The 121483-nt window shown below is 43.0% G+C and overlaps 6 protein-coding genes across 11 annotated transcripts; 2 read left to right on the forward strand and 4 right to left on the reverse strand.

The window, feature by feature from the left end:
- Positions 1-19907: 19907 nt before the first annotated feature.
- On the reverse strand, positions 19908-21533 carry FUT4 (fucosyltransferase 4). Its single transcript, XM_065647722.1, has one exon. It carries the CDS (start codon positions 21516-21518, stop codon positions 20433-20435), a length of 1086 nt encoding a protein of 361 aa, XP_065503794.1. The 5' UTR covers positions 21519-21533; the 3' UTR covers positions 19908-20432.
- A 152-nt stretch (positions 21534-21685) lies between these two features.
- C1H11orf97 (chromosome 1 C11orf97 homolog) lies at positions 21686-37241 on the reverse strand. The gene is made up of 4 exons (XM_065645591.1): positions 36980-37241; positions 35909-36013; positions 32889-33034; positions 21686-21976 (listed from the first exon to the last, which is right to left on the reverse strand). The coding sequence occupies exons 1-4, from the start codon at positions 37239-37241 to the stop codon at positions 21686-21688; spliced, it is 804 nt and encodes a 267-aa protein (XP_065501663.1).
- Positions 37242-40206: 2965 nt separating this feature from the next.
- Positions 40207-42968, reverse strand: ANKRD49 (ankyrin repeat domain 49). 4 transcript variants are annotated; one of them, XM_065650745.1, is made up of 3 exons: positions 42870-42968; positions 42019-42289; positions 40207-41156 (listed from the first exon to the last, which is right to left on the reverse strand). In XM_065650745.1, exons 2-3 carry the CDS (start codon positions 42274-42276, stop codon positions 40698-40700), a joined length of 717 nt encoding a protein of 238 aa, XP_065506817.1. In that variant the 5' UTR covers positions 42277-42289; positions 42870-42968; the 3' UTR covers positions 40207-40697. The 4 variants fall into 4 exon arrangements, with proteins under 4 accessions (XP_065506817.1, XP_065506827.1, XP_065506835.1 ...); XM_065650755.1 differs by having other exon boundaries at positions 42819-42871; XM_065650763.1 differs by lacking the exon at positions 42870-42968 and adding an exon at positions 42592-42788.
- Positions 42969-43123: 155 nt separating this feature from the next.
- Positions 43124-64362, forward strand: MRE11 (MRE11 homolog, double strand break repair nuclease). 3 transcript variants are annotated; one of them, XM_065658691.1, is made up of 20 exons: positions 43124-43239; positions 43592-43706; positions 44178-44310; positions 45216-45376; positions 45994-46081; positions 46989-47130; positions 48982-49096; positions 50174-50359; positions 50852-51023; positions 51731-51811; positions 52331-52457; positions 54305-54408; positions 55184-55357; positions 56531-56593; positions 57527-57743; positions 58664-58747; positions 60743-60795; positions 61252-61319; positions 61698-61776; positions 62916-63058. In XM_065658691.1, exons 2-20 carry the CDS (start codon positions 43687-43689, stop codon positions 62964-62966), a joined length of 2118 nt encoding a protein of 705 aa, XP_065514763.1. In that variant the 5' UTR covers positions 43124-43239; positions 43592-43686; the 3' UTR covers positions 62967-63058. The 3 variants fall into 3 exon arrangements, with proteins under 3 accessions (XP_065514763.1, XP_065514762.1, XP_065514764.1); XM_065658690.1 differs by lacking the exon at positions 61698-61776 and having other exon boundaries at positions 62916-64362; XM_065658692.1 differs by lacking the exons at positions 43124-43239; positions 43592-43706; positions 61698-61776 and having other exon boundaries at positions 44239-44310; positions 45235-45376; positions 62916-64362.
- A 2073-nt stretch (positions 64363-66435) lies between these two features.
- GPR83 (G protein-coupled receptor 83) lies at positions 66436-70157 on the forward strand. The gene is made up of 4 exons (XM_065656034.1): positions 66436-66822; positions 67444-67569; positions 68602-68735; positions 69533-70157. Exons 1-4 carry the CDS (start codon positions 66436-66438, stop codon positions 70155-70157), a joined length of 1272 nt encoding a protein of 423 aa, XP_065512106.1.
- A 24292-nt stretch (positions 70158-94449) lies between these two features.
- PANX1 (pannexin 1) lies at positions 94450-118383 on the reverse strand. The gene is made up of 5 exons (XM_065652766.1): positions 118203-118383; positions 107810-107949; positions 99464-99687; positions 97596-98266; positions 94450-95208 (listed from the first exon to the last, which is right to left on the reverse strand). The coding sequence occupies exons 1-5, from the start codon at positions 118381-118383 to the stop codon at positions 95123-95125; spliced, it is 1302 nt and encodes a 433-aa protein (XP_065508838.1). The 3' UTR covers positions 94450-95122.
- Positions 118384-121483: the final 3100 nt, after the last annotated feature.

Below are 121483 nucleotides of genomic sequence, written 5' to 3' on the forward strand. Positions count from 1 at the left end.
CTGCCTTCAGACCTTCTCTAAAGATCTCTTTCTCATCCCCTCTTGCCTGTGCTGGTGTGAAAGATGGGGACAAATGGCAGCAAGCATCTGCTTTTAAGGACCAAATAGGTTGCTGAGGGACTAACGGCATCAGGGCATCTGATGAAATCAGGAAATGCTCCGTGTTTGCCAGGGTGAGGTGGGTGATGCACAGGGGACCACCTTGGTGCTGTGCATCCAAATAATCCTGGTACCTTCTTAATTCTGAGCAATGCTAGGAGGCAGCCAAGACGACATGAATCTGTGAGCTTTTTAAAAAATTTTATTTAAATTTGTATTTAAAATTTTTAATTTAAAAATACAAATAATATTTACTCCAAAAAGTAGAAAGTCTTCTCTATTATTTTTTTGAGCAGGATTTGACCCTGGTTTGACTTAGTAATCCCCTGAATAAAAAATATTGCAAACACTTGACAAAACTGTCTCATCAGGAAGTGAAGCCAAGCAGTTGAAGCATGCAAAGAAAATGGGGTTGTCAAAAACCAGACATCTCAAAATATTATTTTGTCAGAGAGAAACTCCTACACATGTTCTGAGCACCCTCTCCAGGGTAATGACTGCCTAAAACCAGAGATAAGCACTTTGCACAAGCATGCTTTTGTGTTTCCAAATGCTGATTTGAAGCTTCAGCCTTATGAGCCGCTCACAGCAAAACCAGCGAGGTCTCCTCCTTCTAGTGCTCAGCCACTGTCCAAATCCGATCTCAGAAAAGCAGAGCAATGCAATGTAAAAAGCCCTTACGCCACCTGGTTTACGATCTCTGACATCTGATATTGTCTTTCTAGTATTTATTTCTCAATCCTGAACCTTACAGTGAGACTTCTTCCCTCTCGCTGGCATTGTGAATCTGATCTCTCCTGCAATGTGGAAAAAGTGCATGGAGAAAATGGAAATACACAGAAAAGTCTAAAATTATTCATGCTGAATGGGTCCAGTGGGATCAATGAAGTTTAGATGCCGATATTATTGCATTCTTCTGTTTTTCCTTGTTTTGCAAAATGAACAGCAAATCTGAAGGTTCATTATACTTACTTGCTTTTCATTTGGCTGGAACAGTACTCAACATCAGAATGCAAAATTAATCTTATTAAACTTGTCCAATCAGCTTAATGACTAGTATGGCATTATAATATATTAATTCTTTTTTTCAAAAATGTAAAAGCCAAGTTATTCTGTAAAATATTACACAATTATTTACAAAATTTTGCAAAATAATAAACAATAATAAATTATTTTATAAAACAAAGATAAATTATTTTACAAAACAGAAAGAGTGTTTTATTTTTATACACATTGAAACTAATTTATTTACAGCATTCTGTGCCTGATGTTCCTAAATACCTATACCTTTGGTCAGAAAATAATACATTACATCAACCCTGTAACATATTTTAAAGACAGCATTATTATCTCTAGTATGACAGTGTCACAAAAAAAAGCAGAGAACATGGCAGAGAACATGACAAAGAACAAAAATGATGTTCCCTTCCCAATGAGCTTAGAATGTAACTGACCACTAGTTTGTTCAAGCAGAGCAGGGTGGCTGGTTGCACGCTGGCATTTTGGAGTTGGGTTTGATGCTCCCCTGTGGTCAGCCCTGGTGGAAGGTCCTTTCTCAGGCTGCAAAGCCATCAGTTCAGCATGTCTGCAGTTGATCTAGCAAGATGCTGTTAAAGCGTCCGCGAAACCACGAACAGCAAACAGCCATGTCTGTGCTGTACGGTGCATGCCCTTCTGCCAGCACCACCCCGGCACGTTTTGCCTCATGTTACCCCCATGTGAGCTTCTTTGGGACGCAGCTTTGCCCTCAGGACTAGCCAGTTACTTTTAGGATGAGATGAATTGCTTTGGGACTCACCTGCTTCATGCAGCCTCTGACCAGGTCCATTGTGCTGCAGAGTGATGCTGATGAAGACACCTCACCCCTGCAGTGGTCCCCAACGGCAAAGGAAGCCCAGTGGGATGGAAACAAGCCCTCCAAGCGGCTTCATCTCACTTTGGCACAGATGTCTAAAACAGATCAGAAGAAGAGAGTTTGAGAAATGCTGTTTCCTCTGCTGGGGGTGGGAAGGCTGACCGCTGGCAATAAGATGGGTAAGAAGAGCCCTGGTACCCACACACCACCCACAAGAGCTGCCAGAGAACCCACCTCAGGAAATCACAACTCTGGAGAACTTTGAGAGGTTTGCTTTATCACCTACAAATTTTTGTACTCTCCAGATCATGTTTTATTATACAAAATAAATTAATTTTGTGATTAGTTTTAGCATAACAGATCTGATGCCTTCGACTTTATGAACAGCTTTTTCTAACCAATTGCGACTGTGGAACTAAATTAAGGTAGTGAATTAAGGTAAAACTAAATTAAGTAGTACCAAAAAAAATGGTTACAAAAGACACCTGCATCTGAGATGGTCGTTTTAGGCTCCTTTTATAGTCACTGGGTAGAAACAGGCTATGATTCATCTCATCCTAAAAATAACTGGCCAGAGAGGCATGGCTAAATTATGCTAAAGGATGGTAAATATCCATTCTTCATATGCATTTTTTGTGCAGCATAGACAAAACACAGCATTTGTTGTATGTGCAATACAGTAATGTCTTTCAAGAGTTACAAGAAAGGGAGTCTCCTCCAGATTAATACAGCTATTTTCATTTTTTGCAGTTAGAGGAATGTGGATGGGACCTTTTCATAATGTCAGTGTCTAAAACAAGAGAGTGAATTAGGAGTCTCATTTTTCTATGTTAACACTATTCTAATTCATATTGGTTTTGCTTTATCTGTCTGGATCTGGCTTCTGCTGTAGCAGGAAGAAGCAGGGGAGCAGAACTGGCTCTGCTGTCACATTCTGCTAATACACGTGAGTCCCGATTTCTTTCTCCCATCTGGACTTTCACACTCTAACTATAGATACAGGACACTAAAACAATGCACAAGAAGAACATCAGAACCCAGCTTTACCTTGATCTTCACTGAAAGCTTCAATGTCCCAAAGCCAAGAGAGTGTGAAAGCAGTGACATGAAAGAGGCACCAAAACAGATGATCAGTACATGATGCTTCAGCTGAACCAGCAAGATCAAAGAAGGGAAATCAATAAAGAAAGGGGAGAGGCTAAAACCTCTTCCCCTGCCTGTCCTCAGCTACGTACAGACATTAATTACTATTTGCAAGATGCCAAGCTGTTATACCCTCCCTTCTGTATTTGCAAAAGCCTGCTGAACCTGAATCATAGAATCATAGAGCAGTTTGGGTTGGAGGAGACCTTCAAAGCTCATCTAGTCCAACCCCCTGCCACGAGCAGGGACATCTTCACCCAGATCAGGTTGCTCAGAGCCCCGTCCAGCCTGGCCTGGGATGTCTCCAGGGATGGGGCATCCACCACCTCTCTGGGCAACCTGGGCCAGTGTTTTACCACCCTCATTGTAAAAAATTTCTTCCTTATTTCTAGCCCAAATCTCCCCTCTTTTAGTTTAAAACCATTACCCCTTGTCCTGTCGTAAATCCCTTACCCAGTCCCATCCAGTCCTCATACCCACAACATCATGGGCTTCATTATGAGTAGCAATTTTAGCACCCCACTACCTGCAGCCTGGTGACTGTCCCTCCTTAGGGTCCTACAGATACAGTTGTAGGCACACAAGACACAGGCTGGACCACAGGAATGTGCAGCATCATTGTGCTGTACGAAACCCCAGGTCCCACACTCCGTACTAACAGTGGGCAGGTTAGGGGACTGAGTTTGAGCTGTTTTCCACTGAATCTGAAATGCCTGAAATCTGATATCTCTGAGTTTTCTTGGCATGGTTACAGCAGGGAACATGGTCTGGCAACAGAGTGGATTTTACAGTCAGAGGTCATAAGCTGGTTCCTCACCTCCTGAAACCAAATTGACTCAAATCTGATACCATCCACAGCCTGTTGCCATGCTCATCTCTGTTGTTGGACTTTTAAGGACAACTGAACAAGCTGAGCTCAGTAATTAAAGGCTGCTGCTAATATGACATTTTCTTTCTTATTTTAGGTTTCAGGAAGTCTGGATGGCTTCTTGTTTGACACATGCAATCATTATGTTGTTAACACAGGTGAGAGGCAGCCCTAGAGGAGTCCTTCGTTCTTTTTATAACTCTTAACACAAATAACATAAAGGGCTTCAAATTACAATATATGAGCTATGCCGTTAGAGAACTGATAAGCAAGTTAAGTGCATTTATTGATGCCCGCAAAGCAAATGAGCCATATTGTTTGGCTTTTAATAGGGACCGTTCAGTGTTCAAGAGTATGCACACTCCAGCTGTCCTCACTGGCGTGACACTGAGAGGAAAAGCAATTCTGCTGCTAGTCCGCAAGCAAAATAAAGTGTTTTTCAAACATAGGAAATCAATATTTCTGTGTATCTACCCACAAACATGCATCCTCTTTAGAGTAAAACACTCATGCAGTTAACTGCGTGTATGGTTGTCTCCATTTAAGAGCTTAGCGTTTTAATTACATTAAAAATATTGGAGGGTAGATAAAGATTTAGCCCCCAAAACCCCCAAAACAGTTGTCAGATCTTTTGATATCCATCTCTTTGGGCATGTTCTAAGCAAAACAGGTTGTCAGTGAACAGTAATCTGATTATTTGCTCCCTGTCTAACCCAAGGAAGGGCAGTGGAACAAAGAATCCACTGTTCAGGTGAGTCCTGGCCTTGGGTGAAAGCCACCTGGCAATGCCTCGGTGCAGCGAGAACTGAGATAACCTCCCTCATTTCTCAAAAGCAACCAGAAGCATAAGTGACAATTATATCCATGTACCTGACCGATGGGTCTCAGCTGCCACTTGTAATATAAGTACATTAAAAACCAGAAGTATTACAATAGCCTGACCTGCTCCTGGAGAAAAAGGAGTGTTTGGTGTACCCAGGCATTTTTCCGAACGTGGCTTTTTCTGTGTGGGCTTTGTCTCGTCTGTGCTTATCTTACATTAGGACTGGGTCACAGTAACAGGAGGTAATACATACCCAGGCCAGAAAGCAGCTCTCAAATAAGGCCAATGGTATGAAAACCGAGTCAACTGATATCTAGGGTGGTCTCCAAACTTTTCCCAAGGTGAACCCATGGGTCTGAATTTCACTTCTGTAGTTGAATTTCACCTGTATCTTTGTCCCCTCTGTTCTAGGAGATACTGATCTTTTCAAGTCATGGATAAAATCCAAGATGCTGCTTTTAACTCAAAATGTCCAGAATGGTCTTTGGAACCTGGTATGGCCTAACAAAAAGCCTGTGATTCTTCTTGATCAATGCTGTCTTATTTAAAATTCATAGTACCTTTTGAGTTAGAAGCCCACTCCTATAAAATAACGACATTGCCAGCAGTGAGTTTCATCAGCTAATACATGTATTACTCTTCAGGGCTCTTCTATCTCCAAAGATGGGCTGAGGATTGGGGGAAATTGGTTTTTATAACTTTATAGGTTAAGTTTCTTCTGTTCACTTTAACCCACTATTTTGAGGTTTTGTCTTCATGGAGGAGCAAATTAATTCCCTGTTAGACTTCCAAGAGATTAGGGAACACCATCTTCAGAGATGAAGGAGATCACTTCATTTTACCCGAAATATGTAGTATCCTGTCCAAGGGTGGGTGATGATGGCTGCCACCAGCACCAAGCCACTCACTGCATTGCTATTTGCTCCAAGAGGCAACAGTCTGCTGTTCTGATCCAACACCTCCTCTACCCCATGGCCCTGGAGATTGTACATGCTTTGCCGTGTGAGACACAAACACATTCTCCATTGCCAGAGCGTGTCCCCAGGGTGGCAAACGAACCATAGCAGACGATGGGTAGGGCATCCGGTCATTGAAAATCTTGGTGTGTCCCCTGAAAATCAGAACATGATGAGACATGACCAGCTGATACCTCTCCTTTATACAGCGTGTACCTAAATGATGAAGAACAGAAACCTGTCTTCTGTTCTGGGGCTATGGGCTTCTCTGGCACTTTGAGCTTCTTTGCTTCACTAGTTTGAATGAAAATTCCCTGAATTTTGCTAAGAATCTATGCTGAAATGTATTATTCCTGTTAAGAATCAGCTTGAGATATTGAAGAAAAGCTGCCTTTTATAGGCAGGACAAAGCTTGGTTTACAGTCTAGAATCCCACAACCTTGTATGCATTATGTTAAGCACTTTGACTACATTTTTCGTCTGATTCAAAGTTTATCTAAAATACCTTGCCACATGTCCTTTGCAGGACATTCCACCAGAAAACAGCAGAGCAAGTGGTTTTACTATTTTTTATTCTGCAGTACCTGTTTCTCGATACAGCCAAGGTTCTTGTATTGCAGACCCTCCAAAATGCAATCCATGAGGTCATGCTCGCTGCAGACAAAGGCACACAACACAGTACTATTTCCTGCAGACCTTGTTCTGTTTGTGCTGTAGCTTGTGTGATTGCAAAGATCAAAGAGATGCAAAGCACGGGAGTACATGAACATATTACTAAATTAATACAGTGTAAACAGTGCACATGGAAAGAACAGTGTGACCTTATTTCACTTTCTGCTACTTTCAGAACAAACACCACATCAGCGCCATCACTCTGGTTGGTATTGCAGCAGTCCTATTGTTGTGTCCCTCACAGTAATTTCCATGGCCACGTAGGCAAATACAGCCCTTACACGTAGGGTGATACACCAAGAAAGTCTCTGCAGGGATTTCCCTTGTGCTTTGGGGAGACTTGGGTGGACAGACACCTTTAACCGAACCAGGTCAATCTTACAGGGAAATGCTGGCACGAAGGAAACATTCTCATCTCCATTGTGCCACCAGGTTCCTCTCAAAGGCAAAATGCAGGGGATGGGGATGAGGATGGGGATGGAGATGAGGATGGGGATGGGGATGGGGATGGGGATGGGGATGGGGATGAGGATGGGGATGGGGATGGGGATGGGGATGGGGATGGAGATGGGGATGAGGATGGGGATGGGGATGGGGATGGGGATGAGGATGGGGATGGGGATGGGGATGGGGATGGGGATGAGGATGGGGATGGGGATGGGGATGGGGATGGGGATGGGGATGGGGATGGGGATGAGGATGGGGATGGGGATGGCGATGGGGATGGGGATGGGGATGGGGATGGGGATGGGGATGAGGATGGGGATGGGGATGGGGATGGGGATGAGGATGGGGATGGGGATGGGGATGGGGATGGGGATGAGGATGGGGATGGGGATGGGGATGGGGATGGGGATGGGGATGGGGATGGGGATGAGGATGGGGATGGGGATGGGGATGGGGATGAGGATGGGGATGGGGATGGGGATGAGGATGGGGATGGGGATGGGGATGGGGATGAGGATGGGGATGGGGATGGGGATGGGGATGGGGATGGGGATGGGGATGAGGATGAGCATGGTAGCATGCACTGTGCTGCCGAGGGAGGAGTGACAACTCCTGCCAGATCCTCAGCTTAGCAAGGATGCATGTGACATCCTGGCAGAGGTCGCAGATCCAGGCTGCTTTCATACAGCACTCTTTTCCTTTCTGTTTGACTACATGCAGTCCTGCAGGCCCTGGCATCAGCTCCTTCATACCATCGCAGTAGCTTTTTCTTTGTAGATCTCAAAGCAGTTTATTAATGGGGAAGGATATCTCACAATCCTCCTAGGAAAAAGGGTTAGTATTGTGTCCCTTTACAAAGCGCTTCTTTGTGGCTTCCTGTGATCAAAGTGAGGGGAAAATAAGAACAAAGAAAGGTCTGGGCAGGTCCTGTCTTACTCCACTGTGATGTTCCTGGGGGGAAGGAGCCAGCTTTCCCAGCACCTCATCACCATTAATTATTACAATTTCTGAGCCCAGGTAAGAACTGATAATGAGATACATCTATCTATTTCGAGTACAGTTCGGTGTGAAGGACAGTTGTGAACATGCACATGAATCTGTAGCGTAAGGCTCCCTCCCCACATGCTGGGTCACCGACTGAAGGAGGAGGTTAAGCGCAGGGAAGGCATCTATCCCAGAGACCAGTACTGCTCTCTCCAGGAAAGTCAGACAAGAATAACTTCCAATGAGTTAGAAATATGTAAGACTTCCGAAAAATATTACATCTACTTGTGCCTCCTGGACTATTCCTTACAAGAGACTCTCCATGCAGTTAGCTTGCCTTCAGTGCTGCTGCTTCCATGCTTTTTGTGACTTGAACAAATACGCTACCTTAACACTTTAAAGAACGTTTTAAACTAATAGGCACTTGACTTGCATTCTACCTCAGTCTGGCTTGGGATTTCTAGGTTACTAGCTAATGATGAGGCACTTTTCTCACAAATCATGGTGAAACTATATCCCAGAATACATGGACACTTGAACAAAAGCCCTAGTTCCCAGCACTTTCTCCAGCAGAGCAAAAGAACAAGAAAAGACTGCCTTATATAAATTGCAGAGACCAGTTTGAGAGCTGTTATCATAAGATAAGAGAAGAAAAAAACCCGCGTAACTGGCAACGGGAGAGGATCACACCTGGGTCCTGTGACTTCCCAAGGAGCTTGTCACACCCAGGGAGGCAGCAAACAGATCTGCCTTGTTGCACTGGGAAGGGCAGGAAACAGATGAAACTTTTTCCACTCCATTGGGCAGCTGGAATAAGTCCAAGGATCAAAGTCCTTATACCTTCATGGCTCAAAGAAAATTAATTCCTGTTATTATCAACAACGAGCACACGGCATAAGTTACCTTTTGAGAAGAAAATGAAATATATAGGGTGGGTGTCAAGAGGATGGACCAGACTCCTTTCAGTGGTGCTCAACGACAGGATGAGGGGCAATGGGCACAGACTGAAGCACAGGAGGTTCCATCTGAATATGAGAGAAACTTCTTTACTTTGAGGTGCCAGAGCCGTGGAACAGGCTGCCCAGAGAGGTTGTGGGGTCTCCTTCTCTGGAGACATTCAAACTCACCTGGACACATTCCTGGGCGATCTGCTCTGGTGAACCTGCTTTAGCAGGTGGGTTGGACTAGATGATCTCCAGAGGTCCCTTCCAACCCTAACCCATCTGTGGTTCTGGAGTCTAGAATATGGTCCTAAGAGTCAAGGTCAGGAAAGATGCCATGGCTGGTCACAGGACTTTGAAACCACTCAGATACCTCTCTCATGTTTTATATCAGACTTTGTGGAGGATGAAGCAAAAAAAATTTTCTGTGACATTTTCACTAAACTCATATATTCTTTTAGTTTAATGCTAATGCTGAGTTCTCATCATATAAAACAAGTAACCTGAGATGTAATTGAATTTATTTCCCTTTAGGAGAATGGAGAAATACTTGTAAAATCAGATGATTGACAGCCCTGGAAATTAAATAGAGTAGACTGCCTTGCTGATGTTTCTTATCCTGCTCTGGTAAAACCAGATGGGTGAGATGCCACCGAAAAAAATGCATACTTTTCCTTTGGTCCAGCAGTAGCATTCCAGAGGATCAATACAAAAGGCTTTAATGTACTGTGAACACCATGAGAAAGAAGATGAAGCCAGGAGTCATAATGTGCTCAGAGCCTGCAGTGAGAACAAAGCCAGTGTTCCTTGTGGTGAGGTCTTGGGCCCAATTCAGGCTCCAAAGAACCAACCAGATACTTTTTGTTCTGTTACGGACCTGTCAGTTACCCAGGTATATTCCTTCAGCATTTAGAAGCAGACAGGTATCTCTAGATTGCAAGTCCAAGGGAGGATTTCAGTCTTCCTGAGAACACCCTGGTGAACGCCGTAGGGATGCACAGAGACAGGACTCAAAGCGGGTCTTTCCAATCTAAATAGAGATTCCTACAGACATGCAAATCAGGTTTAATTTCAGTATAAAGTGAAATGCCCAAGTCCTTCTGGATCCAAGTCTTAACGGTATGACAGTCCGCTTTGCCTGTGGGATCTCAGAAGCTGAAGCATCTTGCAGCAAACTCACGCATTTGTAAAACATAGAAATTATATCCGTGTTGCTCTTTCATAACAAGCTTCAAACTAAAGCCTGAAGTTAGGCTGTAGGGAATCAACATGTGCAGCCATATGACACATTAAAGCTGTCAATAAATAAGCACTAGTTAGGATCTCTGGCTTCACCTGAAGAGCAGCAAAAATGAGCTTGCAAGCACAAAACTTCATAACCTCCACCTCACCAGAGACGGATCTGCCATCCAGCCTCAGAAGTGATGGGTAACCACAGAGTGGTGATGAAATTCATTGTCCACTTCTCACTTGTATCCTGTCAGGCAAGCCCTGCCTTAGCATATGGGCTTTCAACCAGTCTGTCTTTAAGCTGAAAGGGTCAGATTTAAACTTCTAAGTGGCAGTGAAAGCAGAATCACCTGAACACCAGACATAAAGTTTGCAGCCCCAAAGTTGCCTTTTATTTATGTAACTTTGGATAAACCATTTGAACCCACCCTCTTCGTGCTTAGGTTTTAACCTAAGGGTTACAAAGGAACAATTTCATCTGAACTAATGAAATCTGTTCTATTTCTTCACTCATTTGTACAAATTTTTGTGGCAGCCTTAAAGCTGCTAGACCGTGCCAGATACGCAAAAGCAGCAGAGCACGATACACCAGTGCGGTGATTGTGCCCTCCCAGTACGATCTAAAACACTGATCCCAATCTAGGGAAGAGAGATGGACATGACGTATAGAAAAGTTTATCTATTTTTAAAAGTCTTGCTCAAATCTCCAGTTCCCTAGAATATAGTGTGGTCTAGACTGATAATAATCAGACATGAGACATCAGAGCTGATGACACTCTATATACTCCAAAATCACTTGTGAAATCCATGGGATCCCTGTATGTTGACAGAACAATACAAGCGACCTATGGCTGATCAATATCCCAAGCAGTCAGATTTCTTTTTTGGCAGCCTGTACATATTCTAGCAGTTAATATCAGGAAAAAAAGCAAAATGCTTTGTCTCCAGACAATATAACACTTTGCCTTCTTAAAGTAGCCTTTGTAAAATAAATGAGGTCATTCACGAGCAAGCAAACAGGACATGGCCTGAATGACAGAGGGTGTATCTACAGATATCTGTGCTAATTTGTGGGTTTGGCTTGTGGGCATGATTAAGGATGTAGGGCCAAGACATGATCTGCCATTGTACTCACTGCTTTTCTGTGCAGAGGCAGGGTACCCACGAGTAACGCTGCCCAGGGATTTGGACAAGGGACAAGATGCAGGTGCACAGGGACGCCTGGGAGGAGCAGACATCCCACAGGGCTGAATGGTGCGGTCGGGTCTGTCTCTACATCCCCTGGGTAGATGTAAGGACGGGATCTGAGCGGCGAGTGTTCCCACACAGAGCTTGCTGTCCCCTCCAGGTCCTATGCATCTGCTAGAGGAAAGCAGGTGGCCTCGAGGGCAGGTTGGAACAGTCCAGATCCCCTGGCAATTAAGCAGGATAAAGCAGGTAAACAAGTTATGGGGAGAGGCACACGACGAGGGAGTGCTCTGAGGCAGTCAAAGATCAAACCTAAATTTGCGGAGAAGCAGGGGTTCAGAAAACAAAAATGGAGATTCCTCCATTTCCATTTCTGCTACTTTCACAGGTAACATTATAGTGCAAATACAGAGAGTTTCTTCAATTTGCCACTTATGGACACTTGCCTCCTAGAAGCTCTTCTGTTCTTTGAGTGTCATTAGCTTTGGTTAAAGCAAGGAGATACATCATTCAGTTCTCCATCATGCTTTCCTTCTCTTCCCAGACACTTGCTAACTCCCCAGCCTGGCTATCCACAATCCCAAAAGGCCACCAAAACAGAAAATCACATACATACCTGTTGTTTCATGACGCTGCTTTTCTATTGAGTATCACAACCCTCCAGACCAGACTAACCTGCTCATGCAACTGAGCTGGTGAGCAGCCATTGATAGGGAAATGAGAGCAAGATTGTCCACAGCACAAATATAACAGAGAAGTGCACAGGGAAGCACATCAATCAGTAGAGCAACAGGAACAGGGAAAACATTTAAAACTGTAAAAAGTCTGTCCAAGTACCTAAATAGCGTATCTAGCTGTCCCACAGCCAGCAGACACTGTTTAAAGAGTCCATAGCTCAGCCAGCTGGAGAGGCCAGACAGCTGTGGAGAGCTCGTGGATTTGTAAGACCCTTTGCTTTACAAAAAGGTTGGCTGAAATCACTTCAGCCCTTGAGGTGATGCTGGGAAGAGGATTTTCCCCACAAAACGTCACAAGTCAGTAATCAGTGTGAGGAAAGTGGCCTGTGCCTCTGTGCCTCAGGCATCTACAAATGGTTGAACAAGATTGATCTTTCTTCTGAAACACTGGAGATGAACCGTAACTTGTTTTTCAGTGCTCTGGTGGTCCTACTGATGGTACCCAACCTAGAGGCTAAATGGATCACCTATCCTGCTTGTATGCTCAGTGTGAAATTACTCCCAGATGTGAGATCAAAAAGAAAACCCCTCCAGTCCCTGCCCTGGTCAGGTCACCAGGGCTGCTCATCAGTCTCCCAGGCTCCTGCAAGCTTTTCATCTGACAGATTTCCTTTACCGCTTTTGTCCTTGCTTTCTCCTGCTCTCATCTAGTTGCTGCACATGGGAAAAAGCTTGCAGGGCTTTTCCAGCTTGTTTCTGCAGGTTTTAGGCATAGGAACATTCTGAGGCTGTGGAAAAGTCTGTACCTCTGACCAAAAGGGTCTCTTTGCATGTTTTATTGTGAAGTTCCTTGCATTCCTCAAATGCTTTTGGCAATGGAGTTCAAAGTACTTCAGCAACTTAAAAAAATTTTCTCTGGTGACATTTGTTTATCTTCTCCATCTCACACATGGAGTCACTCTACCTGCAGTGGTGGTGCTCTTGGGGGCTTCTCCAGAATGACCTAAGCCAGTGGTCCAGAAGGGACAGAAGATACCCCAAGCTTCAGCATCTGCCCATGTACTGTGTGGTCAGAAACATGGACCAGAATCCTCCCATCACTGTCCCACCTGTCCCTGTGCTGTCAGCCAGCAGAGAGCAGGCGCGGCGTACGGCCCCAAAGCCCCGTATGACATTTCTGAAAGGGCCGGGCCGGACTTGTCAGTAACTCGAATGGGGTAAGAAAACAGAGTTTTGGGGTGTGCGTTGGGCTCCGGACCACACCTGACAAACCAGTTGTTAACAGTATCCCACTATTGCTCCTCAGCGACCCGTGACCCACCATGAAGCAGAGCTATAAGAAGAACATGGGTCTTTCTCACTCCTTGGCTCTGAGCAGGAGGTCAGATTTCCTCTCCTCTCCATCTGTAGGCACAGAACAACGTTGTTTACTAAGCACTCACCAGCTCCTGTGGATTACTCCTCACTTTGGTAGAATCATAGAATGTCTTGAGTTGGAAGGGACCCACAAGGATCTTTGAGTCCGACTCCTGTCCCTGCATATGACAACCCCACGGTTCACACCATGAACTTTCTAACTTTTCTAACTAGTAGAAACAGAAATGACTAAACTGTAATGACAAACTACAATACAACTTCAGGGAAAGAATCTGAAGGGAAAACTAAATACTAAAACCAAAGCAACAATATATTCTATAAACCTAAAGTTATTTCTTTAACATGGTTTTCTGAAGACAGAAGTAATTGGTACCCAATATTCCAAGAGTGAAATGAAGCACCTCAGGAGGTCAAGGTGGGCGTGCTGGTTTCCATCAGTTGAGATCTTGACCTCGTATTTCTAGTTATTTGTCAAATCCGAAGCAGAAAGACACCTCCTACAAGAGAGGTTGCTCATAAAGGTACTGCTCGAACCAATGGAGGTCCAGGAGGTGTATTTTCCTCTAAGGATAATACAGGAATAAAACAAAAGAAACAAAACAGGCCCTTTTTTGTTGGTGGTTGGTTGGGTTTGGTTTGGTTTTGTTCTGGGGGTTTCGTTTTGTTGGTTGGTTTCCATTGGTTTGGTGGGGTTTTTTTCATATGAATAGGGGCTCTCCAAGTGAACATTCCAGTTGCTATCCCTGCCCCAGTTAACCTTTCCTTTTCTGGTTTTATTGATGTGAATTGACTCTTTTGCTGCTGCTATGGAACCTGCATCTCACTGTGCTGAGCATGGCCACCCTAGTCCTCTCTCTCGAGCAGGTTTTACAAGGTCTAATGGGTGTTTGACTGAATATTAAGTACCAATGTCAAGAATCAATAAAAGAGTCAAATCTTGTAGGATTGTTTTTTCATTAATATGCCTGAAAGTGCTTTATCAGAGCCTGAAAACAGCACAAATTCTTCTCTCATTAACCTGACTCATTTTTTCACAGCAGTGACATAACAAATCTTTGTGTTCATTGTCCATGTCTGTGATTCTATGATTCTGAGATGATACAGCAGTGGCAATCTTCAGGGATACCTGATAAAATAATCTTCACCAATAAATAGCTCACAGTATAAAGTCCCAGCCTTAAAATCTGACGAGATGTTTCACTCCAGGCTGGAGTCTTGGATAAAATACTACCATAAAAACATGCTTCTTTATTTTGCCTTCAGCCTCTACTGCTTACTTGCATTTAACCCAGGACTACTGCAAAATCTGACCAAAATTCTCAGCAAACATTCGTATATTAACTTGTCTCTTCTCAGCTCTGCTTTTCCAAAGTAAGAAGCTCACCTCTCCAAAGCAAGAAGCCACCAGAGCCACAGGCCCATGCACATTTGACAAGCAACGTGTGAGTGACAGTGAAGAGACACCAGCATTAAACCGAGCAAAATGTAGGTTTGAGACTGGAAGAGAAAGAAAAACGTTCAGAGCTCTGTCCTAATCTCAGGAGGCCACTCTTCTTCAGAAACAGATGTAAGCATGAGCACAAGCATGGCTCTGACCTGTTTTAATTGGGGCTAGCGTCAACATTTCCAAGAAAATTCTCTTTGTTCACAGTTAAGTATTTAAAATGTATATCCAAGCTTTCCCGAAATTGCAAGCCATTCAGTTATTTTTTATTTCTGCATCATTTTTTCCATTTTAAATCCAACTTTGCATCTAGGACATTTCTTTTCCTGCATCTCACATAGTCCTGTTGTGCTTGCTTCAAAAAAACCAATCATATTTAGCACAGTAGAAATTTATTTGGCAGCATTGCAAATGCACTAAAATGTATTCACAGTATGATAATCTACACTGCATGTTTGTAAGCATCTTTCTACGTTCTGCTCATCAATAAGATGACCGATTTCCAGTCATGGGCACTCTTGCAATGGGGATCTCGGAGCCGCAGTGTGCCGCAGCTTGGGCATCGCTGCTGTTCCGTTCCTTCCCGCACTTCGCTGCCCCGCATCCCAAAAACCTAGAGCATCTTCTACTCCTGTGGCAAATTCGAGGATGCAAATCCAGAATTGTCTTCCATAACGCACACAACCAACCTGCGGGCTGATTAACTTCAAAAGATGGCTTAATAAATAGAGAGAAATGCAAGTTTCAAATTTTGGACAATCTTTTGATAGTTATTCACAGAATATTATTAAAATATTGAGTGTTAGTGAAATGAAGTCCAATTTTAATTCAGTTTGCAAAATCCATGCAATTATATCATTCCAAGGACCTAAAACTGTGTAAGAACTTCACTGGTTTAGAGAACTATTTACTCTTTAAATTTTCGAATTAAAAGGGGCTGGTAGCTTCAGGCTGTTTGCTGAGCACAGTGAGTACCTTACCGCAGCAGGTGCCAAATCCCTGCAGCTCCCAAAGCGCTCCTGAAAACCAGGCTTTGCCTTACTCCTCTCAGACATTCTATGGAGTGAGATCCTCAAGAACAGTAGCTCAAGATCATAAAGAAAACATCTGCAGAACTTAGAGCAGACAGATACTGTGGCCTCAGGCATTGTTTTTAAACTGACCACACAGAAGAAAATACAGAATTATACAGATCATAATTGTTAAACAGTTGGTTACAAGTGGTACCTGAGTTATTCAAATAATGACTTTTTTTCTGATTAGAAATAGGCTTTTACACTTGGATCTCGATTTATCTTTAGTTAAATACCACTTCAATCCATGCTAAATCATTGTGTTCTCATCAACAGATTTTAGATTGAACCAGCTTTATGCTTCTACAAAGGACTGTTTACACTCTTAAATCAAATACCATTTATTGTTGGCTAGAAAACTGTGCAAGTGAGTTTAAAACTAATCAGGCACAAGTCACTTCTTAAGAGTCACCAAACAAGCTTGAACTAACTGTACTCAATGTTTGGCAGAAAAATATTTCCACCAGTTTCCACAACCCAGACTTCAACTGTGCCTGGAAAAAATAGCAAAAAACCATCTCCCTTCTAGGGCACGAGTAAACAAGCAGTAAGGTTAAGCTCTACTTTAAAAAGTTAAATGTGATGGTGATAACAACATCCACCACCTGGGGGGAAGGAAAATGAGGACAGTAGCACTTTCCCCATCCTGGCCAGGCTGGAAGCTTCAGAAATGGTGAAATTTCTCAGTTCTATGCACCAAGCAGTACAGAAAATGAGCAAAGAGAGAGGTAAGTAATCGTCTGTGCTGCAATCTGTGTTAACAAACGCTGAGGGAAAGAGCTTTGGGCTCCTTGTCTTTTGTTGCTCAGTTGAAGACAATGATGAACAAGCATGAAAAAAGCTGCAGCTAAAAATGTAGCCATAGCACTACCTGCTGAATATCAAAATAAACACAATCTCCCTTTCATTTTTAAATTTAAGGGAGGGAAAAATTCCAACCACATCCAAATTCTCTGTAGGTCAAGAGAAGGTTTGTTTTTTGGTTTTATTTGAAATGATGTATTTTCAGCAGACATCCAACTTCAATAAATACTCTTTTTCATAAGGAAAATAACTCAGCACAGCCTCTCCTATGAAAATATTTTTCTCTTGGCACAACCAGGTTTCATTCCTAACCTCAGACGGTCTGACTGCTTTTAGAACAATCAGCCACTTCTATTGATTAAACAAACAGGAACATAAATTAATTATCTTTAAAAAGCAGTTTTCTACAGCTTTCATAACACAGAAGATGAAATAAAAAATAGGGTCATTTTGTGCTACTTCCTTTCTTTAATTTTATTGTCAATCTAAATATTATAATTAATACAAATACAAAGTTACTTCATTCTATGAAGATTAAGAGACTTTACAGTATAAAATTCCCTGAGGTACAATCTGTAACTTAAAGAATCACATAATTCTCTATTCCATTTATACCATAATCAAAAAACAGTATTATTACTTCTCTTTATAAAAACCAGAAGATAATGATCTTCCTTTCCCTCCACTCCAATTTTTTTAAGGCATGGAATAAAACACTTTTTCAAAATGTGTTTTAAAATACTTTTCTACTTAAAACAGAAAATAAATTTGCTTAATTTTTACAGATGGATTTTATATGTCACCTGCAATCTCTTGTGGAGTCTGGTACCTGATCTACAATCTAATTGGCACAGACAAATTTTTTATTCATCATTGAACTTGCCCTCTGAAAATTGAATTACAAAAGACAGTTACAATTAGCTTATCACGGTGCACTGACTATTAGCCTGTGGAGTGGATGAGCCAAAAACCAAAGCAGATGCTGTGTTACTGACTTCAGCAGCTGTAGATTGGGCTGAATTTCCTCCCAAATCCAAAGGGAAAAGTGTGTAACATTCACATAAGAACTATGAAACTAGAAGAGGCTTCTTTTTTCTCCCAAAGCCAGCGCTCTGCAAAAATTATTATAAGACTGCTGTTATCATCATACAATTCTTGAAAATAATGCATAACCTACAAATAAAGTACAACTATATCACGAATGGGCGATTTATGTCTTAGTCAAACACAATGCTTTAGTTAATGCATAGTTCTTTCCTGAATTTTACAGAACTCTAGCTCATCAAAGATTTCAACTGCTTTTCTTAGAGAGGCTGAGGGAAAAAAGTATCGGTTGCAATCTTTGGAAATTCCCATGCGCCCATAGTCTGATCTCCTGCCTGTGCCATTACTAACGATTATCCAGAATGGTGTGCCTGGAAACTTCCACAAAATGCTAAAAAATTTAGAAGGAATGAAGAAAAAATGCACTAGTTTCAGTAGACTGATAAAAAGTAATGCAATCTTAAATACTAGTTTTTAAAGATTGCTCATTGCTTTTAAGATTAGGGGTTTACATATATTTATGTGAACTGTGATAAAAACTAAACAGCAAAAGGACAAATCAAAGGGAAACACAGTCTACTTTTCCAAAACTTAGCTATTAATACCATACTTAAATTCAATTTTTAAAATTACCAAAACCAATTTTATGGGAGCAGTAGCCACTGGCAGAGAAACAGATGAGCATGCAATGAGGAACATGCTTTTGCTTTAAACAATCACTTAAGACCTGCTCAAGTGAAAATGCAGCATTAGGGACCATCCCTACTGTACTCTGTACAGCGTTGACTCTCCTTTCGCCACAAAATTTTGACAGCAGCTCTGGCGTTAGCAACAGAAATGGTTATGAAGTACCTTTAGCTGTCTTTCATTGTGCAAAGGCAGAAGGGAATAAACATACCAGCCAGCAAGATGTGACCTGGTAAGTTTGTGAACATCGTTAATGAGCTTCACTATTACAGATTTTCTTCAGTAATCTTCAGTTCCATGCTTACTTAATCATGAGGATCATCTAACTTAAAATAAATTACTGCAGGCTGTCAGCTCATAGATCTAAAGAGCACCTGCCTGACGTCCCTTATTGCTCAAGTCAAATTTAATCCTATTCTAGCCCAAATACAGCTCCTACTGCCAGTAAACTCACCTGTTCTGATGCCCAGCTCTTATTTGCAACTGGCTTTCTTCTTTCCCCACCTGTTCTGTGCCCATGTTTTTATTCCATGTGAATTCTCTGCATATTTCTATGGATTATTCAGCCCCTTAAACAGGAGCTAGATGAATCCCTTCATCATTTGTGCAGGACTTTTGTGGGTTATTGTTTCTTGCCATCAAATCTTAGAGTTGCAAAGGGCAGGGAGGGTTCAGCTTCATGAGGACAAGTAATCGCAATTGACGTTTCTTTCTGGATTTCCGGATGCAAGATTACAAATAACCAAAAAGTAACCACATGCCGACTACTAGGAAGATCTTACTCCAGCAAAACGGCAGAGTGAAAGGGAATAACTATCATAAATGTTCCCAGTAGGCACTGTGAGAAGGAAGTTTTACCTTAGGAATCAATTTATTGATTAAAAAACCAAGCTTGAAAAAACCCTCAAAACCAAAAGGAAAAAAAAAATCTTCCCCTTTTCATATCCTTTCCTCACACAATCTGTATTTTACCAACAGTCTGGATCTTATTCTCTGCAGTAATTTTCTTTTTGAAAGGCAGTGATTTGGGACTTGAGTTTCTGTGGGTTTTTTTTTTTGGTAGTTCTATTTTACAAACAGTAAAGCACTGTTCTGAGTAGTCTGGCACCCAGCAGAATTGTTTTAGAAGTGTGCCATAAACCAAAACAATCGCTACACAACAGGACAGTCTAATGATACTAGAGAAATAAGTTAGCCTTTCTGTACACATATTCAATATAGTAATAAAAACCCTGTAGTTCTGAGCCTTTCCCTGCTTTTTCCTGTATGGCAGTAATTTTGCAGAGAAAAACACAGAGACTCCTGTAAACATTTTCTAATTCCTGAATAAAGGGAGGGTGGAAATGCTATGACTTTTTCCCCTATAATCTGTCTTTTCCTGTACTTAAAGCTTTTCTCTACTTCCGTACAGTATAAAGGTGCCTATGGTTCTGGTGGGCAGTGGAAGAAATATTCTGCATCATCTGAGCTGTTTGTTCCACTCGGATCCAGTCTCTTCCGTACACATTTCCTAAAGGGAATTACTATTCAGCTCAAAGAATAATTAGTTGGCTGCTGCAATTTCAATCATTGCTAAAAAGTGCCACTGCATCATTACATTCTTACATTCAACACTTGCAGCTCAGAATTTGTCTGCAAGTAGCTTTCACACACATCATAATCACTGTTAAAAATGTTTGCTTTAGTCTTCAGCGTACAGAAAACCAGCACAGATCATGTATCCCCTGCAAGCAGAAGGAAGTTTCACGGTCCAGGAAGCTGTCATAGCCAACAAAATTGGTTCCAGCTATTTGGCTGAAGAACTTAACACTGGATTTTATGTCGAGCTATGCACATCTGTAAAGGTTTCAGAGCTGTACAACTTCTGGAAATTTAACTTCGCTGTTGAAGAATCACCTCGCCTGATGTTTCTTTGTACTTCCATAATTCTGCACTTTAATAAAAATCTTGCTTTCGTAGGTTTTTCACAGCTTGTTTACCTGTACCTGTATGCTTCTCTCGCTGATGACAGCCTTCCGCGTTTCCCCTCACTAACGACCTCTGCGAGACCCAATCCCCCCGGTGCCTCGGCACCACCCGCAGCTGGACGGGCTGGCCAGGAAGCCTCACCCCCAGGAACATCAGCTTTCAAACCAGCTGGCCAGGTTCTGTACAGTCTTGATCTGATTCCCGGCTGTCCGCACGGCCTCGCAAACCTTGCAGAAATGCTCGTCCCAGAACGAGGTGATGTGGACCTCGTACTTCTTCCTCCAGGCGAAATACCTCCTGTAGATGGCTTTGTTTTTATCGAGGAATTTCAGGTAGATGGCCAGCAGCCGGGGGCTGGGGAAGTCATCGACATGGATGAAGGAGTCGGGGGGGATGAAGCGCTCGTAGTTGGCCCTGTCGGGGCCGAGGACGACGGGCACGGCACTGGCGGCGAAGGCGTTTCTCCAGAGTTTCTCGGTGATGTAGTCGGTGTGCTGGGAGTTCTCGAAGGCCAGGTAGAACTTGTAGGCTGAGACGGTCTCCACCACGCCGCCCTTGGGCAGCGCCAGCCCCCGCGCCCCGTACACGTCGATGGCGACGTGCTCCTTGAGCTGGCGGTAGTAGCGCACCCGGGCGTGCTCCTCGTTCCAGTTGCTGATGACCCAGGCCACCAGCCGCGTCTTGCGGGGCAGGACGAAGGGCCGGGGCGCCGGCAGGGCGTAGAGGTACCCATAGGGCACGAAGATGTCCGAGTCCCGCCGGTAGGACATGGTCCAGTTGAAGATGCTGGCGAGCGCCCACAGGTCGGGCGAGTGCGAGGGCGACTCGAAGTTCATCCACACCCAGAGCTGCCACGGGGGCCGCGGCGGGGGCGCCTGGGGCAGCTCCTGGTCGTGCAGCACCAGGTCGCGGTGGTGGAAAAGCACCGCCTGCGCCTCGCCGTACAGGCTGCGGTTGGAGCTGAGGCGGCAGCCCGTGATGTTGTAGCGCCGCCGGCAGTCGGCCGAGCCCCGCGGGCGGCCGAAGGGCTCCCACCACAGCAGCACGTTCACGTCGCCGCTTCCCGCCGCGGCCCGCGGCTCCGCCGCCGGCTCGGGCAGCCCGGCGTAGAGGGCGAGGGCGGCGGCGGCGCCCAGCAGCCCGGCCGCCAGCGCCCAGCGCCGCCGGCGCGGCCGCCGCCAGCACCGCCGCGGGCAGCCGGGCCGCCCGGCGGGGCAGCGCCGCGGCGCCGGCTCCATCCACGCCGCCCGCTGCCGCCGCTCTGCCCTTGGCGGCCGCCGCGGGGCAGCCGCGGGGCCGGGGCCGGCCAGCTCATGCTGCGGCTGGGGCTGCGGCCGCCGCCGCCTCTCAGCCGCCACGCCCTGCCCCGGCGGCGGGGAGGCGCCGGTGCCGCCGCCCCTCCCGGTCATGCCCGGCCCGTCCTCGCCGGGCGGCCGGCGGCACCGCCGCCTCCCGGCCCCGCGGCCGCCCGCGCACCGCCGCGGCCCGGCCCTGGCCGCCGCCCGCCCCGCCCGCGCTGGGCCGCGGGGACGGCGGCTCTCAGGCTCCCGGCGGGGCTGCGGGGCCTCGTCCCGTCCCCTCCGTGCGGCAGGTGCCACGATGGCAGCCCCGGGGCTCGCCGGGGTGGCCGCGGCAGGTGCAGGCGGTGGCAGCCCTTGCTGCCCGGACAGCTCGGTGGTTCATCCTCGGCTCGGGGCTGCAACGGGAATCTGTGTCTCCGCACTCGGACAGGGCTCCCCTGCCCCAGCCGCAGCCCCGGGCGCAACCAGGGAGGGGTGCGGGGGCGGCCGGCAGGGAGCTTTGGGGCACCCGCACCGTGGGACGGCAGGTAGGAGCACGGGGCAGAGGACCCGTGTGTACTCCATGAAGGCAAACGCAGTCTCCTCTCCCCTTGCCATCTTGCTCAGGAGACAGCAGGACTGCTCCACTGCTTCCCGTGCACCTTCTCACTTGTTTCTTCCACTCGGCACCTGAAATAGTCAGAGATTTTAAACTCCTGCGTTTTTCCCCACGCCAGCTGAGCTATGGTTTACACGCTGTATTGGGAGCCCTTGCAGAGATACTTTGGAAGAGGCAGGGGATTTTCTTTTGAAACAGTTGCAATTTAGAGAGTGAAGTTGCGACAAGGTTTGAATAAATCACGTATTTAGAAAAAAAAAATATAGCAGCCACAGTAGCTTTGAATTCCTGTCAAATTCAAACAGTTTCAAGCACCTCTAAAAGGATGAGCAATTAGAAAAACTAAAATAAAATAAATTAAAGAAGAGGATTCTTTTGGCCTTTTAAAACTTTCTTAGAAACATGGATGTTTATATTAAAGTTGTTAAATCTCACAGCTATTTAAAAACTACAAAACCTTATGGTTACCAGAAAACTACTTTTTCCAAAGCTGGTCTGAAAAAGTCTGTCAGGCTTGAAACTTTTTTTCTCAAGTCACTTGCTTCAGTGATCTAAGGGGTCATTGATTCACACAGTTCAGAGACTGTTTGTACACATCTGGGGAGTTTCCAGTTCTGACGCTACACATACTTATATCCAAGAGCTATAGATTCAAGGTTCTCTCTTATATGTCTACTCAAAGCAGTGGAATTACACCAGGCATGAGTTCTCACTGACCATTTGGATCGCAGCATAGCTTTTATATAACACATAGGTCAAGGCCCTGTGACTTGTCTCTAAATTAGTAAAAAAAGTGATTCAAGCCTGTTTACACCCCAAAATAAAGAACAGTTGTGTGTGAGTTTGGTGTTAGGTTAGTAAGTGGGTCAAGTGCATCCATAAACTTATTAAATGTACTTAAAGAATTAAAGAATGGACATGAGCCGGCAATGTGCACTTGCAGCCCAGAAGAACAATCGTATCTTGGGCTGCATCAGAAGGAGCGTGGGCAGCAGGTGGAGGGAGGTGATTCTGCCCCTCTGCTCCGCTCTGGTGAGACCCCACCTGGAGTCCTGTGTCCAGCTCTGGAGCCCTCAGTGCAGGAGAGACATGGACCTGTTGGAGAGGGGCCAGAGGAGCCACAGAAATGATCAGAGGCTGGAACAGCTCTGCTGGGAGGACAGGCTGAGAGAGTTGGGGCTGTTCAGCCTGGAGAAGGCTCCACAGAGACCTTATTGTGGCCTTTCCAGTACTTGAAAGGGGCCTGTAAGAAAGATGGGAACAGAATTTTTAGAAGGGCCTATTACAATAGGACAAGTGGTAATGGTTTTAAACTGAAAGAGGGGAGATTCGGGCCAGACATGAGGAAGAAATTTTTTACAATCAAGGTAGTGAAACACTGGCCCAGGTTGCCCAGAGAGGTGGTAGATGCCCCATCCCTGGACACATTCAAGGCCAGGCTGGACGGGACTCTGAGCAACCTGATCTGGGTGAAGATGTCCCTGCTCATGGCAGGGGGTTGGACTAGATGAGATTTGAAGGTCCCTTCCAACCTAAACTGTTCTATGATTCTGTGATTCTATGAAAAGTGCTTGCAGACTTCCGTTGCCCATGTTGTAAGCACTCGTAAAATATTAGAAACACCAACAGCTGTGGTGATAGTACCTTACTGTCTCTGCTCAATGTGCTGTGTTGGCTGGAAGGAATCTCTGAGGGTCACTAATCCACCCTCCCACTCAAAGGAGCACCATTGCCCGCCCTAGCCATGCTGGATGTACTTCTGACGTTGCCCAATACATGGCTTGCTTTATTTCCGAGAAGAGCTCACATTCAGCTTGATGTTCATGTAGCCCCCAGGTCCTTTCCAGCATGCTTGTTAATCAGCCAGCCAGTTCCCTGCATGTACCAGTGCATGGGAGTTTTCTGCTCCCCATGCAGAACTTGCCCTTTCTCCTTCCTGAACTTTCCAAGGTTTCTTCTCGCTCACTCCATGTTTCTCAAGGCCTCTCTGAAGTTGTACAAGCCCAGATGTCAACCCTGCTTTCTAATTCAGTATTGTCTGAAAAATAGTGTGCTAGCCAATGGTAGAAAAAAAATCTCTTAGTGCAATAAACATGGAACCTATCTTGACAAGTAACACTGATTTTAGTCACAAAATGGGAGTCTGGGAAACTTACTTTACCCCAGTAGAAAACTGCAAACAAATGTAGAAATACAAGGCTAAAGGAAAGTCAAATCCTCTGAGGGCAGGAGCTGTACCTAGAATCAATCCAGAACCCATCTACTATGATGACTACCCTAGTCCGCCTTAATTAAGGATTCAGAGTGGTCCAAAAGCTCTACTGTTAGTAATTTTACCTATTTCTACAGATAATGTGAGAAATTTGGGACCCATGACAGTCAGCAGGAGACCTCAATTGACTTCTGTGGAATTCTGATTCATTCAATAAATTTTATAGTATCAGCTGCAATGGCAGTTCTTATTTTCCTTCAGGAAAGTAAATTTCAGCATTGATATATGACTTTGGAGGAGTCTTTGTCTAGGTAAGTTTTCATTTCCATTGCTTGCAGATTTGATGCTGAGCCATTCCAGTTCCAAAGCCTAGCTAATCACATTGACGATGCCAGGCCTGATCCTACAAAAGGATAGTCAACAAAAATGTTGGCATTAATTCAGGGTTTATGAAATGTTTCAGGACAACTCAACATGGAAGCCAAGTAGTGACAGATTTAAAAAAAAAAAAAAAAAAATATATATATATATGCTTTCCTTGTGAAGATTACTCACAAGAGTTGGCTAGTTACTTTTGATTTTTCGCAGTCCCACAGTGAAACTTGAGCATGACGTTCAGCTGCACTGCAATGGCATCCACTTTGAGACTATTGTCATACAGGAACAAATCTGCTGAATTATTTAGCATGAGATCAAAATGAGGCTTTCTATATTCATCAGCTCACTTAGAGCTAAAGCTCTGCACTGCATATTGAAGAAAGCTATTGCTGAAATCCACAATAAGTTCCATATACAGCATGGAAATCCAGTATTACTTCCTATTTGTCTTATTATGGCAAATAAGAAATAGCTCAATTTAGATGAGAGGAGAGTAGCCTAAAATGTTTATGTGAGTAATACTGTCACCATAACTTCCTTTTCATGTTACATCTGCCTCTGTGGAGACTAAATACATGTTTACATGTTGTGAGGAGTCCACTAGTCCAAAAGTCTTTATAGAATTTGTATCTACAGCATGATGAAAACAATTTTCAAGGCTTTTTTTTTAATTTTTACAAAAGCTACCGCTATGTGTTCTTCAAACTCCTCACAATGTGGGAGATGATAGCACAGAAATATATTTTAGTTTGATATTCATCTTAGTCACTACTGAAAGTAATGATAGGTGTGTCTTCAACTAATAGTCCAGCAGCCTCCTAGAAATTTTGGTGTAGTAAACTTACAAGGAAGACATGCTGTGTTGCTGTAGAGTGAGGGCTACAGGGAGCGGCCTCACTGTCAGGACTAGGGTTGGAAGTTGGGTGTCCTCAGACTTGTGCGTACACGAGGGATTTCTCTCTCCTTTGTCATGTCTCATTTCTCTTCATGAGAAGAAACACCACCCTGGCAGCATGTTAGTGGCACAATCGTGATCAGCCACTTGGCGCTGGTAGGGTTTTGTCAAGCAGTTTTGTTCACTCTGACTTGGGAAAAACTCCACAGATGTCACTGGGAAGTACAACATGATGAAGGTTGAGTAGCGTTACTAGAGGAAACACACCTGGTTTTGCCTGCTTTGGAGGTAAATCATCCCAGGAGATAGCTCCACGGACTGAGGACCACAGCGAGTTCTTGGCGCTGTATACACAAACCAGGCAACTGTGGTTTAGCTGCTCTGTGGAAACCAGAGTAAGCTCTGCTGTTGCTGGTAGTCAGGAATTTAAACCAAAATGCTGGCCATTAGTAATGAAGCTGTCGCAAAACAGAAAATATTTTGCTTATTTGAAGGTTAAATGTTTGCCTTTTCTAACAGCAGTAAATATTTTCGCCTAGAGCTTCCCAGCTGGCTTCCTCTTCTACTCTGACTCACTCTGTTTTGTCACACTTGAGAAGAATTTAGGCCTAGAAAAGTCTTTGAAGTTATTTGTCTTGCAAACACAGTTTTAAAGGTGCTGCATGATGTGGCTGTATTTTCAGCTATTCTGTCAACCAGGGAAGCCCTGTAGAGTTTTTTATCCTAAGAAAATGTGATCAGCTTCAAAGAGCAGCAGGTTGCTATCTGCCACCAAGATGACACTAGAATGACTTCGAAATCTCTTCTTCATAAATAGTCCCCACGGTTTTAATGCAAGTTTCCGCTAAGTAAGAACCTAAATCCTGTATGAAAAAGAGTTATAAAAATTCTGTTCTGTATAAATTGCATATTGTATTTTAGCATGAAGTTTAAATGCCTGTAATTCGATTAGCTAGTGTTTCATATTCAGGATTAAGATCTTTCTGCTTGGAAGTTTAAAATTCTGAAATACGATGAGAAATAAAAGAATCAGTTGAAAGCTGATGCCTGCCGTGTTGGATGAACAGCTTCTCGACAGACAAGTCCACGTTATTGCACATGTGGTAAATGCAATGTTAAAATATCCTGCCTGGCGACAGTTCTGCTTGTGACTGTGAGCTGGGCTGGGTTAAAACTACGTAAAGTTGATGTTTCCAGGTCAAGGCACAGGCATGAGCAAAGGTGCTGCGACACTGTGGTTGGAGGATCCTGTCGCAGAACACTCTTCAGCCTTCCATTGCAGCACGTTTGCTGTTCACCAGTGTAGACCAGAGCCAAAATCAGAGGCAAAAATTTTGCTACCAAAACCACATGATGCCCGGATACTTTGACATGCGTGTGTGTACCAGCAAGTCTGAATTTGGCTCTTTGTGGATATTTGTTGGCAGTTATCATGGATTTCAGTCCATCTTGGTTTTTGGAGCACTGGACTGCATCTGACGCTCTCATTTTTTACTCCATGAGCATCCCCCAGGCCAGAGGGCAAGGGTTTGTGGTAGAGCTTGTCTTCAAACATCTTTGAACTCCAAGCATCGAGGTGACATTTCAGTCCAGGAGATAAGACTGGCTCTAGTTTGAAGTAAATCTCCTAAACCACATGTAATCTAGTGATGGGGCTCTCAACACCAGTTGCTTTAATAACTTGACCCCCTCCTATCGTGCTTCATTGCTTGATAATGTGGATGTAGACTTCGAAAGGCATCAGTGTTTGAACACTGTTATTAATACATGGAAGCAATGAAAACATTTCTCTTTCAAAACAGCACTATTTAGTTTGGAAATGAAATAACATTAAAAAACTAAAAGAAAACAGTAGCTGAACAGTTAGATAGTAAGAGATCGCTATGTTAAAATGTGAGAACAATTAATTTAAATAACCTGGAACCCCATTTAATAAAATATTGTAAATATATTATAAACATAGTAATATTAATACCATTACTATAATACTATGCAATGTTATCACATTTAAACAAATTGCTTAGTTTTATTCAAATGAAAGATGAGACACATAAAAAGGTCATGAACATGAATATTTCAGACTAGCTAAGAATTACCCAAGCCTCGTAACTGAAATAAAATATTCGGTAGAAAACATCAAAAAGACATCTCTGTTGTGCAAGGTTGCTCAACAAGAAAGAAGGAGCAAAGGCACAAATGAGATTCACAAATCTGCCTTTGTTGCAGCAAAACTGAGCTAGTGCAGGAATCCAGGAGAGACCCAGAAAATATTTTCATTTGGAAAATTTTAAACCAAGATCATGGAAAAAAAACCTACTATGAATGAGAAAACAGAGGAAGAGTAGAACAAAAATAAAGCAAGGAGCAGAAGTGAGATGCAACAAGCTTAATCAAAGCCTCTATCTGAAAACCCAGTGTTTTTCAAACATTATTGTGTGGTTCATGATCAAATTTGCATTTTAAAAGTGAGAATAATGTTTTCAAAAGCAGCTACTCCTCCACTGCCTCAGGTGCAGTTTTCAGTGCCAATAATTTTTTTTCTTTTAGAAGTCAAATGGAAATGCTGAAAAGTGTTGGCTTGGAGCCAACTAAGGTGTTGTGGTGGGTTTTTTTCCCTTCTCGCTTATATAAAAATAAAACCAAACTTACAGTGTCAGAGAAGAGTTCCAGATAATCAAAAACCAAACATCCCATTTCATTCACAGATAATCGTAAAAAAAGCAAAAGGAAACAAAGTCTAGCTTTGCAAAGTTGTCACTGAGACTGTTCCTTTTTTAACAATATTCAGTGTGGTTTAAATACTTCCTTAGGATCTGAGAGCCCCAGAAGTGAATCACATCTCCACCTCTTCAGATCACACCTTAGGAAAGATGCGAATTATCAGACTGAGTTAGCACTGGGAATAAGGAACTCTTCAACTCTGATTTTAAATTATCCATCAGTTCTAGATAATTTTTTCACTATACAATACAATTCCCTCCTTAAAAAAAGACAGTAACATTTGTTCATCCCACAGATTTACTGGAGGGATGTTTGGGAAGAATTCTGGCAATGAAATCTGCAGGATAAGCGCTAAGTATTATTAAGCTGGAAAAGAATGTGCTACACTTATTCTAGAAATACGGCAAAGATTGATCATTAAGTTAGATTGTTAAACACGATGACAGGAATGCCTGGTCCAGCACCTCCTCACCTAATCATGGGTTGTCATCTCCCTCCCATCACTCCTACTTACAGTTCTGCTCCCCAGGTCGGCCAGGCAAAAGATCAATACTCTGTATTTCTTGCATTACCATAGCACTTCGGAAACAATCATGGATCCTTCTAGACATGGCGCAAACACAGCTTTTGCCCCACTTTTTGAGGTGAATCTCATCTCTTCCCAGCAGTCCTTAGTCCTCAAAGAGGGGACACATCAGAGTCATAAAAGCCAGCTCCCCATTTTCAGCACCCGCTGCACACACAAGAGTTGACCTACAGGATTGTCATGGTTTAACCTGAGCTGGCAATACAATCATGATAACTGCTCACCCCCCTCCCCACCCCCCAAATGGGGGAGAGAATCAGAAGGGAAGTGAGAAACTTGGATTGAGATAAACACAGTTTAATAAAATAACAAAATACAAATACACTACTAGTAAATATATATACACATAAAAGAGAATATAAAATAAAAGATACTCAATGCAATTCCTCACGAACTCTGTCTGCACCGAGCAGCCAGTCCCAGGAAGCAGCACCTGGTCCTGAACAGCTGAGTCCAGAGAGAGAAAAAAGGAAAAAAAGGCAGAAAGGCCCAGAGTCCTCTGCAAAATGGCAAAAGGCTGAACTAAACGTGCCGTACAGAACTCTCTCTGGCTCCCACAAAAAGAGTGAAGAAAGCAAAGAAGCAAGAAAGAGAGAGAGAGACCAGAAGATCCTGACTCTCCTTAAATATGAAGCATGACACTAATGGGATGGAATACTCTCATTGATCAGTCTGGATGTCAGTCAAGCTCTGCCCCATCCATGCCCCTCTTCCTTGATGCCTCACACCTGTGGGCAGAGGACTCAGAATGTCCTCAGCTCTCAGACCAGAACAATTAAAAACATGAACTCTGTTCAGGGGTGTTATTTCTTGTTCTCAAACTAAGTCCAAATAATGATGGTGCTAACTACGAAAAAGAAAGGTTTCTAACTGCATGAAGAAAATTAATTCATTTTCAGTCAAACCAGCACAAGGCTCCATCCATTCCTCACGCCCTACTCTCTCACCAGTAGGACTGAGGAGAAACCACCTAGGAACCTATGTCTGACTCACCCTACAGCAATGTAGTTATGCTCAATATACCCCATGTCTCCCCTGGAAGTACTGTTGGTGTCCACACGGAAGAGCAGCATGGAGTAAAGGTCCAAGGCCCAGACAAGACTCAGCACGATCTCCACATTGTCCCAGCTCTCAGCTCCACAACAAACCTCCCCAGATCGCACTTTGGGGCAGCAAAGAGGCACTTTCATCTCCCTGAGCAGGGAGTCTCCAACTATCGCTCTTCGCTTCCTCCCACAAGGCTCAGGCTCTGCCAGCTCATACATTTTGCTGGAGAGAACTTCCAGCCTCTCCTTGGCTACCAGAGCACTGATCCTGTTCTGTAGTCGCAAATGTCACTCCCTTCTCCGGTACCTCCTCCAATCATTCAAGACCTTCCAAAGCTGGTTTTATACAGTACCTAGAAGGATCCACATTTGTTTGCTAAGTGGTATGGTAACACAAAACAGCCTAATGATCATTTGGTATTACCTCCCTGTAATAATGTTTAAGAGTGAGAATAAAGTGACAGGTTATTTCAGGTTCCCTGCTGTCTCTGTGGTTCTTTGATGCTATGATAACTCTTACATAGACAGAGACATCACAGGCTTATTTAGGTTAAACTTTTATTACATCAGGCTAGATACCGAATCACAAACTCTTGGCTTATGAACTGCTCAGTTTAATGAATGGACTAGGCCTAAGGTATTTTAAGGCACGTACATTACAATCTTTTGCTGAACTTAGAATGACTTTGGAACAGAGAAGCCTAAGACAATGTCAAGTTTCAGAGTAGCACATTTTCGTCAGAAGAACATTTTGTATTCTTTGGATTGTGACATCTTCAGCACTGGCTGAAATACGGATCAGACTTGGCTACTACAACATCTGACGAAAAAGCAGTACAAGGATATGAATAGAACAACAACAAAGAGGAAATAGCTCCCTATCCAAGCACAACTTTCTTCAAAACCTTAGAAATACCAATCTACATTTCCAAAGGCAGACAGTCATTTTGATGTTTGATTTGAAGCATCAAAACAGGCTCAGGACTTCACAGCACAAAAGTTCAGCAATCTGTAAAAAAACAAGACCCATGGTAAGGACGGATGAGACACCACACAGTGAGCCCCCAAAACCACCAGTCACTTTTAGGGAAAAGCAGTGAATGGGAGGAGCAAAAATAAATGCATTAACTTCAGTAAATTAAGCAACACGGCTACATATTTTTTTCTTTTTGTCTCTTCTGCTTATTTCTCCTACAAATTTTTCCTTAATTTCTTTTGGTTTGTACCCGTGTTGCTGAACTGTGTTCTCCTCTCTCCAGTTCCCTTGAGGAATTCCCAACCTTCCGTCCTACGTCTCCTCTTTCATTCCCCTTGTCTGTGCTTCTTCCTTTTCCCTTCAGTGGTGCCTTTTCTTCTGGCACTAAACACAGAAGGCTCTTCTTTTTAGTCCATTTCCACAGCCTGTATCTACTCCATCTGCCAACTATTACTCCTTCATTTCTTCCCTGGATCCTTACACAGAAGAAGGGGTGTGAATGGAAATGGTTTGGTGAGTACAGGAGCCAAAGCCAGATTGCTTCCAGTGTTTCTCCTGTCTTGTTTCTTTTCTGCCAGCCTTTCATGTCACCTGCCTATTCTGCTGCAAAAGAGGCAGTATAGCTAGTAGGGAGAGCACCACTTCTCTCTAGCAGCAGCCCTTAGGAATGAAGGTACATCTAAGTTCCCAAAGGAAAACCAACAGATCCCATAAATTTCAGCACCTAAATCAGTTTGAATAAACTGCTTTGTTTTAAGGCTGTGCTTCTCTCACAGATCTTAACATGAAATGGAGGAGATCAGGATCTTTGAAAACTCTGTGTGCTTTCACTAGAAACCTCAGGTATATGAGTTCAGCCAACATCTGCAAACTCTGAGGCATTCTTTTGTTGTATTTTCTATGGTGTGGCTAGAATTTTCTTGGTTTATTACCAGAAGTGACTTCAGTTAATATGTAGCATAGATTAGGCCTGGTTGTATAATCAAAATCAAGTACTACTTCTAGAGTAAAGGCAGCCATGGCAGAAGGCTGGACTGGTTAAAAGCTTCTTACACTAGCAATAACTTAATTCATGCTGCTGTTATAACTAAGATCCCACTATCTCCAGAGCTCACGAGATCAAGAGAGGAAGAAAGGTGGTAGTCAAGCAGCTGGTTGTATTTTTAAACCACTAGCCCCCAAGAACATAAGAAGCAGCTTCATTTAATAGCAAAATATGGTGAGTTCACATACTCTGCAAGCTCATGGCACTAACAATATTCCTCTTACAAAGCTAATGAACTCAGTGTTTCCTTAGGGTTTGAAGCTCTTACTCTCCACTACAAAGTTAATACATTTGACCGAAAACCAGAAAGTGGGCACACTGAGAAGACTACACTAAAATCTACCAGCTCATAAGGAACTGATGTGCTCCACAAAAGCCACACTACACTGACTGTAAAGAAATACATGCCCAGAGCACCAGCTGACCATTGCAGGCAAATGCTAAAATGCCTGAAATGCTACCTGGATCAAGTGTTTTTCAGGAGGTGCGTTGGACTGAGGGCTTTTCCAACCATTTGAATTGGTTAAGGTTGGATGTTAAGAAAGGCAAGTAAGGTTCACTATGCACAGAAGACCAACACTTACCAGTCATCAGTTGGCAACAAGTGATTATTCCACACTTACAAAAGGTTTCAGCATATGAAATAAGGTCACTCAATACAGCAGTCCTAAACAAGTTCCTTATGGAACTATTTCAAGTCTATTGGCTACTTAAAGGAAGAGGTGGGTTAGCTCTGCAAAAAGATGTGCAGAGGTGAGAAAGAATATACAGGTAATCTGGTGAAAAATAACACTGAAAAAAACAGATGTACAGTCCTATGAGGTATCTATGAATGATAAAATAATATTACCCTGCAATTTTGACTCTTACTTTTCATTCCTCCATGCCTTGAGTAGAATTGAGGCTGTAAAAGTAAACTGTTCTTGTTCCGTGACGCTGGTTTCAGGCTTCCAAGGGAGAAATTCTTTTTCACACTCCAAATTCCTTCCAGAGCCACTGTTAAGAATTTGTCAAAATAATACCGTTATAATCGATTACTTCAACTTGTTCTAGAATTAATGTAAGTTTTAAAAGACAGTCCTTTTGGTCTATACAGTAATTAGAAGTAGTTAAGCAGAACACTACGATCTTCCTCCATAGGTAATGAAAAGAGACTGACATTTCAGAAAGCAATTCAGATTGCTAAAGGTATATAATGGTCTCCACTGTCTGCAGAACAGCTCAGGACTGCCAGGCTGCTAACTGAAGCAGAAGGCCCCTGATCTGTTATGTATAACAAACTGCAGTAATACCATCAATGCATCCAGCGTGATGTATTGGTCATACTGGAATATCAAATGCCCTCATAAAAAGCAGAACAATGTCCTCCCCCAAAAACCCCAAACCAACACCACCAAAACAAAAAAGCTAATTTATTTTGTGGAAAGGTTACAATTTACTAACTGTCCAATTTAGGTAAAACTATAAGCTTACTAATCATCTAAACTGTGTAAATCAGTAACCATCCAACCTGACAATTGTTTATCAGGACCCAGGCCACTCAAGGAGCAACTTTAATTCTCTAGATGTATAAAGATGAAACAGGAACTAGGTACTTGCTGAATAATCTGTACACCAACACCTATTTGACCTTATTATACATAGCATTGTTATGCTATGCATATAACATATTATGCTATACATAAGATTTATACATTGAGCTTGTTATACATCCATATTACACATTCTTGTAATTAATTTTTTTTATAGTGTTTCTATATTACCTTTAGTACTTTAAGCCTTTGTAACATACATTTCATTGGAGGACTCTCCAGAAATCATGAGAACCTATATGGCAGCATCCATTCATACAAGAAATTGAAATATTCTAGACAATTCTGATCTATTGGCAAACACAGTGAAATACAGTTGGGTTCAGCTCTTAGTAACACTAGACACATGAGCAGATTGAGCAGACCAATGTTAACATCTGCAATTCCGCTACTTGTCCAGAACCCCATTACAGTCAATAGGAAAAGAACAGGCACTTTTAGAGCCACTACCTAGGACAAGTCAGTTTTCAAAATGCCTTTTTTTCTCTCCTCTTACTGTAAACAGAGCCAACATAAGTATAATAGTTAATTTGCAGGTGTGTTCTGCAATTGCCTAAGGAGCCTAATCACAGTAATGGAGTTGCAGGTTCAAATGGTCTTTACAGGATATTGACTACATCATCTAGCTTAGGTACATTTTTGGCTGTGAATCCAACTGTTTTACATTAATTTTCAATGACATTAGGCCTGGGTCTCAATGCTACATAAGAGAAAACATAAAGACTTCTTTCAAAATTTTCAAAACTTGGAAACAAAGGCAAAAATGCCCTTATTACATTTGTGGAGGATGTAATAACTAGGAGATGTAGTAGTGCACTTATTTCAACAAAATGCAGCTTCATATAAGTAAGGAACAGCTATACCCTATGGAAGAGAATGTGGGGTTACAGAAGAGGAACTGTATATTGTGGAGCAAAAGCAAAATGAATTTAGGTGTAACAAACAAAAAACAGTTCAAGGTCCTAGTGCTAATGCTAACTCTAATTCATATTCTAATATAGTTCTAAAATAAGTAAATTATTCCCTCTCCATAGGCCACTAGTGATACAAATACTGAAATATCATGATCAAATTTGTTATTCACATTTTAAAAGAGGAGGCGAAACAATGGTGAGAGTACCTAAAGAGGCAAACCCAAATATATATGTATAAACCTTCTCTGGGAGAAAATCCTGGATACTAAAAAAGGCACTGTTATATACCCAAGAAAGGCAAGGAGCTGAATCATGAAAATCCAAATTATTAATCGGGCTTTTGTTTTGTTTTTCAATACATCAACCACTAAAACAAACTAATGAGAGAAGCTGTGGAATAGCCAGCGTTACTCAGTGAACTATACAGAGAGGTACCTAATAAAATACAACAGCTTGGCTGATAAAGGTAGTAAGACCTCGTAGTCAACCAGATAAGATGACCTATCCTTAAACATTACAAACTTCTCAAAAGTAATTTTCCACAATTTGATTAATAGATCTTATGGCTGCAAGAGACCACCAGCATGATGTAAGTTTTGTCTTACATGAATCTCATGGCTTCAGGCTCCTTGCACCAAGACTAGCAAATGAGCCTGGACCAAGGCTACCAGTTTAAGTACAAAATATATAAAGTCTGTACTAAAAATGGTGTATCTAAGTGGTTTTTGTTAAACTGTCCCAGCATTAAGCTCTCTTCTTCTTAAAAACCACTAATTATCGCTGCTTGGATCTTACCTCATTTTTACCTCCAGTTCTCAGAACTTTCAATAGCTTAGCTAGACCGACCCCACCTTGTTCCCTCTTAGACATCCATTTATTAATTTGCCTACTGTAATCAAGTCTCTCCATAACCTTTACACTGCCTAAACAGACTGATTTTCTAATCGTTTTCACTGTTTTCCTGTCCTTTATTTACCCTTATCATTCTTACCTCAACTTGTTCTTGCCAACACCAACCTCAGTTTTGAACAGCAGAAGGGGATAAAGTATTCTAATAACTACAGCACTTCTTTCAAAGAAAAAGGTAACAAAACCTCCCTACTGCCTGGCATTTGTTTATATTTTATTAAACTGATAGATCATATAGAACTATCCATGTTGTCTATGGCCCTCTAATTTCAGACTAAAGACAAAAAAGTAATAGAGACTATAAGCAATTCTTCTGTTTCTAAATGTTCCCTATGGATGTCTCTAAATGTTCTGGGATGTTTTTCGTAAATAATAACTTTGCCACAGTTCTTCAGAACAATGTACATTTTATTCACCCTGACAAATGCTTGCCATTTGCTGATAAGGAGGATTACCTGCAGCTGGGTGTTTAACTTGGCATGCTTCTTTCCAAAAACAAAACTCTTCTTCCAGTATTTCTTTGACCCTCCTAGATGGCTCAACATACGCAAGTTTCTTCCCTGTTAGTAAAACATATTACAAAAGAACCAGTTATTTTAACCCCCCAAATGCTAACGTGCTTTGCCAAGTGTAATGTCATTTTAGAACAGAATCACAGAACCATTTCAGTCGGAAGAGACCCTCAAGATCATCGAGTCCAACCATAACCTAACACTAAACCATGTCCCTAGGAACCTCGTCTAAACGCCTTTTAAACACCTCCAGGGATGGTGACTCCACCACTGCCCTGGGCAGCCTGTTCCAATGCTTGACAACCCTTTCCGTGAAGAATATTTTCCTAATATCCAACCTGAACCTCCCGTGGCGCAACTTGAGGCCATTTCCTCTTGTCCTATCACTTGTTACTTGGGAGAAGAGACCAACCCCCTCCATGCTACAACCTCCTTTCAGGCAGTTGCAGACAGCGATAAGGTCTCCTTTCAACCTCCTTTTCCCCAGGCTAAACAGCCCCAGTTCCCTCAGCTGCTCCTCATAAGACTTCTATGCTGCTCTGCTTCTGTTTTTAATACTGTTGAAGGCAAATAAATCATTTACAAATACGTGGCAGGGTTCGGCCAGGCCCTGCGCGCGATTCCCAAGGACAGGAGCGAGGGGGGTCGGTCTCGGAGGGGAGTGCTGGTGGGCTGTGGTGTGGGGAGGAGGGAGCCAAGGCCACTCGGGCACAACAGCCGTGTCTCCCCACGGCAAACCACCTAAGGCAGGGCGAGATCTCCAAGGAGACATCCTCACTGAAGATCTCCAAGGAGCTGAAGAGGGATTAGGGCAGCTCACGGGGCAGGGGAGTCCCCCTCTGACGGGGCGCTGCTGTGGTGAGGGGCTGGGGGAGGTGAGGGGCCCCCGGCGCGGTGCCCGCGGGGATCAGCCCGAGGGGACAGGCCGGCGGGGCCGGGGCGGGGAGGGGTAACGGACGCCCCAGGGGGCGGCGAGGCGGCCCCGCCGCCGGGCCGGGGGTTCGCGGCGCTCACAGGGCTGCCCGCCGGCCGCCGCCTCGCCGCGCACGTCGCTGCCCGACTCCTCGCCCGCCACCGCCAGCAGCTCCTCGCTCGCCGCCCTCATGGCCGCCGCCGCGCCCGGGCAGGTAGGAGCCGGGCGGGCCGGTTGCCCCAGGAGCGGGGGCGGGCGCAGGCGGTCCGGCCCTGCCCCACGGGCAGCAGGGAGCGCAGCGGCGGGGCCCGGAGCCCCCGCGGGGCAGAGCGGGGCGGCAGCGCCCTGCCCTCCCTCCGCCATGTCGGGGCTGCGCCGCGGCGGGGCGCGAGTGCCGCGGGACGGAGCCCACCTGCTGCCGGGCGCCCCCGCGGCGGGCCGGGCGCCATTGCGCGTCACAGTTGGGGCCTTTTACCCTTTCCACAGCCCGGGGTTTAACGGAGGGAACACCCCCGAGGCGGGGTGCGGGCAGTCGCCATCCCCAGGGGACTGCGGGCCGTGGCCACCTCATGGCCAGCTGGGGCACAGGGTGGGTGACAGCCCGAGTTGCCGTTAACGGCTCCGCTCTCGGTATCAACGGCTGCTCCTTTGTGTCCCTCAGTGCTACCACACTCAGCAACGCGCAGGCATGAATGTCTCGTACCCTGTGGGGTGTTGCCGCTGGCCTGCCTTGTCGTCCTCATCTGAGGCAATGGCGACCGATGGACATAAAGACAGAGGAGTCCAGTTTGACTGGATGGATGATCTAAATCTACTAATACTTAAAAATACTGTATTGATTTTAATAATGCTTTTCGTAAAATGAGGCATCTTGAGATGCTGTTCGTAAGAAACAATTACCTTTCCAATATAATAGGCCCAGGCAGGATCTCTCAGCCAAGCATATTTTATTAACGGTTTTGCAAGACCGGGTGTTCTGCCTAATAGTAGGCACACAGAATAGGGCAAAAAGCCCCTGCTTATATCCTGGGCCTCAAATTCTGTCCTGTTCCCCATTAATGGAGTACTTAAGGGTTTACAGACTCCCCGATGCCTGCCTTAGTTTACCTATCTCATTCATCTAATTCTAACAATCTTCTTCCCTTATTTATTTTAAATATGGATTCCTGGCTCTTTGGTTTCCCTTCCCCCTAGCTTAACGTTTTAAATACAGTAACCAGTTTGCATTCCGAGATTGGTTCGAAGAGACTTTGTCTTACATTAAGGATTCATAGTCTGATGTCTCTCAGTCTTTTCTCTCCCGCTGGGGTCAGGTGCCAGGTCCCCAGTTTTGTAAAAACAACATTCCTCCTTCAGTGGCTCCTTACACTGTTTATTGGACTGAAGTGGACTTGACTCTCCTTGTTTTGCCACTGTTGAAGTTTTGAGAAAGAAACGCAGCTGGCAGTTAATTAGTCAATGGATAACACAGCTGGTGGGCACAGGGAAGCTGTCCCACTTGCCTGGCAAGGTTTGCCCTGTGGTAGCTTCCTTGAAATCAAGACTTTGCAAACAGTAGTGAAAGCTTACAAGGCACAAACCAAGTCTAGTTACACAAATACATGATGTAATCAATTTCTTTATTTTTCCTTGATGCGTTTCAAGGCATATTCATCTTCCAGAAATGTCCTGAAAACAAACTGTCAATAAGCATTAAAAATCATCTTGTACCATTCATAGTTATGTTTTCCAACAGATGTGCTGAACAGGGCTTCTACAAAGGTGGGTGACAGAGGCGCTCTCTAGAGATGCTTGGTCAGAGCACCAAATGTGGGCCAACATACCCCAGCCCTGCTGCTGTTAGAAATGTACTTCAGCTCTGTTAGTGGTGTCTGGAAGGAGTCTGGGATCACTCAGGAAGGCATCTGCGCAGGACAACAGAGTGTTTTGTTACAGCTCTCATGCTGAGTGACAGTACTTCAGGTCTTACCTTCACTTTTCAGTTCAATTTGGTTAACATAAAGAAGCAAGTTCCTCCACTCTTAAGTTACAGACGGGAAAGCTGAAGCTCAAAATCATGCAGCATGCCATTACCATGGGAAAATACTTAGCGTACTAATTCCCATGCAATACAGATCGTGTACTGGGCTGACAGCATTGCTGAAGTTCTACCAGTAGTAAACCACTTGATCAAAAAAATCTACCTGCTCGGAGTAGTTGTTTTGAGATTACTGGTACTTAAAAGCGCTCACGCATTAAATACTTGCATTTAGTATTGATTTTTGTCCGAAATTTACACTTGAACCAAGGTGGGGGAAAGAAAAAAAAAAAAAGAAGACAGGGATTGTACATAACTGGACCTCTCACAGGTAGCTAAATGATCCAGAGAGGTTGATTCTCCAGAAGAAGTTGAAAGACTGATACAGATTGATACAGCTGATGTGAACAGTAACACAGGTAAATTAAACTCTCAAACTAACTCTGAAAATCATAGAATTTTTTCCTTGCTGGCAGAAGGGCCGAACTGGCAAACTGAAGCAACAAATTAAGATATCTCTTGAGAAAATTTATAGTACTAATTATTATTTTTCTGTTAAGTAAACCAAGTAGCACTCAGTGCTACGACTTGCTAAGAATGCTTCAGATGAAGGGTCCCTGTCTTTACTGCAAACCAGCGAGGTTCTGGCTGGCAGGACTGCAGAGAGAAGCTGCACTCAGCTGCACACTGAAGGCCTCAAAAATCTAAAGAAACCAACCAACCCACTCACCCACCCTCACCAACACCATGAGTTTGGTTAAATGATGGCAGCCAAATTCATCAGAACTTTTGGAAACCCCAATCAGATGTGAATGAATGCCCAGGATCAGCAACACAAGCTATCCCAAATTAAAAAAGGTATAAAATAAGAAAATAAATGGTCTGGAAATTAAGGAATTTTGAGGAAAAATACCAGTAAAGTTTTCAAACTATGCTGATGTCCTAATATTTGAGTTGGAATGAGAAATTCGCCTCGGGGATTCAAAGGTGGAAGAGAAACACTGTTGAGTGTGTCCTGAACTAAATTAGCTGTAACTAAATCTGACACAACAGTATGTTGGCTGTTTATCCTCATACAGTTGAAGTTTACTTGTTCTAACTAATGCTGTATCCATGACATTAAAACTTGACTCCTCAGCTTAGTTTGTAAGGGAAAAGTAAACAGGATCATTACAGAAAGTCATTTCTTTGAAAAGTACCATAAAAAAATATACTGAAACTATTTTATCATCCTATGAATAACGCTTTTAATTGATGAACAGGCGATTGCACTGATAATTGAGCTTTCAATTAAAAATGACAACAAAATACTTAGGGTTGAATATTTTATTTTATAATAAGCCTTACACCAGGATCACTAAACATTTTGTGTATCACCCAAATAAGTTACATTCATTCTGAGCTTTCATGCAGTTTTGAAAAAGTTACATTTCTCAAAAAATAATTTTCAAGTCAGCTGTAATAAACTGCAAAACCAAGCCAGAATTTTCTCACATCAAGTCAATATTTGTTTTCCCTCCTGCTGTGACAGTACAGACGAATTACAAAAGCCCCTCCAAATTCACACTAATTAAACAGAAACTGGCTGAGATTACTGGGACTTTCTCAATACCATCAATAACAGTAGTAACACTTCAAAGTCTGAGCAAGACCGCTGAGTTGCAAGAAGTGATGTTTTGCCTGAGAATACTGAAATATCTTACTCGAAAACTTCATTGCAAAGAGACAGACCACCACTGATGAACGTGCAGAACACAAAGAAGAGGCAGCAAACCTCACATTCACAAGTGTAACCACAGCTTTTAGGGGGACACAGCATTTATACAGTCCTCTACTATTTCAAAAAGGTAGTGATATATATCGGTCCTCCGAGCAATGTCGAGGGCAGTTTCATCCAGGTTGTTTTTCAGGTCTGCCTTCACATAGCGGTTCATCAGCAAGAGTTCAAGGGTTTCTCTGCTGTTTTTGTTCCCCGCAGCAATATGCAATGGTGTCAGCAAACCATTCGTCTGGGCGTTGATGTCTGCGCCCTGCTGAAGCAGGAACGCGGCCACTTTGGTGTTGTTCCACTTGCAGGCGCTGTGCAGAGGCGTCCAGCCGTCCACCGTCTGCGCATGAACGTCGGCCCCTTGGGCGACCAGCTCGTGTGCCACCTCCAAGTGCCCACTGTAGGCAGCTCGGTGCAGAGGAGTGTACTGGTCTTCATCGCGAGCATTCACAGGAGCCAGCTTTTCAGAAAGGAGCCTCCTCACTGTACTCAGCTAGTTAAAGAAAACAGGTAATTTAATCTGAAACTCTGCAAACGAGACATGTGGCTTTTACTGTTCTGGAGTTTTACGGAACAACAATTACCATCTGTCTCAAAAAGGCTTAAGTGCAACAAGAAATTTTAAAATTAAAGCAGCTATTGTTACCGGAGTGTTGGTTTTTTTTTGTTTTTTTTTTTTTTTTTTTAATGAGTTTGTGTTTGATTTGGGTGGGTTGTTTTGTTTTCTTTTTAAACAGATAGAACATGAAACCTACTTGCAATGCCTTAGGAATACCTTTCCCTTACACCTTCTCCCCATTCACTGTGAAGACATAAGTACCTCCACAGAACTGTAGATGGAGCTGGTGCGTCTAAGAAAGACAACTAATTAAAATAAATGTACACAAGGGTGTAATAAGCTGCGTAACAGGAACCTTGCTTGTCTGTCCCTCACTTCCAAGAACAAAAAGGGTTGGTTTTTTTTCCATAAAAATATAGGAAAACAGTCACCCATTATCTGCATATGGAGCTTTTGAGAAAATAAAATTTCAGCTACGCCCTGTCCACCCAGTGAAAAGGTTTACTTGCCAGGAAACAAAAAAAAGCCTGGCATGCCTTCAGTAGATAGAAGTTTAAGAAGAGTGCTGTTACTTGAACTTTGAACTACAATCACAGAAAGCTAATGAATCCAGATATATTTTAGTGTGGGGGCTACAAAGGGAGATGTTTTACATACAGTTGCTTTGCAAAACTGGATCAAAATAGTTCAGAGAGAGAAAGGAAAGTGTAGTGAAGTTTTTGTTGATGAAACTGTAGATGTCTGCACAAAATAACATTCATGTCAGTGATACATACCAACAGAATAAATACCTTACCCGATTGTTTTCAGCTGCCCAGAGCAGCAGTTTCTCTGGATTTTTTTCCATTTTTTTTTCTTGCATTTCATACCATTCCTCACTTCTTTCTTGTTCATCATCGTCATCATCAGACTGTCCTGACCAGCAGCTCTGAGTTCCTACAGGAATCAAATGCCTGTGCGTCTCCAGCAGTTCCAGTTGGTTAAAATTCTCCAGGAAGTCTTCGAACTGGTCGCTGTCATCATCTTCGTCATCGATTTTTTTGTCCTTATTCATTTTCAGTTAGCACCTGTAAGTGGCAGATACAGAATTATATTTATGAGAGCTTTTACTGTTTTCTGTGCACTAATTGTCGAAAAAAACAACTGATGGATAATGCAGATATCAGCGACACCACGAACAGCGAAACTCAAGCACAAACTCCATGTTCCTCCACTAAGCCGGGCTCTGCCAGGTTCCCCAGTTAATATCCGTGCAACACAACCACTGTGCTATCGCGACATGGACACGGCATCGCCGACAGACGCGCAGTGCGAGGCCGAGCAGCTGTTCTGTTACAAACAAAGATTTGGAGAAAACACCACATTTTACAGCAGCGCTTGCTCCTCCCCGCCCCGCCCGGCGATCCTCGCTGCGCTCCTTCTGCCCTCAGGCCCCGAGCGAGGGCCGGGAGCTCCCGTCCGCGAGGGCCGCACCGCCCCGGGAGGGCCTCAGCGACCCCCCCGGCGCCCAGCGGCAGCCCGCCCCCGAGGCTGGAACCGGCGCCACTCCCGGCCCGGCCTGCAGGCTGCCGGCCCCGCTGCCCCCCCAGCACTGGCCGTGGCTCCGGTGTCCCCGGCCCGGCCCCGCTGCGCTGCCGGCGAACGCACCTGCCCCGCGCGTCGCCGGGGCCACCCGCGGGGCGGGGCCACCCACGGCCGTGCGCACGGCCCCGCCCCGCTCCGCAGAGCCGTCCTTCCGGCCCGCGCCCGCCAGCGGACGTGACGTAGGCAGGAGGCGAGCCCGGCCCGCGGCTGAGCCAACCGCGGCGGCCCCGCGGGAGAGGCGCGGGGCGAGCGCGCGCGCTTTGAGCGGGGCGGCTCTCGCGAGAGCGGCGCGCGGGCCGCCGCGCCGGGCCCCGCCCTTCTCGGCGCCATGGAAACGGCGCGTGGCGGCGGGCGGCCGCGCTGAGGGCCCGGGCCCGGCCTGTGGAGGATCGCGGCCTCGCCCACTCCCTCCGTGCTGCCCCGCACTCCCCAGGTACAGCGGGCCGGTTGCCGCCGCCGTTATTGAACCCGGTGTGGCGGTCGTGCTCGTCCCGGTGCCTCCTGCCCGATCGCGTGTTGCGGTCGTTCGTGGGAAGTCGCTCGTTCCCTGGGGTCTTCCCGGTGGCTTTGCCGGGGAGGGAGGCGCCGGGGGCAGCGGCGGGTTGCCGGGCGGCCGGTGTGCGAGGGCAGCCGTGTGTCCTGCGAGTGGTTAAACCAAGCACGGATCTCTCCTCAGCCTGAGGTTTTTTGCAAGCGAGATTTACCACAAAAAGGCTGGGTGGCGTAACTGGTCGCCCAGCTCCCTGTGCCCTTCCTTCTAATTCGTTTGTGTTTTTGTCTGCTAGACTGTACACAGCACTTGTGAAGATAGAAACTGACTTCCTGACCTGACTTCCCAGGCTGTGCCCAGAGCCTTTTTGTGAGGAGTCCCGGCAGGAAGATGAGCACCATCAGCTCGCAGTAAGCTCCTCTGGGCTGCAGCTCTGTGCAGTTCTGTCTTTTGTATCTTTGGAATAAGTTAAGAACTCAGAACAGCATTTATATTTTCCCTCAGGTCCTTATGATCATCGTACTTTCATATATATATGTAGATTGGCACTGGAAAGAGAGAAGCTGAATGTTTGTTCACCAAGTCTTTTTAAAGGCATAAAACATACAAAGGATTCTTTAGTTTTTCTTTCGATATTTCTGAGAGACGGTTGCAGCCTTTGTAGGATGATTGGGGTAATCAAATCTTCAAACTGGTTTGGTGAAGTGCTATTTGCAATGGAAGTCATGAAATATTTTGAGAATATTACAGGAATTATATTTTGATAGAGTTTAATAACTTCTTGTGTCTTTAATGACTTTGGAGTGGACAGCTTACATCAGTAAAATCTGTGTTGAAATTCTAAAGTAGCTCTCTAACACAAATTTTCCTGTCTTGTTCAGGGATGATGAAGATACCTTTAAAATACTTATTGCTACTGATATTCATCTTGGCTATTTGGAGAAGGATCCTGTTCGTGGAAATGATACATTTGTAACTCTTAATGAAATTCTGGACCATGCTCAAAAAAAGGAGGTAAGTACCACTTTTTGGAAAGTGAAGGAGTGAGACTGTGGAAAATACATTCCAACCTGCCAGAAGCTATAAAGCTTAGTCCTACTGCAATCCTTATTAATATCAAATTAAATGACTAAAATATTTATTGCAAACAGTAATGTTTCTGTTTTAGCAACAGGAAGGCCTATTCCTTTGTGAGAGCATTCTTATTAAATTATGACCCTGGTTGCATTAACCGTGTTTTCAGATTGCCTGCGCCAGTTTCAGTGGTATTTAGAGACTGTTTGTCACCGCAAGAAGAGAAAAAAATTGGGAATACTGAGGGTAATAATACAAAGTCTTCAGACAATTCACAAAGTATAAAAAAAATGTTAGAAACTTTTAAAGTGTTGCTTCTGGTCTTAAGGATTGAATGTTTCGTAGTAAACTTATTTGTAATTTTGATGAAGATGATTTTTTTTCTAATGCTTTTTCAAAAGCTAAATATATATGCAGAAACTGCAGCTAGTACCCTCTTAAAGTAAGTATGGCGATAGCTGTTGATTTCTTCTCAGTACGTGCCACAGCAATGAAAAGATCATGTACCTCTTCAGGCCTGTCAAAGAAAATGTTCAGGAGCCATCCTGGAGACCCTTATTAAAACGCTTCTTTTTTTCAGCACTATCAGTTGTTTTCTCCTATAGCTGTTGATAAATGGGTCTTTTGGGGGTTGTTTTTTTTAAGATTTATAATTTAGTTAATGTTTATTTCTTGAGGAAATTAAATACTGTGTCTGCAACTATCAACTCGTTTTACCTAGAAGTCCAGATATGAGGAGATATGTGCAAGTCCTTAGAAAAAATAGTTTAAACTATTTGCTTAAAAGACTTTCAAGGTAATACAAAATATTGTATTAAAATAATAGAGCTTTTTGTTACATACAGGTGGACTTTGTTTTATTAGGTGGGGACCTTTTTCATGAAAACAAACCTTCCAGAAAAACAATACACTCTTGTTTGGAGTCCCTAAGAAAATACTGCATGGGTGATCGTCCTATTCAGTTTGAAATTTTGAGTGATCAGGCAGTTAATTTTCATTACAGCAAGTAAGTATGTTCCTATAAGTCATGGTGTAAGGGTGAATATGTTGTGATTTTTATGATTCATATCCTCTGTGACTGGAACCTTGAAGTTTTAGGCCTGTTTGTGTGGGACAGTTTACAGGATGACTTAATGTATCATCTTTTATAATCGAAGTCTGTAAAGGAATGCACACGATTTTTTGAGAAATTTCTGAACGTGTTGTGACATGTAATACACTTACGTAATGTATAGTTTCTATCCTGCAAGTACGGTGCAAGTAAACCAATTTACATGGGTTGCTGCGGTAAAATCAGCAGAGTTCTGAGTGTGTAAACAAAGCTTGCTTGGCTCAGTCTGCTGCATTTGCATGTACCACGCAATGTGTTGTACAGTTCTTTTCACAGGCTTGCTCTGAAAAAATAGGATCTCTTTGCTACCCTGTTCCCAGTGGGAAGAGCCATTCCAGTCCATGAATAAGAGTTTCCTTACGCCGTGCAGCTTAAGCTTACTCACAGCCACTTAGTACTCGCTTGTGCTGCTGCCGTGATTTATTTGTGATTATGTCATTTTGAAGAGAATATTGGGAATTGTCCACAAATTTTCGGATATAGCTTGACCTTTTTTTCCTCTTCTCGTTCAGGTTTCCATGGGTGAATTATCAGGATCGAAATCTCAACATTTCTATTCCAATTTTTAGTATTCATGGCAATCATGATGATCCCACAGGGGTAATTATTATTGTAATCGTACTATACTGTTATATTAGAAAAATAATGTTATAGAAATAGAGACTTGTATAGAAATACGGTTCTTGGAGAATAGGCTATTTTTAGTCAGTTGTTCCACTCTTCATGTAGATATTTTGTGTATCTTTAGGAATTGTGTTAATTAGTCACAACAAGTTAAGCGTGACTTTTGAAAAGAGAATGAAAAGAAATTAAGGGATTTGTATGAACTATGTTTAAATTCTTAATTTACATAGATTTCTGTCATTGAGAACAGTCACTTTTCACACTAAGAAGTGCAGCATTTCAGAAAGTTTCTAAAATAATTGTGTCTGTAGAAACTGAAAGCTTTTTTCTTAAAGAAGGGGTATTTCAGTACTTTGACTTGTGTATATAGAATTGATATGCATCTTATATTTTCAAGGAAGGTAATCTAATAATGATGAAATGCTACTTTAAAAATCAACTAAAAGTAAGCAGGAAAAGGACATTTAGAAAGCAGTGAAGTGTGTGTATTGAATTAATAATTTTCCATTTTATATCAAATAACAGTGTGTCATGGAAATGAGCGTTTTAACAGTAGAAGTTTAACTTTGGACCTACTGTGAAGTACTTAGCTTAACCAGATAATTTTCTGTAGTAGTTTTGGATACTTGGGTCTGGTCTTGTTTTTCTGAATGATTTAATGTTTGATTTATTGTTGCTTGAAGCAAGACTTGTAAGGAAAAGGGGTTTGCTTCTGTACCTATGATTACTAAAAAAAAGCTAATATATGTGGCGGGTTTTTTCAACTGCAGAAGTTACTTAAGGAAAGATACTTTCTCTCCCTTTTGATGTTGTTTCACTCAGACTTAAAAGACTAAATGTTCTGTTCAGAGTTTTTATATTTGTTTCTTAATATTTTCTACAGGCAGATGCACTGTGTGCATTGGATATTTTAAGCTGTGCAGGATTGTTGAATCACTTTGGACGTTCAACTTCTGTGGAGAAAATAGATATCAGTCCCATTTTATTGCGCAAGGGTAGAACAAAAATTGCTCTGTATGGCTTGGGTGAGTATTAGTCTGCCAGACTGACTGGACTGTTCGTGTATTACTGAACCTCAGTAGGTCTACATTAAGTTGGAACAAGCACATAGTGCTGCAGCAAACATGAAGGTCTAAATAATGCTAAATTAATGTGCATCAATTCTGTAAGTGTCAGGTTTCTCCTCCTACTTTGTTGTCACTGGCTGACAGGGTTTTTTCTTTGTTGTTTTTTTGTTTTGGGTTTGTTGTTTCTTTTTGGTTTTTTGTGGGTTTTTTTGTTTGTTTGCTTTGTTTTTGTTTTTTGGGGTTTTTTGTGTGTTTTGGTTTGAGTTTTTGTTGGTTTTTGTCGTTTTTTGTTTTGGTGGGTTTTTTGGGGGTTATTGTGTGTTGTTTGTTTTATTTTAAAATAAATCTTTCAATAACTTTCTTTCTATACTTTTATTAAGTGAACCCTGCTTAAGTGAGCCATAGATAGTGCCTGTGTATCAAGTCAGGGCAATCACACTCTTAAATCCTCACCGTGGTGTATTAAACCTACTTCCTCCTGTTTAGGTAAAACTTAAACACTGTATGTTCACCTGCCATTTTGGGTATGTTTAAAACCTAAACTGAGCAGAAACCTAATGTCTGACTTGTCTGTCTGAAGTAGTTTGTAACTAACATCTGTCACAGGTAACCTTAATTTCTTTAAAGAACCTTATGAAGAGTTTCATATTTTAAAGGTGGTCTGTGGTGGGTTTTCAGCTCCAGTTTGTCCCTTTCTATTTTCTCTTCCACCTTCCTCTTACTTGAAATGGTTGTGTTTGACTGCTTTCTGCCTAGAGAAGTTAACTGTTAAGATCTTCATTTTTTCCCTCTGGTTTTATATCCAGTCATCAGTGCTTAAACACTTGTTTTCAAGTAACTTTTATAGCTATAATTTAAGTTCTAGTTGGCCAGGATTTCATGTGTTTAATGAGATACTTTAAAAGCTTGCTTGATATTCTAAGTGTTAGTAGTGAGGGTTCTAACACTACAATATAAAAGTCTTCAAAAAGCATTTTAATTTTTAATACTCAAAATCATTACTGGGAAATGCAGCAACTCTCTAAAGTACGGGTGTTGCTGCACGAAAATATTCGTGAGATGTTTCTTTGAGCTTCTGCCAGGATTATATACCCTCTTGACTTTCTCTGATTCAGACATCACTTGTTCTTACGCAAAATATGTAAACTTCATATGGAATTTATTGAAATGCATTGTGAACACTGGGTATGGTTGGTTTGTTTAGTGTGTATTTGTTTGTTTTCCCTTGTTAAAAACATCAAGGAAATAATCAGTGACAAACACTTCAGAGGTACTGCAGACTTTTTCCTGCCATGTGGGAAAGCACAGACTTTGCAGAATTCATGGTTTATTTCTTGTTCTGTAAACAATTTCAAAGTATGTTTAAGAACTCCATCTCTACTCAGTTGTATCTGTTTGTAGACTTCACCTTACAACAAAATATACTGCTTATTCTGTCAACAAGAAATAAAACACCTTTTCTGATATTTTAAATTCTGCACATACTCAGTTTTTTGGCACAGAAAAGTGGCAAGAGGTCTCAAACTAGTTGTAGTTAATGAAACTGCTTCTAGCAGTTGTTTAAAGGTAGATTTCACGTTAAAATGTCTTGTTTTCATATGTCTGTCTAGTAAAATAGCAGATTTATACTTTGATCTGTTCAAATTCATAATCACGCCTCAGACTTCTTAGGTCACGAAGATGAAAATCTGGTCATGTCACAAAGTTGTGTTCTTCCTCTTTTTAATAGAGTTGCTAATAAAAACGCTATAAAAAAAGAGTTGGTTTACCACACAGAAATGATTTAATGCTTTGTTTTGTCTCCTCCAGGAGCTATTCCAGATGAGAGGCTGTATCGTATGTTTGTCAATAAACAAGTAACCATGCTGAGACCAAGGGAAGATGAAGATAGTTGGTTTAACTTGTTTGTGATTCATCAAAATAGGTAACAGTATTGAATGAATTACAGTGACTTGTAAACTTATTGTGTTATTTCATTGAACTGCCTTGAAAAGGGTAGGTGAGAAAGCCAGCTATGTTAGTTGATGCTTCTTGTGAGTATCTGGTTTCTTAAGATTTTCCCAAATGAAAGCATTGTTCCACAGCTCTTCTTACAGAAGAATCATAAAGGAAGAGTTCAAATCAGTGAGTTGGAAATGTTGCGAAATCTCTTTCCAAACGCGTATAGTTAAGGACAGGGGAAGGTTTGTAGGGTAAGATGTGTGTAGTTAAGTCTTGTCTGCTTGTTAGAGCTGAAAGAGTATTAAACTTCATATTGTGTTTTCTATCCTTGTTTGAACCATGATTTGACAAGTACCATATCTTCACTTGTGCTGCTCTGCTTTATGGTTTCTCTTGAACAGAGGAGAGGTAGCGTGTGTGCCTTCTGCCTGCACACTTCTCCCAGCAGTGGTAGTAGAAACAGGCAGAGTTCTTTTCCAAATCCTTTGGTATAATTTTTCCTGAGTAAGGGCACAATCCTCATGTGCAAGTAAGGGTCAGGCAGAAGTAAACAAATATATAGTAGCTCAGATAACCCCGTGTACTATCTCTGTACTGTAAGCTGAAGGAGCTCTTCTTCCTCCATCTCCTCTGTCTTCTGGAAAGGCATGAAGGGTGGTGTGTGCCATGTCTGTTTAATTCAGTGGTTTTTACCCCACCATTTAAAAAAATAAAATAAAAGGCCATGAGGTGCTATGAAAGCATTCAAGTGGAAAAAAACCCTGAAGTCTTGCAAGCCAAGAAAGAATAAAAGGGAGATCCAAATAAAAGGAGAGGAGCAGCAAAGAATGAGCTGTGTAAGTTGCATTTTTGTTTAACCAAACACTTTAAACAATAGCATAAGGAATACATGTGATGAGTACTTGATGTGAAATTTACATCAGGTATTTTTCCTGGCAGGTATTTTTCCTGGAGTTTCTGTATCACTTCAAACCACACTGATGTTTTTCTTCTCCTTCACTCCCCCCTTGCCTACCTGTGACTGTTAACATTCTAACTATTTTTCTCTTTTCTTGAACAGGAGCAAACATGGAGCTACCAATTACATTCCAGAGCAGTTTTTAGATGACTTTATTAATCTTGTCGTGTGGGGTCATGAACATGAGTGCAAAATAGCTCCCTGCCAAAATGAACAGCAAGGTTTCTATGTTTCTCAGCCGGGAAGTTCAGTGGTGACATCTCTGTCCCCTGGAGAAGCTGTGAAGAAGTGTGTGATTTTTTTTTTTTTTTTTTTTTTTTTGTTGTTCTTTTTGTTCTTGCTTATCCCTTGCCTTATGTCTCTAATGTGTTGTGTTGAGAAAGGAAAATTCTTCTACTAAGTATGAAAAACTTGTTTTATAGTGTGGATTAGTTTCAGAGTATGACATAACAAATGGAGTAGATGAAATCAGTGCCTGTAATAACTTTTGCCTTATTTAGGGTTAAACCTAACATTTGAAGCAAATGGAACTTTTCTAGGAGGAGTTACACCTGATAAAGTGGAATATAAAGAACTGTGTACATGTGCTCATGTATGGAACAAGCACAAGCTAAATATAAGAGCTGAAGTTTGGAAGAGCCAGCCTTGAAGTACAGATCCAAGAACTTCCTATAGCTTTTAAACTCTTGTCCCTGAAAAGTAAACGTGAATTTAAAACGTATTTTTATACCATCATTTTCTTTATTTTGTCTTTTAGTAAGTTAACCTTCCTCCTTCCAGGCACATTGGTTTGCTGCATGTTAAAGGGAAAAAAATGAAAATGGAGAAGATTGCGCTAGAGACAGTGCGAACTTTCTACATGGAGGATATTGTTCTAGCTGATCATCCAGATCTTTTTAATCCTGACAATCCTAAAGTAACTCAGTCAATACAAGCATTCTGCATGGAGAAGGTAACTTGTAATGCTAACAGCGTATGGACAGGGACTGTGACTGGTTTTGAGTCTGGAAGTTGAGAAATCTTATGTTTTGCCCTGTATTAGTGAGACAGGCAATGTTTCCATAGGAGGCTTCATTCCATGACATTCACTGCAGCCTTGGCTTCCAGATTCCTTGACTGAGATGACCTGTTGAAGTAGGCTGCAACTGCTTTACGGGAGTGTCCGTATTATCTTTGTACAAAAACTCTTGCCTGAGAGTGGGGCAGCGTTGGATGTGCACTTTGGAACCAGCATAAATACATGTACCTAAACCCTGAGAGCTGGGCTGTGCAGTGGAAAGTGGCACAAGTAACTTAACAGGTTTATTAATTGCTCTCGGTTCTCATGTCTGTATAAGTCTCTTCTTGCTTTTACCTGGAACTAGAAATTGGGTGAAGGATAATGGCTATATAGTAAAACAGTGTGAATCATCAGTGATGTAGATATTGCTGGACTATGCTGTATCTGAAAGACAAGCCTTTCATTATGAATTTTTTCTCATTCATTCTTATGACTTTTGGCTGAATACTGGTACATATGTGTGTTCAGGAACGAGATCACATCCTCTATCTATTTTCATAGCTCCCTCCTGCAGATGGATGTGTTTTAAGTTCTACTTGAAGGGTTCAGGCATCTGCAAGAGAATAAAGTAGAACTGAATTTCCAATTCTACTTCATAGGTTGAATTTATGCTGGACAATGCAGAAAGAGAACGCGTAGGAAATCCACGGCAGCCAGAGAAGCCTCTCGTAAGATTACGAGTAAGAAATTTTTCAGTTTGGATTGCTTTGTTTTGGAAGGTTACTGTGAAAATTTTCAAAGCAAAGTCATGCTTTTTGTATAAAAACAATATATAAAATTTCTTACTGTGTACAGGTGAATGTAAATCGCCTTCATACAATGATTCTATTTGCCTATGGTATAACTAGTCACTGCTGGTCTGAATAAGGGGATCAAAAGTGGCTTTTTACAGAGAAGTTTTGCTTAAGCCATGTTATCCTGTGTTTGTTCCTAATCTAATTTATGGAAACTTTCCTGATGACTAGTAAATGAAACAAATTAGGAGCAAGTTGTTAATCTGGGCTGTTACTAGCTATTCTGCTATAATTATTTATTAGCGATTGTTATTAATTAACTATCCTGCATAGTTTAGCAAAGCATTAATTTTAGGTTGACTTATTTTTTACTTTAATTTTTCCTTTGAAGAATAATAAAAGCGATTTGTGTGGCTTCTCTATTTCTGCTTGTTTCATATTAAAATTTTTCCTTTCCTCCCTTAGGTTGATTATACAGGTGGCTTTGAACCATTCAGTGTCCATCGTTTTAGCCAGAAGTACATGGATAGGGTGGCTAACCCAAAAGACATCATACACTTTTTCAGGCATCGTGAACAAAAAGAGAAAAATGGTAAGGAATGCAAGGAATCATTGGCTTGCCTTGGTTTTCATTTTTCTTCCTTTTATTTTATTACCCAGAGCTTGCAAAGGCTTGGTATCTACCATCTCATGTGTTATAGGAGAAGTAAAGATGCATAGTCTCATTTAAGTGTAAATATTGCACAAGTATTTCTGGCTTCCTCTAAAATTCTAATATTCAGCACAGCATCTTCTGACAGTTATTCATAAATAATTCCTTTTTCTTTGGTGTCAAACCTTATTGAGTTGCTTATAGTAATATATAGAGCCCTGTACCAGACTGAGTTACTCCATGATTCTATGATAATTACCATGAAAGGCATTAAATGTCTCACTCCTGAGACTTCTCAGAAAGAGATGGTTGGTTTGGGGCACTTTGCAGGAAAAGAGGCAAGTGGTGTGTTTTTTTTCTTTTTTTTTTTTTTTAATCTTGTTGCTGTAGTATTTAATTTGTTTATACCTACAGTACTAATGGAGGTGATGGACTCGAGAGGTATTTGTATATTAAAAAACCAAAAAAGGTCTGAATGTACAACAGCATCTTTTTTGCCCTAATTAATCATGTGGATGGGGTGCTCTTGGCTTTTTAGTCTGTTCCAAGTATGTCTCTATTTAAGCATTTGTATAAAACAAATAATAGCTGTTACTATTGTAGCGTTTCTCCCTGTGCCTAGAATTAACAAATGGTTAATAGATGTTGCCCAAATACTGGATTTGAAATAGTCACTAATGAAGATACAGCTTGCACAAGAACATACTGTGCTAAATATCTGTTAATATTTCACAATAGTATGTACTCCAGATTTTACTCCAGTTTTTACTTACACTGTTATTTTTCTAAAGTTCAAAACATCATGTTTCACGAATAAAAACTGCTTTTAGTGAGGTTTTTTTGAATTATGCCCTATTGATTGTGGTTTATTTTGCCTTTTTTTTAATAGTTGCATAATCTCATTAACATTTTCAGAATAGAAGACAACTACCACATCTGTCACCATGTTTCATAAATACATTTTAATTTTCCTAATTAACGTGCATCTCAGCTTCAGGAAGGGAATGTGAAAAGAATACTGTGGTTCTTTGTGTTACGTTATTAGCTATCCTCTAATACAAGGGAGGTGGCTAATAAAGCAGTCAGACTTTTCAGTGTATGTGCACATAATGCTGTGTTTCAGTACAGGTAATGTTCATGAGTTCACAAGTTGTTATTGTTTCTTTTGTCATAGCTGCTTATAGAAGGCTGACAGAGCAATGTTGTGTGCTTGCATGTGGCAAATGTCTAGAAGTAGTCAGTAGTCACCATATAGTACTTTTCATTGTATATGGTAACCTCAGCTGATTATCTGTGTCATTTTGCTCTTGTTCCTATCTTGCTGCCCAAGAATGAGGGGCAGCCTTAGTGAACTGTGAACATTTTCTACTAAAAGTCAGTGTGCTTTGGAGGAAAATTTTTCTCTAGAAACAAAGTTACTTATTAGAAAAAAAGTTATTTATTAAAAAAAAAGAAAAAATTGATTTTCTTCCCTCTGTGATATTCTAGAGTTTTGTTGTAATAACCTTCAAGTTGTAGTGTTCAATTGATAATTCCAGACATTGGTAGTTAGAAGAACACTTCGTATCTGCTAGAAGTGGTGTTGTCTTGTGCGATTATTGTGGCTGTTGCATTTGCCAGTGTTTCCAGACAATAGAATCTACAGTTAGAACAAAAAACCTTCACATATAAAAGGGACCACAATTTTTAAGATGCCTATGTTAATCTTTTTTCCTATTACTCTCAGTGGGTTGATAATAAAAAGCTGCAAAAGTGGGTGACGTTGCCACTGTGCTTTTCTATTGTAGACAGTGAACTTAATTTTGGAAAACTGGTTAGCAGACCAGCTTCTGAGGGGATGACGCTGAGGGTGGAAGACCTTGTAAAGCAGTATTTTCAGACAGCGGAGAAGGTATCTTTCTACCTTTTATGTTTTTTGTTTTTTTAATGAGATATCATCCTTTTTTTTTTTTTTTTTTTTTGGTACATATTGTTTTCTTAATGGAACTAGTGTGCCCTGAAAAGACTCTGACATTCACTAAGAAGTCAGTTTATTTCCTCTATAGCTGGACTTGAATTCCTGTGAGAAGTACGTCTTTAGTTCACAGGTAACTGTTGTATGTAGGTTGTATAGGGTATGTGAACACGTGCTAGTTTGAGAACATTATGGTAACTCTTCATGTGAACTTGCAGTGTCTGCTCAGTGCTAAATGACGTGTTATGTTCTTAGAGGAGAGAGGTGTGAGGCAGCACCCTCCGAGTGTAATTTAGCATCTGTAATAATTCAGGGCCTGTTTTTAATAGCATTTTTATGTCTGCAAGTTGATCTTGACTTTAGTTTGAAAAAGGGAGGGGAACTAGGCAAGAATGGAGTTTACCTTCTCTCAGCAATACTTTTCAGAAAAATTATTTAAGATATGACTAGCGCTGTAGTTTCCTTACTGTTTATGAAACTTTTTTCTTTGAGTCTGGAAAATATTGTGTTACGTAGGTGTAACATGCTAGTAACAAAAGGGTTGTAACTGTATTGTGACAAGTAACATGTTTGCTTATTGCTGTGCTTTTCTCTGAGTGAAATCTTCAATGCATTTTACTGGGTTTGGAACCAATTTAATGCAATATCTATCTGAAACAACTTTCTTTGGTGGCAAATACTTCTTAACAAAATGTTTTCCCCAATTATAAAGAAAGTACAGCTTTCACTTCTAACCGAAAGAGGAATGGGAGAAGCAGTGCAGGAGTTTGTGGACAAAGAGGAAAAAGATGCCATAGAAGAGCTGGTGAAATTCCAACTAGAAAAAACCCAGAGGTTTCTTAAGGAACGTCGCACTGATGCAGAGGAAGAAAAAATAGATGAGGAGGTAATATTCTGTTAATGTTAATTCCTTAGGAGAGGTCAAGACAGATAGTAGAAAAAAGAGCTCTCAAACGTGATGTGTGTGTGGAGCACGTGCAACACTCTCCTAGTCATTTTCTGGAATTAGTAAATATGGTGATGTTTCAGATACATAGTTTAAAAGCGCGTATTGAAAATGGGGTTTAGGTGTGCTTATACTGATTCTCGCTTTATTTTCACATGCATGCATAGCAAAAATCTGTCACTCTAATATATGTAGAACGATATATATCTCTCTGCTGTGAGAAAGATGGTAGATATAATATCTTCTCAGCTTTTTCATATTGGCTTAGGGAAGGGTACAAGAACAGGGTAAGCACAAACGGAACTTATCCATCAGGTGCTCAACTGACTTCTAACTGCTTGCAGCTCAGGTTCTCCCAGACAAACCAGGTTTATGTCTATCTAATAATCCTTGATAGACTTCTCTGTCAATGTGTTGAGCTTCCACTTGAGTCCCTGTATTCAGTTGTAATATTCAAGCATTTTAAGACAAGTTGTACTGCAGTTTAACTGTGTAAAGAATAATTTGGTGGAGGGAGGAAGGTTGCATCTGCCTACTTTCTTGATGATTGCTTTAATTCATGAGGGGTTGAAAGAGACCATAAACAATCAGTGCCTGTAGGCTTTCTGTGCCACTTCTGAGCATTTCCTGGTTGTCTTTTGGGCTAGTGTATTCTTGCCCTCTTACCCATCATGTCTTTTTCCATACCTGACAAGTCGAGCTTGCTTAGGTGTACATGTACTGCAACGTTTGTCTCCTCAATATAATTTTTTTCTGTCTTGCTTCTTCATCTCTACCCTATATTTTTCCAGTTATTAATATTCCACTGTCCCTTATTGTCAAATTACATATGCTCTCCTTCTCCTGAACATAGTGTCTCCTACTTTTCATCATGTCCCAAGCTTTTTTTCTCCCCAATGATGTAGATCCAGTTATTCATAGAATGTGAGATTCTTAAACTGTAGGACAGCATGAAAAGGCTCTAAACAAACCACTCAGTTATTCTTGCACGCTTCTTCTCTTACGTGAGCTTGACTTCAGAATTCAGTGATCAAGACTTCTCACAGTGTTTTGATTATTGTATGAAATAAACTGTTATTTTGATGGGAACTCTCTTTTTTTTTTTTTATTCAGGTGCGAAAATTTAGGGAGAGTAGAAAAAAGAATACTGAAGAAGAAGATGAGGAAGTTCGTGAGGTAACTCCTTTGAATTTTGAACACAGGCTGAAGAATGGAATGGTGACTTGTGCATATGATTGAAGTCACTTAGCAATACTTCAGTATTGTCCTTGCCAAAAAGTCCCTGTCTGCCTAGGGAAGATTAGTAAGTCTTTTTGAAATCTTCCTTGGTATAATATGTACCTAAGCTACTGCTCAATTTGGCTTTTGAGATCTCTTTCCTTGTGAAAATTTGGGAACCCGAATGCTCAGTTGTTCTTGCTTTGAACTGAGGTTAGACCAGGCAGGTTCCCCTCAGAGGTCTGTCATCTGAAACTATTTGTGATCCCACCACCAGTGGGTGTGTGGATGGGCCGTATTGAGTGATGTTACTGAAACAAGTTGGTGTTATTGGTAAACCTTTAGGTACTGTCATCCTCATCAGCAATCTCAGATCTTAGAGTCTCAGATCTCCCAGAGATCCATATCTAGATTACATATGTCTTTCCAAAGAGGATTGCCAACCATTGATGGCATTGGTGTTCTTTTGTCTTTGCAATCTATGTGAGGCTAGAATGAAATTGTGAAGAAAAAGGACACCTGGGGTGAGGTTCAGTTCTCCTAATGTGAGGTGTCTTCCCGTGAACTAGTTTCCTTAAGCACCCACTGTCGTCAATGAAGATCAAGTCAATGGAGCCCAGAGGGTCCTTCCCTGAGCAGCTGCACACAGCTGACATAGGCTGACCTGAACTGTTCACCCAACTCCACTGACAATGTATCACATTAGCCACACATTTAATCAAACAGATTAAATACTGTCCCTGCTTTATGACAGACTTCCTTGCCATCCATAATGCTGTGGATTTGGGTCTTCTGAGCCTCAAGGGTTTAGAACTACGTATCACAACTAGGATTTAACAATGGTGTGTTTCATCATTTAAGATTCCTATTGTGCTTATTGTTCCATTTCAGGCAATGACCAGGGCTAGAGCACACAGATCTGAGGATGCAATTCTTGTCGCAGCCTCCAGTGATGAAGAACTCATGGATATGGGGATGAAAGGCACTGGTGATTCAGATGATGGCTTTCCTGCAACACTGAGACGAGGAAGGGGTCGGGCAAGAGGTAGGGCAAGAGGTGCAAGAGGACAAAATTCGACAGCAAGAGGTTCATCTCAAAGGGGAAGAGGTAAGAAAAACTTCCCATTCTTTGTATTGCAGTTTCTGACTTTTTTCTTTGAAAGGTGACTCTCTTCTGATGCTTCTGTCAGGTGGAAATTTGTTGCTTAAGGACTCCTACTGGAAAAATTCTTCACAAATATTTTTGGTATATTACATGCAGTTGACTGTCTTACAATGCTTAAGTTGTGACTTTTTCACAGGGTGTTCAAAAGAAAAATATCTTGCTTCCCAGCTATGGAAACATAATAGACTCCTAAAAGATGCATTATTGGGAAGGTCTGTGCAATGAAGTGCATGGGTAAACCTTTGTTACTGCTAAAGATAATGGATCTGGTCAAGACAGAGAGGAGGTGTGGATTGTCTCTGTCCTAATGCCATTTACAAGAGACTTCATTGTCTCTAGTGACTGAGAAAATGGGAAGTGTTTCCTAAGCAAAATGAATTAAATAGCTCCTTGGCTATGTGTGATTGTGCACTTTACAGTTATAGCTGTATTTCCATTAAGTATAAATATATATATAAGTAAAAAAAAATTAAAGATGGGGTCTTGCAATAATGTGCTCCTTTGAGTTGTCTCAGTACTATGCCCGAAGGCCTAAGAGCACGATGAGTTGAACCACAGGCAGTCATCTTAGGACTGGTTTGGTTAGTGCATTTAAACTAGTTCTCTGAGCATGTTTTCCCATGCTGCTGTGATCCTGTCAGAACAGGGGCGGGCGATGAGAGGCTGGGGTGGTGGGGCTGTGGATGCTTGGCCCAGAGCAGTTCTTCTGCATGTAAGGAGGGCTCTGATTCAAGGGAGAAAGTGAAGGAGTAAAGAGGAGTGTATGTTTTTAAGTGACTTCCCACTCAGTAATGAAAGACTAAAGGGGGAAAAAACACAAAAACCCACTGAACAGACTTGCGTGTTGTTTATTATCCCTACAGGAAGCACTATCCAGGAGTCAGCTACTAGAAGCAGAACCTACAAGCCTGTATCTGTGCCTGCCAAGAATATGTCTATCATGGATGGTAGGCTGTTAGGGAATAGACTGCCTTAGCTCTTGTTGAATTACTTGGTATACTGCTTTTTGTAGAACCTGTTTAGAAACTCCTAATATAGAATTCACTTAGCATAAATAAGTTTACTTAGCATAAATAAGTTTACTTAGCATAACTTCTGCAAGCTCTGAATCACAGAATGGTTGGGGTTGGAAGAGACCTCTGGAGATCATCTAGTCCAACCCACCTGCTAAAGCACGTTCACCAGAGCAGATCACACAGGAATGTGTCCAGGCAGGTTTTGAATGTCTCCAGAGAAAGAGACTCCACAACCTCTCTGGGCAGCTTGTTCCAGGGCTCTGGCACCCTCAAGGTAAATAAGTTTCTCCTCATACTCAGATGGAACCTCCTGTGCTTCAGTCTGTGCCCATTGCCCCTCATCCTATCATTGGGCACCACTGAAAAGAGTCTGGTCCCATCCTCTTGACATCAACATTTAAAACTTTCTGCTTTATAAAGTAAAAAAGGCCTCAGAGTCTTCAAACTATATAACATAAGGGCAACTGTGTCTCTGGAGATAAATAAAGGAACAGAGCGGTGTCTAACAGAAGAGGAGAAACTGAAGAATGTTTTGACTATTGCCAAGAATTTGTTTTCTCCAGCTGCAGGTGCAAAATAGCAACCGAAGGCCAGAGCTTTAATTGACAGCCTGCCTGACAAAAATGAAGAGATCCAATGAAGAATGGGGAGATCCCAGACTCTAATTTTGCAGTTGGCCCTGAGTGATGTACAGGGGCTGGGGACTTGAATTGTGGGGGTATAATTGTCCAAGTTTTTCTCTGCTGAGGGTCCCTCTTCAGGAGACACCAGCTCAAGCTGCTCTACACTGTACCTTGTGAATATATTCTTTATTTTAGAAGAGTTTCTGGAATTCATGCCTGAGTCTCTGCTACAGGAAACCTAGGGGAAAGGAACTTAGCTCTAACACAGGCCTTCAATCTGTCCATTATTCTAATCTGCTCTCTCAAATTGTAGTGAAGGTGTTTATTTAATGATGAAGTACCTTAATTGCCTTTATTTCTATTAGTCCAATTCAGCTGAGAGAATCTTTTGGTTCTGATAAAACAGAGTAACTGACAGTGATGAGAGAAAGAAAAATGGAGGGCAAAAAAAGGAATAATGATATCCTGCTATCATGGAGTAAAATGAAATGTTTCAGGAACTTCTGACTGGAACTGGAAACAGAATGTCTGACTATATGCAGTTCCTTAAGGAATAAGCATAGAAGGAATGTGACTTAATAGCATCTATTTTATGCAGAGTATTCCTCAGTGAATAAAAAGTTTAAACTTGACTGATGTTTAAAAGTTACTAGGCTTTAACGCAAATCCATTTAGTCTTACATTGTAGTAGGTTTTAAAGATCCCGGTTTTTGCCAGGGAAGAGAAACTTATCTGTGATTTAAGCCACATATATGAGAGTAACCCTTCCTTGCTACAGAGAACATCCTCTGAGGAAACAGTGTAGATAATTGGAGTATTAAAGAAGAAATACTGCTTACAAATCTGTACATGAATCACACACAAAATACCCAAAGGTAGAGCGAGTTTTAAATTAATCAGCAAGCTACCTACATTTTAAATTGCTCAGCAAATGACTTAAAATACTGCAGAGAAATCAACTTTAGCAGATGCATTAATGTCTAAACTAAGTGTTAGACATACAGGAATATCAATTATAGTAATATTTTTCCTCTTAACTGAAGTTTCTGAAGGTATTTCAGCCAGACCAGGGAGCACTGGCTCCTGCACAGAGGCTTAGATCCCTGGGTTGTCAGACTCTAGCAAAGGCTTAATTTATGTTTTGTTTTGGGCTTGGGAGGGGTTTCACTTGTTTGTGTTTGTTTTTCAGAGTATTTTGCAGAGGAAATGCATGCTAAGCAGCTCTTAAATAAAAGAATGATATAACATTGTTTGCGTTTTATTTTGTGAGCACTTTAAAAATATTACGTTTGTTTTATTCCAGCCTTTGCGTCTTTGAAACCAGAGGCCTCCTTGAATTCATCTAGATTATCTGAGGTAAGAAGCATCTTGCATGAGTGAAGTTGTGCTGCATTTTGCTGTCTTCTGATGTGAAAAATAAATATATGGTCAAAACATTAACTTAAACCAGCAGATGTTCCCACGCTATCAGTTTCAGCAGTAAGTTTCTGCTTGTTTATTTGTAGATCTTTTGTACCCTTTTTTGGTATGGGGTCTATCTGAGAAAAACAAAGACTGTAGTCTAAGATCAAGAGTGTATGTACGTGAGTATTTTTGGGGTTTCTGCAAAATCAAAGATCTGAAGAGCGAAACCTGTGCTGTATTTGCACATTGTACAGTTCTAGCCTGGAGCCCTGTCAAGTGTATATTATAATTAAGTATATAATTGAGGAAAAAAAAAGGTGCTGCATTATAGTACAGTAGTATTATGCACTGTATCTCTGCAAGAATAAATTCTGTCAAAAAGCTTGATATATTATATCGTTTTTTCAGGATATTATAGATGATGACTCCGATCTAGAAGACATTTCTATGGTTCCTTCTTCCAAAGTAAATCAAAGGTTGGTATGTTTACTTCATGAATGGTACCTTGACTGCCTTATTTCTGATTGGGAATCAGCTGAGCCCGAGGAGCTGATCTGCTACCTGACACAAACAGATTTTCAATAAAGTCATAATGCTATTTACAGAATTTATTTAAATTTTTACCTGTTAATGTGGATGATCTTTCTATAACAATAAATTGATCTACTGATTGAAATAAGGTAGGTCAGGGTTTTAGAATTCATGTTAGTTTGAGAATTTGAATTACTCTGCTTACTGTTATTTGTACTCAATCTGTACTGGTGGTCCAAATCTAAGTTGAAGTGGAAGTTACTGGAGTGTCTGGTAATTGAGAACACGCTGATGCCTTTTTTTTTCTCTTTGTATATTTCAAGATTGTCAACTCCATCTTCACTTAGTAAAAGGGGTTCACAAAGCCAAACATCTAGAGGAGTTGATTTTGAGTCAGATGAGGTATGGTATATAGTGGTCTTTTTTTCTTTCATTTTGTGTAAATTTCTATAGCTTACTGTTTTGCAGTTATTTGAATAAAGCATTTCAGAGTAAAATTGATTTTTTTTTTTTTTTTTCACTAGCAGGGCTAGATTATTGCAACCAGCTTTGATTAGACTACATACATAATCATCAATAATAAGGATAAAGGGGACCTCAGGAAAATATTTAGTTCTTTTTCACTTCAGTTCTTAATCAGTTAATTTTCATTCCTGAGATGTGTGGAATAGGTTCTTTTGCCTGGGAAAGAAAGTAATTGTAGCCTCTTTTAGTGCCTGGCTATGTCCTTTTATTTATTCTTGTAAAAGGGAAGAATTTTTTTTTTTTTTTTTTTTGCATTTAAAAATGGCTATTTTCCAGGCCACTTTATAGTTTTATTGTTGCAAATGACATAAATACACTTAAATAAAAACACCGCCTTCAAGTTTAAGATGTCTGTTCTAGCAGTATGTATTTGAACTGCTAGGAAGTGGCTTCTTCCATAATTAAACAAGTAGAACTTTTACTCACAGTTTTGCACTGCATAGAATACACATTATACTGCCCAGCACTGTGCCACTTGTTTTCAGACTAGCAAGTGGTCACGTATGATCAGGGTCCCAGCCTCAACATGGTCGCATGTTGGACACTTGAGAGAAAATCTTACATTCTTGCCCCTTCTTTCCGCTCTGGTATCTCCTCGTGCCTGAAATACAAACCCATGTTTGCTTGAACATGCAGAAAGGAACAGTATTTTTGATTCATGCAAATCTCAGTAAATTATGATGTGTGATAGGTACATGGACATAACATCATTGAGGTAGGTGCTGCTCGTAATTATGTTTTTGTATGTCACACCTGAAATATAAATTGTTCCTCATTTCAAAGTAGCTGTTCTGACCATATTGACGTAAACTCAGTTTCTATTCTCTGCACATTCATGATCTGGACTTTTAAGTGAATGGATAATGTCTTTCATATCAAAACCAACAAAAACAGGTCTGTCAGAAAACACGGAATAATGTAACCAGGCTTTCTATTTTAATCTAAAGGTGACTTGACTTTTTCTGACTCAGAATGCGTGCAAGTTCTGGTAATACATACCTGTGTGCAAATTGCAGGATGAATTTGATCCGTTCAAAAGCACTGCAACGTCAAGAAAATATAAGTGATTCCTGGCTCCCTGTACAAGAGAGAAACTTGAAGTTGGTGAAGAACATGAAAAGCAGTTTGCAAGGCATTCTCTGTAAAACATTTCTCTGTAAATTATGGCTTTTTTTTTTTCAGTGGCACCAAATTTGGTATAATTTGTGTGTTGGTTGCTTGATGCATTAGACTAGAGTGTCTAATATTCTGAAGTACTGCCTGAAACTGCAAGTTCTTACTAAAACTTCCAAAAGCCCGTTTTCTTTCTGAGGTGGCGATGTAAATAACAATCATATCTTTTATAGAAAATTCAGTCTCTTGGGGCTTGCATTTTGCAGTAAAATTGTAGTAGTATGGAGGTGTGGATATGGACATTGACTCAGTCAGCAGAACAAAACTTGTACTTCTTTACAATTTTTCTGTGGATACCACTGAAGAGTAAGAGTTTGACTCAAAAATTCAGTTTTTAATATTGAAGCTGGAAAATGTTCTAATACTTCCAACTCTCCTAGCAGAACTAAACCCACAATTGCACTGTTATTAAATGTCATAGTATATGGTAACAAATTCTGCTCTGTAATTCAAAAAGTGCCAAAGATGGAGTTGTCAGATTTTACCCTGTCAAGAAGATGTGAGGGCAAGAACCTTGCGGTTTCGCCAGGAATGCTGCTTGAAGAATAAAGCAGTTGAGCCAGTAATGGGCAGGATGTTGCCCTTTACCTTTTTCTTAGCTGACATTTTTCAGGTTTTTATTTCCGCAGTCCACTGCCTCAGTAACTCTCCTAAAATGTCATCACTATGTTCCGAATGTTCTCCAAATGAAGCTTTTAAAATACAGTGTTGTATTCACAGTGGGGGAACCACTCCTTCTGTTGAAGGAGCCAAGACCTAGACCTGCTTCTCTTCTCTTTCCACCTCTGTACACCCCACTCCCAAAAAGTGCTGTTCTAAAGCTGTGGCCAGTAGAGCTAATCAAGGAAAAGGCGGAAGAATTCATCAGCCACACCCCAGCAAGTCAGAGAAACACTAAATACATTGAGTACTCACAGCCTTGCCTTTGTATTTTTAATTTCTCCTTCAAAGAGATGGGATTTGGCAGTTGTGTTTCTCTGGCTCTCACTGAATGTGACTGTTGTTACTTTGCTTTCACATATACTGTAACAAGGAACCTAAATGAGCCTTGAGCTTCCTGAAGACTTCCATAAAAATGATAAAGACCTGCAAATCTCTAGCAACTTACTTACTTAGCAACTTACTTACTCTAGCAACTTACAGTGCAATTGCTTAAAGTATTGGCAAATAACTTATTAGTCTGGCTCTTTCCTTTTATTAGGGGCTGACGAAACTATAATATTACCTATGCAATTAAAAAGCCGCTGTAAATACCCTTCAAGATGAGGGTCTAGATTTTTTTTTTTTAAAATAAACGATTTCTGTTAAGTAAATGTCAGTTGCATGGACTACATTGAATCTGAGAGACTGAAGTTTTTAAAACATGTTGCTGCTTTCTGTTGCTATTCACATGTGCTGGCTCTGGCTGGGTGGAGGCTGCGACGGCCCCATGACGGCCAGTGGGCTGGAGGTGGGCAAGAGTTGGGAGGGGACACGGCCAGGCCAGCTGACCCCAACTGACCACAGAGATGCTCCACACCATATGATGTGCTCAGCAGTACAAGCTGAGGGAGAGGAGGAGGGATCCCATTTGTTGTTAAGGCACTTGTCTGGCAAAGCAACCACTACACGTGCTGCGGTGACTGGGTGTCACCTGCTGATGGGACGTAGAGGGTAAATCTTCTTTTTATGCTTTGCTTTCATGCACGACCTTTGCTGTTTTCCATTAAACTGCCTTTATATCCATCCGTGAGATTTTCATCTGATTTTCTCCTCCTGTCCTGCTACGGATGGGGAGTGAGCGGCTTGGTGGGCTCTTGGCAGCCGCAGAAGGTCAGCCCACCACACCAAATTAAACCTGTTTGGTTATAAAGCCTTAAATTATATCGTTTATTGTTTCACTAAGGTCTTAAATGGACTCTTATCTTTTAATATTGCAGGCACCTCCTAGGCAAAGATTTTAGAAAAGTATATCATAGAATCATAGCATGTCCTGAGTTGGAAGGGACCCACCACGATCATCGAGTCCAACTCCTGTCCCTGCACAGGACAACCCCACAGGTCACACCGTGTGTCTGAGGCCGTTGTCCAGTCTCTTCTTGAACACTGTCAGGCCTGGGGCCGGGACACCTCCCTGGGGAGCCTGTTCCAGTGTCCAGCACCCTCTGGGGGAAGAACCTTTTCCTCATGTCCAACCTGAACCTCCCCTGGCACATCTTCCTGCCGTTCCCTCGGGTTCTGTCACTGGTCACCAGAGAAGAGCTCAGCCCTGCCCTTCCTCCTCCCCTGGTGAGGAAGCTGCAGCCGCCATGAGGTCTCTCTCCCCTCAGTCTCCTCCAGGCTGAACAAACCCAGTGACTTCAGCTGCTCCTCATACAGCTTTCCCTCCAAACCCTTCACCAACTTCATAGCCTCTTCTGGGCACTCCCCAGTAGCTTTATATCATGTTTACCCTGTGTCACCCAGCCCTGCACACAGGCTCCAGGTGAGGCCGCCCCAGCGCAGAGCAGAGCGGGACAATCCCCTCCCTGCCCGGCTGGCCGTGCTGGGCTGGGTCCAGCATGCGACTGCCTGTTGCTGTGTATACTGGGCTCACTGGTCTGGGACATCCCTTGCTGTCCTCTGTCCCTTATAGTCACCTCTTTGCAACTACCTCTGTATTCCTACCAATGCCAGAAAGCACAGTTTCACATGAAACTTTTTATTCCCTTGGCCAAAAGGAAATCCCTGCCAAGGGAAAGCTTAAGTATTTGCGTCCCTGAGGGAGAAAAGGTATTTGGAAAAATTACCGTGAGTACATAAGATGGCTTGTTTTTCACAATGTGTTATCCCCTTGTTCTATGCTAGTTAGTAAGGGTCATGCTGTGAAATCAATAGGCTGAAACTTGCCTGACAGACCTTTAAAACTGAGCTTAAACTTGAACTGTATCCTGGAAGCCACACGCGCTGCTGGTTTATAAACAGCACAGAATTTGCATGAGCTGAGCTGCTGATGGAGAAGAAGGATGCTGACGACTGGAGAGACTGATTTTGCCTTTCTCACAGCTGTACTTATCTTGGAGTAGCACCTGGGGGAGCATGACTGCATGGAAAAGCAGCACGTCAGAGCAGAAATAATGCCATGCAGCCCAATGGCTGCAGAAGATCCCGGTTCGGAGCTCGTGTGGCGGTATAAAACCGGCTGAAGGAGCAAAAGTAGCAGCAAGACGGCCGGGAGAGCAGCCGGCTACAGGAGGCAGGAGCATCCCCGCTCCTGCTGCTTGCATGCCGTGTTTGCAGCGAGGGGAGGACGGCGCTCCCAGCACACGGCGTAAGCTCCGCTCCGCTATTTGCAATAGCAAATGAACTATTGCCAAACTGGAGGAGCAGAGCAGCATTTTGGAGATGTTGCCCTGTTTTGTCTGGCTCTCCCTCCCTGACTTGGTTAATGCCTTTGCGACCCCAGGAAAGTTGCCACTCAACGGGAGCCTGGAGGAGCCTTTTGTAATCCCGAACATCTCGGGTTTCTTCTCCTGGGATAATGACAGCCTGGCCGACTGGCAGAGCTTTGTGGGCAGGAGCCGGTACGGAGCAGAGTCGCAGAGCATCACGGTGAAAGCCCTGCTGGTCACGGCGTACTCCTTCATCATCATCTTCTCCCTCTTCGGCAACATCCTGGTCTGTCACGTTGTCATCAAGACCAAGCGCATGCACTCCGCCACCAGCTTGTTCATCGTGAACCTGGCTGTATCTGATATCATGATCACGCTCCTCAACACGCCTTTTACGCTGGTAAGACCGGGGCAGAGATGCCATAAAGGCTTCACAGTTACTTCGGTGGCCTTTTCTTTATGCTGCTATAGGCTGTGCGTGGATGTCTGAATTACAGTGGCTGGAGTTATCTTTGGAAAACTCCATGTGTCTTTTTCTTCTCTAATTCCTGTTACATAGCAGAAGATCTGAAATTATCCGTTTGTTAAAAGTGGCCCTGATAGTACTTGAACAATAATAACCTCCCAGCAATTACTTAGTACTTTGTAGTATCTGGTCTTTTTTTTTCCCTTCCCTTCTTTGAAGTATTTCCAAGGTAACACTACAAACCTCTTGAAAAAAAAGAAAGGTTAATGTTCACCATCATTTCACAAGCTGTGTTGAAAAGCTGCAGTTTTCTTTGAAGAAATATAAGATGTATAGGTCAGCCCTATCCTGTAAGGAGGGCTTAAAAAGGAAAAGCAAATGTATTGACTCAATAGTTAGACTACAGAAGGATGCACTGTGAATAAACCAAAACCTTTGGTACTGTGCTGCTGTGTTGTCCTGGAGGTTACTGCTGTGCCACTGAGGCATCTCAGGTATCTGTAAGCATGTGGATGTGCATGTGGGTGCGTAAAACTAACGGTATTCTGCTTTTAGGCTCGCTTTGTGAACAGTACCTGGATATTCGGAAAGGGGATGTGCCATGTCAGTAGGTTTGCGCAGTACTGCTCCCTCCACGTCTCTGCCTTGACCCTCACAGCCATCGCCGTGGACAGGCACCAGGTGAGAGCTCTCTGAGCAGACAGATGGAAAGCTGGGGAGGGCATAACGAAAGAGAGCAAGGACGATCCCATGTCCGTTCCTTCTCAGCTCCCAGATCAATGTAAGGTGCACGAGGAGCTGGCAGGGTAGGGGAGCAGTTCTTGCTGTCAGATGGAAATAACGGTTTCAAGCTCACAGCAAGGTGGGAGATGGGAGATGTCCATTGCCTTGTGATCACTTCCAGCTGGGGAGCAGGAGCTTTTCTGCAGTAGATAATCCAGTAGCTCTCAATAAAGGAAGAAATCTAAGGTTCTGACAGGAATTCATGTGGGCAGGTCCCCTCTGAGGTGGTTTGTCCAGCACCATGGATGCAGGGACATCCTGGTTGTCTTCTGCAGTTCTGTCTCCCTTTGCTCTGGGATGTCTCACCCCTTGTTACACTGAATACTGGGGAGCTGACTGTACCGTGCTGGTGTTTGCAGAGCTGGGGTTCGCTGTTGGTAATGGGCTCAAAACTGGGGACAGTCAGGCACTCTCAGTTTGGAGTCACCCAAAAACCACGCAAAGCAGACCAGGACAGTTGACATTTTCTGCTAGAAAGCTTCTAAGTTTCCAGAAAATGCACTGGCTGTCTGGAGCCTCCCCAGGGAGGTCTGATTAAATCACAAACCCATGGCTCTTTGGGTTACTGATACTGAAGAATCTGAGAGAATTTTTCTCTCTTATTATTATTGGGGTTTTTTTGAGATTAAGTAAGTTGAACCTGAAAATAAACACATCTGCAAGACCCACTGGAACCCAGTTCTCTCCACCTAGATGTAAATACTGAAATGAGAGGATAGGACTGGGATCTGACTTTACCCATTTCCATGGGAGAATAATTCAGACTTTCATGTAGAGCTTACAATCAATGGGAGCTGGGTGAAGCCAGTACTGTTTGCATGCTGCATTTCCACATTAAGTAGTAGATTTAAGGCTGGAAGATTATATGAAAAAATGATATAATTATTTTCTGAAATAGCATAAGTCTGAATATTGGTTTATTTTGCACAGGTTATAATGCACCCTCTGAAACCTCACATATCCACTACAAAAGGTGTTATCTACATCTCTGTAATCTGGATTATGGCAACTTGTTTTTCCCTACCACATGCTATCTACCAAAAGCTCTTTACTTTTGAGTACAGGTAAGGACGTGCTTTACTTTTCTCTGCAGCCTCCCTGGAGGCCAAACTCTCAGTGGTCATAATTCGGCATCCGCTACTGAAAGCCCTGAGCTTATGTTGAGGTCAGACAAATATGAATCTCATCTATTTTTCATCAGATTCCTTTTGCAATGGCTGATGTCCTCCTTGCTTTTACATTTCATTATCTTATCTTTGTTCTGTCACAATAATGACATGAAATAGGCTAAGAAGTTAGGGGATCTGGCCTGGACCCTCTCTCTCTATACGCTGGCATTTTACACGATGTACCAATCTGACCTGTTTGGGCAGACCAGAAATGGGGAAAAACCTAAAACCTAGCAGGATTTAATCTACTCTTTAGCCCTGGGAGAGTGAGAAAAACCTGCCTCAGCTGCTTGTTCCATAAAATGCTGTCATGAGCCTTGATATTTGGAAAGTGCTTTAATAGGGGAAATGTCCTTAATATGTGCAGAGACTGTGTTTCTGTTTGCCAAAGGACAGAGAATAAAAACCTGCTTCTGTGCAGCTGGAAATTTCGTAATTGGTGAAATTCATAAAATTATCATAAGGTCATGAATACCCATGAGAAATGATCACCACATTGCTCGCAGGCTGCTCCATGGCTCAAATCCTTTGGCATCAGAGCTCTGCTGTGATGAATGTGCATAAACCAAGGGTCTGCCCCCAGGTTTTGTGGGAGGAGCCCTCTCCCTCCTACCCCCCAGTTTCTGACATGTTTCTCACACGTTGCCCAGCTGAACTCAGTCTCACCCCCTGCCCGGTATCTCCACTTGCAGTGAGGAGGTCACCCGATGCCTGTGTCTGCCAGATTTCCCTGAACCTTCTGACCTCTTTTGGAAGTACCTCGACTTAACCACCTTCATTTTGCTCTATGTTCTGCCCCTTCTGATCATCTCTGCTGCCTACATGACAGTGGCCAAGAAACTCTGGCTGCGCAATGTCATTGGGGACGTCACCGCTGAGCAGTACTTTGCCCTTCGCAAGAAGAATAAGAAGACCATAAAGATGCTGATGCTTGTTGTCATCCTCTTCGCAGTCTGCTGGTTCCCCTTAAATTGTTACGTTGTCCTCCTCTCCAGCCAGACCATCCACACCAACAACGCCCTGTACTTTGCCTTTCACTGGTTCGCAATGAGCAGCACCTGCTACAACCCCTTCATCTACTGCTGGCTCAATGACAGCTTCCGATCAGAACTGAAGGCTTTGCTCAACATCTGCAGAAAACCTCCCGGACCCGCAGAACAGAGGCTTCCCTCCACGGTCCCATCCTACCGACTGGCTTGGCCAGAAAACAGCAACTTCAAGAGGCTGCAGGTCTCCCATGTCCTTCCCTCAGCCTCCAACATCCAGACAGGAAAGACGGACATCTCTGCAGTTGAGCCAATAGTAGCTGTGAGCTAAACGGTGGCCCTGGGAAATCTTAGGTTTGGCTAGAGCTAAAATGGTGGAAAGGTGTGGAGCTCTGTCCTACTTAAGGACTGTGCGACCACACGTGATAAAACCAAGAAGGAGGTTCTGCAGGAGGTGATATGAAAGAGCTGCATCTTTGATGCCAGCTGATGACAACGGTGTGGACCCCTGAAGGGGACAAAGCCAACTCTTCCCAGGAAGGAACTCTCTTTGTCAAATTGACTTTGGATCAGCTTGCAGGACAGGGCTGTCTGCATGTATGTCACTGTTATCTGCATGACTAAGCCTTTTTACCACTGGGGCCATGTGTGTGTTTTGCTGGTATTGAAACACTAAAGCAGCAATCTAATCACATGAGGCCTGCCTCCCCCTTTTCTGAGTCTCTTAGTAGCAGCATGAAAATGGTTGAGACGTAGACCTTTATGATGCCAGCTTAGTTCCAGTGCAACAGGGTAGGAAGGTATTCCTTCTGAGCTGGGGTCTGACAGGTCAAGGTCTGTTCAGAATAAATGAAGAGATTTATTTCACAAATTCTTTTTTTTTTTTTTTTTTTCAGAAATACCCTCAGAGAAATAGAAGGTAAGATGAACATTGATCAATAGAGCAGTCTCTCCTACATTGCAGGCACTCTTTCTAAGGTAGAGTTGAAGAAAAATTGATGCCTATTCTTTCCATATGTAGATGACAAACACCAACCTGTTAGTTCAGTATCTGTTGCCAGTCCTAAATCACACAGGATTTTTCTTTCCTAAGATAAGGCAATGAATATTCAGAAAGGTTTTCTTCAAGCAGAGAACTAAAACGCAAAAAGCTGCTTTTGAAAATGTTGGACATACCATCCACAGTCAAAGCACTGATAATCAAACGCTAAGTTTGGATTAGGACCTTTTGACCAGAGCATCTCTGTGTTATTGCAAGTGGCAGCTAAAGTATCCCGCTGACTGACTTTTTGATTTGTCTATGATGTTGCTCTCTTGTCCTGTAAAGCACCTGGGTACTTCTCAGGTCAGACGTTTGAGACATTTCATCCCAACTAAGATGTTAGCTCTCTGGAATCAGTTCATAAATGAACTGCTATGAGAGAACAGATGATATCTGCGATAGGAAGTAATAAAAGTGGAACATTTCTCTGCAAGGTATTCTTTGGTGATTGCACAATTTTGGTACATTTGAAGATGAATGAGACGTGTCCTTGTGGTAGCTAATAAAACTGATGTGACTGCAGCTCTCTGGAGTAGTTTGCAGAACTCAATGTTCTTAGAAGAAAATCTGATTTTAAATAATAGAAAAAAATAGGCATTCAAAAAAGTGTACCTTGTATTGCACAAGACAGCAATAATTCTCCCTGTGCTGTGGAAATTAGCTGGAATGTCACACCCGGGTGCCCAGTTCCATGTCCAGCTTACAGCAGCCAGCAGTGAATTGATAAAAATCTTCATTTTATAAATGACTACAAATGGAAAGAAAAAAAGAAGATAAACTGTTTTTCCCAATTTGCTGTAATAAACTTCCATTTCTGAAATTATTTTAAGCCTTGTGCAGGTCTTTCTCACCTGAGTATTTAAAGAGAATGAAATGCCTACCTCTCCTTGCAGGTACCCTGTCCTTTCGCAAGGCGTTACCAGTCTCTCACTTTGAATCCAGTGATATTTTACTACCTTTTATCAAGGCCACAGGAGTCAGAGTGCTTTGTATCACTGATAGGCAGAATAAAACCTTTCCTCCTGCCTCTTTGACCCCTTAAGCCGAATCCCATTCCCTTCCCATTCCCTCCCTTAACATTTGCAACACGGCAGCCCTGAATTGCTCAGGCAGCTGGACAAGATGGTCATTGTTGGTCCTGTTCAACTAAAATATTCTCCTATTCTATTCTATTCTATTCTATTCTATTCTATTCTATTCTATTCTATTCTACTCTATTCTATTCTACTGGAAATCCCAAACGTGCAGAGCCTGTGAACCACACTGCCCAGTCCAGTGACAGCAGATCCCAACTCTTTACCAACAAATAAACCTTTGGGAATGCTGAGTAACTAAACATATAATACTATGTATTTGAAAGAGGAAAGTGGTGATGGGGTATTTTTAGAACCGCACTAACCTTGGACATACTCTGAACATACTCTGTAAATCAAACCCATTCCCTGCTTTCAGTTGTGCAAGATCTGGTCTATCTGTTCAGTATAGGAAGATTTAAATTAACTTGCCAAAGCATGTGAGAGAAGCAGGGACTGCAGCCCATTTCTGTTCTACAAGAGAGAGAAGTCTGGTAGTGTAGGAAAACCCTGTTCGTGAGAGTTTGGGGAGTTAGCCCATCCCTTCCAAAATCTGTTCAGTGGACATTATCCTTTCATTTTTCCCTTTGCCTCTTCCTTCTTTGTAATTATGCAGCTCCAATTTAATTTCAAGGCCCCTTGTAACCCCTTGTAGTCATTCTTATCACTTTTTAACTACATAAACATTTCTCCCAGATACTAAAATATTTCCCCAGAAGAGGAAAAATATGTGTGTGCATATACGGGCAAGGGATAAAGCACCAAATTAGATGCTACATGTGGTTCCCTCAGTCCAAAGAAAAATGGTGTGAGTTGAAGTGTGGTTTCTAGCAGTGAGTGTTCACTCACTGGTAGCAAAGAGGAAGGAGAAGAGCGGTGAGGAGGAAGCTGAGAGGGGAGGGAGAGTGTGGTGGCAGCAGGAGGAACGAGAGACTCAGAGACAGGACACAAAGGAAGGGGATGGTGTGAGGAAAGGAGATACAGGGAAGCAACGCCATCTTCTTCCCACCTTAATTTTGTCACACGTTTTGTAAATGTTGAACGAAATCATTTTGAAGGCTACACATTTGTTATTTTGTGTTCATTAATGAAAATCTTTCTTTATGTGGATTTCTGAATGGCTTTAGTCAGTTTGAGCTAGTAATGAACAGGAGAACTTCCCTGTCTGGGGCAAAAGGAGGAGAGAGCAGATCAAGCGACCCTTCCCAAAACCATCCTTTCTTTGCTCAGGGAGCAAATGGTCAAGGCTACGATTGGGTTTACCTATAGAGTCACCTGCCTTCAGGAATGGAAACCATTGTCTACGTTTGTCCTTTTTTAAGAGTCCGCTTGTAGGAAATGCAATGTTTCAAATCTTCACACAGTATCCAATATTTTGCAGGATTCTTTCTCTGTTTGGTCATGAGAGAGGAAGTCTACCTAGAAATCTACTTCTGAAAGTCAGATTTTGCTCGTAGTTTGATCTCCTGCTCTGATCCTTCAAAGCATCTCCCCTCCTGTCCATGGCCACGTGCCTCCCATGGGTTCTGCCAGACCAGCTCTGCTGGGGCTCTGTCCCGTCAGCGTCACCTGGGAGAGCTGAGAGCGCAGGGCTGTGCGACTCTCCTCACAAAATGAAAGCAAGGCATTTTCAAAGTATGAGTCTGCTGTTGTCAGTCTTACCAAAGAGGAGAGGGCAAAATTTTCTTTCGTGTTTTGGATTCATCTTTTTATGCTTTAATGCTTTGGTTTTTTTCTGTCACATCTTTCCTTTTTTCTTTTTCTTTTTCTTTCCTTTTCCCAGTGAGTCTGTAGCTTAAAAAACTAAAGCACAAATACTCACTTCAACTGTGATTATTCTCTTTGTTTTCTGATGACGACTCAGTTGAGTTAGTTGTCCAAAGTTTCTTGCTTGTAAATCATTGCTTTCAGAGTGTTTTCAGAGTTTTGTCTGAGTGGCGTCTTTGATTTGTGATGCTCATCATCATCAAACACAGGCAAGAGTTTATGCTCTGTGCATCGCCCAGGCACAAGACTGATCAGACACCAAAGGACCTAAAACTTTGAGGGCAAAAAGCCTCTCAGTTTCCCTGCTGGAGAAGGACGTACTGCCATGACAGCTCTTGTATCAGCTGTCATCCCATCATTCTGGAGGCTCCTGGGAAATCACTGTGACTGGTGTACGGACCTTGGTCCTCATAGCCGTGCTGGATGCACTGGGAGCTCCACCTGAGGGAGCTTTTGGTGTGAGCGAGGCTGCAGGTTAAAGGGTGTTTGGAGCTGAAGGACAGACTGGCAGCAGAGGAGCGCCCCAGGTGATGCTCTGCCCACCCAACACTTTAATACAGCTTTGCCAAGCCAGAACCATTTGGGCTGAGCCATATTTTACACCAGAGGTCTTTTTTTTCCCTTTCAGTGAATGTGGTGCTGTTGTTTTCAAGCACATACGTGTGTTATAACGGACCATACAGGTAGATCATTGTGTTTACCTTTGTCTGGGACCAGGGACTCATGGCCTGAACTCAGTAGGATGCTTTTTCCGAAGCTGAAGGGAACATCCTAAGCTTCACATCTTTGGGTGCAGTTATCATCCTTTGAACAGCTACATGTGTAGAACCTTTCAGTTGCTCCAGTAGACAAAAACCTCAAATGCTCCAACTGGCCTCCTGCAGTTACAGCTCTGGATCCTGCAAACCTGCACTGGGTGGAAAACCCTTCTCTTCCTTTCTCTTCCCAATCCTGGATCTGGGCACACAGGGGGTGTAAGAAATGCTGAAACTGTTTGATTTAATTACAGAGAACAGGAGGGATGTACCTCGTAAAAAAGAAGAGAAGCAGCAGTTTGGACAGTGACCCTTAACAGCCTGTCCAGGAATGAACTGGTGTCCAGTGGCCACCAGAGGTACAAGGTTTAGAGAGAAAAGGACAGTTGTGCAACAGAAGGACATGGTTAAAGCACTAGAAATGGTGTCCTTGAAAACTACATAATACACTGTGCTACAATGTACTTAATGTGGTACAGGGCAACTTCTGATGAGCATTTCCTAATTAGCTATTTTTCATTCTCTTCATGACTGATTTGGGATTCTGGAGAAACATTTAGCATTTACCTGTGCTGCTGAAATCAGTGAGGGTTGTATTCTGAGCACACAAATTGCCGTATGATGCAAACTATTGCAAAAACATCACGTCCTGCGCAATTTAAATCGGGCATCCAGGCTTCATGAGTATTTTTTCATTCTACCTCAGCTGTGTGACAGACCAGAGGGTTCTTTCAAAATGTGAATACAGCCCATTTGTGCATAAACTGAATTCAAATGCCACATCAGTGAGTGTGAAGGGATAGTCTGAATGACAACAAAATGAGATACATGTACAGGGTGAAGATAATCTTCTTTCATTTTCCCTTTTGTGTGTGGCTGACTGCTGCAGCTGGACTTTTTATTACCTTTTGAATTCTGGTCTTGTGCAGTGCTTTGAAACAGAGGGTTTAGTAGCTCGCCTTAGAAAAACAGATCTGCAAGAAGAAGCCTGTGGGGGAGTTTGCTGTGAGAAGGGACTGTTTGCTCTGGAGCATTTCAGGTTAGGTTATGGTTGGACTCGATGATCCTGAGGGTCTCTTGCAACCAAAATGATTCTATGATTGTATGATTCTAAGGATCATGCTGTCGAGAGGCATTTCTCCCCACTCTGAGAATATAACGAAACAGAGAGAAACATGAGGTATTACGGAAAGGGGAGGTAATTTTATTTTATGCGACTTTCTAAGCAAGTCAACTCTTCCCACTCCCACCCTCATAACCATGTCCTGAGAAGCACCAAGACCTGTGTGTGTATCTAGGTGGCCTGGTCAGGCTGTGTCCTGTGTGACACAGAGCTCAAGGGATAGTGGCTACTGCCTCCTCATCACATCTTTTGGGTTCCTTTTTGTTGACAACAATGAACTGGGTTTTGGATGGGTGTTGTACATTATTTAAGAGTCAGCAATTATTGTTATCTTTTCCATCAAAACCTTGCCTGCTTCTGCTTCTACAAATCTTAGGCAAGGCCTGTTGGTTTTTTCCCTCCTTTTCAGTGTCTTTATAGATACAGATTGTCATCCTGTTGAGATGAAGGAAGAGCAATGGTAGAGGCGAAGACCTGTGACCTTATGGCCATCCTCCTGTCATCACACCACAGGTCTTCTGCTCTCAGCTTTACCAGAGCATAGCTCTCTGGCCCTGGGGTATCGTGTTCCCCATAGCTCACCAGTTTGACTGCTATCAGTCGTGTCCTTGGTTACCAATATATGTCACTCTTTTAAACCCGGCTCAGTTGTTACATCTGGAGCTTTCACACACGTGCCTCTGGAGCAGACTGTGAACACAGCAGAGCGTTGTCTGCTGGATAACAAAGAGTACACAAAACACTGAAAACCTGCTCATTGCAGGAGATCCACATTGCTGGAGCACAGGAGGTTTGTGGAAAAACAAATTGCATTTAGAGAAAGTGTCATATGGTATATGAATAAGGGAAGTCAATTAAAGTCACATAGGTAAAGTTAATACTGGCATCTCCAAAACCTTGAGTGGCTGGCTCTGCTGATTTTTTTTTTCTATTCAAGAGTGAAATTATTTCTATCGACAATACTGTTTTCTTATATTTCCATTTCCTTGAAGAAATCATAAGATAACAAGTAAATGAAAATTAACTTACAAGTTCTATGAATTCATGAATTTCAATTCTCTGTTTCTAACAATGTTCCTAGTGTCTTGTTCATTTTCTCCATGTAGAGTTATGCAGAGACCTTGAAAGGGAACAAAGACTCTGCCAGGTTGTGGTTGGCAGCTTGTGCTATTCTGAATAGCACTCGGAGAAAAACAAATCCTTGAAGCCTTTCTTGCACTTTTTGATGTCAGATGAGGTTTTTAGCTTCCAGTTTTCATTCCTTCCTTCTTTCTTTCCCTCCCTCGAAGCTCTTGTCCCTAGACCCATCATCCATGGCATCACTACTGGTATTGTGACACTTTCTAGCATCAGTGCTGTGAAGATAAAATGTAGCCTCAGTCCAGGGCTTTTCAGCTTTGCAGGTGAATCCTGTTCTAAGCATTTAAGCTAAATTGTCACTTTTGCAAAAGAATTTGATGACATCTTTTTCATGTCCTTTGGGAAGAAATGTCTTTCACTATTTTTTCTTTTGAGAAGACTTTTCTTGCTTCTCCCCACTTCTATAAAAATCAAAGCTCTTCTAACTTTCCCTTGCAGATGCCGTTTTCTAAGCCTCTAGGCCTTCTAAGCTTAATCGTTATAAAGAATCACTAAATTACCTGTAGTCCAGTTGCTTCTACTTTGGTTTTGACTGATGACAGTGCACAGCACAGCCAAAGCCTCTTGCTATACTAGGTAAAAGGAAGCCTAGGCTCCTTGAAGCATGCTGAGATCATCACCCAAGGAAAAGATGACAGATTTCTCCTGCATAGAAGAAATGAACCTCAGCTTTGGTTGTCATTGTCTCCAACTTCAGGGCAGCCCCCCTTTCTGCTGTCAGCACAGGACAAATGCATTCTCCTCTCAGCAGATGGACATGAGAAGAGGGCTGCTAAAAATATAGTAATTTCCTGGAAATTCAAGAATGTTAGTATCATTGTTTCACAGGTGTTTTCCAAGGGTGTCAGGCACCATCTCCAAACTTTACTTCCACTGCTCTTATGGGAAAAGTATTGGGAGGTTTCAGAGCTTTCAAAAATCATAACTTTTTGATAAGTATAAACATCCTCCTAATTTCCTTAATGAAGGTATTTAACTAGCCACTACTAGCTAACACAAACATGATTTTTGTCTTTCTGTCTGATACTATTGTCTACATTTCAGTACCACAAAAAGTGAGAAGTTACTCACCCCATCATCCAGTTAGTGAAAGTCTTAAACATATTGCATATTGAATTATTTCATATTGAATGTGAAACTTAAAGGTGTTTTTTGATGTATTTTGGGTAGACCACGATTAAAACAGTCTATGTCCTGCATGGAAGTCAGTAACAGACTGCAGTGTGATACTCTAACATCTTTCCAGCTGCAGACTTGCCTGCTCTGTGAAAGCTCTGAGATATAGTGAGCTAGGAGCTCATGTTGAGCTCAGCAACAGTTGGATGAAGCTATACAGCTCTTGGATGTAAGTAGATACAGCTACACAACACTGAGCCATGACCCAGGGCAACGAAGATGATGAAGGGAGTGGAGCATCTCCCTTATGAGGAAAGGCTGAGGGAGCTGGGGCTCTTCAGCTTGGAGGAGACTGAGGGGTGACCTCATTAATGTTTATAAATATGTAAAGGATGAGTGTCATGAGGATGGACCCAGGCTCTTCTCGGTGACAACCAACAGTAAGACAAGGGGTAATGGGTTCAAGCTGGAACACAAGAGGTTCCACTTAAATTTGAGAAGAAACTTCTTCTCGGTGGGGGTGACGGAACACTGGAACAGGCTGCCCAGGGAGGTTGTGGAGTCTCCTTCTCTGGAGACATTCAAAGCCACCTGGACACCTTCCTGTGTAACCTCATCTGGGTGTTCCTGCTCCGGCGGGGGGATTGGACTAGGTGATCTTTTGAGGTCCCTTCCAATCCCTAACATTCTGTGATTCTGTGATTCTGTGACCCATGTGTGGACTTTCCAGGCGAGTTTCAGCTCTGTTTTCCGTACTTGGGTGCTGCAAGCACAGCCATCACTGGGCCATGGGCATGTATTACCACTAAAATTAGACTTTCATGGACTTACAAAGAAGAAATGAGCTGCTACTACAAAGTGTCAGGTAGTGAAAAAGTCTTTCAAGAGGTTCAGGGATGTCTTATCCCTCTAAATAGACTGACCTGGTAACTGTGTGGACACAGAGACAAAGCTTAGTAACAGCAGTTTCCCAGGAGACGGAGAATAACTGTTATATTCACAACTGCCTTATTCATAAATCTCTTGAGTGCTGGTGAGAGAGCGCAGCCAGCCCTGATGCTGACGCGGTTTGCCAGCCTTGCGTCAAAGCCACCAAGCTGCGACAGTCTGCACCCGCATAATATGGCAGCTCTCGAGGTCTGGCTGAGAGAGCTTGTACCTTCCCCAGCCTCTGCGTCTGGTACGTCGTGCCTGGGTACCTTGCTCTCTTGTTTTCTGGTCCTTCTCACACCAAGGGAGGAGGATGAGGATGGATTCTGTCCTGCTTGCCCCATCCTGCACAGCCCGGCAGCAGGGTAGCCCCTGCTCCTTCCAGGGACAACGCGGTGGGTTGGGAAGCAGGTTTGGGCTGTCACTAGAGCGACAGAAACAGGGAAATTCTTTGGCCCGTCCTTTCTTCTCCTGGGAACTGTGTCCCCTGCAGCCTGTGCCCTGGTTTGCAGTCTTGAAGGGATTTCCATGAGCCAGTCTGAGTCACAGTGAGGTCAAACCTCCAGCTCTTGCATTATGCTCAAGCCTTTTGATGATTCTTAGAGAGGCAGGGATGGAGCCAGTCATCACCACAATGTCCTGATCAGAAGGAAAATTGCATTTATCTGCAAAACAAATGCATGGTGATTTTCTCCTCCTTCAGACCAGTCTCTCAGCCACCTCTTAGGTGTCTCTCTTCTCTGCAGGCTGTATCTGGCAGACAGGGCTTTTCAGGATGAGACAGGTGTGCCTATCCAGTTAAATAACTGAAGGTCTGCAAATGACTCCTGGTTCTAAGGTGTCACCTCACTCGTTTCCACAGTGTCTAGGGGTAACTCCATCTAAAGCAGACCAGCTATGTCACAGTACACAGTCCTTGACCCTGAGCCCCTATGATCATGGGGATATGGAGATATTAAGACATAAATACATTTTTATATGCTTTTCAGTTCAAAGTACTATAATGTGATGAGTTTGCCAGAGGCCATGAGAATAGTTTTTAACAATATGAAGCTAAGGGCATGTATCGGATGTCCTAAAAGCAGGACATCAGACTCTCTGAAGGTGCAAAACTTGATGGGACATGTTGGAGAGATGTATAGGGTGGTGGGAACTAGATTGGTGTGGTCTCATCCCTACTGCCTTTTGGGAGCTGCTCTTCAAGTCCTGTTCCCAGAGGTTTGCCTGGAATTTGTCTTGGAGAAAACCCATCAGAGCAGCCTGAGACAGGGCTCAGGAATGAGCTCACATTTGAACAGCAGTGGCCAAAACCTTCAGCTGGGTCCCTGGCGCTCTTACTTGGCAACGCAAACATCCCCAAATGTCAAACAGACCAACAGCTCAGACTCGCGGCACAGAGGCCTGTTCTGAACTGCCCAGCATCAAGTAATTCTCTCATCCCAATTTAGCGCAAGTAAGAGTGAAAAAGCAAACAAAAACCCCAATTATTTTGTTGCTGGTCAAGAGATTTCACTTCCATTGCTTTAGGCAAATGAGGTTTTTAAGTACACAAGAGTTAAAACAACTAAAAACATGGCACGAACACAGTCAGCCCAGGCTATTTTCTTCCCATGGTTGGTAACTATTCAAATGCCTTCAAAGGCACCTACCACTTTCCCTGGGACTATGCAGGGAAGTGAGGCTTTGACTTTAGAGGGCTAATTTTAGTGTTTAATGGAGTAATTATTTCAAAAATTACACTAGCATTTTTGTATATTCAGTTGAGTATCCTATTATGAGGAAAACCCAGGCAAATTGCAATCTAGTGCTTTGATAAATTCTCTCTCAGTCATCCAGGTGGTTGTGATGTGATTGCCTTACAAATGCAATGCTGTTCAGAAGATCTCTGCTTCCTTAAGCTTTATAGTATCATCTTCACCATGACACTCCTCTAAAGAGGATGCTTTTTTTCCCAAATTCTGCCTCACCCCCAAACCTGCTCATTTCTTTCCCAAAGAGCATGTCCCTCTAGAGCAAACCTGAGAGAAACAACTAACTTTTGGACAGCCTTAGCACCAGAAATTGCATTTCCAGATGTTATAGTCTTGTTACCTTATCATTGCAGTAGCTAGACCAAATAACTGTACAGGCTGCACTTTCCAAACCAGATGATCTCCTGAGAGGTGAATAAGTGTTAGTCACTTCACAAGGCAACATTAAAATAAGAAGGAAACCATTTGTTTGCAAAGATAACAATCCTCAAAACAATTCAAGAAATCCCTTAGGAAATAATAGTTAAACAAATGCTGAGATTTTACCTGCCATGTGAAAGCCATGATGTTGCAGATGGTCCTGGAGGATCAAGTGTCTTAACTCTTCATAATATGTGGATTAATCCCCAGACAGACAAGCTGGAGAAAGGAGATGTGGGTAGCGCAGAACACAGGGGAAATAAAATCAGTACTATGTTAGTCTTACTGACTTTATAACTTTTTAATTTGCTCTTCTGTGCATCTGCACCTGCGTCTGCAGCATACCATAGCCCATACTGGCTGATTGATCTTCTGCAACCTGCAGAGCAAAATAAGCGAATAAGATATTCCTCAAAAGATGATAATGCACCTGCAGTCATGTTTCTCCAGACTGTTCAGCCTTGGAGCTCTCTGGAACCTTGTTTCAGAAGAATATCACATAAAAGAGAATGGCACCTTTCACCTTCTCTTTCCTGTTTTTACATGGTTGAAAAGATGTCTTAACTACTCAAATATCAGGAATTTTTAAAACAGAGTTTGTTCGTTTGTTTGTTTGTTTTTCTAAATTCACTTACAAAACATATACCAAACCTGGCTGGGTTTATAAAAGTGCCGATGTGTTTTGAGAAAAACTTAATAGATTAAAACTTTTGCAACATTTCAACACAGGAAATTGTATCTTTGCTTAAAATTAAAATATGTTTTGGGCAACTGTAGCCTGCTTGAAATCTCATACTCTGTTAGAGAGTTGCCCATTACTTTAGCACAAGGTTAGAATAATGAACATTTTTCTCATTATGTTTCTCTGGAGTCAATATTTCTCTGATACTGGTGGAAAATCAATGTTGTGTAACGTTATAAGAAACACAGCTTTTAAAAGTACAGTAATATTACAAAGTGAAACTACCATTACACTCTTCATTTTGCTTCCTATTGTGTACATGAATGACACAATTTTCAGTTATGGGATTACATAGTTAGTTTTTCATGATGCTTTGCATTTTACAGGAGAACAGTGTTCAAAAGAAGATATTTAATATTTTCTTTCTCCTTTCTGTTAACTATGGGTAGGTATCTTTTTTGAATCCTGCTCTGAATAGGGAATTAACTTATTCAGAGAACTTTCTTCAGAGACATTTGTAGCTCTCAATAACAGTGAGGAAACATTTGCGTATTCTGACACTTTTAACTTTTTTTTAGAATGCTCCCATTCGGTGAAATGCTGTTATCACTCTGATTTGATAAAATAGGAAGTGAGGCAGAGAGAGAACAAAACCATCGTATACTCAGAATGCCTGGAACTGAGAGCTTGAGAGCAATATTGGTAAAAACATGCACAGAAACAAGTAAAAATAATTTTGCGTGTCATTTTATTGATGCCTGGAATGCTATCAGAAAGGCTGGAAACACTGATTCATTATAATCACCTCTTCTAATCTATCTATGTGACAACAACGGCAGGATGATATCCTTCATACATGGCTAACAAACAGGGAAAAAATGGGACGTTTTGCCCATGGATTTGAATGTTTTGAAACAGCAGAGAAATGATGACACTTAGGACTCTCCCAGTACTTGGAAGGGGCCACAGCTTTTCCATCTTCTTCTTCTGCAAGCGTTCTCTTCTGCCAAGTTTTGGGTTCTCATTCCAAGCCAGTTTTTCATTCCTTTGACTCTTTATTGCAGTAGTTTTGCCCCAATCCAGCAAAGGTTGGTTTTTTTGTTTTCTCATAGAATTTGTCTGCTTCCTTGACCTTTCTGTGTACAAGAAAACTAGAATCTTTTTTAAAAGGCTTGAAAACACAGTCCTTGCACAAAGCCTATTCCTGAGTCTATAGCAAATTTCATCTTCAAGGTAATGGAGAGAACACTTTTAGCTTTTCAAGTAAAAATGTGCCAGAATATGTCCCAGGTCTCCTTTATTGTTCTCCAAAGTGTTGTCATCTCACCGCAGAGGTTGTTTAAATCAGCGGCTTAATAACATTAACCTCAAGGCATCTGACAACCCTCTGGGTGACCTTGTCTTTGAATTTAAAAAGTCCTGTTTTGGCCTGGGTTTTTTTGCAAACCACAAAATGTCTTCAAAGTTTTCTCTCTTTTATTAATAGCTGATAGTGCCTCCCAGATCCTGCTGCTTCCTTAAAGAAAAGGCCCCATCCTGCACAGTTCTTGAGCATCTGCAGAGTGTGCCCAAGACTTTTACTGCAACAGGGACAAGCAGGCTCAAGGTTCCTGCAGTGAACAAGTCCTTCTTGAAGGACATTAAACGCTCGTGCTGGAGGAAGGAATTTCAGTTGCTCCTAAATAATGGATGATTGCATTACATTTGTTTGTTTGTTTGTTTGTTTGTTGTTTGGTTTGTTGTTTGTTGTTTTGTGTTTTGTGTTTTGTTTTGTTTTACCTGCCTGGAAATTGTCAGTCCCCCTCCTGCTGCACCAAATGTCCCATCTGACCTGTCCCTAAGAGAGGGTGTGGTGGTTGGACCTTCTTGGAACAGAATACCATAGAATCACAAATGGTGCAAATTAACTGGCAGTTTATGACTGCTGAACTGCTTACCTTCCCAGAAGAGTCAAAGTGGTGACAGATAAACAGTTCAGGGAATATTTTTGACTGACGGGTCTCTCAGGAGTGATGAGACACTTCAGACATGGAGACGAAGAGCTGAAGTCAAGCAGCCTCTGATGGCTAGTTCCACCTGACCTGCTGCCTCAGGCAGGTTCTTTTTAGATTGTGGTAGAAGAATTAAGATGAGCTTCTAGTGACATCCTGCTGTTTCTGGCCTACTGTCACTTCAAATATGTCATTTGTGAGCTGCAAGGTCATACGTAGCCCTCAGGGGAAATCTCCAAGAAGTTTCTCTTCACTACCTTCAGCAAATTTGCTACCAGCAATGGTCCAGCGACCTTCACCTCTTACTTTGATGTTATGCTCTCTGAGAACCAGGAGAAGGTACTCTTTGCTGCCCCCTGAGATGCTCAGTGCTGAATCAAAGGGCTGTGAAACCATGGCTGCCTTATCATTCGCTGACCTGAACAGTCCTGACAACATCACAGAATCACAGAATGTTAGGGATTGGAAGGGACCTCGAAAGATCATCTAGTCCAATCCCCCTGCCGGAGCAGGAACACCCAGATGAGGTTACACAGGAAGGTGTCCAGGCGGGTTTTGAATGTCTCCAGAGAAAGAGACTCCACAACCTCCCTGGGCAGCCTGTTCCAGGCTCTGTCACCCTCACTGAGAAGAAGTTTCTTCTCAAATTTAAGTGGAACCTCTTGTGTTCCAGCTTGAACCCATTACCCCTTGTCTTACTGTTGGTTGTCACCGAGAAGAGCTTGGCTCCATCCTCATGACACTCATCCTTTACATATTTATAAACATTAATGAGGTCACCCCTCAGTCTCCTCTTCTCCAAGCTAAAGAGACCCAGCTCCCTCAGCCTTTCCTCATAAGGGAGATGCTCCACTCCCTTCATCATCTTTGTGGCCCTGCGCTGAACTCTCTCCAGCAGTTCCCTGTCCTTCTGGAACTGAGGGGCCCAGAACTGGACACAATATTCCAGATGAGGTCTCACCAGGGCAGAGCAGAGGGGAAGCAGAACCTCTCTCGACCTACTAACCACCCCCCTTCTAATACACCCCAGGATGCCATTGGCCTTCTTGGCCACAAGGGCCCAGTGCTGGCTCATGGTCATCCTGCTGTCCACCAGGACCCCCAGGTCCCTTTCCCCTACACTGCTCTCTAATAGGTCATTCCCCAACCTGTACTGGAACCTGGGGTTGTTCCTGCCCAGATGCCAAACTCTACATTTTCCCTTGTTATATTTCATTAAATTTTTCCCCGCCCAACTCTCCAGCCTGTCCAGATCTCGCTGGATGGCAGCACAGCCCTCTGGCGTGTCAGCCACTCCTCCCAGCTTGGTGTCATCAGCAAACTTGCTGATAGTACACTCAACATGGTGACAATGTCTGAAGCTTGGGAGGCTGCTGTGGGCTGGAAGGACATCGGTGGCCATCTACCGCATAGCGTCCTGCAACAAACCTTGGGAGAAGAGAAGACACAGTGGGGAGAAATAGGAGGAAGAAAGAAACAGCTTGGTGTTTCAGTGAAGGTATTTCAGGACATTTCATATCCTATCCTTGAATTCAAAATTGATCCATGATTAAATCCTGAGGAGCATAGTGCTATAGCTTGGGATGACTACATCAGTTGCTAGTGCCAGGTAGCCTCCCCAGCACATGCTTTTTACATTACATTTTGCCCCATCTTTTGATACAGTTCTAAAGTCATAAATATTTCATTCAGAGTGTGGGAACAGCGCTCCTCCCCTTGAATGAGGGAAGCCCAGTTTTGTGGCAATTCACTGTCTGATCTGTGAAGAGGAAGAGGTGAGAACTGCTGATGTTGTGGGCCTTTGGCAGCAGCTCTGAGACATCAGAGCTCATCTTTATATATAGTAACAGCGTGCGAGGAGACACGCTGTAGTAGGAAGCGGTTTGTCTGAGGAAGTATCTAAAGCTGGAGAATGGTTGCTGCTGCTATGGGAGTATCAAAACCCTGTGGGTTGGTGGGCCATGTGCCTGGATTCCAGCTTTTCATCCTTCCCATGATCCCGTGAGTCCATACAGGGCCAGAGAAATCCATGCTGAGATGCAGCTCAATTGCAGGGTATTAAAGCAGGGAGATATTCTCTCTGCCCTAGAGAAAGACCTGTCCTCCAGAGGAAGGAGGGAAATGGCTCTCTTCAGGAACTTGTCTCTAGAGGATGCTATGTATGAAAGAGGAACTTCTATTGGAGGAAGAGAACTTGTCCCTTTCTCCTCTGTGGCTCAAACAGACTGTTACGGCCATGACCGTTGTGATGGACCTCCTTCAAGAGCGATGAAGTGTTTGACCAGCTCTCCTGGGTTTTAGGTCAACATGAGGAGATCCTACACACTTCTCAAATGACCAAGATGAGGTGCTCCCCTGGATACCCTGTGGCTATGTGGGTGTCTGTGTCAGCAGTTACCAAAGACCTTTGGGAGCTCCTGGAAAAGCTGACCTAGATACCTTCATACAGGTGGAGGGGAGGTTTAAGGTTTTCTGTGTTTTTCCAGAAACAGAATAGAAAAGCATGGGGTCCTGAGACAGTGCTGAGATTCAATTAAGCCCCATTTCCTAAGAAAGTGAGACTTCCACCCTCTGGTTTTCTGGATGAGTGAGCTCTCTTCTAACAAGAAATTGTAGATGACAATATGGCAACACTGGTGAAAATGCTGGAGGAGATGAAGGAGTTCTTTAGATCCACTTTCAAAGACACCAGACTGTACACTGAGATTTTCTTGGATGCTGTGAGTGAACAGTATGACCTAACTCCTGTTTCAGTGATCTTTGTAAAATTAATCTGAGAGATGTGTTATAAGCAGGTGCAGATGAAGATTGGGTTCAGAGAAAATACTTCTTCTATGGAAAAGACCAAATAGAAGATGGCAAGACTTGAAGTGATCTCTCCTGATCCTCAGTCTCAGACAGGAAATTATCTTTGGATTGCACCTGAAGAGTGCTGAAGAAAGCCAGGACACTAAGGAAGGAGTCATCTCACTTCATTGTAGGTTACTACATCTGTGCTGCTGCCTCCTGTATTTTTTGGTAGCCAGGGGAAACGAAGAGAAGGGCTCTGTTGGTTTGATATTTTTGACATTCCTGAGCTCCTTAAAGCAGACTATGGGTTTTGGTTTTTAGCAAAACAAGGCTTTCTAAAGTCTGCAACAGTAGCTTCAGGCCACTTCTGGTGCTCTGGCTATGTTATTTATCCTGTCCAAGCTTCAGAGTGGGGCTTGACTGAGAAAAGCCTGAGAAAGGACTGTGGAGGGAAGGAAAATCCCTTTTATTTTTATTGTAAAACACTTGGGAGATGTTTGAACACTGCAGTGAGAAATGGGAGTCCTGTTCTCTACTGTCTAAAACCTGCTCCCTTGCTCAGCCTGGGGCTGTGGGGATGAAGAGCTGTTCTCTGCAGAACCAGAGTATGTAACTCTGGAGCAGGCACTTTCACCAGCCAAGTCTCTATTCAGCAGATTACTTGTCAATACTCGCCAAGTACTACAAGGGCTGATTTTTTGAATTGCCAAGTCCTGCTGCATGCCAAACCTCACAAAAGGGCAGGGCCAGAATGGGCGGTACAAGATTTTCTTAGTTTTTGTAATCAAAGAAATGAAATTAAACTTTTGGGAACACCTTGAATTACGAGATGGGATGTCTCTGTTCTTTTGCGACACTCTTCCAGAGCTTCCAGCCTTGCAGCCCGGAGGACAGAAGCCCACAAAATGCAAATTTTCCCTAACAGACAGTTAGATTTTCTTTTGTACCACTCTGAGGTGGGCTGCACAAAGCGGTGCTCAAAGAAAAGATTTCTGGAAAAGTTTTACGCCAGAGACACAGCTCTGATACTGCTCCCCCTTCCATGACACAGACTCATCTCTGCCTTTACTGAACTAGCCCACTGACTTGGCCACTGGCTCAGAATGTGTCATTTGTGTTTGAGTATTATTTTATTCAGCCGGTAGCTCCACTTCTTTCTGTGGATCGGGGATTGTTTTACAAACGTAGGTGTGCAGGAAGCCAGTGTGCCAGCTCTGTGCAGTGCTGCTCCATGCGCTCTTGGATGCCATATGGACATGTTATAAAAGGGTGATAAAGGGCTGAATGCATCAGCACATTAATCAAATCCCATTTTCCTATGGAAACTGTAATTTCCTCACCTAGTGTCTTCCGAAAGGTGGAAGTTGTCTGGCTTCATGCAAGCATTGCAAGGGAACATCAGAGCACTGTGAAATTTTGAATGGTCCAGTTCTCAAGAACAGCCAAATTCATAAACAGCAACAGGGATCAATTTAACTTCCACAGCACAGAATGTCAGAAAAGTACCTTAAAAATGTGGCCTTTCTTTTTAGCATACAGAAAGACCAAATAAGCTGGAGTAATGGCATTTTCCCTTCCCCTGGAATAAAACAGGGGAGTTTTTCTTAGTTTTGACTAGTACTCCCTTAGTTAACTACAGTACTGTACTAAAAACATCGCAGATCCCAGGAGCAGACACCCAGAAGACCCAGCTCTTAACTAAACTGACTCCTATAGGCCAGTGACTTCAACTCTTCTTCCTCCATCAAGAAAACAAAGGATCATGCTGCTTGGGTAGCCTTTGGAAAGTACCTTAAAATCCAGTGAGAACAAGTATTGCATGGCTCTTAGGACAAGGCAGATAAGGGCTTTACAGATACATGTAAAAAGAAAAAAGGAAGAAAAGATGCAATGCTGGTCTGAAAAGACACAACACTTGTGGGAAGCACTTTCTAGGGCTGTGTTTGGAAATACCTACTGCATAGGTTTTTGTGCCTCTCCACTCACTGTTTTTGTTTAGATTGTTTTCCAATGAGGTGAGTTCTTCGTTTAGTCCTCTGCCTATGTCTGCTGCATACTAATGAAACACTGTCTGTTAAGGCTGAAAACTCATACAATTCCTTAACCTCCTTTTTAACTCTCAAGCACACAGTAGTTACTGCTATCTACAGTTCTCCCTTTTCAAAAGCGTGGCAGCAAATCTGGCCCAACAAACAGTATGTAGACTACAGAATCATATCCACGAAATGCTTGTAAAGAAACAAAATAAAAATAAAGGATCTGAGTTTAGCAAGCCTGTGATTCGGGTGGTTAGTACAAACTCATGTCCCAGCCAGGCAAATAGTCTGAACCCCACCACGCTTGGACACAAGTTGCTGCATCGTAAGTCCCATCCCTATGTCATCAAGGAACCTGCATTCTCTGTAATGAACTGCTTTTCCAATACAGATTTTATCTTGAGGGGATCCGAGGACTGCAAAAGTTTTGGAAAAAAACAAACCAAAACAAACAGACAAAAAACCCAACCAAACAAAAAAACTTAAAATCGTGAAATATTCAAATTATTTTCTAGGTCTAAATCCTAAATTTCTGTTGGTTTGCATTCAGCCTCGGATGCATCTGGCTGTGCTCTTTGGTAGCTGCTGTGTCCATATACATACTGTCTGTGTTTTGAGGTGCCCTGAACAGTTAATCAATGAAAAAAAAACCCTACTAGTGAAACAGAGTCCCTCTCCAGTTAGCAATGAAAACCACATTGTCTGTTTTTGGAGAAAGCTGGCATTGCAACATGAGCATTCACAGGACTTCAAGCTAAAACAGCACTGAAAGGCTCTGATTCCTGACTATATTTCCCTGCTGGCTAGAATGAAGTACAAACCATTTTTACGTTTCAGCTTTAATTTAACAGTCTTTGTGAACAAGTGGATTTTCTGTAAAATTAGGTTAAAATATTTAGTAATTGTACTGCAGAAATACTGGCTTTGAATTCTCAGAAGTTTCTGCTGAGTTCCACCACTAAACCTCCACAAAGAAATAACCCAGCCCATTTTTCAGCTGGGAAAATCTGGGCTAGCATATCAGTGTTGGTTGGGCTTAGTAAAGGTCTAAGAAACTCTTGTTGTTGGAAAGTGTCTGCAGATATCTGAGTAGCATGTTCTGGGACACTAAAGCATGAGGAAAGGTCACCTCAACTAATTTTCTTTTGTGCTGCTGATTTGAATTGGTAGAAATTAGAGCTGAGTCATTTTAGTTCAGACCAAGGTGCTAAGTGGTAGTCTGAAAACACAGAAGGAGATAGCTCTTTGTGTGTCATTTAATCAAGCTGAGGAGCCCCTTGCTGTTAGGAATTATGCCTGTTGAAAGTTTTAATGGGTTCCAAAAGCAGCTGGAGAAATTTTTGGAAATAAAATCTACCAGCAATTATCATATACAAAGGTTTAACAATAGCCTTCATTTCAGGAAGTCTGTAGTGGTGACATGATTCTGGGAAAGTGTGGTTCTATGCTTGGCCATTAGCTATTACTGCTAATGACAACTGTGATGGGTTCCTCTAGCAGGTCCCTTCTGTAGCGTTTCTTGGTGCTTAGCAGGAACTTATGCTGTTTTGTTTCCTCATCTTCCGGGCACCACCAGAAAGAAATCCAAACCCTAGACTCTTTCAAACCTCTTAGTACAAAGAGTACTCCTGAATAAGAATCTAATTCTCTGGCTCACTTCGTAGACAGTATGAGGGCTACCTTGTACACTTCACCTACCTTTTAAAATTTTAAAATACAGTGACTGGTTTGATCCACAGGTTAGGAACAAGGCTTGCTCCTGTGAGGCTTTGAAAGTAATTCTACAGCACAAGCTTAGGTGCAGAAGACAAACTTGAAAGACAGACAGACAAAATCCTTTCAGTGTACGTGAAGTCCAAACTATTCCTAATTTCCTTCAGCACGTTAGAATATAATGCATTTCCATAATAGCAGTGGAGACATCTGCTTTTTATGCATAGTGCATACGTTTCTTTAACACCATTATTAGAAGAATACGTGAGATACAGTTCCTTTGGATCAAGGTAAGTTGTAATTAATAAAATCCCTTACAACACTTTGGACAATTCAGATTTTGATGCCTGCAGAGTTTGATTTATGTTGGGCAGGGAAGCAATCATATCACTGTGAAAGCCCAAGCATTGTACAGCATCTGAGTCGAGAGCAGTTAGCATGTGACGAAACATCTGCACAAGACTTCTCCTGTCCTTTCCTTAGTCCCCTCCTACCATTTGGGGCCACACAACCAGCTTACGTAGTCACCAAAAAGGCCAGTTCTACATTTCTGAGCAGGTGCATGGTGCATTCGCTTTTTTGGGACACAAATCTCAACAGAGTAGTTAGAGGCTGGTGCCCCAGGTCAGCATCCTCCTGTGTCCCCACAGCACAACGTCCCTGCACATCTCCCTGCTTCTGTTGGTGTTGTCCCAAAACCAGGGCACTTTACCTGGTGTGCACGCAAATGAGTCAGATGGAGCACACAGAGATATTTTACTACAGAGTTGCACAAGTCTGGATGCTGGAATAAAGCCAAGCAAGAAAAGTAAAAGGCATTATGTACAAAACCTTACCACTATGTTCACACCCTAAAGAGCTAATTGGTTACACATTTGCATATTGCATTACACAATCCTTTTAACATATAATGAACAACATTCAGCTAAAGGACACTTTATCCAGCAGTCTTGAGATGTGTGTTAAAACAAGACTCAACTAATTGTGTGGGCTTCAAAAGGCCTAAAGCTGCAAGCTCAGTAGTGTCTGTAGCTCGTGATTAGGTGTTTTACAAATCACTCTTATCTTTGTTATATGAGCAGACCGACCTAAACCTGAAAGGATTTACATATCTTTAGGTTAGCAATTGCAGACAGGATTCATTCTTTTAAGTGAAGACAACGCTGGTGTCCCCATCCACACCCAGCCCTTGGGCAAGGTGCTGGTGCTGAGCTGCACCACTCCGGGGTTTACAGCTGTCCCTTCTAGAGCAGGTGGCTGTGTGTGGCTTCGCTGCCATTGTCCCTTCAGGCCACCTAAATATCCAACCCAGCATCATGAATTCAGCTCACATTTGTTAATGGGAATTCAGTGAAGAATAACGAATGATGAGCTTCCTGTGGCTTGTGCACATTTCTGGGGAAGCCTAGTTGATACAGGTATGATAAGGTTAGATAACTAATTAGTCCGTAGGGTGCAATAGTATAATTTTGATTAATCATATCAGCAACATCATGATAATCATGGAAAAATAAAGATTTAAACCAAGTGGCTTCCTTCTTAGAAAGCTTTAACTCAGACAGAAGCCACAGCTGACAGCAGTGTCCGTGTGGTGGGGGTTAAATCCCTCTTACCACCTCCATCTTCAGAAAACCACTCATGCCCTGAGTTCTGTCTTCATGCTCACAAAGTGCAGCCAGGACATCCTGTGCTCGTAGGCTTGTCAAATGGGGCTCTAGGCTTGGGCCCTAAACTTGTCATCAAAGCTCCTACTGAAAAACCACACACTGCTCCCCGTAAGAGAAACAAAACATGGACCTAAAATATGCTCTTTATTCTGAAAGTGACTGACATCGAGAGGAGGAAAAGCAGTAGCGTACGGCTGCTTTTAGAGGCACCCCATCTTCTACTGGAATAAACATTCTTACCCTCTCTCTGTGTAATGCAGTTTGTATCACAAGTTTTAAATCTCACAAGGTAGCTAAAAGCCATTGAACAGTGTCATAAGGCAAAAACTGTGCAGAAGAGGAGCTGGCTGCAACTCTCCTGCATTTGGAGGATGATTAATACCCAACTGATGGAGACAGAAGGGTCACCCAAAGGATGGCACAGACCAAACCTGAATCTCAACATTCCCATTTTACTTTCTGGGGTATTTTTAAAAAGATGGATGGAAGTAGCTGTTTCTAGAAAGAGTGTAGTGATGAAGATGCTGAAGATGGACTTGTTTCCTTAAGACCTAAATTGGAATAAAGTTTGTCTTTTGAAAACAGTAAAATACAGCAGAAGCAGTGGCACTAAAATATAAGTAGAACTGAGCTGGGCAGTTGCATACATCCTGAAACAGCAAGATACAGCTGAAAAGCTCAAACCTGCTGAGACTGCAGCCAATTTTTAGATAGTAACTCACAAAACAGATGGGCTATTCATCATGTGCTGATGTTTTCTCAGCAGTTTTAAAAGGTTATATAGATTTTGCACCTATTCATGTTGCTCTGATAATTTTGTGAGAACAAAAATTAAAAGAACACAGTTATAACTACTGTCCACAAAGTTTACTTGGGGTTTAGCATCAGACCATGTGTATTGCACTAAAGATTTTCAGATGGCAACGTGCCATCCTGAAATCTTCAGTCACTTCAGTCACTCACTCCTGGAACCTTCAGTCACTTACGCTGCTATAGTTCATAAATTCTTTTTATTTAAATAACCAAGAAGAATTGGTACATATTTTATTGAGCACTTTAGAAGACAACAAGAGATTCACTGTAGCAAGTCATATTTTTAAATACAAAAGGGGAATTAGTAAAAAGTTAAGTTCAGATCCAACATGAAACATGAACATGTTGCTTTCAGGAGCTTCAACTTTTAAAGACTGAGAACTCTACTTACATCAAACAGTTCAAACACATCCACATCACAAAATCTTAGTATTGCACTATTAGCTCCTTGGTCAAAACACCCAATGCACAATGTGCATCTGCTTTACCCACATATAAAGGACCATCAGCAACACATCGTCACAGACAGACAGAAATTATCTAGAAAAGGTCAGAGGGGTTGCAGGTTTGCTGGGAGAAGTATGGCAGTAAAACTGAGCACTTTGGGCTACCAGTATCCAACACAAGCCCTGTTTCTTGCTGAAAACGCAACAGACATCAGGACTGCAGCTGTGCTACTGTCCTGTGCAGAGGTAGCATAATACTACGAATTTAAAGACTTTCTTTTAAATAAGGCTTGTCTTAGCTGAAAGCCATAAAATAACTGAAAAGTTCTTGTAATACTAGCACAAAGTACAGTATGGCAGCACTCAGGGATCCACTTGTTTAAAAACAGCTGCCACATTCAAGTAAATGCACTATCTCTGTGAAATCTGCTGCAGCATGTAAACAGTTCTGTGCAAAGATAGTAACACCAGTAACTTCTTTTTCCCCCCTCATCCTCAGCCATATGGAGAACGCTAACAGTTGAGAACACAACAGCAGGTGACACAGATGAACTGGAGAATGGAAGTCCTACCTAGCTATAAAAGAGGTACTACTTTATCTAAAAAGACAACTTGGAAGAGGTGACAGGCAAAATATTTCAGTTGCATGGACATACAGAAAAACAAGTGAGTATATAACACTTGCGAAAGACACACACTGCCATTGTGGTGATGAAAAACCCCCACCTGCCTCACCTTCTACCTAAAATTCAAGACAAAGGTCATGTTAATGCTAACTGAAGGCAGAGGTCCTGGGCAGGGGGATAAGGATATTAAAGCTGAATGCTACTCTCCCCAAACAGTACAATAACAAACAGGACAGTTATCCAATTTACAAATGCTTCCCCTTCTTTTATCTGTTCCAAACCCCTTCAGCATCTTATCTTTAATTAAAATAAGTCACAGGATGTGCAGGAAGAACAACCTTCCGTCGTGTTTACATCTCTCTCACTTTGGCTATGGAGTGCTTGGCTCTGCTGAGGCACTCAGGTGCTACTGTGATACAGAGAAAACTGTCTTCTCAAGTGGGTTTTGGAAGACAGCACAACTAATATTGCATTTGATACTACAAACATGTTGAAACAATTTCCACACATACAAGCATTACAAAACAACTTCTACAAACCATTACAAAAATGGAACCAACTTCACTGATCTTCAGTCCAAAGCCCAAGGTGGATTTGTTAGTTGCTAAGACCAAAACAACTGAGAAATAGAAATTAAATGAACTTTTAGCTTACATATCACTACATTTTGCAATAAAAAGTGTTAAGACATTCATTTATTAATACATAGAAAATTCAAAGTCCCTAACATTCACAGTACCCACTTATACTAAGCCTATTTGTAGTTTCTCTTCCACCAGTGCCAAGTAAATTAATCCTAGATGCCACAATCGAGCTGAGTAACCAAGACATCTCAGGCTGAACAGAGCACCCTCTATTTTTCCTGTGAAGACACAGCCAATATCAGTGGTGAGACACCACCTGGTACACAGATTAACCAGACTCATTGAAAAACTCTAAAAATCCCTTTTCTAGGGCGGAGAGCCCCCAGATACCTCACTTAGACCCCAGAGCAGAGATGGGTGCTCCCTGCAGAGCAAAATTTCAGAATGCAACGTGGCCACCTCTTTTTGATATCCATGGGGTTGTTCCCCACCCCTGTACAGTGCAGTGCTGGCTCTTCCCTGCTGCCAGTTTCAATTGCATTCAGTGCACGTCACTTGTTACTCATGATGGGAATTCTTTGATCTTATTGCTCCTTGTGTGGTTGTTTTGGGTTTTTTAATAATAAATAATGAAAGTCTACAACATGCTTTTTCAGATTTTTTTTCAGATTATTATACAACAAGTAGTCTCTAAACAGTTTGGCCTCTGAGGGACTGTCAGGCTTTCAAGACGGTTGCATTCGAAGAGCAGCACCCTGCGTTGAGCACAGTGAAGGTGGAGGAGAAGCCCTCTTGTGGTATGAAGCTCCTGACTGCTGCAGCAGGGAGGCATCAGCATGAAGAATCAATAAGTCTTTGGCGAAGTTTTTTATCTTCTCTTGGACTCATGTTGCCACTTGCATCGCGGTCTGTCAAAACTAAAGAAAAAGTAAACCTTTAGAAGTGAAAAGGCCATCAAACCACTCAACGTATTTTGTTCTGGTGAGACCCCACCTGGAGTCCTGTGTCCAGCTCTGGAGCCCTCAGTGCAGGAAAGACATGGACCTGTTGGAGAGGGGCCAGAGGAGCCACAGGAATGATCAGAGGCTGGAACAGCTCTGCTGGGAGGACAGGCTGAGAGAGCTGGGGTTGTTCAGCCTGGAGAACAGAAGGCCCTGGGAGACCTTATTGAAGCCTTTCTGTACTTAAATGGGGCCGATAAGAAAGATGGGGACAGACTTTTTAGCAGGGCCTGTTATAGGACAAGGAGTAATGGTTTTAAACTAAAGGAGGGCAGATTCAGGCTAGACATGAGAAAGAAATTTTTTACAATGAGAATGGTGAAACCCTGGCTCAGGTTGCCCAGAGAGGTGGTGGATGCCCCATCCCTGGAGACATCCCAGGCCAGGCTGGACGGGGCTCTGAGCAACCTGATCTGGGTGAAGATGTCCCTGCTCATGGCAGGGGGTTGGACTAGATGAGCTTTGAAGGTCCTTCCAACCCAAACTGTTCTATGATTCTAAGGTTCTGTGAACTGCCCCCGAGACGGTGCTGCAAGGCTGGCTGTCCTGCCCCGTGCTGGAGCTGTTGAGCTGCCCCCAGCTGCCCCTGCACAGTTGGGATGTGGCACCCAGCAGCAGGATGCCCTTAGAGTCCAGAGCCAGCATCTGCCACTGTTTTGTCAACATGGTTACTTAAAACATGCTGATGTTACTCGTGACAGAAGAAAAGACGATGAGCCACAGGTGAAGCTTTGCAGACCAGCAGTGAAACTGCACCTGCACCCAGGCAGCAGAGGGTTGCACCAGCCAGAGCTAGTAATGAAATGGCAGCTTCTTTCTGCAATGCATTTTAACAGAATTTCAAGCATAAGTTTATTCTCCTCTGGAGGAAAACAAGTCTTTGAAGTGTTTTCTTGAGATGAAAACAGTCTCAAAAGTTCTGCTTTCAGATAAAAATGAGTCAGATTTTCTACAAGCTTTTTCAGCTCCTTGAGCAGAGACCTCCATCTTGAGCTCTTAAATTCTCCTACCAAAACACACTCACCTGTAATTTGAAAAGGGGACAGACACATTCAAGAGGAAAACTATTTTCTATCAGAATTACTCCAAACTGCTGTACTAGAGCCGGCTGCCAGAAGTACTTCTCATAGCCTGAAAATAATTGTGCCTGTTTGTTCTGAATTCCCCACTCTATAAATTGACTTCTCCTCCAAACCTCAGCCTATCAGAACTGCTTGACCAAAGCACAGAAGAACAGTTACCCTCTGGATGCTGCTGCTTCCTTTTTATTAAGCACAGGTCATAGCTTTCTGAAGGGAAGGTAGATTTAATTTTCTGCTGCCTTTGAAACAGTTCTTCAACTTGCCCTCAGCATTGTTCTCACCTACTCCGGTCAGCTGTTAAATGTTTTAAAGCATCTTCACTTCCATGCCATGAGTGAACGACTTTGTGAAGAATCTCAGCTCCTTCACTGAGGGGATGTAGACACCGGTGTCCTGCTGCTTCTCTGGGCACAGCTATGACAGGGACTGTGCTCACATCAAATGGGAAGGAAGCTTTTCAATCCCGTTATGCCTCTCCCTGGATATTTGGCTTCTCTAATTCTGCACTTGAGGAAGGAGCTGGAATCACTGACCATTTTAGCAAAAATGACTTCACAGTCAATCTTCCTTTCTCTCAGGAGCATGTTCACTGGCACCAGTCCCACTTCCCTTCTCTTGTCATTTTCTGTTCCTTCACCAGTGGCATTTCTGAGCATCAGACTTATTTTTACATTCATCTAAGATTTCTGCCAAAGCCTGAATGAAGCAGAAGCAGCAGTTACTACTCTTGCGAACTAATCTCTGAGAAACAGGTGTCCTGAAATCACCAGCTTTCTTACTGGAGCTTCTTCAAGTGCAACCTACTGTAGACCAATCTAGTGCTCTTCTACTGCATAGGTGGTCTTAAGGAGCTCAGGTCTAGCCAGCTGAAGCCTCTTACTTCTAGAGCAGAGATGTCAGCAAGGACCACCAACTTAACAGACACTTCAGTGTCCAGCCTGCGCCGCTGACTTGCAACACCGCAATTTTCTGGCACGTATGTGAAGTTATAGCAGCTATACTGCAGACAAGATAACATGGTCTAAGCAGCTCCACTTTCTTGTAGAATATATTAAAATGTTTTTGGTAGGAATACACATCTAGATGAAACCTGCTTTATTTTGCATGAATGGATTTTTGGTTTAATGGATTCCTCATCTCTCTATAACAGCAGGTTTGGATGTGGTGTTTCTGTTGTGTTTCTTTAATTTTTCTTTTTAAAGAAAGAACAGGTCACCTTACCTTGTAGCTCTGTTGCATTTTTTTCCAGATGTTCTGTAGTTGTTTCTTCAGGCTTCTCCAACACAGCTGTCTCTGGCTTGCCATCTACAGTGTCTGTCTTAATAGTACCAAGGTTTACCAAAAGTTGCATCACATCAGACTTCCCAGAAACTGCAATGTTCTCCAGCACTTTGAGGCATTTAAATGATTTAAGTTCACTCACATTTTCCTCAAGAAAGAGGAGGTAAAGGCTTAAGTCATCAAAACACTTTGACTTGAGTTTCAGAACATCGAAAGTTGGCAGGATTTCGTACACTTTGAGAATACCTGAATTCCATCTCCACGGAACAAACATTGCATACACTACCAGTGGCATCACTAGAAGATAGACTAGCAGGTTAATATAGCTGAGTACCTTGAAGACGCCAACAGTAATAAGCTTGCACTGAACCACTTCTGGAACAGTCGTGTCATTCTTTAAGATCCCAGTTTTGATAGTGCAGAGAAACTCATCACTCAAAGAGGAGAGGCTAATGTAGTAGCCCAGGTAGAGACATGCAATGCAAATAATTATTAGGGTGAGTAAACGGCAGATAATGTATTTAATTATTAGGCATTTGGAATTCTTCTTTGTCTTCAAGTACTGCTCCACAATTGGGTATTTAAAGTGGCTTTCAGATATTTCCCACAAACTGAAAGAGAGAAAAAAATACCCAAGTCACATAGATCAGATGCTGCAGCATCCATCTATCTCAAATTTCAAAGAAACCTAGTGCTCTAAAACGGACACAAGATTGGATTCGCTCTTACTGGAGTAAATCAAAGGTAGTTTTATCGACGTCAATATAAAACAAAGTAGCAGGTAAATGAAGAATATTGACACTCTAGCACAGAAAAGCCACTTCAGAGACAAAAGAGCTCAAACATGAGAAAACTGAAAAAAAAGTATTGCCCTAGCAGCAAAAAAATATTTTTGTTCTTTTTCAGTACAAAACAGGTATAGTAAGAAAATCCATGAGGAAAAACAGACTTCTGAAGCATTTGTTTGGTAAGAGCGCACTGGAAGGTTTTTTTCCTTGTCTGGAAACAAAACCAGCTTTTTTCCTTGTCTTTTTTTCCTTGTCTTTCCTTCTTTTTCTCCTTCTCTGCAGACATTCAAAACCCGCCTGGCCACCTTCCTGTGTAACCTCATCTGGGTGTTCCTGCTCCGGCAGGGGGATTGGACTGGGTGAGCTTTCGAGGTCCCTTCCAATCCCTAACATTCTGTGATTCTGTGAAGACCTAACTCGACATTTTACAGAAGGGGTCTAAGTCTCCACTGCATTGCTTGCACCCCAACATGCAAAGAGAAACAGGTACCCTGACCTGGGACGAAGGAGAAACTGGATCTGGCTAGAACAGTCCACCAATTTGATCAGAGAGGGGGCTTTTGCTTTTGTTGGTTTTGGTGTTTGGTTTTTATTTATTTATTTTTTCTTTAAACCGAAGCTTTGTAGACCTGGATCTGAAAGGACAGGAAATGACAAGCGACAGACTTTGCTCACAGCGTGCAAGCAACTGTCAAGGACATCGAGAAGTGAGGACCACAGCCACCCCCATTTTCTTATGCTGTGGTGTGTAAAACTAATTAACACCTATTATGACTAAAGAAATCAGGACATGTCAGGTAAAGAGCTCATCAACAGTTTTCTTTGAAAAAAGAAAGTTGTGAGTTCCAGTTCCAAGTGCCCACAGTAATGATTTCGGATATCTTCACCTTTTTAACCAAATTTAAAATTCTGTCAGGTTACCATTCAAACTGTTGCACTGAGTTTCTAGGAGAGTGCAGGTGTCATATCTGTTAAGAGCTTAAGGAAAAGAGCAAAGAAAGCCAAGCCCCAGCATCTTACCTCTGCGTCAAGTTCTCATTAACAGCTGGAGCGAAGTCAGTAGGGTCCCTGGGCTCTCCGCTGCGGATGCTATGAGCAGCTTTGATTGCCCTGTTATAGGCTTTGTCAAGTTCTTCCATAATAAATTTCAGGTCTGAGGAAAGGTGAGGTGCTGCAGTGAAGCGCCAGAACAAACATGGTAGATACAGCAGGATAGCAACGAGCAGAAGGATGTATGGGAAGAACTGAAGGGAGAAAAAATTCGGATTAGGTTCTGCCTGTATATAAAATGTCAGCCAGTCACCATTCCCTGTAAGTCTACTAAATTCCCTGTAAGCCTGTTAAATTCCTTATAATTTTATTTAAATGCATTCAGTAAAACCCAGTTTTGTGGCTACTTCAGTCTCTAGATAAGTCCTCAAGAAAGAAAACTCCAAGAAAGGCTCACCTTTAACACTGAAGTAGAAATCCTGCAGAGGTGGGCTAACCAGGAACATGATTGTTTCAGAAACCTCGTTGACAAAGCAGAGTCGACTGTAATTATACTGTACATCCCACTAGAGGTAGCTCTTCCCCATCAGCAAGGAAGGAGCATCAACCCCGTATCTACGTCACAGCTGTGGCCTGTCCCCTCCCCACCGCAGGGGACTGACCTCACAGGCCAAAGGGACCCAGGGGATTCCTTCTGGTCTCCTGGAATTGCTGGGGACTGCTCATCTGCCCAGCACTTCCATTGAATCCACCACTAAACCACGCTCACCAAAGGGACTGTCCATAGTCACCCTCCGGAATTTCTTCCCTCCAGAACTCTAACCCATACCAGCAGCCAAGAGCCCTCGGGTGTGGGTGCTGCTCTTTCTGAACTGCCAACTGCTTTTGACCAACCTGAGCATGGTCATTCTCTCGAAACACATCCCTGGCGGCTGTCGTCTCCCAGCTCTCAGCTCTACTTGCTGCACCCTCAACATGATCTTCCCCCTACCCCCAGCAGCCTGTGGAAACTCAGCAGAGCCCTGCCCTCACTACCTCCTCTCTTCCCTCTTTCTACACAGCAGATAAACTCAGATCACCTGGCTTGTTGTGTTTTTTTCTGTTTTGTTTTGTTTGGGTTTTGTTATTGTTGTGTTCTGTTTTGTTTTTTCTTCCTCTGTCCTTTTCAATTGAGATGTAAAGCTCTGGCATGTCCAATGTGGTTTTTTAGATGTCTCATCAACTCAAATACCACAGCTGAAAAATCTGCCCTTCATATTATCTCTGTAGATAATGCCACTGGGTCTCTTAGGTCAAACTCCTGGATGCCTTGGTCTATCCAAAGCTTTATGGTTTCACGGCCAGGCTCTTTCAGTCCTCTGAATCCTATATTATACAGAAATAATCTATCTACAAACACGGTTTAAACATATCTAAGCTCCTCTAAGCTGCTGCAACACCTCATTCGTAAGCTTTAACAAATGCCAGTTTGTATAAGATTGCTGCAAAGCCTGTTTGACTTCACTTACTTCTGTGCCCTATGCCTCTTAGCATCCTTCCACTGGTACCAGGCGGGGAAAGAAACAAAGAAACATCTGATTGAGTAAGGAGCAGCCAAAGATTCTTACATTGGTTTATACCACTTGGCTCTACTACTCACTCCTTTGAAATTTTACAGGCATCAGAGGATTTATGAATTCCCTTTCTGGCCCTTGAAAGTGAAAATGCCACCAGCAGTATCCGATTAATCCTTGGGATCTCTTTACCCTGAGGCCTACGAGACATGTGGCAAGAGGCAAGACAGTTGACACACTGAAGTCACAGCCCAAAGCCTCCATTGTCCCAGGCCCCATCTCTTCCTTCATATCTAGAAAAGGACTCTGGGCACGTTCTGCGCTTGTGTAGCACATTGGCATCAGCCTTTTCGCTCTGCCCCAGACCTCCTCCAATCCCACCCAGCTCCCCTGCCTCATACAGGCTGTTGTCTTACAAAGACCAGCCTCTGCATCTTCCCTCGCGCCTCCTCCTCTCCCCGGCTCCTTCGCCACCGCCTCTTTGCCTAGAAGCACCACACCGCTGGGCAAAGGCACATTTGCCACGTGTTTACTGGGCTTCCACTCGACAGCCTCTCATCGCTCCCAAAGCTGCAGCTTGTGGCAGCATGAGAGAACACTGGGCTGCTCTTCTCTGAATGGTCTCAAAACCAGAGCAGCAGCGTGACCACTACTGCAGCTTTTTGTTTGGAAACAAAAGCCTGTATTTGTCAGCCCTTCCACAGCACTTGATGCACGACTCCATCCTTCTCGGATTCTGGCTTTTTTAAAAAAGAAAGATACGCTTGTTCTATTTGTTAAAAGTATGCTTAGATAACTAGCAAATTGTTTTGAATCATTAAAATTTAAAGCCTTGAACCAACAGGCAGAAGTGAAAATGCAGAGTCATCTGGCACGAGTCCTAGGTTTCAGAGCAACAGTCTCAGATCATCCAACTCATCTGACTACATTTCACAGCCACACATAATGACTTTCCATTTTAAGAGGACTCCATGGCATTCACACACGCATAAGCACGTGCCATACACCTTTCTCTTATGGTTTATGTGCTTACTTCCAAGGTACCAAAAAAACAAAGAGGAAATGCTACTTCTGTCTTGGATAGTTAGAAGTATTTACATTAAATGGGAAGTGTTGCTGACTTCAAGAACTATACCGCCAAAGATATGCCAGAGAAAGGTATTGCCCTAAAAGTAAAACTCATTTTTTCCTTTGCTGTCTAGTTATCAGGTTCCTTTTTCAATGGCAAGTTCACAATGTTCGATTTAGGATGGTATGAGACTGCATAACTGAAGAAAGGTCCTCTGAAAGCAGATTAGAACAGATGCATTAGAACAGATGCAACATCCTATGGTGCAAAATGTTCCTTTCTGATCTTTATTAGAGAAAGTGCATTGAGGGCTACACCACCATACTTCAACCTGGGTGCCCTGAGCTTTCATGTCCACCCATCTGCAAGAATAAAAAGGCAAAGACTCAATGACTTTGCCTCTCAGAAACGGAACAGCAGAGCTTCAGCTAAGCTAATCCAAGTTTCTGTACAGTACTAGACATAGATACTGTATGATTAGAATTCAGCAGGAGACACACAAAACTAGTAGTGCCTGCACCAGGGACTCAAACTACAGTCCCCTACATGCTTTCTTCTAAGTATTGCTGAGCTCCTGGAAGCTGAAGCTGATGGAAGCAGGTTCACCTGCCTTGCTTGTCCCTTGGTCTGATGGCACACTGGGTGGGACAGCAAGCTCCCAAGCAAGCAGAGCACTAGGAAACCAAGAAGTCAACTGCCCCTCGTTCTGTACTGCTGCAGCTCATTCCACTTGACAGACCTTTGAGCACTCTGTACATCACAGGCCATACCCTTCCTCCTCCTCCTGAAAGCCAAGAGCACCTGATACCTGATACTACCTGCTATGAATGGAGAAGAAAAACAACCTGCATGCATGCAGTCCAAACTCCAGAAATCTATTTAACACACTGAACTGTTTTGAAGTCATTACCATTTATTCAAGTGCCTGCACTTGCTCCTCTTGTGAAGATTACCTGCACGAACAGAATGTACATTTTCCAAAACAACTCTGTCTCACCAGAATTTGTAAACATCTATGTTCAGATAAATACTCAGGATAGCATGAACCTTCTTCACAACATTTAAGTTCCCAAAGAACACGCATAGCTTTCCACTGATAAAGACATAGACTGTGATAGCGCTATAGATATCAAAATGAATTCCTAATATTCTCATGCCATGATTATTTTCACCATTTATAGAGGGGCCAGCTTTGATGACATCAGTCCATTCAAGTTAATCAGAAAACAGCTAACTGTTCAACCAGAATGTATGCATAGGTATAGAAGAAGTGTTTGGGTAACCCGTTTGCAGTAGTATGTAAAACACTGGAATAATGAAACTGTCTTTTAAAGATGCATTAGTGTCACACTCTCCTGAAGGTGAAAGGAAAAATCAGATTAAACCACAAAACAATCTATTATATAACATCCTCAGCTTCAACTGTGCTAAGATTGAGTAAATACACAGCAAATAAGTTAAAAGTACATTTTAAAAACTTCTTCATAAGGTCAAATATGCTTTTATCATCCAAAGAAAATACAGCTGCCAAGGGTGGTGTGACCCAAAAAGCATTTTCAAAGACCTAATCTACAGAGAACTTGCCAAGATCTGGATAAAAATGGCTGGCAGAAGACAAGAATCACTTTAGCAATGTTTATTAAAAAAAACCACAACAGTTTTCTAATTATACTGCATTTTCAGTCCTTATTTCTTTGGGCAAACACTATCAGAGTGACTGCAAGTATTCAGACTTCTACCACACCTAACAGTGGTCAAACACTAAGTACAACAGCACAAAGCTGTTAAGCTGCACGGGTCTGAATTGCAGGCTTGAGAAAACGCATTGGCACACAGTGCTCACAAAGAAGGAAGCACTAAAGTCTTCACTTGAGATTAAAATATTTCTCATTAAAAAAATAAGATCATGGTGATGTGTCTGCTGCTTCAGTTCCAAATTTCTGTGTGACATCATGAAAAGCCCAAGCAAAGACACCTGCTAACGACAGCCACGACATGTTTCCAGAAGCAAAGGTATTCATCTCTCTCCAGATATGATCCTGTTCCTGCTTGAGTCAATGGGAGATGTTTCATTGGTTTTCGGGGCAGAAACATGAGCTCTAAATGACTCATTGTTCTGCAGGTTACCATGTGGTTATCATCCTGCCTTCAGAACTGAAAGTGAATCTCAAACCATACGTGACCTTTTTACCCCACCTCTTTCTTACTTTGTTTTGATACAGCTTTAAGAGTTTCTCAGTGCACTAAAGATTTAAAAGGCTTTGCAGTACAGTCTCCTCTTCCACTGGACTGCAAGGACTGCCCACTCTCAATGGCCAAAAGCTAGTTTCTATTCCGGTTAAAGATCAAGCTAAGTTTTATAAAAACAAGTTCTCAGGTGGAGCACTCATCTTTAGAGACAAGAAGCAAATTACGTGCACAGAGGGAGGAAATCCATGACTCTTCCATCCCTCATTAGCACCGTCCGTCTCTCTTTTCCACTCATTTTTAGAAACCAATAGCTCTATTCTGACACTTCAGATAGATACAAGAAACCTCTCAAAGGAATTAAGCCTGAATAGAAAACTCCAGAAGAAAAGAGAGAACAGAAGAGCGAAGCCCGACCAGACTAAGTTTCATCAATGATGAACCTGAAGATGAGTCTCGTCAGAGTACTCAACCATAGAAGCATTTTGTCAGCTTTTTCAAAGAGGAGGAAATCTCAGTGTTAAACTAAGAATATGTGTAGAACATATCATAGTCTCTTCTTTCCATTTATCTATCTGCAGATAGTTTGTTTCTCGAATTGTACTTCTGAGTACACAACTCATTTTGCTTTCTGCTAAGGGTTATCCACTGTGAAGAGTTATACCAGGACCACTGGAAATTTCAGAAATCTTGTTCTTCAAGGAGAGAGGACCTGGGCACCCTCTGGGAGTGCACAGACCAGGTGGGGAACCCAGAGAGTTACAGTACGCCTCTCCACTCCAAAACAAGTTTCCAAACTGATGAATTCAAGTGTTGAGAGGGCACAAAGGAGAGCAGGTAAAGGTGCCCAAGCTTCAGGGATTGCCCAAAACTGAAATATATGTTTCACTGATTTAAAAGAAAAAAGAAAAACAAATGAAAATCCCAGTGCAAACTTGTATTCTGAAATAGGAGACCAATGGGAAGGTTTCAGTTTTTCTGTAATGCACACTGGTTTTGATAATCCTTCAGAGCCAGCAGATGCCTAGAATAAAAGCAGGGCAACTTGCTGCAAGCCGGCTTCTTCATCAGGAGCTACATGGTCCTACTTCCACTCCACACCAAGATGAGCACCATGCTAGGACAAAAATGTTCTATAGCACTTCTGACAGAGCACAGGAGTGTGCCATAAGGAAATCCGTCCAGTTCCATCAGGAACTGGGGCCTAAAACTTCAGTCCCCCAAACCCATAAACTAATGCCTCCTTAAGCAGTTCTTATGGACCCTTCTAGCACGGCAATATAGCCAGATGCTAAGTGAGTCAGAATATTAGAAAGTACCCAAGATGCTTTGCAAATAAATGCACTGCTGCTAAGAAAGCAGAAAAAAAGCCTCAAGTGTTGTCTTAAGACAACATTGTCCCTAACAATCCCTGCTGTCCCTCTGGATGCACCCCTGCCCTTGCACTGCAGAGTCAGATCTTCTCTCACCTCAGCTGAGGAAGGTTCTCTTGTCTCATTAACATCGTTGTGCTCCACAAAGACTCTGGTCTATTTTAAAAATAGTTGTGTAGCCAAAACCTGCAGAGCAATGAGGTTGTACGTACTTTGCAGCACACAGCTTGCACCAGGAGACAACCCAAGCCCTGTTCTCCTGAAGAACTGATCAGTCCCCATGGCAAAGTCACGCAGCAGAGCAGACAGCAGCTGCTGGCCCTGGGTGCCAACAACAGCCAAACACCTTCACATGTTCCCACCACATCAGGAGCCAAAGGTCAGTGTTAACAGCTGTAACACTGCTCCTTCCCTGGAAACTTGTTAAGCACGGAAGTTGATGAACAACCAGTAGAAGGATATTAATTAATACTGGCCTATATTAATTAATACTAGTCTCCAAACAGCATCTGAAGCTCCCAGTGCTGGCTCAGTGGAAGGGTAGGTGACTAAGTACGGATTTAGGAGATTAAGAGGAGGCACCCAGCCTCTGCTACAAGCTCTTACTCAGCTGTTCAGACATACTTCTTGTAGTCAGTTTGCAGAGTGTTTACAAGGACACATCACATACCATGAAGCTATCATGGAGAAACTGGGGGAAAAAGGGCCCTGCATCAGTTGCTGAGACAGCACTAGTCAGCAAATTAACATGGATTGCATCATAAAAGTATGACTACTTAGGCTATTAGTTATGGCTGGCGAACTAGGACACTTAACAGCTATCAGCAGGTGACTATGACATAAAATTCAGCATAAAGAAATCAGGTAACAAGAACTCATTCCTTCAAGAGAAAGGGGCAGCAACATCTCCAGGTTTGCAAGTAGAGTTTCCACCCAGGCAAGCCACCTGCATTGCAAGATGTCCCAGGAGCTTCGACTGGGCTTTGCAGAAGGTCTGGCTGAAGTGAAGTGGGACACTAACTGAGCAAGGCAGAGTTCAGGCTACAAACCAACAAGTCTGGCTTTAATATTCATGAAATCCAAGAATGTTGGGTCAAGGTTACGAGTGGTGCTAACTAGAGAAAGCAGTAGTAAATGCTTACAGTTTGTGATTTGAGTCAGCAAATGAAAGAGAGACAGCCCTGAATAGTCCTTCAGAGGAGATGCCACCAGCTCAAGTGGATAATAAAAGCTGATACACCAGCAAACCCCAGAAACACAGGTGCTGCAGGTCCCAGACCTGATCTCCCTCTAATATCAGGTTCTTCTCAGCTCCCAAGTGCCAGAGGGATTATTTGCTGGGGCAAGTAATAAAAGGGTTGGGGAAGGCAGCACACAACACCCTAAACTTGCAAAGCCTCAACAGCATTTCTTACTTTGGCATCAGCAGTGCCCAAGCAGGGTGACACTGCCTCTCGAGTTGAGTCAGCTCTAGGCCTTGGCACAGCATTTACTCAGACTTTGCAACTCCTGCCAAAGCTCGGCTCACCGCTTAGAGACAGCTTAAGTATCTTAGTACCTACCGCACTGCTTACCCATAAAATAAGTCTCTTACTGTGCATTCAGTATGATGAGATGCTTTACTCAGAGCAGTGAAAGCCAGCTCACAGTTTGCAAGGGAACAGCCTGCAGAAGCTCAGAAGAGCACACTGAAGACGGGGTTAAACTTGTTGGTACCAGGGATTAATTTCATCTCTCTCAAAATGCCTATTTGCCATTAGTTCCTCCCCGTGCAAAACTGGTTGAGTGTAATACAACAAAAATACGAAATATTTTTACTATCCTGTTTTCCTAAAGTAAGCTTTTGATACAAGCATTAGGGTAGTTGTTGTGTCTTATATCCTGATCTTAAAATAGTTTCTGGCCAAGGCCAGGTGAGGTATTCAGCACCAGGGCAACACAGCAACATTAACATTACTCTCGTGTCAGATAACTGCTGATATTTGTTATTATAGCACAACAGACCCTTTATTTAAAAGCAGAAAATACCTTCTCTAGTACTACCCTCTTTGGAAGTAAGGGAAAGAAAACATTCTCTCTAAAAATAGAGTTAAGTCAAAGCCAAAGACCACAGCAGAGAAGAGGAGCAAGAAAAGTGAGGCAAAGGCAGGCTTCTATGTGGGGACAATTTTTGCAGAAGGAGATCTGTACATACTTTATGCAGCCACAGGGGGATGTTTTCTAGGTTGTTCTGGGATGGTTGCTTCTGCTGCACAGCTGCCCAGCAGTAGGAGTCCACATAAGCAGCTTGTCGCCAGGAGAAGGAGCTGGGTGCAAAACAGCTTATCTGAGCCCCTGGGAAAACAAAGCAAAAGTTATCACTTCCTCAGAGTATTGAAACAAAAAGAAAGCAAGTTTAGGAAGAAAAGTTCACAGCTGGGATTTCATGGTATCCAAAACTATTAGGTGAAGTGATCAAATGAAACACAGCAGCTCTGCAGGGGGAAGAGTCACTGAATTCCCACTACACTCAAAGGGTGAAACTCCCACAAGGGCTCTCTGATGTCTTCTGAGGGCTGAGACAGTATATTAGAAGCACCTGCATTTTAGGCCTATTTTCTTAAGTTCTGGGGGAACACGACCTCCAAGACCTGTCTCTCTCACTTGTACTTGACTCAGGTTGGCCAAAGGGGAACCAGCAGATATAAAGACTGACCAGATGAGGCTGGTTTCCCAAGGAAACAGGTACCATCATGTACTATTATGCCACTGTGTTTCCCAAATGCACGAGCTACCACTTACACATTTATTGAAACAAGACCTCAAAACACCATTCCTGCAGCCCAGCAGTCCTTTATGCAAAAGCAAGTTTGGCCCACAGTGCTGCCGCTTCTTCTGCCTCTGACATTGCATATGTGTCTTGAAGGGTCCAAGTTACACATGTGAAAACAAGGATTTCCTTGTGTAACTTCTAGCAGAGCAACTGTGGTCTTCAGACAGCTCCAAAGGGCGCCAGAGCCCTCCTGACCAGCACAGTGACGTGCTCTACCCAGGATCAGGCAATAGCATCATCATCCCCACTCACTCCCATCACCTCTCCAGCTGCTCAGGACCTTCAAATTAAGAGCAGGGCTCTAATTGACAACAAGAGCAGCTATTTAGCCAGCCTCAGCCCTAGGATCAAATTCTTTTCTGACCAGCTACAGGCACCAGTTGAGTCCTACTGCACATATCTCAGTGAGGACAAGTGGTTACTGGATGTGGAGTATCAGTGGCTCCTTGGATAAGAGCTAGTAAAACAGCATGAGGGGTTTGATTTTCTTTCTGAAGCTTTGGTAGTGAAAGAAAAAACAAAAAACAAACCCCTGTGTTTCCAGCTTGCTTTCCTAAATTTGAAGTGGGATAGCTGTTTCACAAACTGAGGATGGCTCTTCCATGAACATCCCTCTTTCAAGGGCAACCTCCAACACAACACTAATATCAATAGAGCAAGAGGGGGGAAATATTGCTGCTTTTGTGTGTGTGTGTGTGATATATTCACCAAAATTAGTGCTAATGGCATCATTGTGTACTTTATAAGGAAAAAATATTTTGTATAAGATTGTATCATTTGTGCCTTTTTGCTGGTTTAGCTTTTAGAGAATAAGGACACCGTTTGTAACAGGAGATGACTGCACTTGCCTTGTAACTTGTGTAGCCTTTTTACAACATAGCATAGTCAAGGAGCATTATGAACGGACAGCCTTTCGTTATGAGTCACTGTTATAATTATTTCTAAGGCTGTAGGATCATAAGGACATGGTTTGATCTGTCACAAGCCTCCCTTATGGAAAACAAATTACTGTTTATCAGACCAGAGCCCATGTGATTGAGCAAAGTTGGCACCAGACGAGCACTTGTGCTCTCCCAAAGCTTCAGGAGTTTCTGCTTTCCAGAGAATTTCCATTAGCTGTGGAAGCTCAAGAAATAATATACTGCAGGAAAATAAAAAAAAAAAAAGAGCAGGCAACTGGAATGTCTGTTCTCCACTGGATAGGGTCCGTTTATGCTCAGCTCTTAAAGAACTTAATGAACATCCTGCTGGCTGTGCCCAGTGTGAAGCAGCAAACAAGTGACCCTTTCAAATCACGAGCAACTGGAGCGTTCAGAAAGATGCTTTGTCCTATTCATATCTTTGTATCTGCAACCAGAAACACTCGGCATGTGTTCGTTCTCCTTAATGGGTGGGAAACCACTGAAAGTGACAGTGTATTTAAATTGGTGAGGAATAAGGCAGCAAGTCTCGTGCTCCAAAGAGTTATGTGCACAACTTCATGCCAGAATAGCTACAGCAATGCCAGTGGTGCAGCAGGGCTGTGAACCTGACTCTTCTGATCTCTGGGGTTTCAGCAGGGATATTGGAAACCTTTGGCAACTTGACTTGGGAGCCAAGCAGAGAGAGCTCGACATCAAGCAGAAGCTGGGGACACTCCAGTTTTTTAATAAACCTATCACAGTCTTGGTTGTAAACACTTGTTAATGTGAATTACAATTTCAAACTAATCATGGTAATGTTAAGGCTCAAACAGAGAAGTTGGTTTTGTGCATAATCTACACAGAACACAGATTATTAAATGCATCTGAAAATGGTCACAATTTTCCATCCTTTTTTCCTTCCTTCCTCCTCCTCTCCAAAAAGGTAATAGCAATAAGTCTATACAGATAATTTACTTTATGTTGGGCTGTTCTGGAGGAAGTGAAAAAGAATATCTGTAGTTTTTATTAGAGGTGAAATCAGGCAAAGGGCCAAACGCCTTCCACAGACTCCCTGTGCACACATGCATGCACAGGGCTAGTTTTTGAGAGGCTACTGGTCCTCTGCTATCAAAGAAACAGACTCTGGACTTGGTGACATGAAGCCATTCCCCATCCTCTGCTCCCACAAGTAATAGAAGAGGAAAAAAAAAAGAATAAAAAGCAGCCAAACCCCCATAACTACAACAGGGAGATAAAATACACAGTGAGAAGGATGAGAAATAATAAATGACTGCATTTGTTGAGCAGCTGCCATAGCAGTCTTTGGCCAAGTTATCATTACACTCGGCAACACACTTTTTTTTTTAATCCTCCCCTGGTACTAAATCAACTCTGGAGAGGGAGCGATGGGGATTTGACTTACGCTTTTGCAAATAAATGAGGATTAAAAAATGCCACTTTCTATGGTCACCCTAAAGAGAAGTCTGCCAAAAGAGCTAAGAGCTTAAGGCAGCAACAGGTGTGCAGCCATGTATGATAAAATCTCACTTTTACAATTGCACTGAGGCTATCAGCTGGCTGCCAACAGCAGGAATGACTCGCAGGCATGCAGCCCCGTGCAGAGTCCAGGCCGAGTCACCGCAGCCGGTGAGCAGCAAGGCTGCGCTATCACCGCACCCAGCTGCGGCACGTCTTCATGTGTGCTCTGCCAACAACCCCAGCTACCTCCTCCGTGTCTGTGCCAGGAGAACCCTCTTCTTCTGCAACTGGCTCCTCTGCAGCTCCCATACAGCACTGTAAAAACCAGCATGGGGCTGACTACAGGTGGAGACCCTGTGCCCTGGTAACACCTTTTCATCCACTTTGCCAAAGTCTTGTGGGCTGATTTGGGAAGGATCTGTCATCAGGTGTCTAAAAGAAGATTTTCCAGTCCCAGCTGGGACTTCTCATAGTTGAGATGCAAGCAGATCCAGCTCCTTTTGCCCAAATGGAGGTGGAAATTTTGGTATTGATGCTAAATGAGCAGGACACGAGTCACTCCTGCAATATCTACACTAATGTCCCTGTACATGCTTTCCAAAATATATAAACCTACCTACAAACAGAAACTCCCAGAATCCCAAGGAAAATCTCAAATCTGAAGGAGAGCGTCCCTGTTTAGTACCCCGCTGCTTTCCTGGGTGCAAGGTGGGACGAGCAGAGGGCTCAGCATCCTCTGGCTGCATCCCATACCAGTGGGAGCATAAACTCAGCAAGCTGGACTGGTTTCCTCCCCAGTGGCTCAACACTCATCTTCTGACTTAAACATCTAATTAAGAAACTACAACTAACAGAGAGTATTTCCAAGAATCAATGCTAATCATACACTGAGCTATATTTCCTGAACCAGGATGAGGTGGTTGTAGTTGACAGGATTAAACCTTCAGTAAATAATTATTTGGTTTCTAATACACTGCAATCACTGGAAAAAGATTTGCATAAGCTTGGATGAAAATGTAGCTATTAATTACTACTATAATTTTCCACCAGGCAAAACGAACTAGCCACCTGATTTTATCTAACAAGAATTATCCATGTTAGCAGCCACTAAAGAAAAACCCACAAACGAAAATCAAGGCACATATACACAACGTACAGACTGCCAGGCACCATCCGACGCATAACCTCCACCCCAACATTAAAAAAGATTTTAAAATATGAAAAAGATGTCCCAATGCATACCAAAGAAGAAGCAACTGTATGTGTGGGTGTACACTCATCCATTAAGATGGGATCAGAAGGAATGTTTTTATTAGATTTATAGATGCTTCCCAAGGACCAAAGTGGCAGGTTGGGTGAAACAGAATAAACACTGTGTTTAAGAAGGACTATGGAAAGACACAAATGGGTGCACTGGAAAAAATAACCTCTTCCCTGAGATTTACTTTGGCAATGGAGAAGTAGCAGAATGTCAAGCTCAGATGATGCGATGTTCAAGTGGAGCAGGTCAGAAGAGCCAGCAAGTATCTTTCCCCCCGCACAGGGCTGCCAGTTATCTCTCAGAGAAGTCTCAAAATCATGCAGTAGGAAAAGAGCTGGGTGTTTATCAAGCATTGCCTTCAGAGTGATAGGTTTTTTGATTCATGGGAAAAAAACTTGTGAATGAAATTCCTACCAGTGAGATTTAAGGAAAAAAAATTCCCTTCACCTGAAGGAGAAACATCTCAAAACAGTGGTGATGACCACCTGGCCCCACTGCCAACATTGGTGACACCCCAAATCTCAGGCAACAACAGAGGTCCATGATGCTTTTTAAATTAATTCTGGCATCAAAAGCAGCTTACCACAGTTTCTATAGGAATTGCGAACCTAGCTCTGTAGAAGTCAAGCAGAAAAAAATCTCCTCAACAGCAGCTCCAGATGTTCACTCAAAGACAATTTGGATTTGACATTAAAGGAAATGTTTTTACGAGTTTGATGTGATGCTGGTAACTTCTGCTATTTACTGAGCACTCCTTATAGGCCAAAGAGCAGCACAGCGTACGCTGCTGTTCTCTGGAGTCTGCACCTCTAACCAAAGACGGTTCGAAGGTCACAGTTTGTGCGGCTGCTCCAGACTGATGCTGCTCACACACTTGTTGACTTAGTCCTATCATTAATGCCCCGGTTTTCAGAGCATCCTGCTGAACTAAATGCAAGATGTCCAAACGTCAACTACTCTGTTTCCTCAAAAATAAGACCTACCCCAGAAATAAGCCCTAGCAAGATTTTTCAGGATTTTTGAGGATGCTCGAAATATAAGCCCTACTCCAAAAATAAGCCATTGTTACAGTTCATTAAAAAGTCAATTTAAATAGTGTCCAGGCAGCTATACATGTAAAAAAGTAAGCATTTTTTGGAGCAAAAATTAATATAAGACCCTGTTTTATTTTCAGGGAAACAGGGTACTAGCACACAGCCTGCTTCGGCAGCACATGGAGATGTTTTTCAAGCTCTCAGCCAGCAGCTGGCATAGTAATAGTCTTTGGCCTAATTACACCAAACTTAACTTTAGCCCCCAGCTCTTACGGAAGTCACAAGATAGGTTTATTTCCCAAAAGCTTCTCCAGCAACTCGTGAATGTGAAGGGAGAGGGACATCAGCAGAGAGGGCCAGCAAGGGGGTAGCTGGAGCGGAAAGGAGCCTAATTCAAAAATTTAGACTATTTTTTTGGGTATATTTGTTGTGGTTTAGTCTCACAATTGTAAATTTTTCCCTTGCTATACATTTAATTCTCATGACTGTTTGAGAATCATGATTACGCTGTATAGAGATGGAGGCTCTGCTGGACATGCAATGAGGGATGCTGCAGATGGGCACTGCTGGGGGACCCACAGAGCACCCACAGAAGCTGTTGGGATGGGGCACACAGAGTTCCCCACTAACACCCTTCACCCAGTGTCTTCTGGTGGCCAAAGCACCTCAAATCCCATAGGCAGCCTAGTGGGGACATGGGAACTAAACCAAACGAATTGGGGAAAAAAACTCTCCCAGAAATTAGGCCGAAATTGAGTGGGGCAAGTAAGGGTTGTTACCACAGGAAAAGCCCAAAGTGGTCAATGAGGACATTAAGCCCATGGTGTGTAAAGCATAGGACAAGGATCCACTTCCCCACCCTTGTGCACCCTCCAGCAAGGAGCCAAAATGCGAGGGAAATAAGACATTCTTAGTGCAACCAATCTTCATTTTGATAGATTCAAGCAGAAGCTGTGGGTTGGTCTATGGCCAGGTGCTTCCTAACCCAGCATCCTGACACAGGTGACAAGCTGGTAGCGCTACCCAGACCTTCACACCGATTATACTCAAGCTTCTTAGGTATCTTTACTTATCACGTAATGGTTTCTTGGTCCTGGGAAGGTTTCCAAGGAGTTTTCTTATATTATACAATAAATAGAGACGCCAAAACAAGAGGATTAATTCATACCAGCAATGCATGAGCCATGCACAACCAACGCCCACACTGAACCTGTAGTAAGGGCTGCTGGTGGCCACAAGATTCCCTTCTTTTCTCCTCTCCAGCTCTCCCCCTTCCTCTTCGTCTCCCTTCCCAGCCATCACCTCCCCCGTGAAGCCGCAGCAAACGCAGCCGGCACACGCTGCCCGAAAGCTGCTCTGTACAGAAGGCCAAATGACATTATTTGGTGACAAGCAGCTGCTGGGCTTAAGCACACATGAGAAATTCCCAGTTGCCTTCCTACAGGAAATTATGCAAGTATTTGATGTCGAGTGGACAGCTCTCACATCTGCTTTTCCTTCTGCTGCAACCCAAGCCAGTCACTGATATTTTTCCCAGAACTAACTCGGAAACGAGACTCTGCCAAAATTAAGCAGCTTGGTTTGGTTTCCTCTCTGCTCAACTGACTGTACCTGCTTAGGGCTGCAGCATCCTGCTACAAGCAGTGCCTTGGTAATAAATATCTATGTTTTCAGCTAAGCTGTTTACAGTAAGCAAGCGTATCTTGCTATATACACACACAGAGTTTAAAAACTGGAACCGCAATCCTGGCCCAAAGTTATTCTTATTAAAAACATGGTCATGAAAAAACGACACAGATCAAATCCTATTAATTCGGGGCTCACACATTTCTGAGGGTGCTCCTATCTTTTTTTTTCCTTTATAGGAGGGATGTGTGATTTAGCTATATTTAGATGGTTTCTGTTACCATACGACCTGATAATCTGTAGTATATTTACCATAAGAACTGCCAAATAATACAAGGAAATAATACCAGGCCATAAGAAATATAGGGATACACAACACAGTCCTCACAATCCTATTGTTATTTTCAAGCTTCCAGTATAAAACGATATAAAACTACATAAAATTATATATTAATTGTATAAATAGTATAAAATGAGGTCTAGCTGTAAAGAGATAACAGGTGCAAGATTTCAAGCAGGAAAACATCCCAGGGTTGGCAGAGAACAGCTCAATTATAGCTAAGTCCTACCAGAACCAGCTTAAAATCATCACAAACCTGCAGTTGACCATGGGTTTCTAAAATATAACCAAGAATAAACTCGGATTAGTGCTCCTCCTGCCCCTGAAGGATGCTGAGGTGCAGCCCAGGCACTAAGCCCAGGAGTTTTGGCAGTGCGCGCTGGCCGAGCCTCCGGCACAGAAATCCTCTGTGACATTCAGCTGGAATCCCATTTATTTCCTGAAACTTTTATCAAAACTAGAAGTGACTTGGTGGCTTCAGAGGACCTCCGTGGCCTTTGCAAACGTTATAACAATTTTGCACAACTAACAGCAACTGCACGTAGGAGGAAAATTGCGGTTATGTGACACCGCACTGCAAGGAAACAGGGAAGCAGAGCGGGAGGGAAGGTGACAGCTCGAGGTGCCAAGAGAACTTTAGGCAGGAAGAATGCCATTATCCCAACAAAAACAGGAGCCGAGCGTTCATTTTTGGAAAGGGTGTTCGATTTTTGTACCCAGAGGCAGAGATATTTCCATGCTGTGACTCACATACTGCTTTCACAACCCCTTCTGATTCTGTGGTACTCTTCTTCAGGCCTAAAATGGACCCTACCATTTTCTCCCGGTTTAGCTCTCCTAGCTTTTTCAAAGCACAATTACATGAGGAAGCGTTTGAAACCAATCTTTGTTTTCTATTTTATCGCTAGCTCAAAGAACTGGGCATATCCAGCCCCCAAGACCCTCTCTATCCCCCAAAAAGCCTTAATGGGAACAGCTTTGGGACCTCCCAGCAACAGCCAGCCTGCCAAGCCGCAAGGACTGTGGCAACAGCCGTAACAGCAGCGTGGCTGATGCAGTATCACTTTCTGTATGGAAACCACGTGGTGTAGTTTCACTCACACCGGAGCCTGCTGTATTTCCAATACTCTTTTTCATAGCTGTTTTTCAAATAGAAGAGCTTGGGTTTAAACCCCATGTTTTCTTCTAACAGGTTCTCAGGATTACAAGCAGAATAAAGCAGATGCAAGATGTAGGGGGCATTTTAATTCTCACTTTATGAATCTACTGCAGTCACAGATTCAATTTGAGTTAGTTTAATACTGAAATATGTTACATTTAGCATGAACTGAGGCCCAAATGTTCGATTAGCGAAGATGAGAACTTAACCCACCCAAAAGAAAGGCACACTTCACCAAACTCTGCAATTCAACTGTGTTTTGGAGCTTTATGTAAGGAAGGAAAATTAAATAAATACTTCTGGAGAGCTCATAAAAGAGACCTTGACACACAGGCACCATTTCAAACTGTATCCAGTGCTTTTAGAGGAGAAGCAGAAGGAAGAACAACTACGGAGCTCATACATGAGTTAGTATATGGAAATGCCAGCCCTCTTTTTCATTGCTTTAAGAGGAAGAAATGTGCACGTATCAGTAGCACATCTAAAACTAAAACCAGCAGGTTAGATCACAGAAATGTTGCTGTATCCATTCAGTCTCTGACTGACCAGAGCTGCCACAGGGCTCAAATCTGGTCTTGGCATTTCCAGCCTGGCTGCTCGTGTCTCCTCTGCGTGGTTGTTGCAGGCCACAGTGCTTTGGGTCAAAACCACAGCTATTGCAACAGGAGTGTAGCGAGATGTAAATAAACCAGTCTGGGGCATCTTATCTCTTAAGCAGTCTGGTGTCTGATTAATGCTATTAATGATGCTTTTGCACAGATTCACCACTAATTCACAGTCTCATTCCAGCTTCTACTTCCTTGACATTCACTTGACTCAAACCTACAGATGATGTATCTCAGGTATACAATACTGATTGCCAATAAACAGGAACATACTGTAAATCAAACTATTTCTGAAGGGGTGGAAGCCCTATGATTCACCCCTGTCTCAAAATGGACAGTACTGCTTATTCACCTTTGAAATCTTCATTCATATAGTGCTATTTAAACGCACAGCAATTCTTACAAGCGAATAGGTTTTATCAGTGAGCCCCCAAGTCACAAGTCTTGTCATTTGGATTTAAAAGTCTCTTCATGATTTCAGGCTCTGAAAAGGGCTGACTACCAGGCTGCTGCACAAGCACTTCTGTAACTTAGTGATGGGGGGAAAAAAGATAGGAAAATAATTAGGAAACTTGGCCCTTCTCCTGTAAAACATAGCTTCATCTACAGAGTCACACCAGAAGTTGAACTGAAACAGTTGCAGAAGCTCAGCAGAGCAGGGGAAAGCTTTGGAGAGCCCACCCTACCGCACATCTGAGGAGCTGGTGACCAGCCTCAGCGTCCAGCCGAGCCACCCACAGCCCAAGCGCAGACGTCAAGACCCCTTTTCCTTGGCACTGTCCCTGACGGCTGCGGAATGACAGCGAGATCTTACGGCAAAATGCTCCAGGCACCAGGACCTGCAGCACACGGGCAGTGTCCAAGGCACAGCTCAGCAGGTCGCTCTCAAGGCTGAGCAGCGTTGGGGAACAAAGAGCAGCCATGGCTGCATCGCCCTCCTGAAATCGCACCCACAGGAGGAGATGCAGCAGCTCAGCTGACAGGGCTCTTGCTCAGGAGGTGGTAGAGAATGGCAGCGGCCAGGGGATGCCCCGAGGAGGAGGAGAGCACGGGGCAGAGCGGGAAAGGCCAGCCAGGATGCCCACCGCACCTGGGTAAGGCTGCACGGAAGCACCGCCTGCTGCTAGGGATGTTCTCCGGGAGAGCTGCTCCCTCTCCTGCGCACTCCCCACAGCCCAAAGGCGCCTTTTCCCCCACCCCCGAGTGGAAACCCCCCCCGGCAGCTGGCAGCTCAGCCCCACGGAACGCTGCCCCCCGCCCCGCGTCCCCCGCTCCGGGGCTCCGCACCGCTCCCCCGCCCCGCCGAGCCCTTTGTCCGCCGCGGGAGGCGCCGGGGGCCGCGGAGGGGCCGGTCGGGGAGGCCGGTTACCGATGGAGACCTCCTGTGCGAAGGCGAGGGAGATGAGGAGCAGCGGCAGCCCCACGGCGATGCAGGTGACGATCTTGTCCAGCGCCAGCTCCAGCCGCAGCCCCTTGAAGCGCGTCTCCGGCGGCTCCTTCAGCAAGAAGTCGGAGAAGACGTACTCGGTGGCGATGTGCGCGATGGCCATGGCGGGCCCGGCCCGGCTCAGAGCGGCACGGCCCGGCCCGGCCCGGCACGCCTGGGCTCGGCACCGCCCGGCGCGGCTCGGCAGCGCCCCCGCAGCCCGGCCCGGCCCCGCTTCGCTCCGCCCGGCGGGGCGGGGGGACGCTGCCCCGGTGCGGGCTGGGCCGCCTCCCCACGGCCGTGTGGGGGCGGCAGGAGGTGGGATCGCTCAGCAACCCCCTGCCCGGATCAGGGGCCTCCGGCCGTGCCAGGCGCCTTGGGGCGTCCCCAGGGATGGAGACTCCTTGTCTTAGTTTGCGCCCATCGCCTCTGGTGCTCTCGCCGGGCAGCGCTGAGAAGAGCCTGGTTCCGTCTGCACTGCACCCCATGGGGGGTTGCACACATGGGTGAAATCCCCCGGAGCCGTCTCTTCTCCAGGCTACACAGCCCCAGCTCTCTGCCCCGCACCGCGTCTGGCAGACGCTCCAAGTCCCTAATCCACTGACCACCACGTGCCGTGGCATTTCAACGTGTTCACTTACCACCGCGACATCTCAAGTCATCACAGAGTCACAGAACAGTTTGGGTAGGAAGGGCCCTTTCAAAGGTCATCTAGTCCAGCCCACCTGCAACGAGCAGGGACATCTCAAACTAGATCAGGTTGCTTTTTGTGGGAGTCAGTGGGATGCCTTCATCTTTAATAACCCTTAATTCATTTTCCCCCTTATATTTTTCCAGTTGCTTTCTGAATCTCTGTAGACTTAGAGCATCCTCAGCCCCCTCAGACCAGGAGTTACAGGTGATCGTCCACCCATAAAGAGCCACCTCCTGTGCCGTGCCTTGCACGTAGCACTCCCCTAGCTCATACTGCTTCTGCCAAAAGGGAAGAATTGTTCCCTTCTCCACTCAACTCTCCCTTTATTAAACGTCTATCTCTATCTGTTTTCAATTGTCCTTTCTATTTTTCCAAGCATCAACCCAAAGAAATAATTCCTCATATGGAAACTGTTCTACGACACTGATTCCCTTTCTTGTTCTTTCTCTGCTGTTCTTGTGCTGCTATGTCCTCTCTTGGATGGGGCTTGTCACCATGCAACAGTACTAAGTTGTTCTCTGATTCACTCGGTTCTTAATTCCTACTGATTCCTAATATTCAGCTGCCTTTCTGCCTAATATAAAGCACTTGAGCTAATGTTCTCATTAAACTATTACAAATAAGATCCCATTTCTGGTTTGCTTAGACAGTATGATGCGCATAGGGCTAGGGTTGCTTTTTTCCACAAGTACTACTGTAAATGCATCAGTACTAAATTTTATATTTTTATCACTCATTTTTCTTGCTACATGTACTTATGGTTGTCAGTCAACTCGGTCATCCTTTTTCTCAACGCTTACAGAAAACAGTGAAGAGCAAGGGTCCTTGCAGCACCCCATGAGTGACTTCCACTGTGAAATATGGCCAGTTATTTAGCCTCTGTGGACCCTTCCTCTCATTCCAAGGTGATTTCATTTCTTTAAGAAGCTTTAACTAAGGACCTTCTGAAATGTCTTATGGAAATGCCAGCAGGCTGTATCCATCCAGGTCTCTTACCTACATATTGAGTCCTTCAAAACCTCGCTGAGGCACAATTTTCTTCAAGAAAAAAAAAAATAATCTTCCATGACCTGTTTTGCTTCTTTGTCCACTTTTCTGCCTTTTTTTTTTTTTGCCTTTTTTTTTTTTTAATTATTATTTTTTAGAATCGTTTCTACCAGCTTCTGTTGTGTGGATGTCAGAGCTACTTATTCCTCTGACAAGTTTTGAAAGGTTGATCTCGCATTTATCACTTTTTGAGCTCTCGCTTCTAGGACAGTTTCTGACTGTTACCCAAGCTCATAACTGAGATTCTTCATACTTGAGTGCCTATGGTACTCTCTGGAGAACACACCTGTCTGATGACTTGTTTGTTTTCTTCCTCTGTTAATTTTGTTGCTGATCCTTCAACACAGGTGTCAGGGCACAACTGGCCATAGGACTCCTTGCACCAGGCAGCAATGTTAAATGCTTTACACTTTCTGAGATGCTCCATGCTCTCTCTGGCAGGTTGTGTCACCCAGGGGAGTAGCAGTGACATCCTGAGGAGACCTTGTTCCTGTTTCGCAGCCACCATCCAGCTGAGAAGTATACCAGATGAAATGAACTGTTCTCGAAGGTTCATACAAATAACCAGATTTTTATTATCATTGTAATCACTTTGGCTGGCTAGTTTCTAGGGTCAAAATACATTTATGATCCTGTTTCTAAAAAGTTAGATGCATTAGCTACTCTAAAAGGAAAGTACCAAATAATTTCCCTTATTAAAAGTGTATGTTTAGGTGAAAGGCTTTAATTTTGTGTGTATACAGAAAGCAAATGTTCTGCTCAGACAGACAGTGATTTTGCACAGAATGGGAGACCTCAATTGTAATGTTTACAAAACAGAGAGATAAAATGGCTTAGAATATTTGTTTTTGTCAGCTCAAAGGGAAGATTTAGATAAAGAATCTGGAAGTATTTATTGCTATGGTGTAACTCCTATTTGGGCTCAGTCCTGCAGATCTACCTCACTTGTATGCTCTTAAATGACTGGGGAAAACAAAGAATCTAGAAATAACTGAGAAATATCCAAGAAAATTCAACATACTGGTTAACTGGACGTCAATCCATGACACAATAAAAGTGATGGGGAGTGAAGTTTCCTACAGTTGAACATATTTCAAAATACAGAACTGGAAAAAAAATAATAAAAACCCAGCAACTTGAATTTACGTTCAAAATCAATTTTGGATAAACAGTTTCACAGACTTTTTTGTTCTGGATTTCCTGTGCGAGAGCTGTAGCTGATGAGAGCAGGCAAGAGTGAGCATCGTCTAACTAAAAATGAGCTGTAAACATTCAAGTATCATTAAAAAATGGCCTGATTCTGCCTGTCTTCCTTGCAGAGTGCAGAGATCAGCCTCCTGATGGCTTCATTACAGGCAGGGGGTGAGGTGCTACCTGGTGCAAAGAAGATGTACAGAATCAGGACCAAAATGAGCAGCAATTACAGAGCCAACTAACTTTCTCAGAGGTTGCTCAGGGCTAGATTTCTAAAGGGATTAACAAA

Source organism: Caloenas nicobarica, chromosome 1 (genome assembly GCF_036013445.1).
Source record: "Caloenas nicobarica isolate bCalNic1 chromosome 1, bCalNic1.hap1, whole genome shotgun sequence".
Taxonomy (NCBI): domain Eukaryota; kingdom Metazoa; phylum Chordata; class Aves; order Columbiformes; family Columbidae; genus Caloenas; species Caloenas nicobarica.

Excerpts from the sequence above, each read along its gene's own strand:
- FUT4 (XM_065647722.1), bottom strand. The coding sequence starts at position 21,518 with ATGGAGCCGGCGCCGCGGCGCTGCCCCGCCGGGCGGCCCGGCTGCCCG.
- C1H11orf97 (XM_065645591.1), bottom strand. The coding sequence starts at position 37,241 with ATGGCGGAGGGAGGGCAGGGCGCTGCCGCCCCGCTCTGCCCCGCGGGG. Across the intron at positions 33,035-35,908 it reads AGTTAAACACCCAGCTGCAG|TGGCTCTGGAAGGAATTTGG; the intron begins GTAATCCTCCTT and ends AATTCTTAACAG. Across the intron at positions 21,977-32,888 it reads GTAAGAGTCAAAATTGCAGG|CCCCGAGCCGAGGATGAACC; the intron begins GTAATATTATTT and ends TTCCCGTTGCAG.
- ANKRD49 (XM_065650745.1), bottom strand. The coding sequence starts at position 42,276 with ATGAATAAGGACAAAAAAATCGATGACGAAGATGATGACAGCGACCAG. Across the intron at positions 41,157-42,018 it reads GGGCAGCTGAAAACAATCGG|CTGAGTACAGTGAGGAGGCT; the intron begins GTAAGGTATTTA and ends TTCTTTAACTAG.
- MRE11 (XM_065658690.1), top strand. The coding sequence starts at position 43,687 with ATGAGCACCATCAGCTCGCA. Across the intron at positions 45,377-45,993 it reads GTTAATTTTCATTACAGCAA|GTTTCCATGGGTGAATTATC; the intron begins GTAAGTATGTTC and ends CTTCTCGTTCAG. Across the intron at positions 51,812-52,330 it reads AGCCTCTCGTAAGATTACGA|GTTGATTATACAGGTGGCTT; the intron begins GTAAGAAATTTT and ends TTCCTCCCTTAG.
- GPR83 (XM_065656034.1), top strand. The coding sequence starts at position 66,436 with ATGTTGCCCTGTTTTGTCTGGCTCTCCCTCCCTGACTTGGTTAATGCC. Across the intron at positions 66,823-67,443 it reads TCAACACGCCTTTTACGCTG|GCTCGCTTTGTGAACAGTAC; the intron begins GTAAGACCGGGG and ends TTCTGCTTTTAG. Across the intron at positions 68,736-69,532 it reads CTCTTTACTTTTGAGTACAG|TGAGGAGGTCACCCGATGCC; the intron begins GTAAGGACGTGC and ends CTCCACTTGCAG.
- PANX1 (XM_065652766.1), bottom strand. The coding sequence starts at position 118,383 with ATGGCCATCGCGCACATCGCCACCGAGTACGTCTTCTCCGACTTCTTG. Across the intron at positions 107,950-118,202 it reads CGCACAGGAGGTCTCCATCG|GGGCTCAGATAAGCTGTTTT; the intron begins GTAACCGGCCTC and ends TTGTTTTCCCAG. Across the intron at positions 99,688-107,809 it reads TCCCCCTGTGGCTGCATAAA|TTCTTCCCATACATCCTTCT; the intron begins GTATGTACAGAT and ends TTCTCCCTTCAG.